This window comes from Chlamydotis macqueenii, chromosome 14, assembly GCF_036417535.1.
Source record: "Chlamydotis macqueenii isolate bChlMac1 chromosome 14, bChlMac1.mat, whole genome shotgun sequence".
Lineage (NCBI taxonomy): Eukaryota > Metazoa > Chordata > Aves > Otidiformes > Otididae > Chlamydotis > Chlamydotis macqueenii.
This window is the reverse complement of record NC_141569.1, coordinates 13,195,980-13,334,592: the sequence shown is the minus strand read 5'-3', so window position 1 is coordinate 13,334,592 and position 138,613 is coordinate 13,195,980. Positions and strand designations below refer to the sequence as shown.

At 47.1% G+C, this 138,613-nt stretch overlaps 5 protein-coding genes across 19 annotated transcripts; 3 read left to right on the top strand and 2 right to left on the bottom strand.

Moving 5' to 3' along the window:
• The first annotated feature begins 7,083 nt into the window (after positions 1 to 7,083).
• LARP1 (La ribonucleoprotein 1, translational regulator) lies at positions 7,084 to 49,752 on the top strand. Of its 3 annotated transcripts, XM_086759122.1 has the most exons (21): positions 7,335 to 7,469; positions 8,603 to 8,810; positions 23,779 to 23,805; positions 36,518 to 36,579; positions 38,198 to 38,263; positions 39,048 to 39,219; positions 39,830 to 39,961; positions 40,142 to 40,285; positions 40,979 to 41,141; positions 41,415 to 41,559; positions 41,774 to 41,948; positions 42,825 to 42,994; positions 43,299 to 43,658; positions 44,810 to 44,933; positions 45,526 to 45,731; positions 45,827 to 45,933; positions 46,301 to 46,452; positions 46,742 to 46,886; positions 47,116 to 47,225; positions 47,754 to 47,881; positions 48,461 to 49,752. In XM_086759122.1, the coding sequence occupies exons 2-21, from the start codon at positions 8,735 to 8,737 to the stop codon at positions 48,680 to 48,682; spliced, it is 2,886 nt and encodes a 961-aa protein (XP_086615248.1). In that variant the 5' UTR covers positions 7,335 to 7,469; positions 8,603 to 8,734; the 3' UTR covers positions 48,683 to 49,752. The 3 variants fall into 3 exon arrangements, with proteins under 3 accessions (XP_086615247.1, XP_086615245.1, XP_086615248.1); XM_086759121.1 differs by lacking the exon at positions 8,603 to 8,810 and having other exon boundaries at positions 7,084 to 7,469; positions 39,051 to 39,219; XM_086759119.1 differs by lacking the exon at positions 8,603 to 8,810 and having other exon boundaries at positions 7,085 to 7,469.
• Positions 49,753 to 55,507: 5,755 nt separating this feature from the next.
• On the bottom strand, positions 55,508 to 66,894 carry FAXDC2 (fatty acid hydroxylase domain containing 2). 5 transcript variants are annotated; one of them, XM_086759125.1, is made up of 11 exons: positions 66,830 to 66,892; positions 66,581 to 66,701; positions 63,819 to 63,883; positions 63,078 to 63,125; positions 60,170 to 60,261; positions 59,963 to 60,066; positions 59,104 to 59,225; positions 58,573 to 58,778; positions 58,090 to 58,195; positions 57,018 to 57,184; positions 55,508 to 55,795 (listed from the first exon to the last, which is right to left on the bottom strand). In XM_086759125.1, the coding sequence occupies exons 4-11, from the start codon at positions 63,123 to 63,125 to the stop codon at positions 55,639 to 55,641; spliced, it is 1,002 nt and encodes a 333-aa protein (XP_086615251.1). In that variant the 5' UTR covers positions 63,819 to 63,883; positions 66,581 to 66,701; positions 66,830 to 66,892; the 3' UTR covers positions 55,508 to 55,638. The 5 variants fall into 5 exon arrangements, with proteins under 5 accessions (XP_086615251.1, XP_086615250.1, XP_086615252.1 ...); XM_086759124.1 differs by lacking the exon at positions 63,819 to 63,883; XM_086759126.1 differs by lacking the exons at positions 63,819 to 63,883; positions 66,581 to 66,701 and having other exon boundaries at positions 66,830 to 66,894.
• Positions 66,895 to 71,115: 4,221 nt separating this feature from the next.
• CNOT8 (CCR4-NOT transcription complex subunit 8) lies at positions 71,116 to 78,084 on the top strand. Of its 3 annotated transcripts, none has more exons than XM_086758611.1 (7): positions 71,116 to 71,201; positions 72,079 to 72,278; positions 73,607 to 73,800; positions 75,276 to 75,437; positions 76,281 to 76,425; positions 77,093 to 77,203; positions 77,530 to 78,084. In XM_086758611.1, exons 2-7 carry the CDS (start codon positions 72,162 to 72,164, stop codon positions 77,677 to 77,679), a joined length of 879 nt encoding a protein of 292 aa, XP_086614737.1. In that variant the 5' UTR covers positions 71,116 to 71,201; positions 72,079 to 72,161; the 3' UTR covers positions 77,680 to 78,084. The 3 variants fall into 3 exon arrangements, with proteins under 3 accessions (XP_086614737.1, XP_086614736.1, XP_086614738.1); XM_086758610.1 differs by having other exon boundaries at positions 71,197 to 71,312; XM_086758612.1 differs by lacking the exon at positions 71,116 to 71,201 and adding an exon at positions 71,385 to 71,404.
• Positions 78,085 to 80,128: 2,044 nt separating this feature from the next.
• Positions 80,129 to 98,513, bottom strand: GEMIN5 (gem nuclear organelle associated protein 5). Of its 2 annotated transcripts, none has more exons than XM_086758608.1 (28): positions 98,319 to 98,513; positions 97,940 to 98,094; positions 97,227 to 97,408; positions 96,647 to 96,798; positions 96,311 to 96,442; positions 96,001 to 96,133; positions 95,375 to 95,534; positions 94,531 to 94,743; positions 93,603 to 93,688; positions 92,989 to 93,083; positions 92,198 to 92,334; positions 90,917 to 90,990; positions 90,339 to 90,520; positions 90,099 to 90,238; positions 89,467 to 89,638; positions 88,977 to 89,204; positions 88,361 to 88,474; positions 87,820 to 87,948; positions 87,154 to 87,249; positions 86,847 to 86,984; positions 86,186 to 86,333; positions 85,946 to 86,065; positions 84,884 to 85,094; positions 84,010 to 84,267; positions 83,190 to 83,352; positions 81,971 to 82,535; positions 81,434 to 81,530; positions 80,129 to 80,762 (listed from the first exon to the last, which is right to left on the bottom strand). In XM_086758608.1, exons 1-28 carry the CDS (start codon positions 98,470 to 98,472, stop codon positions 80,607 to 80,609), a joined length of 4,590 nt encoding a protein of 1,529 aa, XP_086614734.1. In that variant the 5' UTR covers positions 98,473 to 98,513; the 3' UTR covers positions 80,129 to 80,606. The 2 variants fall into 2 exon arrangements, with proteins under 2 accessions (XP_086614734.1, XP_086614735.1); XM_086758609.1 differs by having other exon boundaries at positions 96,311 to 96,439.
• Positions 98,514 to 98,569: 56 nt separating this feature from the next.
• On the top strand, positions 98,570 to 125,471 carry MRPL22 (mitochondrial ribosomal protein L22). 6 transcript variants are annotated; one of them, XM_086758615.1, is made up of 8 exons: positions 98,570 to 98,658; positions 98,739 to 98,784; positions 100,293 to 100,428; positions 102,309 to 102,374; positions 102,892 to 102,969; positions 103,796 to 103,865; positions 105,072 to 105,304; positions 123,358 to 125,471. In XM_086758615.1, exons 1-7 carry the CDS (start codon positions 98,631 to 98,633, stop codon positions 105,281 to 105,283), a joined length of 636 nt encoding a protein of 211 aa, XP_086614741.1. In that variant the 5' UTR covers positions 98,570 to 98,630; the 3' UTR covers positions 105,284 to 105,304; positions 123,358 to 125,471. The 6 variants fall into 6 exon arrangements, 5 of the variants coding, with proteins under 5 accessions (XP_086614741.1, XP_086614742.1, XP_086614739.1 ...); XM_086758616.1 differs by lacking the exon at positions 123,358 to 125,471 and adding an exon at positions 117,652 to 118,254; XM_086758613.1 differs by lacking the exon at positions 123,358 to 125,471 and adding an exon at positions 116,774 to 117,628.
• The last annotated feature ends 13,142 nt before the right edge of the window (positions 125,472 to 138,613 follow it).

Here is a 138,613-nt window from a genome sequence, read left to right as displayed (position 1 = left end):
CGGGCTCGCTTTTTAAAACCACTGATGGAGGAATTCCTTTCCATCGCTCCCCCTCCAGGACCAGGTGAGACTCTCCAGCTCTCCTGAGGGCCACAACAGAGCCAGGGAGCTCCCTGCAACCTTCCAGGCACTATGGCATTATCTGACATCCCCAATCCAAGTCTCTGCAGGGTTCCCCTCACCCAGGCCAATCTCACCCTGCCGTCCCCAGACCCATCACCCCTCTGGCTGCTCGGCCGAAGGGAGGGCTGACACGGACACCGCACGTCCGCCACTTCACAACCCATTCCCATTCCCGATAACATCCCTGGGGACAAAGGATGAACGTGAGCCCTTTTAGCTGCTGTGTTTGTATACACAGGCCTGCTGCTGACACAGATCTCTTAATCCCCCCGCCTGTGTCCCACGGACCATGCTTGTACAGCGGTGGCCACGGCTGGGTGCTGGCACTGCATTTTACTGAAGCCCTTTTGCCTCAGACTCGCTGATCAGCTGCTGACGGGGTGTTATCGGGAGGCGGCGGTGGGCTCGGTGGCGGTGCCTGCATCCTGGCTAAGGGGACTGTCCTCGGTTTGACTTGGTGGCACCAGGACAGGCTGGCGGCAGGGGGAGGACCAGTACGTGCTGCTCTGTGGTTTGGCATTGCTTTGCTTCCAGTTTATCATCGCCTTCAGCTTGGAGGTGGAGGTGGCTCAGCTCACAATTCAGCAGGCTGATGTTTCCTTTGCACCAGCAAAATATTTGGGAAAGCAAACACAAAGCTGGCGAAGTTGGGTGGGAGTTACAGCCAGAGAGCCCAGCTCGCTGCAGGGCACAAGTGGAGAGGATGGGATGCTCAGAGCAGGCTGGAGCTCCGGGAGCCCCTGCACCATGGGTGCTGGGTGCACTGGGGAGGGGTAGGAAGGAAAGCATCAAGTTAGGATTCCCAGTGCCCTCGAAAATTGGGGAGAGATGTCAGAACTCTTGCACACAAAATAGCAAGAAGCTTTGAACTTTTCTTCTCTCTGTTTCTCAGTTCCCTAGCTATCTGAGGAGGAGAAGAGCACCCAGGTCCATACACACCGACACAGCGCACAGATCCCAGCGTGCTGCCCACCACCCAGCAGTGATGTAGCTGTGCGGTGGGTCAGGCTAGGATTTGAATGGCAAAGCTCAGGGCTTTGCTTTGACTGCAGAGGGGTAAAACAATATTTAAATAACTGCCAGCCACTGAAAGGAGCTGGAGTCCCGTGGGAAAAGAGACAATTTGCGGCTGAGCGTGGCTGATGGTTTTATCATGAACGTACAATCCGCAAAGGGAGCGAATGAAGCTGCTGGGAGCTGCCTCTGATTTAGTATTTCATAACTTTGGTGGTTGACTCCAAGCCTTTTAGCTGTTAATTATTCTTAGGCGCTCAGAGAAAAATATCCCAGCAGTTCCACCCATAAATCTTATTGATTCTCACCTTGAGTCTTTGGGAGCTTTTAGGGCACCTGCAGAAGCTGCCACCGCTCGAATTAATTGAGCTCGGCAGAGCAGCCTCTGGCTGGTGCCTCCCTGCACTTTAGGCACGGGGCAGAAAGATGTATGTCCCCAGCCAGCTCTGGCATAAGGTGCTGATGCCAGAGAAACACAGACTCCGGGGACTTGCAGCACAGTGCTAGCAGACTGCGTTTCTCCAAGGGAACCACACATCCCTGGCTGGGCTGAGCCAGGGGCTTCCAGGGCTGCGGTGGGCAGTCGGGACCTGGGAGGGATGCAGGACACCTCATCCGAAGTGTGGAGATGCATTTGAAAAAGGATGCTAGAGCGTTTGTACCTCATTTCTCTGTGTAAAAGCCTCTGAAATATTTTTGCTGAAATTTCTGCTGGCAGGGGCGTGGCATGGAGGGTAAATATCCATTAAAGAAAATATTGGTGGTCAATTTATGCCATGCTTTCATGAGCACCTGGAAACTGAGATGACTTAGGGGACATGTTAAGTGACCATGGGCCAATAGATCTACAGCAAAATATACAAGATGGGAAATTCTGGTCTAGAGAAGGTATTGCTTTCTATAGCAATGTCATGAATAACTAGGAAATAGGAGTGTTTTCAGAATTTTTCTTGAGCAGACAAGGTTATTTATTGGCTTTGGGAAAATCCCACAAGAACTATGGCCCTTAGATTAAAAACTTGTGATGATAAAAGCAGTGTCATTAGGTATTCCCCCTTCCAATCAATTTATTAAAAACATGCAAAAAATGCATAGCACCTTCAGATTTTTAATTATGGGATATTTATTCTCATTTAAACATAACTTCTTAACACCAGGAAAATCCGTGCAGTGTGCTCTCGACACTGAGAAGTGTTTTTCTGCATCACTTCCCAGCAGGCAGAAGATGGGTGGAAGGGGCGAGGGGCCAGCAGCTCTGCAGAGCCGATGGGAGCCCGTTTCCACCCCACGCGTGGCCTGAGTGGCCTCAGCAGCACGGTGCCACGCTGCAACATCAAACCGCCGAGCCCGAGCCCCTGGGCCGTGGAGTCCTGCTAAGTGAGAGCACTATTTAATGGAGATGTAATGGAACTCGTTAGTGTCTGCTGTTTTATTACACCGGCTGAAAATTACTTATTAGTGTGAATGCATTCACTCTTCACGCTGATTGTTCATATGCTTTGCTGGAAGGGTCCAAGTGCATTTATCTTGGAGCCAGGAGTATCTTCCACCTCTCTGCATCGCGTGGCTGGAGAAAGAAAAAGCCTACGGGATCACCCGCGGGCGCTCAGTGTGTTCTCGTCCCCTTGCTCCGTCAGGAGAAGCGGAGAGGCTGCGGCTCTGGCTGCACACTTTTGTGCATGGCCCCTCTCCCCAGAGCACGGGTGCGAGCTCCGGGGTTTTTAACCCTGAGCATGGAGAGGTTAAAGGCTGGGTTAAGGAAGGAGACACTGTGTGAGGTCTCTGCAGAAGCCTGCAGGAACGGGCACTTTCTTCCGGTTCTGAGCAAAAGCGGGTTGAAATGCCAGCACTTGGGGTAGTAGAATAAAAAAGTTTGGGGTATTATTTTAAAAACACTTGAGTCTTTTGTGATGGCCACAATGTGCCACTGATAGGTGTCTGCTGGGGTTGGGAGGCACCTGCCAGGGCAGGGTGACAGGGACTTGGCCCCACTCACTGGCCGGGCTGCAAACTGGGACTGGCATTTGGGCTTCCCCCTGGTGTGGGAGAGAACCTGATCCAGACTGAAATGGTTGGGTTAGAGTTTCCTGACAAGGATCCTTAGGGAAAGCTGGATATTTTTTGATGGGAAACTGTCAGGTTTTCTGAAATTGAAAATTCCCAGTTAGATCTTAGGGTTCTAACTGATGGCTCTGAGACCTGGGAATGGTTCTGCACCAGCGTGATGTTTTTATTACAGGAATGTGCCCTTTGAAAAGTTTTTCCCCGTGGAGAGCAGAGGTAGCCCTGCAGTTTGGTGGGTCACACTGCATTTGCAAGTCCCTCGGTAGCAGGAGGGCTGTGATACCCCTCCGGGGCAGCCGGGTTCGCTGGAGGCGGCACTGCGGGACTGCTGCAGGAACATCTGCTCAGCGTTGAGAGCATCGTCTCTGACAGCATTCCTGCCTGGCAGGATTCACAGAGCAGCAATGACTACATAAATAAGTCAAAGGACATGACTCAGGATAGGAAGTTTGGGCTTTTCTTGGCAAAATCCCCTTTCTTTATTGCAAAGTGTTAAAGGTGCCTGATCCTTAATTTTCTACTGCCCATGGGTAAAGTTTGGGCTTTACTTACCTCACCAGGGAACAGTATGATTGGCAGCGAGCAAGCTGGTCCAAAGGTGCTGGGGAGTGAGAAGATTCACTTTGGAAGCGCGTTTCTGGTTCAAGCTGACCATGAGGTCAGCACAGCCCCCTGATGCAGGGAAAAGAGATGTGAGCAAGAGCGCACGGCAGCCGCTGATGGGCATTTGGTCCTCGGGACCAGGCTGGAGCTGAAGTACAACTGTAGGAAACGCGTGCAGTGGGGATCCCCTGTCCCCAGTGCCTGGCAGGCTCTGCTACCTGCTGACGTAGCTGCTGTCATTGCAAGACCTGCGTTGCCTAGGTGGGCTCAGCTCTGGTTTTCACACTGCTGCTGAAGGGAATGAGGGTGGAAAAGATGTTTCTTTTTTCCATCCCTTTTTTTAATGTTAGTTATTTACAAACACAACTCACTCAGGAGAAAAATACTCCAGGTTTGGCCACAAATGCCCCAGGGGTATTGATACCTCCTTAAATACGAATCAGTTCAGAAACTGTTATCACAAAGCTGTTTGTTTAAAGTACACTAACTAAAAGGTTGAATGCATTGGTAGCTCTGTGTAAACTATCTGCCACCCTGCCGGCTTGGTGGCATCCCGCTTTGTGAGGACTACGGGGAAAATGCATTGGGCTGAAGGGCAACACCTCAACCTGCTCCCCTTCTGTCACAACATGGTGCTCGGGTGAACAGAGACAAAATTAGGCAAGTGGAACCTGAGAAAGGGGTTGTGTTACCACCCAAGAGGGTGGCGGAGCTGAGGGGTGTATCAGTCACGCCAGCTGCGTTGTGTTTCCCCCCACGCACACCCATTGCTCCAGGCCACTGAATGAAGGCTGTTCCCAAAGGTCAGGACCCCAGGTGAGGTTGCCAGCCTGGCAGAAACGAAACTGGGGATATTCAGGGCCAGGAGAGACCCAGGGGTGCCCGAAGAGGTTACCAGGCACCATGAAAGCAACATTAAACAGCCAGCATCAAAGCAACCAGGCATCTGTGATAAATATGCAAGCCACGGTTCAGTCAGGGAGAAATAAGTAAGCTGTTGTACACAGAGCAAGGGAGGTGGGGAGCTCCTGCCCAAATCACTGCTCAGTGGAGGAGTTTCCCCGGAGACTGCTTGGGGCTGGCACAGGGCTGGGAGGCAGAACCCAGACCCGCTTGGCACGGCCAGGGCAGGCGCAGGAACAGGTCTGGGGTGAGGGATGAGGGGGAGAAGAAGGCTTGGGGATGATGGTTAGGTGCTTTTGTTAAATTTGAGGAAAGCAGAACTGGATTCATTCCTGGTGAATTGTGCTGCAGAAATGTGGTGACTTCTTAGCTGCTTCTCAGCACTCCTCAGAGCTGAGGAGCAGAATATCCCAGTGCCATAGATGCTAGGCAGAGCAGGGGAAGATGGGTCTGGCAGAGGTGAGGACACTAAGGGAGTAGTGGGGTGGGCAGAGGTTGCTAGACACGGCTGGTGTGTTTGCACCAGCTGGAGATGGTGCACACTGAGCTTTCCTTCACGTGAAGGATGGGTGCTTGAGAGCTGAGCAGCCAGGGCAATTTCTCCCCGTGGTTGCACAGACACATCCCTTTCTCCTCCCTCGCCCATGCATTTATTTTCTAACATTTAAAACCCAGCCAAGGTTTGGCCTGGTTGGCCACCGAGTGAGCGTGGAGGGTGAGACTCACCCAGCTCCCTCCAGCCTGGCAGCCCTGCAGCCTCCTTCCCGCTCACATAGCAGGCAGAGTAGCATCCCGAAGGGACCAAGTGGCAGGAACACTGCACCCCGTCTGGGGGACAGGACAGGGACCCCGCTGGGCTGCACGTCCCCCGGCTGCGGCCACCTTCCTCAACCAGCAGTGGGCTGCACTCCCCACCCAAGGACCCCGCTTGGAGAGCGTGAAGGTGTTATTGCAATGCGGGTATCAGAGCATCCTGTCTGGGTATGAACTTCCTTTGGGGATTTTGCTGGCCAGATTCTTAACCGCGTTTGGGATGCGGTGCACAACCCCGAGGCTGTGGCACACGAGGGTGCTCTCTGAGCCAAAGGGTCAGGTATTGAGGGACACAGGGAGCTGAGATGGTCTCAGTGGAGCATCCCTAACAGCCTGGGACTCCCTTTGCGGCTCTGCCAGCCCCTCGACGCTGTTGCCTTTCTGAATGGAGTGCTGAGCTCGTGTTTGTCTCTCGCCTTCTAACAGTTCTGCTGTGAAATCAGCTTTTCATCCTTCTCCACACGCCGTCAGCTGGGAGCTGCATCTTCAGCGCCTTGTCACGCCGTCGGGTCTCCCGCGGGGTCAGCACAGATGTCTCACCAGGGCCACAGGACACGCCGGGGCTTCCGGATGAACCTTTCCGGGGAGAAGCGGGGCGGCGAGCTCGCTGTTGCAGAGGAAAAGGATGGGACAGGCTTGTTACGAATAAAAAAGAGCAAGGGACACAGTGAATTAGACGTGTCGTGCTAAGTGACACCGGTGGCGCAAGCTGCCTTTTGACTGTGTATGATTTGTGCGCGCTTACACACGGGGTTTGGACTCTCCGGCTGGCTGGCTGTAAGAATTGGGGCACAAATACTGAGGACGTTAGTGAGGATGATGAGTGGGCAACATCCCATCAGCTGGAGATCAATCCTATATTTTAACCTCCTCAAACAAAGGTCTGTGGGCTCTGCGGGGCTGAGGACAGAGGCGGGGGGTTCTCCATGACGGGGTTATTTTCCCGGGACACGCACCGAGTCCTTTCCCGCGCCTTCCACTGGAGACGAAACCACCCCGCTCCGTTATTCCCGGGCGCGGGTACCCGAGAGCATCCCCATCCCTCTGGTCCGGGTTGAAGCGCGCTGCAACAACCCCGCGGCAGCCGCTCCTCCCCGGTTCCCACGATCCCCCACCCCACTCGTGTTTCTGTAGCAGCGTGGCGCTGCCGGCTTAGGGGGCGGAACCCCGGAGCCCCCCGAGCCGGCGCAGGCCCGGTATGCAGCCCGGCGGCGGGGCTTGTCCCCAGTGCGGAGGGACCGGGAAGTGACCGGTACCCCCACCTCACTCGCGCGGCCCCTTTAAGCGCGCCCCCCCACCCCCGGCTCCGCCGCGCAGCCGGGCGTTGCATCAGGCACGTGCGCGCCGCCGGCCGGCCCGCGGGGGCGCGCCCCGCCCCGCCCCGCCCCTCCCCTCGCCGGCGGCGCGCACGGGCGGGCGGGCCGGCGCGGCGCGCGCCCCCGGGGCAGTCGCGTGGTCCCCGCGCGTCTCCATATTGCGGCGGCGGCGGTAACAGGGGGGAGGGGGGGGGGGGAAGCGGGAGGGTCAGCGGCGGGAGTTCCCCGGCTCAGGGGCAGGGCGCGCGGACGGCGGGGGCGGGGGGGGGCGGCCCGCGCAGATGGCGACGCAGGTGGAGGCGCTGCTGCCCGGCGCCCCGCTGCTGCCCGCCGAGGAGCGCGCCCTGGTGCTGAAACCGCCGCAGGACGGCGGCCGGGAGAAGGGCGAAGCGCCCATGGGCCCCGACGGTGGCCCCGCGGCTCCGCGGCCGCCCAACGCCAAGCAGCAGAAGGAGGAGAGCAACAACCAGGAGAAGGAGAGCCTGCTGAGGGCGGGCGGCGAGGCGGAGGACGGCAGCGAGGCGGGAGGAGCGGGGCGCCGGGAGTTCATCGAGGCCCCGCCGCCCAAGGTGAACCCCTGGATGAAGAACGCCCCCGCCGCCGCGCCGGCGGTGAACGGGCAGTCGCCTCCAGGTGGGTGCCAGGGGGGTCGGAGGGGCTGAGGAGGTGAGGGGGGAGTGGGTTGGTTGGTTGCGCCGCCGACCGCGCCCCGGCCGGCCGCGCCATGCGGCACGGCGTGGGGACGGTGCCGCGCCTGCGGCCTGCCGGGCAGCGGGGCCGCGGCCGGCGTGAGGGGAGCGCGGCGGGGAGCGGGGCTGACGTGGGGGGGCCGGGTGTGTTGGGGGGGTCGCTGGCAGTAGGAAGCGGCGGCGCCGTGCGTGGCCATGAGGCGGAGAGCGCGTGTGCGGGGGAGGGGAGCGCGGCCCGGCACGGGCAGCGGCCATGAGGCGGCGGTGGGAGGGGGACCGGGGGAGGGGGGGGGGGGGCGCTGAGGGCCCGGCGGCAGGGCCCGGGCGCGAGGAGGCCGAAGGCGCTCGGCATCGGCGCGAGGCGGCCGAAAGCGTTCGGCGGCCGGGCCCTCAGCGGGCACGCGGCGCTCCCCGCTTCCCCCCCCGCCCTCCGCTCCCAGCATTCCGCCGCAGCGCAGCGCAGGCAACGTGGTCGCTTCCCCGGGCGCCGCCAGCCCGCGGCTTCCCCCGGGACCGCGGCCCGGCCCCCGCCGCTCCCCGCCGCCCGGCCCCGCCGTGGGGTGAGGAGGGCCCTTTCCCGGCCTCCGGCCTGGCGCTGCCCACGTGTGCGGCGGCGGCGGCTCCGACTCCCCCGGCGCGCAGGCCACGCCGCCTTTCTCTGCCGACTCATGGCGGCGGCGGGGCCGGGGCCCCTGCACGGCTGTGCCCCTGCACGCTTGCAGCCACACACAGAGGTTGCCAGCAGCGGGGCATGCACGGCTTGAGGGGGGAGGTGTCCCCAAAAAGGGAGTCTCATGGAGAAGCAGAGGGGCAGCCTCCAGCGGTGGGGACCGGGCGACGCTGTCCGGATCGCGTTTGTAACCCGCTGCTGTCGTCAGCAAAGGCTGAAATTGCAGAGCACCATTTCCTCGGGAGCTGGAATGGGGGCTGCTTTTACCAGGAGGGCATCGCTCGCACCTGCTTCAAGTGGATCGTTACTAAGAGGAAAACACAGAAGTTTCCACTAAGCGTCTTGTTTGGGAAAGAATCGGGTTTTTTTCTTTTTTTTTCTTTTTTTTTTTTTTTTTTCTTTCCCAGCCTGCCTCTGTTAACTCTAAAATCACACTGCCAGATATGACATCAGATTCCCAGTTACTGTATGTGCTAGTGTTTTGCAAGAACTCTTACTGCCTAGTGTGATGATTCATCAGAGGTATTGATCTTTGGAAGATGGACAGCTCTGCAATTTCCACCTGGAAAACTGTCGTCTTAATGGGGAGTGTAGAGGAGAAGGTAATTGTGCCAGGTAAAAGTCCTTGTTCACATTGTTTGGTGGTTTGTCATTGTACGCACCTACATAAGCAAAGCCTAACGAAATCCAGGACAGCGTTGCTGTCTGCGTTTGCCTCTTGCGGTGTGACATAAAACTGGTCATGTTGCTCTTTTGTGTGAAAGCTGCTCTCCGTCACGCTGCCTTCTTGGGTGGCAGTGCCTAGAAGTAAACCAAAAGATGCAAGAGCGCGAGATTGAACGTTGCTGTTTGAGGCCTACATCTGAGGCACGTACAGATTCGTTACCAGGCCGGTCGCAAAGGTGGCTGACTCGTCAAAGTGAGCAGAGATGAGGCACTCTGCCCAGCACAAGGAGGGGGCCCTTGCAACTCCTGAGGTGATTTTTTGAGGCACAGAGTGTGTCAATAGCATGTCCACCATACGGTAGGGTAAGGGAGTAGTGCTGTGACGCTCAGGGTTTTCTTGGGCCTGGCACAATTGTCCCGGTGTTCCTGATGGTGTTTAAATAATGGAATTGGTTAGTGGTGTGTTTTGGGACGCTTGGCAGCAGCCCCTGGTTCCTGCAGTGACCCGAATGCTGCCACTTGGCTCTCCTCCCTGTGGCATTGTTTCTTTTGCTGCCTGTTATGAGCAGAAAAGAAGATGTGTAAAACAAACATGGCTGGCGAACTCCCACAGGCGGCAGGCTGGCAGCTGACCTTGCCTGGCGGCCCTTCGCCCAAGTACCTTCTCGTAGAGTTTGCAGGCTCCTGTCCTGCCTTTGCTGCTTTCGGTGGAGGTTTTCTTTTGGCAGATGCTTACAAAAAAAAGATCTGAAGCATGAGTTTGTGCAAAAGATGGTGCTGATGAGGTGATTTGTCATGTTCCAGTGACCTCCAGGAGACGGCCAAAGGAAAGCGACTCCTTTGTACACTTGAAGCGGATTGAGAGCTTTTAAACTCTGGAAAGTCACTGCTGGATGTTTTTGTTTTTTTTTTTTTCAGCAGAGCTTAGAAAATTATGGCTCGTGGTCCAGCAGTGTTCCCAGAGCAGTGCTTGTGTGCAGGAGATATTAAATGTTTCCAGCCCTGATCCTGCCGGAGGTAGTGAGGAGACCAAGGAGCCTAGTGAGGACTGCTCTGTGAAGATAAAGGAATCCCTCTATGACTTGTTTTACAGGCTTTGAAAGCCCTAATTTTTTATAATGATTGTATTAATTACAGGCCCGTAGAGCAGATTTAATGGACAAGACTTGCTCCTTAGGTATTCACCCATTCTGTAATGGTCTGTGTTGGAATTAGTGCTTATAAAAGTAAAGGCCTTGAGCTCTGGCCCGGAGAGAACAGAACCACCTTCAAGACCTTTGTGATTTTCTGCTGTCTGTGTCAGAATATGTATAGGAAAGAGCTTAACAAATCTGCCTCTGGTTGTTTTGAACTCTATAACGTGCTGCAGCTGGGAAAGTTGAATGCATTGGGGGCTGATGTGGGGACTGAAGAACAGTGTCCTTTTTTGATGGATTAGGATTTATCTTTGGAAGTGGGTGTCTTGCCTACCTGCTGCAGTGTTTTTACGCTCAAAGTTGGCAGTGAGGTCTGTAACAGTGTGTTTGAGTAAATGTTTCTGCTTTTTTAGGAAGGAGGACTATTGAAGCAAAGCCTCCCTTGCTTCTTAACCCCTCCTCCCAAAAGCACAGCGGTGTGGCAGTAAGTGGAGCAACCATTAGGTCGAGTCAGACAACAGCGATACTGCTGATGCTGTAAGCGGTGGCTGAGGCTCAGCTGGAGTGGCACGCCAGAGCGTTTTCCTGGAGTCTTGACAAGATGCACGTTGCATTTCTGTTCGTGTGTGTTTGAGAGTCAGGGTACAAGAAAGCAGAGGGGGTCCGTTGAGTCCCGAGATAACACACGGTCCCGTGTTATGTGGCAAGACTTCTGCTTGACGCTGCTTCCTGCTTGTGAGGGACACTGGCAGAGCTGGTGATGATGCCTCATTTTTACTCTCTAATGATCTAGTAGTGAGGTCTGTGTGACAGTCCCCTCGCTATGACACGTTCTCTTCTTATCATGTAAATAAATGCAGCCAGCAGCACGACTGCTGAAGGCATGATGGTAGTGTGTGTGTCTGCAGTAGTGAAGGAAACATTTTCTGCCAAAAACAGCTTTGCACTTTTGGCTGTGAACCAAATTAAAAGTATTTTCTCAAATTCTTCTATAGAGGAGAAGTGAGGTTTGCAGTTAAGACAGCCTGACCTTCTGGAACATGTTGTACTCCTCCGCTGTGCCCTGCACCAGAGCTGGTGCTGATGCAAGCATTGGTGCAGACAGGTGTTAACAGCACCCCGTTTTGAAAACCTGCTGGATTTATTTCAAGAAATGTTGCATCAAGGCACCTGGCGCTACTTAGTTTTTTAAGCCATTTACATCTTGGAAGTAAGAACACGCAGGTTTTAATGACTGGCACTACAATTGCCACGCTTTGCCCGCATTAACTTTTATGCCAGTTTTCATTCTCATTGCAAATGCTCATCCAGGAGAAAGCGTTGTGTTTCCTAGTGCAGATGCAGGAGGTGTTTTAATTTCTTGAGCAGTTTCTTGCTTGCCGTTTGGCGAATGCGCTGGGCGGATAAGCAGTACTTTCCAGAAGGCACACCTTAGCTGCCAGCAGCAAGCACCAGAGGTTAGCTGACTATTGTTCAGAGAGCGCGCGTATTACTTTATGCCAGAGCAGAGGCTGAGTTGGCTGCTGGTACTGAGGAGGAGGCAGGGGAAGCTTCATTAGCTTCTCACCCCTCGCCGACTAACTCCCCATAGGGCTTTCCTTGAAACCAGCCTCCGGTAGAGGAGATAAGATGCATGGGAAGCTTATTTTACCTTTAGTGTTTTTCTCCGTTCAGAGTGGATGCACGCATCTGCTTGCTTGGGTATCCAGCTCGGTGGTGCTGCACACGCCTATTTCCAAAGTGTTGGGCAATTCTCGCTCTGTCGTGGCATGTAATTGTGGAGCTCTCCTGGCTATTTGTTGCAACAGAGCTGCTATCGCAGCAGGAGTCCTCCCCCTCCTCCACTGCCCCAAGTTTCCTCTCTGAAATACTATTTTGTTCCGATCCCACAACTCACGTTTGAGTAACTCTTCCCGTCTTGTCGGGGAGGATGGGGGTAACTGGAACTCACTGCTCCAAAAAAACGTGAAGCTTGGTGTTTTCCCTCCCCCACATACCTTTGCCCTTCAGCTTTGTGCTGGACCTTTGCCCTGTTCTGCACTGTTTGTTTCGGGAAGGCTGGGGAATGCAGCGCAGCTCCTGAGAGCTGACTCACTGGCCCTGGTTGCTGGGCTTCAACGTTTGCTTCTGCCGCGACCTCCAGTTCCAGATTGCCAGGTTTGAGATGTCGCTGGGAGTTTCTCACCAGCCACCTCTTTACCTCCACAGCTCTTCCTTTAAGCTGTTTATTGCCTGTGGTGCTACAGAGGTTTCCATGGGGATTGGATCTGGAATCACCGAATTGGGCAGCAGAAGGACTTGGGTCAGATGTGAAGACAAATCAAGTGGAAAAAGCGGGGTGGGGAATGGGGGCATTGGGGCTGCAATTCTCTGCTCTCCCGTCCAAATTATGACACCTGATTCTTTCGCTGTGCTTGAATAGTGTGAAATTATCCTCAGGGGAATGCCAAATGCTGATTTGGATAGCGTTAGGTTGCTGTTTGCCTACTTGAAACTACTTTGTAATGAATCTCTGACAGCACCTCAGTGGTAATGCTTGTCTGGCTAAATAAGGAATGAGCCTTTTAGTAGAAAGCCATGCTGTCTAGACCAGGTTGGATGTTTTAATCCTTGCAGTTACTACGGGTGCAAACAGCAAGGGTTTAAAAAAAAAAAAAAAGAACTTAGTGAAAACTTAAATACATCTGAATAATGCCAGAGGATTGTGGCAGTTTTTTTGGTGGTGCGCCTCTCAGAGGAGCTCTGCTCCCATCTCGGTAACCAGGTAAACAGAGGTACGGTGGCCTTCCTGCAGATCTGGCAGATAACCGATAGGAGAGCTGGGAAGGCTTTTCACAGTGCTCTTACCGTAAGTCCAGTTGGGAGTGGTGAGCTTTGTTCATTCCCAACCACGATACGCATTTACATTACAGTTTTTAAAATGTTATTTATCCTCTGGTCGGTCATTTTGGCACTGGAACCTTTGCTGACTTCCTACCAAGGGCTTAAATCTCCACGCTGCTGGCTCTGTCAAATCCCTGGCTTGCTGTGCACACAGGGAGCTCAAAAGGAGTGGTGCAACCTTGGTGATACCTGCTGGGCTCTCTCATGGCGGTAATATCGTCTGGGTGGAGCTTTGTATGGGCAAGAAGTCATGTCCTGAGATTGGGTAAAGCTCTGGATACTCTGTGTGTGGTCTCTGGCACGGCCAGCTCTGCATTTGTCCCTTCCTTTGCTTGAGATTGGGGCTTCAGTTCTGAATTCATTCTGCAGGTCCAGGTCCTTGTTAGTCATCTCTGAGTGGTGTTGGGAGACTTTTCTCCTTGCATTGAAATAGCTGGCTGATATGAACATCTAGTAGCAAATGGTACAGCTGCATGACTGGAGCAGGTCAGAGGAGAGGTAAAAATAAGGCTTTGAAGAAGTTAAGGCAGTGCTGTGAGAACTTAAAGCGGCTACTTGTGTATTTAGGCAACAATAATTGGTGACCAGAACAAATGGGAACTGAATTTGGCCTTGAATAAATCAATTATCAGACTTCTTTGTCAGGAGAGTCCTGGGTCAGGGTCGGTCTGGATTGCTTGGCTGAAAGGAGAAGTGGGCGCGCACGTGGAGGTCCTGCAGCTGTGGAGTAAAAACTGGCATGAGGTATTTGGTGAAAGTAGGTTTGCTGATGGCAATTCTAATGCTGCACAAGATACATGGTTTTTTGGGAAGGGTTGTGGAAATAGTGGTCAAGTCAAGTGTCAACATGTTTCTAAACAAAGGCTCATCATGTAATTGCAGGTTCCCAGAAGATCCTCCTAACTGAACTTCCCTCTATCAGAGTATGCATTTGTGTTACAGTTTCAGGGGCTTCTGTGAGCAGACCTGGGTGGATTCCCTTCTCTGAGCAATTTGGCTCATGATATGTTGTAGCTCTGCTAGTTTCAGTATTGCACTGGGCTGCCAGTGCTGGTAGAGCTGCCAGAGGCCCAGCTTCGGTGTGACACTAGCTGTGGATTTTGCCACAATCAAGAGCTCTTCCTGCAGCATTAAAGCTGTGTGTGCTGGAGGGATCTTCTGCTGTGACACGCAAGGAGAGGGAGGAAGGGCTGTGAACTGGCTGATCTAATGCCTGCATTATCGGAGGTTTACCTTCAGTGTCCTTCTGGAGCAAAGCTGACTTAAGAGCAGCAGCTTGCCTCTACACTTCCATGTGTTGCAGCACTGTAGGGGAACGTACAACTGCTTTCAGTACTCTGCGGTGGTGGTGCTTTTATTTGTGTTTTTTTGGTTTTGAGTCATCCTGTTCCTTTACATGGTCACAGGTCGGAAGAATTGGTAGCGATCTCTGTGGCAGATAGCTTGGGGCTGACCGTGTGTGGGAGGTGACCGTGGTGGCCCTGGCTGGGTTGGATGCTCTGCCACAACGGGTCAGGTGGAAGGCTCAGTTTGCTTTAGAAATGGCCAATGGAGGTGGCTATTGCTGTGACTTAGGTCTGTCAGTGCCACTCGGTCTGCTTCTGGTGACACTCAGAGATGACACAGGCACGCTTTCTTTGCTTGATCTAAGAAGTGGCACTCCAGTTCCTTCTGGAGCGCGCGTGGCACGCACCAACGTGCTGACGGGCGCAGCTTGCCCTGACCTGCGCTCTTGGGGAAGCGTGTTCGCTTCCTGCCGGGCACCCCTTGAAGTGGCTGGAAACAGGTCTGCAACCTGCTGCTTTAGCAGGCGGAGCTGGCCCGTGACCTGGCCACATGCCCGCAGGCGCCTCTCTCCACTCCTGACTTGCTCCCCAAAGTGGCCCTGGCCTCTGACGGGGCCCAGAAGAGACATCGCTGCCCCAGGAGGAAGGTGGTGGAGGAGAACCATCTCTGGTGCTCCACAGTGTTACTTGCTTGGTCTCTGGCAGGCTCTGCAGAGATCCCTTGGTGATGGTGAGAGCAATAGCCAGGGGGGCACTGGGGAGAAATGAGGGGCTCGGATGGGGCGCTTGTGAACCTCACGTGTCCTTGACACACGAGCCAGAGTGAAACTGTGATTGGAAAGCTGGGCGGAAATGTGCTGTGTGTCCTTCCTGCTGAGCGCCGGTGCAGCCGGAGGGGCTGTCTAAGAGGGAGCCCGGTGCTGCTCTGCTCTTCCCTGCCCAGGTATGGGGGTGCAGCCCCGAAAGCTGGAGGGGTGGTGGGAGGAAGCAGAGTCCGTCCCGAGCACACTGCTGAGCATGTTTTTCCAGCTGAGCGGCGGCGTGTGCTGCGCTCCTGCAGAGTGACTCTGCAGTCTGCAGGGCATGGCTGCGCGCTGGAAGGGATCTGCTGGCGAGAGGGAGGGTGCAGGGGGCTGCTTATCTCTTCTCTTCTTTTCCTGGTAGTCATTTGACTTTTTTTGACTCAGCTGCTGGATGCATGTGTTGGAGAGAACAGAGGGTTTTCAGGGCTAGATAAGTTTTTTTAAGAAGTCTGAAACGCTGAGAAAGGAGGTGAGTTTTTCCTGACTAAATATGTGGGGAAACAAGTATGAAATTGGAAAAGCCACAAAAATGAGGAAAGGGTAGAGTTTTGTTGATGGGAAAGTAAGAGAAAAGGTGTGTAGGGAGATTGGTGTCTTACCTGCCTGGTAACTCGGAGGTGCTGCCAGAAGGTGGGTACGTTGCTAAATACTTAGCACTGTCTCTAAGCAGATTGTTTGATATATATTCAGCCTTCACACTAATTTCAATCTGCTTTTTTTTTTTTTTTTTTTTTCTTTATAACTGTGTTTTTGAAAGCTTCTGGTCAGTGATGCAAATGAGTGATTACTAATTTACCAAACGTTAGTTACCACACTATCTGGTTTGCGCACTTATGGATGATGAAGCTAGCAATGGCATGAAATAGCAAGAACTTACGGTAACAAGCAACACTCAAATGTTTGATAAGCCAACATTCACTTCACTTCAAACTACAGGATATTAATTTATTCAAATTCTCCAGAGTTGGATCTTCCTTTTTTTTTGTGTGTTAAAGGTTGCAAAATAAGCCCTGAGTTTATTCCTGCCAGATACTTAGGATTGTCACTGCGATTTATGCCTTAGCTCTTAGAAATAGTCACAAAGTCAGCATAGCTGAGGAGCAGTATCTGTTTATGTCAGCTCTCCCAGCCTCACAGAGCAGGCCTACTGAAAAGAAAGACTAGACCGTAATAACAAATAGCAACGCTCTTGGTCTCGTCTATCACAAAAAGAGATATTTAAAGGAGTGACTGAAGCACTTCACCCTACCTGTGTGCCTCCGCACGGGCTCGCGTTGGCAAGTCAGCTACAAGGCTGCGTAAAGGGAAAAACACAGTAAAGAATTAAGTGTGTGTATAGAGTGACAGTGGTATGTGTGATGCTGAGAAATTATGTGACTGTAGCAGCAGATACTGAAATGTGGATAAATTCATCCCAAAAATGTTGTTGGAGGTTTTACTCTGACTGAAACAGAAGTGATAGGATATTTATGCACAAGATCCCACTCTACAAGACAGAAAAGCGAATCATGGATGTGTCTCCACCATGTGCTCAGATGACAAAGCATGAGACTGTGCTGCTTGTAATCACGTTAAATTTCACTTCCCAACTCCCAGCTAAACCCTGAGAGCTTGGGGGAATACCTAATATGATCTAAAGCATCTTCTGAGTGCTCAGAAATCCTCTGCCACTGCAAAGGGTCTTTCACTGAGCTGAAAGAAACGGGGGGGTGATTTATTTTGGCTTCCCAATCTCAGGTAAACTCTTCTAGCTCCCCTTTTTTTTTTTTTTTTTTTTTTTTTTTTTTTCTCCAGAGAATGACAGAAGTGACCTGCACACTATACAGGGAGGAATTTGCTATAAGTGTCTCATGTTTTTAAAATATGAAATTAAACCTGTAAGTACAACTGTGAAGATGATTTGGAGGAGACGTGGTAGATTACAGGCAGACAAGCCTCTTAACTTCAGTTGGAGGTGAAATTTGAGTTGATCTAATTAAGAGCAGAGAAGTGGAACCAAGCAAGGATGAAGTTTGGAAGGTGATGGAAAAGCTGTGCGTTTGATTAAAACCAACCAGATAGCCTGAACCGGAGGCAGGGAACATCTCAGATAGACTGTGAGTCTGATGATTTCTGATTCGGTTAAGAGATTTAATTATGTTGTCTTCACTGTGCTGCCTTCTGTATGCTACAGACCCCTTGCTTGGCCCTCTTCCTGCAGCTCTAAGGTGGAGAGAGCCTTGCAATTTGCAGTTGCTGGGGTTTTCACAGGGATTTATGGCATCTTTGCCTAATGTTATGGGGCATACCCATTATACTGGGACTTTTGGGGAGGTGAGGGGGATCCTTGTTCATGGAGAGGCTGGATTTCTGGCTGCAGTAATGGATTCTTCTCTGTAGGGAGAAGGATCACTTACTTGCTGCTTATTGAGCTCTCCTTAGGCAAAGCTTTGGTGTGGTGTCCGAGACTGCCTGCCCTTGATGTGCATGCAGAAAAGTGTGTTGCAGAGCAGTGTGCAATAACCCTGTCAGAGGGAAACCCTATCCTGTTAGTTTTGCTTGATTGTGCCTGGAATTTTACTACCTGTTCAACAACCAGTAGCTTAAAGAACAATTTGGAGAGAGTGACTGTGGTCATGGGGCCCAGACTCCTGCAGGGTCAGTCTTTTGAAAGGTGGGAGACTTCCATCACTTCAGGCTTACTGGTGATTAAAGGATGTGAGGCAGAGAGCTGGGTCACCAACTGCTTCACGGGAACAGTAATCAGGCACCTTTAAGGTGCCTTGTGCTTTCTTTGTAGCTTTTCGTCGAGTGTGTGACTAGAAGAGTTAGGACTTGTGCTTGGAGCGGCAGTGCTTTGCTGCTTCTCCATTTTGGAGATGAGGGGAGAAGGGGTTAATGGGAGAGAACACCCAGTGTTTGTTCTCTCCAGTGCAAGCACTGATAAGTGGATGAGAGGAAAAAACAGCCATGACCTTACAGTTATTCCTTGTGTGCCTGTGCATATGCAAGTGTTGGATTTGCAGGACTGTCTGTTTGGAGAGCTTTTGTTTTTTTCTGGTCAGGCTGACCAGATGCATTCCCCAGAACCCTGCTGGCATCTCTGGTGCTCGGAGAAGAGACCTGGACCCTCTTCCAAGCAGATCTGTGGAAGGTGCTTTCGCCGGGCACACCGCTGGTCCCACTGGTGAGCCTGTGTTCAGCCAGTCACAGCCCTGCTTGGTCAGCAGTGCTTCGCTTCTGTCCGGAAGAGACTGAATGTCAGCATTAAGGTACTAATCTGGTGCAGTGTGTGGTGTGGAGTTAAAGCTAGAGACCTATCTCGGGCAGATAATGCTCTGATTTTGGAGTAGGTGATTTTTTTCCCAAGGGTATTCTTGTTGCAACTTGATGATGCTGGAAGTCTTCATCCCTTTTCAAGTACATGAAGTTAGCCAGGGCCCTGCAGCTGAGCTTCACCAAAACCAGAGTCGTCTATACACTGAAAACCCATTTTAAGGATTTGTTTCCACCTGGTTTGTGGGAAATCGATGTCAGAGCTCACACTGGCTGCAGCTCTTCAGCCAGTGTGGGTGATGGGGGTGTCTTGAGAAGGAGCCAAGCCTCTCCTCTGTATGAAGAACAGGAAACCAATTACTGGGGTCCGGTGGTCTAGATACCCTTGCAGAGAAACAAATTTAGAAGCTGATAAATGTCTCTGTAGCTTTTAATCTTTTTCTTGCACAGACCTTATTGGTGTCTTAGGACCTAACCAGCATCAGGTTAGAGTTGATCATCTGGCTTGGATCTTTTACCTATCTCAAGCTTCAGATCCTCTTTGAGGGGGTAAAGATACTCATTATAGTAGCCAAGCGTTGTTAAGAGGCCTGGGAGGTGTTTGCCCGGATGTGGCAGCTGGGCAGGGTTGGGAAGATCTGGGTGGTTGGGAGCTGGACCCTCCCCAAGCAGGCTCTGCAGGTAACAAAGGAGGGGAGCAGGAAGCAAGCAGGATCTCAGGAGGGGCGTAATTGGTCATGCTAATCTTTGGATTTGGGGTTTCTTGCTTTGCTACTTTTTCCTAGTAGACCTCACCCCCTTCTAAACTGAACTTTGCTTTGAAGAGGCCTGTAACTGTCTCTGGAACTTGTGCAGGCACTGCCTTGGCCTCTGAGGGGGAGGCAAGTCATAGAGATTTTAGCTAAAAAGTTGCCTGGGGATGGAAAAGAGATTCAAGCAGTACTGGTCTCTTTGCAGCTGACGCTGGACTATGTAATTTGGACCTTTTCCCTGCATGTGCTGTTTGTACTGGCAGGATTGCTCTTGCAGCCAGAGGAGCAGAACAGAATTGTCCCTGCCAAGCAGCAGGTCGGGTTAGGAGGAGAGATCCCCAGCGATCCTGCTATCCACCAGCGCTTCCCTTCCCCATCCCTCTCATGGGCAGCCAGTGCAGCCCTGCAGCTTTCCAGCTTTTGCGACCAAGTTCTGTTCACATCTCTGCTGCCAAGTCCCCACATGACCTTGGAGAGGTCATTTTTCTGCTGACGTCCAAGGCTTTTGTCTGCAAAACGTGGAGGATGATTTAGTTACAACTTCACGGGTCGAAAGCCAGAACAAATCAGCTGATGTCTTCCCGTAGCAGTGGCAGTGTGGATGGGCCTTGTGTCCCTCTGGGAGCGGCCCAGGAGCCTGCTTTCATGTATGCTTGTACCCGAGCAGCTCTCGCTCAGCACAGTCAGTGGGCTTTGGTGGCAGGCAGGTGACAACGCACACCGAGGTTGTTTGCCCCCCAGTTTTGGGGGGCGGTGGCGTGCAGGAAGCTGGTGCTCAGGCTGCAGCCCTGCTGCCCCTCTCGGCAGTTGTGGCTGTGGGTTGCTGTAATAACGAGTCAGCGTTTCTCTTGCATCAGGGCTAATGAGCTGCTCTTCAGCCGCTGCCTCCCGGGCCTTGCCGGGAAGAAGCAGCGTCTGTGGTGGACGAGGAGTGCTGGTGGCAGGAGGGCTGGGCACAGGGAGCAGGTGGCGGAGGTCCCTTCTTGTCTGTAGCTCCTGAGCAGGGAGAAGACAGGCTTCCTGTGAGGGTGTTTGGATTTGGTACTGAAGTGTGGCTGGTAGAGGACCTGGTTGGCAGCATGCTTCTGCAGTGAGTGGAGGAGCAGTGGAGGGGAGATGTAGGTTTGTAAATGGGGTAGCCTTTCTGGACCTGTCCCAGATACCTGAATAGCAGCAGTGGCAAGATAGCCCCTTAGGAGGGGGTATGTGTGTGGATACATCAGCTTTTCTCTTTAAATGCCCCATTTTAGCATATGATTTCCTCCTGCATATAAAAATACCATCAGGCAAAAATTGGGATCCTGTATCCACCCCCTAGCACCACCTAAAATAAGGATGACTGCCCTCAATTTAGTTACGTCTCCTGGGCTTTTTGTGCAGCAGCTGTTGGTACTGGTGTTCAGAGCAAGCACCTCTGTACCACGCTTGTGTGGGTGTCCTGAAAGGGATGCTGCGTGCCCATCCTAAAATCCTGCTGGCTGCAGCCTGCACCCTTGACCTCCTCCTCCTCCTCGCTCCGTCCTTCTTTTCACTTGCTGATAACAGGGAGATTTGTGAAACATGTTATGCGCTGAGATGTTATGGGCTGTATGGATAACGCACAGGGCTGAGTAGGATGGTGAAGAGCTTCAGAAATACCTGGCTCAGCAGAGACTGACACTGTAACGCAGAGATCACTGCTGCCTGCAGTGATCATAATCCCTCTTCATACACCAGTTCTGTCTGATTTTGGGTTCACGCTGCGAAACAAAGTGTCTGTGTGCAAGAAGGGGAAGGAAATGTGAGACCATGGGGCCCAAGTTTCATGGGTCTTCTTTGCTTACATCACAATGTTTTTACTTCTTGCTCCTTCCCATTTGGCTGCCTCGGGGCTGGTTTATATCGACGGAGGATGGTAGACTGGATTTGGCTGGGAGGTGTGGTGCGGGCAGGGGCAGGGCTGTCTGGCTTCCACATGGGCAGTGCCTGCTGCTGGGCGGGTGGCCGATCAGATGGTGGAGAGCTGCTGCGGAGCATCGTCCTCTTCAGCATCTGGCCTATCCGTCAGGATACCCGGCATCAGGGTGCCTTGGGTGGAAGCTCATGGGAAGGCGATGCGTGTGTTGGGAGGAATCGGTGGGGCTGGTTTGCTGGCTGCGGCTTTCCATGTTGGGCCTTTGCTTGAGCAAAATCCCAGCCTGTTCTCTGTGCCTGGGTCCTTCATGTTTGATTTTAACCTTTGGAGCACTGGGAAGGGAGCTGACCTGGACAGGCAGCTTCAGTCCTGCAGTGTGCTAGATGGGCTCCTTGGAGAGCAGCCCTAGGGGTTTATCTTTGCCCTGCCAGCCACGCGTGTTTCTGCCTCCTCCCCACCGTGGCTTTCTTGGGAAAAGAAAGTGCTGCCTGATTTAGAGTTCTCCTGGGCACTGCAGGTGCTGCCCTTAATTGGCACGCTAATTTCTAATCTAGTAACTTGTGCTTGCAAGGGAAGAAGGTGTCCCAAAGGGTCGTTGTGCCTCGTGGTCCCTGACCAGCCCTGCCTCATATGTGTCCTCCCAGCAACTCTATTTTTCAGAAGAGCAAGTCCTGCAGACTGATTGCTCTGTGCTTGTTCTCAGCAGTTAGAATGGGCCTACGAGCCCAACACTCTGGGTCTCTGCTCTGAAGAGCTTGGAGTCAAATCGGCTTTAATCGTAAGTGTGATGAGTTGGACAGACTCAGACTCTCCCAGACAAGAGGGCTGAGGGCTGGAAGCAAGTGTCCTCCCTCGACAGGAGTTGCACTGGCAAAGCTCTCGAGGTGAGTGTAAACACTGTCTGCCCCTGGCCATCATGTGTGGTCCTTGCTTTCTACTGACCTAAGGCACTGAGGAGTTTCCACAGCTTTCCTAGCAAATGCGGTGGCAAACTGCTGTCGAGTTGTTGTGGTTTCTAGAAGGGGGTGGCCTGGACCTCTTGTGGATGACGGCTGGTTGTGCAGATGGCTGGCCAAGGTGCGGCGTGCATTTGACAACGAGTTGGTTGCACAGCCTAGCAGGAATGCAAACTGGAGAACCGCACCTGGCAGGGGCATAGGAAGGAGAATGGTTACCAAGGCCTCTAGTTCTTGTCTGGCACAAAGGAATTCCTTTTCTCAGCCATTGCAGTATTATTACTAATTAAACTTTGGGTTTGGTAAGAGCCATTACAGTTAGCTCATCTGAACAGATAGGATATTTGTTAGCCAGCGCTTCTACCCTGTTCCTCTGTAGGGAAGTTGTCTGGGAGTTGCCCAAGTAGGAAAATGCAGAAATTGCCTCTTGTTTGGGATAATTGCATCTTGTTAGATGAAGTACAGGGTGTTTCTACTCACTGTTGTAGGAGCCTGACCTTGTTGGCAACCGTCATGGAAACAAAAGATGTTTAGATGCACCTAGGTGGTGTGCTGGTAGAGGGTTGCAGTAGAACATGCAGTCTGCAAAGGACCCAGACTAGTGCTTGGAGGATTTTCTGAATATATTGTTTTTTCCCTGAGATCATACCTTCAGCGTGGCCACAGACCATAATTCTGGGTAATGGCAGAGGGGATTTTGAATTTTTTTTTTCTTTGCTTTTGCTGCTCCTATGTGGGATGAAAGCATCCCTGCCTGAGGATGCCTTGGAACACCATGCACTGTCAAAGGCAGAGAAATAGGAGCTCTTTGGTAGATGCGTGTTTTTGCTGTTTCTGCATTGGTTGAGCCCAGGCCAGAGATCATTGCTCTATCCAAGGGGGTGGTCCTTGCTGCAATTTTTGTGACTTTTCAGCTGAATGTGTGTTTTGGGCAGCTGATAAGCAGGAGCCAGGGGCCTGCCCCTGTCCTAGGAGGACCTTGGCTTGCTGGCAGCTTCCCTTCCCCCTCTTAGAAGTTGTTCCTTAAAGAAAACATAGCGTGTTGCTCTCTCAAAAGTACTGTTTTCATAGCTTCTTGGGGAGCATTTATCAACAGGGTTTCTCCATGTGTGCTGTTCCGAGTGCTCCTGAAGAGAACGAATCTTTCATCTGATCCTTCCCAGCTACTTCAGTGTATGCTTTCCTCCCAGCAATAAAGAGGGTCTGTCTGGAGAAGGGCCTGTACTTCTAACTGGAAAGAGCTTGGAGGGTGGGAAGGTTGAGTAATCTGTTTCACTCTCCAGTCTGCAGCAGCTCTGCGCAGCAGACTGTGCTGGCAGCGCCATCTGAGATGGGAAGGCGTAGGCATTCCCATGTAGTGATGCATGATGTGCCAAGGCACCAGGCACCCGTTTAGGTGATGGGTGCATGCTTCTGGCTGCCCATTCTCTGGTATAGGGGCTGTTTTGGAGCCAAGTGTAGCTGTTGATGTCCCTTGTGGCTATGAAAACCAAGAACCATCAGGAAAATGCTCATTTTCCTTTTTGCTTTGGCTACCACCTGCACTCCCTGGCTGGTCACTGTGTTAAATGTCCTCTGTGCAGGTTTCCATTTGATAATGTTGTCCAGGGGGAGCGTGGGGGTGCCACTGACTAGCTTGTTGTGGGGAGCTTTGTACATCTCATGAGCTTTTTATTCCTCACCACGGTCTGTTAGAAGCCACTGTAGAAGGTTATTTATGAGAGCAATACGTTTTGGTAAACACTGTCTCCTTCAAAATCTTTCTCGCAACAAGTGGTTGAATTGAGGTGGGTTCCAAGCTGGATTGATGTTTAACTTGGGATACTAAGAAAATACTTCCTCTGTTTAGCTAAAGCAAACAAATCGAGAGGAGGGACCTTTTAAATATGATTTGCACTCCAGCTGCAACCAATACTGATTGGTTTTTTCTCTTTTTTTTTTCTCTTTTACAGATATATTTCCAACTGACAGCCAGTCTGGTATGTATTAATTAAAAATGGAGCTCTTCAAACCTCCCTCTGCCATGCCTTCCCTGCACTTCTCTTTCTGCGTAGTCAGCGCTAACCAGATTTACAAGACTGCTACAGGAATATGCAGCAGACATGAATTTAAACAAAACCAACTCCAAAAGCTCAAATCGAAAAAACTCTTCCAAAAAAAAAACAAACGAAAAAGCCCCTCCGATATTTGGCCATTTCTGCATGGCAGCGGCATGTTTTATGCTTTCATGTAGCAATGACTCCAACTGCTGGAAGGTTACTTTCCTCCCATATATTGTAGCACGGCAAATTTGGATGTCCAGGGTGAAAGAATTTGAGAGCTGTAGGTCTTGATCATCACACGTAATTGAAAACATTGACCTGTCAAGATGCAAATGTAATTCAGAATTGTTGCTGTTTGTGTGTTAGTTGTATGCAGCTTGATGTGTCTGTGAACCTGAAGATGTATATTTGAATTTGCAATACTCAGAAAAGATGCAGACTTACCCTTTGGCTTGTTTAGTCTGTGTGTTGCTGCTGAGTATCACGAAGATGCATACTGCGTTGCCATCAGTGCAAAACCAGTGAAAGCTTCCTGGCCCCAGTAGTACGTGCAGATGGAATCCTGCAGAAATTGATTGGGGTCCTAGGGAGGGAAGGGAGCTACCCTGGACGTATGTCCCAAATCGGGAAGGAGATGTGGTTTTTTAAAAGCAGATATCAATTATCTCAATTTTTGCTGTTCCCAAACTGCCAGAAGCTCTTCATCCAGGTTGATGTTGTTGAAGTGCCAAGACTGAAGGAAAGGTTTATTGTTTACCCAGTGATACCAAGACCAGTCAGTAAGATCCCGTTGTCTCAGAGCTGTAGTGCCTTTTGGAGATATCCCGCAGCAAAGGCACTGGGAATGCAAGTCGATGCCCGCTTGGCCTTGTGTGACCTCGGACACGTCACTATGTCCACCTCCTACCAACATCTTCGGCTTTGCATGGGATCGCATTTCCCCGGTTCACTTGATACCATGAGGATAAATCACTGCTGATTGTGGAGGCATTGCGTGATGAGAATTTGGAAGTATGGAAATCAGCTCCACTGTCTTAAAGCTGGTTTTGGTAAAAATAACTCTTGTTTTGAGCGACCTGGTGTAACATTGGAGACAGTGTAATTTAACCTAATGAACTGAAAAGATGGCTGGAAGTCATGTGTGTGTATGTGTTTCCAGAGCTCTAGCCAGCTAACGAGGTCGTGGTATCATGGTATATAACTAGATCCACTGGAGCGTTGCAGAAGATGCCTTGTAGATGTTGGAGAAGTAACCCAAGTAATAACCCAACCAATTTTAAGTATTTCATTATTTTCTTGCTTTCAGAACGTGTGAGTGAAATATTAAGACTGGTTTTGAAGGAGAAAAGGTTTAGTCTCATTTGCTGAGTTCATAAGAGGCTTTTCTCCACCCTGCTGAAGATCTGCCGTCATCGGGTGTTGGGTTTTGTCTGCCTGTTCTGCGGGCTCAGAGATGTCCTTTGGTTGGCACAACTCCATCCTTTGCTCTCCAGCTGGTTGGGGACCTTAGCAGCTGGCTCTAGGGTGGGGCATGAGTGTGTGTCTGCAGCAGATGATAGCGTTTCAGTAAGCACATCTTACATGTCAATAGTGTTGCAGAAAACATTACCTATGGAGCCTGGAGTTTTTTTACAAGTTTTTATTTTTAAGGAGATAAGTGAAGGCTTCAACAGGATTCCTCTTGGTGGTAGCTGCACAGGACACTGCACAGTCTTTTCTTGTGCCTTGTCTAGAAAAGCCTTAAATCTAGTGCCATGCTTTTTCTTCCCGTGCACTAAGCTTATCTGGAAGCCCTGATATCTCAAAATGCAGTGAAGTGTGACCACAGCAGGCGAAGGCAGGGTAGCACAGCTGGCGAGGGGCAGCAGGCTTGCCTGGAGCATACCTGCTCCTAGCATCAGAGTTGTTACGCGCTCCTGAGGCGGCTGGGTTTGACTCCCTCACCTCCTTTTCATTGCTGAGGTTGCTTAACGAGTTGATTTACTCAAGTCCGTTACTGCAGATCACCAGGACTCCCATATCTATGTCAGTACCTATTTTTTTAACGTTAATCTTGCACGGCCAAGTGGATCTGTATGGCTGGTTTCCCCTCTTCATGAGTAGTCCATTGTTCTTCTGCCCAAGGAAGCAATTAGCCTAGTGACAGAGGATGCTGAGTTGCGGTAACAGAGCTGGGACTTGTCTGGGTGGGGAGCCTGAGCCAAAAATCAGCCATTTTGTAGGCACGGCAGCTGTAGCGTGCCCCAAAGCATGTTCCTGCTTGTTAGCGTACGGATGCTGGAGGCGTTCTGCCCCTCAGCCTGGTGTCATGTGCAGGCGCTATGGAGGTGGAAGGGCAGCAGTGTTTGCATCCTGGTTACCTAACAGCATTTGGAAATAAAGCTGTTCTCAAAGAGAGGTGACTGACTTTCCTTCTATCTAGCACAGCAGTTCCTCGGTTCTCTCCTCTCTCATATCCAGCGACTGGGATTCGGCAGCTGTAGGGTGCTTTTCAGAAGAAACCACTTCAAACCTTACAATCTGAAGTTCAGGTGGAAGGCTGAGAGACTTCAACACCCCTGAAAAGATGCGGTGCTGGACTTGGCAGTATGGTGGCAGAGCAGAGGGACGGACTCTCATACTCCCCCTCTTCCGCTGTTAGAGGAGAGCTGTGAGGGCACAGCTCCACCTGGACCTTTGTGGATGTGTTGCCCATGAACACCTAACCCCTCTGTGAGGCTGCTGATGGTGTCCACCTCCCAGGACTTGTTACCACATGGGGTGGTGAAGTTCACTGCCTGCTATTTAAAGAAAACTTTCACTTGCTTTAAATGGATCTCCTGCTAGCTTTGTGTGCTGTTCCCGCTTCCAGTTGGTTAGGAGGTGCCCTCCTGGTGTGGTACACCACAGCCAGCCCTCCTCAGCGGTGGAGGACCTCCTGCCTGTTTAGTCTCACCTCTTAAGGGGCTGCCCCTGGACGATTTATTTGTTTTTCTCTGTGCATCTGTTTTCAACTGTGCCCTTGTTGAAATGCAGAGACCGAAGTTGACTGCAGGGTGCAGCTGTGGATGTGCTGGTGTTCAACACAGCAGCAAGCAGTGCTCTATCTTGGTCTCGCTACTCCTGATGATTTTTTTTTTTTAATCTTCTGCTGTGCCCTGAGCTGATCATTTTGGAGAACTGTCGGCAGTGGCTGAGGTACCTTCATTGAGTTATAAATGCCACTTTGAATTAAACACTATGAAGTTTTTCCTAAAGAGATGTGGGTGATGCTCCCACTGCAAGGAAGCTGGTTTTAGTCCTTTATAAAGAAAGGAGAGGTGATGAGATGGATCTTTAAATTAGGAGAGAAAGTGGTGTGTTGCACTCTTTTGTAGCTGGGTATTCCTGATTCCTTTGGGAAGGCTCACTGATTAGGGTGTTTTTACTCTTTTATGCTGTGTATTGAGACAGAGGAGGCAGCCACCTGTAGCACTGGAATTATCTGGATTGGAGAGAGTGGTTGACTCAGCAGGATCCCTGTGGTTGTGCACGCAGGAAGGAAGTTGGCAGCATTTGTTATGTCAAAGTTATTTAGAAAAATCATGAATTTCGCTACATCTGGCTTAAGGTGGGGGGCGTGAGGATGTTGCATTTTGTGCTTGGAGAGCATGCCCTGAAGTCAGCTTGGCTGAGGTATGGTAATCTTTAAGTAGCAAAAGAGGAGCCTTTCTGCCTGCTCTTGAAGATTGCAAGGATTTTTGGCTGCCTTGTTGTTGTCACGGTTTTAATGCTGTGGATTTGCCAACGGGAAGAAGCCCCCATACTCAGGCTTAGTTTAATCCAGGTGGTTACAGGACTGTAAGATTTCTTAATCTCATTTCTGGAGACACCTTGTTTAGAAGATGACCTAGGTCTGGCCTCCCTAAATTCCTTGGAGTATTTGTTGCACCTGATCCTACACCAAATCACTGTTACTTTCCTCTGCCCCAAGAGGTGGGGCTGGATTTCTGCCTGGTGGTGGCTTTGTGTTCCTTGGCCTCACAAGCTGGGCTGCTGCTCAGCTTCCTTTTGTTACATGCAGTTGTGGAGGCAGGTTTGCAGCTGAGCCGGTGCAGGCTTTGAGGGCGAGGTCTAGCAGTCGCTTTGCAAGTGGCCGCTGCACAGAGGAGACCCGCTGGTCCTGTGGAGATCCCTCTACAGAAGTAGCCAAAGTCAGATACAGAAGGCATAGCAGGGAGGAACTAAGAGTGATGTCATTTAAATTGCCTCGTGGTCTCCTTTCTAGAAACCCAGTTTCTGTCTCTCTTCTTTGACATGACAGGTTTTCCAGAAATATGTTTTATGCAGAGTTTGCACCTTTGCCTTGTATGACCCCTTACCTTCTCCCCTGGCCCAGGCGGTGAGAGCTGCGCAGTCCCCTCCTAGACAGTGCGAACGCGCGGAGCTGGAGGGTCTCATGGCAGGCTCTTGGCTCTCGATTACTGTCTCTTTGTTGTTAAATATTTACAGTGAGATGTACCAGATGCTTCCCAGGAAGGGTTTTGTCAGCTTCTCAGTCTCCAGATGCAGCTGCAGAGGAGGCTGACGGCCATTAAAGAGATCGCATCAGTGCAATGCCCTGGGTTCAGCAGCGGCGCTGGACCTCTTCTTGCTCGTGCTATGGACACTGCCGGTTGTGCAGTCTCTGGCTGTGGTGGGATGCAGGCAGAGAGCACCCCTCTGTTGATGACAAGAGATTAATCATGTCTGGTCCTCCAGGCTTTCCCCCTCCCTGCCTTGAAGCCCTTCCACTGCAGCAGGAGGGGGAGCGGGTGATGCTCTTGGCTTTTGTTGCAACACATCTTTCTTCTGGGACCTTATGTCCACAGCAGTGGCACATAGGTGTGACCGTTGCACTGCTGCCTTTGCTCCCTCTCCTTTCTCGGCATGGCTGTGTCTGTCTTGTTCACCCAGCTGCCCTGTGGAGAAAGGGGTGGGCTGGTCCAGGCGAGGCAAATTCCCATCACCAGCCTTGGGCATGCAGAGGCCAGCAGCCAGAGTGTTGCTGCCAAATGACACCCCTGCGCTGGTCACGCTGGTCAGGTTCCCAGTGTGCCTCCTGCTTTCAAGATAAGGTCCAGGACCTTGGGCTGGGCACTATTTGTTGCTCTTGGTGCTTATCAGCTTTCGCTGCTGACAAGGTGACCCGCTGTGCAGCACTGAGGATGGGGAGGGAAGGTTCCCCTGGCCTGGGTTGCACGCTGGTCTGGCCTCCCTGGGACAGCCCGTGCGTGTGCATGCACGCCGGGCTCGCTCTTTGCTGGCATCCCAGACTCTGTGTTACAATTCCTGGCTGGATGAGGGACTTCCTGAGTGCCATGGAGGTAGGATCTCCGGAGGTGGTAGGTCAGCTCTTCCAAGGGGGGGCCAGGGAGGGGCAGGCTTGCTAGGTCATCGTTTTTCCAACTAAATATAGTTGCCTGTGCTTTCATAAGGCTGGGATTTTTGCATCACGTGACTGTCTTATCCCTCCTGGCCGGCAGTCGGTCAGAGTAGGGGATCTGGATCGTGTGTCTGAATGGGTAATGATTAACTGTTAACTAGCTTTTCATTAGAGCCCTGCAGAACAGGCAGAGCGGTGCAGCAGAGGTAAGCAGGAGCAAAGGAAACTGCTCCCTCTTCCTCCTGGAGGGTGGACACCTCCCCTTTAATTTGCAAATCAGTTGCCCCCAAAGGTGAGTGGGTTGGGGATTTTTTGCTTTGTTTTATAAGGAGTTGTGAGACTTGCTATGCCTTGTATGTCTGTCCTTGCTGTCCTGTAGTTCCTGCTTGTGTCACCCTTCCCTCTCTCCCACCACTGATGATTTTTTTTAGGTCGTGAACTATCAGATGGTCTCCAAGCTGGCTTGGAGGAGAGCCTGACCCTCCGGCTCCTCCACAGTTTGTCCCGCCTGCATGTCCCTAGGCCCCTGCAGCCTTTCCTCAGGCGCCCTCCTCTCCCAGCGCTGAGGTGTCCTTGCTGTGCCTCGCTGCCCTGAGCAGCAGCTGGATCAACTTACGCCTTTTCTCAGGGGCCCCGGCCTGCCCATGACCAACTGACACCGCGTTTGCCTGGGAGCGTTTCTGGCTTTTCCAGCCCCTCTTGCTGAACCATTGAACCCGATGGAGTGTTTGCAGGTGTCCTTGGATGCTTTTATCTCTTCCACGATGGCAGAGGAATTGCTGGCTAAATGCTCAGCTGGCTGGGGCCTTGTCTGCACTGGACAAGTTGGCTCAGGCACTGGTGCTGGAGTACCCTCTCCCGTGGGGCTGATGGGAGCCTTTCTCCCTGCTGTGGGAGAGCAGGGTGGCTCAGCAACTGTGGGGCCCTGAGCCAGCCAAATTCCCTCGTTTTGACAGTTTCTGGAGTCTGGTCAGGCAGGTGACCTTGGCTACATCACCAGCGTGATGCCTCCTGGAGTCTAGGAACCACCAGCTTTCCCGGCAGAGACCCCTTCGTTTAGGGGTTGGATTTCCTTAGAAAACTTGAAGGGGTTCCTGTGCTGTTCTGCATGAGCCTGGCATCTCGGGGATCATGTGGTGGTGTGAGCGTGGATCATATGTCAAAAGTTTCCTAGAAATCTTCTTCAAGGAAGAGTGTTACTTGAAAAGGCAGTGGAAAGATGTAACTCGCCCTCGAGAGTGTTTATTTGCTACCTTTCATAGCAGCCATCTGTGCCAGGAGGAATCCGCAGTGCCCTCGCTGACGCTGTTAACGTTAGAAATGCCTGTCGGCATTTCTTAACCCGCTCCTTCTAGAGCGTGGCTTGGCCACGAGTTGAAGCGTTTTTGTCGTGGACTGGGAGGCTGCGAGGAGGATGGTTATGCATCTTTGGTAAGTGCAGACCTTTCCTGCTCCTCATCTGCCCTGGAAGTAAAAGTCAGACCCTGCAGCTAACTTGTGTGTGCCGAACTTGTAGCAGTTACGTGCGTTTAAAAGCAGTACTGTTCATCAGCTCCCAGTGACCGGGGCTGTGTTATACCTGGTGCCCCTGCTTGCTCTGAAGGTCTCTGCAGGGCTGTGCTGCCAGGAGGGTGCTGTCAGCAGAGAGACAGGCTCTGCAAGTGTCCTGAACTCCCCCTGCTCCGGAGCTTGCTTGGGAGTATCAGCCGAGGGATGTGAGGGCTTGAAGAGCTGGGGATGTAACTGGGGTGCCCACGCTCCCAGCCTGTGACGGCACTGCGCCGGCACGCTGCATTGAGCCTGCCTCCCCCCCGGCCGCTCTCCCTGCACTTTTCCAGGGCAAACTCCCGAGCTCTCGGAGCCTGCCCAGGACACCCAGGTGGGAGTGTTCTCATGCTCTCTGCGGAGCTGTCAGATGCCCTTTTTGAAGTTATTTTTAGCAAGTGATCTTTGCAGCAGTTGCAGAACTTACATTGCAGAGAAGTGTAGGCAGCTCCCTGCTTCCTTTGCTGTTACAGTAGGGCTTGTAAGGTGGAGCTGTCTGCTGGGAGCTGCAGAAAACTGCTTGGAAGGCTTTGAGCCATGGTGCCTGCAGCTTGTCTCTTGTTCCTGCTCAACAGGCTTCCTACATGCTTTACAAGCCCAAATCTCTCTTAGCTACGCAGCTTAAGGATTTGGTCTTCTGCTTGGCCCTGACCTTGCCCATTCTGCTGCAGTTTTTCTTGCATGTGCAGGAAACTTCTGATTTGCAGAAGTGTTGCAAATGTTCCTCTTAAGAGGCCTTGTAAACGAGGCCAGATGCCATGCTGCCAGCTAGGAGTCGTGAGTCGGTGTGCTGTGAGCAGTGGGGCCGGCTGTGGTTCTCCACAGTCCCCAGGAGCAGGTGGGAGCCCCTGTTGTGGAGACACCAACTCCTTTATGTTGGAAGATGTCTTTGTGATAACATCTCATTTAAAGCTGTTGGAGAACTCCATCCAGTGCTCCCTTGATTTCCCCCTCCAGCTACGACTGCGATTTGGCGGGAGGTGGAGCTGTAATTGCAAACCTGGAGGAGGTACAGTCTGCATGCCCAGTTTCCCCTGACTCTTGCTGGTTTTGTGTACCTTGTGATGTCTTCAGCAAAATATGAGCACGCCAAGCAGTTGGTGCTATGAATCCCAGGCTTTTCCAGTCGTGTGTGGAGCTGCAGAGACAAGTGTTTCCCATCTCAGTCTGGTATTAGCTCTGACGCATGGCTGAGGCCGGTGCTGGGAGCAGCTCCCTGGGAGGCAAGCAGAGGGGGAAGCTGCTGCTTGGTCTCTGGGAATATCTACACCTCTGTACACAGGAGTGCTACCAAATCACTGCCTGGGGAGACTGAGGTCCCCTCCGGTCTGCCTGTGCTTCCCAGCCCTTTACAGTATGGGTGTGTTGCCCACCGCTGTAGTCTTGCTGATGAACAAATGGGTGCAGCAGCCATGGGAGGTGGGCAGAAAGCGTTTGCTTGTCCCTCAAGATTTATCTGCCTGTAACTTCAGGAGGGTCCTCTGTGGGATGAACTCTCAGCAAAAAAAAACCTTCAGCATCATGTGCAGCAGGCGGGCTGCTGGTGGCAGGGGGAAGGCTGTTGCCGGCTTGCAGGTCACATCTGGCCTGCAGGACTGATGCTGCAAATGTCTGTGGAGAAGGTGTGGTGTTGATGGGCACAAAGCTCCCCAGCTATGTCCTCTGATGGCTCTGTCAGGCTTAAACTCCAAGTCACGGAGTTTGAGTTCACGGGCAGTGCTGAGTGCCCCAGGAGACCCCTTTGTGCAGCTGTTCTCCATTGGTTCCCTTTGGGGCGAGTAAGGGGATTGATTCCTGCAGCCCCTGTGGGGTCCTGGCAGGCTTGGCTGTGGCTGGCTGCTTGCTGGGTCCCTCTTTCTTATAGGAATTGCTTTGTAGGTTGGTGCTGTCACACCATGTCTGTCTTGTGTGTTGTATCCCAGCAGGGACTCTCCTGCCCTGGAAAGAAGGAGCTAGCTGTCTCCAGGGGAAACTGCTGATCCCCAAGCTGATTTTTCTCTGCCTGGACAATGAGTGTGTGTGTACAGTGTGAGCAGGTAGTAGTCCTCTTTGGTGTAAGCTCTCTAATGGTTCCCATCTTTACTCTTCTCAGAAGTTGTCATGCCTGGGTGTCCATTGATTTCTCAGGAGGTTAGTGCAATACCTTTTCCTTGCCATGTTGTTTTGACTGGGGCACTATTCTACCTCTCATAGCCTGCCCAGCCCCTCAGGCTGCTCAGGGCTCAGCTCACCCTTGGCCAGGCTGCACTTGCTCCTTCTCACCCAGAGACCTTGAAGAAGCATTGCCAGAGTGGATGTCCTGTCGTGTTGGTTATGAGCTGCTGTCCTTGTGTGCACCAGGACTGTCCCATGGAGCATGGGAAGGAGGGAGGATTGTTTGGAGGCTGTCGTGTAGTGAAGTCCATCCCATTGGACTGCTGGGCGCATGGCCGGCTGTCTCATGTGGCACTTTCTGGCTCCTGGCAGGGCTCTGGGGAAACTGGGGAGACCAGCTCAGCTCTTCCAGCCCCGGTAAGACCTGTCGCATGGAGCATGTGCCCCTGCCTCAGCCTCTCCAGCGCAAAGTCTGGGCTCTTGGCTTCCAAACCGCCTTCATCAGCGGTTTCACCTAGGTGCCAGGCTGCGGGCTGGAGCAGCTCAGGGGCAGGCCAGCTCCTTTCTGTTGACTTGGCTGCTGGGAAAGGAGGGGTATGCTGTGTCAGGGACCGAGCGTGTGCCGGAGCTGAGGACTCTGCATTCCTTCTGGGAGTCTGGGCTTCCCTCCGAAGCTGTCCCAGTTGGTGCTGGGGTGCTCTGAGCCCTTGTCTTTGTTGTATCCCTCTGGGGGCGGGGAACATATTTGGCTGTGGAGCTGCTATTGCCTTGGCGATGGTGATTCTCCTTCCAGGTATGAGGCATTTGTTGGGCTGGATGGAAAGTACAAGGTGTCTGCACAGCCTTGCCATTCTTGGTGCTTGCTGGATGTGCTGGGGAGCGAGCGTAAAAAGCCAGCAAACGCTCTTGGCTGTGCCTTGGCCATGGGATGCAATACTGGCATTGAGGCCATGGTGCTTCTGCTTGTGCCTTGTCCCCTTGGTTGTTAAGAAGTAATCTCCTCATGGCTGGGCAACCCCGTGGGCAAATTATCTGGTTCTGGCTGCAAGCAGCAGATCAAAACTTGAGACCTACATTTCTGTTCCTGGCTGTGCCAGCATGTGCTCTGTGGCTGCAGGCAAAGCTGCTCCTTCCTTCCCTGTCCATTCTCCCCTTGCCAGTGTCACTGGCCTGCACAGCTTCTGCTGGCCATGGCTCTTGGCTCTGCGGATGGTGTTTCTGTCTCTCTGCTAGCACAGTCACACCCCTTTGGTCTCCTGCCTTGCTCTGAGCAGTCTCCACCGTGACTTGCAGATCTCTGCTCCATCCACGCTGGTGAGAGCCGCCTGCAGCTCCTGCTGTGCCGCTGGCCTGGCTGTGCTCCCTGGAGCAGCCTCCCTGCCAGGCTGCAGTGCTTTGCTTTGCATGTTTTGTCTTCCGCAGCACTCTGCAAATGCTAATTAGTCTTCTCAGCACCTCAGCTAGATAAGGGATGCCTGTTCCTATCTTGCAGATAAGGAAACCAGCAGAACTTGTTTCAAACAATCTCCTCCCTCTCCCCCGCAAAGATGATGGAGTCTGTGGCACCCATCCCTGCCCCTATGTCCTCTTTCACTAGAGGTATGAGGGAGCCTCTTTTTGCTCCCCAAAAAAGCACAAAGAACATCTGTGGCCATGAGGCTCCTGAAGCAACTGGAGAAAAGGGCTGGATGCAATTGTGAACCCCGCAGGGCTGCAGTGCGGTGGGAGTAGGTGCATGGATGGGATGCTTGCAGTGAGAGAGGGAGCCCTGCTCTCCCCCAGCCAGAGGGACTGGTGCCTAGTCAGGCTGCAGAGCAAGTTCAGTTTTTTTTGGTTTTTTTTTTGTTTTGTTTTGTTTTTTTTTCCACTGTACCCGGCATGTCAGTGCTGCTGGAGCAGCCAGGAGTGCTTTGTACCTGTGGAAAACTGGGCTGGCTGCAGGTTTGTGCTGTAGCACTTGGTGCCTTTTGAAGCTATATTTAGTTGGTGACATCTGTGGGCGTTGAGTGGAGGATTTTAGGGGCTGTTTTGAAAGCGCTTGCTCTTCCTACGCTAGCAGGAAAGTTTGAAAGCCTTGTGGCAAGTTTTCTGCCATGGAACTGGGATTCTCAATGAGGTGCACGTGGAATAAATGAGGGACATGTGGGACTGCTACTGCTCATGGGGGAGGCAGTGCAAGTGGGCTCCGGAGGTCCTGGGGGGAAAGGGGAGAATTTGAGGACCTAGCTGAGAGCTTGGGCCCTCCTGGGCATGAAATCCCCATGGAAGAGCCTTGAGGGAGGGAACTGGGGAAGGCGAGTGCATGTGGCTCTGTCATGCGTGTCTGACTCTGCCTTATTGACATTTCAAAGCCTCCAGCTCTGAGCAAGGCTGGGCCGGCAGGATGAATCACAGGTTTTGAGGCTAGGAAGGGGACCGGTTTTGATCATCTAGGCAAAGTTGTCCTGCCTTACGCAGGAGATCAAAGCCAGCTTTGAGTGGAGCTGGGTAGGCTACTCAAGCTGTTTCCTGGGGCATCCCCAGATAGCCTCTGCCGTTCCTCGAGGCTCTTCTCTTCACCTCCCTCCCACCCTTGCCCCACCACCCCATTATGGGGTGCTTTTCTTTTAAACAAAGCCAGCAGAGTCTGTTCTTGCAGGGTGTGTGGCATCTGGCACGGACTGCCGCTCGAGGCAGGGGCTGAGGTGCTCTCCTCTTTCTGCAGAGCACTGCTGTGGTGGAGACCCTTGTACATGGTCCTCGTGGGGCTGGTTTCTGTTAGGCAGCGGCGTGCTGCTCTGTGGGACTCTGTGCATGCTCTGCGTGCACCTGCTCCTGATCTGGAGACCTTGCAGCCAAACCTGGGAGGGAGAAAAAGTTCTTTTTCTGCTTGTAAGGAGGCACTGTGTGACAAGAGCTGAGACAGGTCATGGTGGGGCTGAGGTCTTGACTAGCTGCAGATCTTGTGCGAGGCCTATGGTGGTGTGAACCCCAGCAGTTGCACTCTGATACCTTTAAACACCCCAGAGGCACTCAAGTGCCTAAATACTTTTGGCTGTAGCAGGATTTAGGCACTTCCCAAATCTGGCTCCTTCTCTGTACGTTCCCTCTCATGAACTTGCTGCCCCGTGCTGGGATGCACTGGAGATCAAAGCACAGATGAGCAGCGCTCATGTGCCGCAGACCTGTGCGTCACTCTGTCAGAGCCGTCCTCTGCTCCCTGGAGAGGACCATGGCGTTGGTGCAGCAATGGGCCTTGCCTTTTCAAGGGCATGTTTGTTTTGCTGTGCATAACAGCAGATCAAGTTCTGTGTGGTGCTTTGCAGAGCAAGCTGAACTTCTCGCTACCCCTCCTCCCTGGCTGGCAAGGCCAAGTGGGGAGGGCTGAGCTAAGCCAGGGAGTGCCTTCCTGCAGCGGGATGGGGTTAAAGGTCCATTTATTAGCCACTTGGATTGATCAGGAGTTTTCTGATCTTGATGGGGCCCTTCTAAAACCCAAGTCAGAAGCTGTTTCTGTTTCTGTTCACCTTTTCATCTTAGCCCTCCTTTGCTGAAGGGGGAGCTGGCTTGCTTCCGGCTTCCCTCCAGAGCTGACACTTCCACAACCCTCAGCTGTGTTTTAACAGTTTTGTTCTCCTCCTCTTGCAGAACATACAACTCCTGCAAAAGTGGTGAGGGCTGCCAACCCAAGACAGCGGAAAGGAAGCAAGGTAAGGCTGTGCCTGCTGTCCCTCTAGCTGGCCTCCAGCTTCGGGTGCAGTTGAGAGTGCTGCATGAGCATCTGGAGGGTGTGATGAGCAGACAGCTTCCTTTGCAAGCCTGGTTGTGGAAGGGTTGATGTGCTGGCCTGGCTGCTTGCAAGATCATAGGGGAGAACATCCTGATTCTCCATCTCCTCTTCAGCATTTTAGTCATCTTGCGTGCTGCCTGGACTGGTTTTCTGCCTGGCTAGGCTGAGGAAACTTCACCTCCCCTCTTACAGGAAGGCACTTGGAGTGCAGTCCTGGATGTGGAAAGCCTCTCCCCCCACCCTAGGGACACCCCACGTCGCCTGCGGGCTTAGCCAGTGCCCTGCTTTGCAGTGCAGACTTAGGCGGTGGTGTGATAGAGCCATGTTGTCTGTTTCTTCCCTGTGCAATGTGTTCTTTGCTGGAACACGGAGAGCCGGGGTAATTGATTTCAAACAAAGCAACTCCTTTGGAGGAACCAGGGTGATCTGTTCCAGGGGATCAGCATGTGATGGAGGGACAGTTGCTTCTGAAGATGTTGCGTGCAGCTAGGGCGCCGCTAGGGACATGGGCTGTTGATGTTGGCTCCCAGCAGCCAGTGAAGACATAGCTGGAACTTGATATGACTTTTCTTATCTGTTCCATCTCAGAGAGAGGAGGGCCCTGGAGGCGGAAGGTGTTCCTGTCTGTAAAACAGGCATGGCCCTGCACTGGAAGTGATTTTCCCCATAAACCTGCCTCCTGGGGAGAGGAACATGGCACCTGAGTGTAGAGATGTGATCTCCTGAGGGACTCAGTGACTCCAAATTAATTTAGAAAGGACACAAGGACCACAAGGACAAGGAGGAGCTTCTGTGCTCTGATAAAGTCAGTGCCCAGCCATGATTCATTGTGTACTTGGGCAGCTCTTTGAGTCCCTTCCCCCCTGTCCTGCACGTCTTCTCTGAAGCCTGGAAGAGGTAGAAATTGTGGTAGTGGCCAAGTCATTTGTTCAGCAGAGAAGCAACTGGTCCATCATGTGGCCATGGGGTGTCTGGAACGAGGGGGCTTCTATCACCATCAGATACCTGCTTGAATTTTCCCACGCATTCTACTACGTGATCCCTTTGCTTCGGTGTTGCCAGCACTTGGCTGCAGATGGGCACTTAAGTGGCGCTGTGCCTGGCTGTAACCTGCCACTAGGTGGAGGCAGCTTCTTTGATGAGCTGTGGTTGCCTCAGGTGGATTTAGGATGCTGACAGCTGTGTGCTTTACCTGTCCAAGGGATGGTGTCTGTGATGAGTGAGTTATCTTGAGTACTTTGGTGCCAAATGCTGCTGCTGGGGCAAAAAATTTGGTGAGAGCTGGGAGGCTGGTGGCAGCCTTATTACAATCCCTAATAGACATAAACATGTCTGCAATTAGTTGGGATTAATTTGGGGGCCCTGCTTGGGTGGGGAGAGGCGCTGTGTATATGCAGCTTGAGTGTCACCCCAGAACCTCCCAGGGACAGCAGTGGGTGGTGGCTGTGACAGCGTGGCTGGAAGGACTTCTGGCTGCTGATGTAGGGAACAGCACCCGCAGCTTGTGCACTAATGAGACCTTTCTCTTTGGATCCAAGGTTGGTGACTTCGGTGATGCCACAAATTGGCCAACACCTGGAGAAATAGCCCACAAGAGTGTCCAGGTGAGAACACAAAATCACGCCGGTGAGCAGGATGAGGCCCTTGCAGACCTCTCCGTCCCTCTGGAAGCACTGGCTGAGCCAGGCCATTTGGGGTGCTGAGTGTCAGCGTGGAGGCAGCCAGGAATAGTCTGCAGGGGATTTCCTTTTAGGGCTGCCCTGTGCATTGGGCTCCCTCCCTCAGTGCTATTCTGGGAGCCTGGTCTAAACCCCTGGGCTGGGTGAAGCAGGTAGGGCAGCTCCCAGAGCCGCTCCCCTCAGGGCTCCTTCGTGCAAGAAGGTGCCTGGGCAAAAGCCAAGACTTCCACAGGAGAAACTGAAAACACGCGTGAGAAAGGGCTGATGTGCCCGAGGGGCATGGCCTTCCTCTCCTGCTACGGATGTGGGTGTCATTGAAACCTTTCTATTTTTGGATGCTGCTTTGCCAGCTCCTGGCTGTCTGTCAGGGCATGAGGGTCACTCATCCTTTTGCCAATGGGCCAGTCTGGTCCCTTGTAGGAGACCTCCATCCAGGAGCACCAGGCCTCCCTGGCAGTTCATCTCAGTAACTTCTGTGCCTGGGGCTTGTGTCCCAGCTTGAGCACTTCCCAGCATCTGTAGAGGCCCTCACCCTGCTCAGACGTAAGCCCTCCCCCAGGAAGAGGACACCTCTGGGAGGCATGGAGCATGGATGCTCTCAGCCTAGGGCACAGTCCTCCTATTCCTGCTTCTGCTGGGACAGCTGGGATCTGCCTCCAGCTCTTCATTTCTCCCACCTCACATATTTCCTGCACTGATGTGTCTCCAGCAGCCACACAAAGCACCATCCCTGCGGAAATTGCCTGTCAAGAAAGACATGAAAGAGCAGGAGAAAGGGGATGGGAGCGATGGGAAAGAGAGCCTGAAAACCAAATCAGATGAGTCTGGCGAGGAGAAGAATGGTGACGATGACAACCAGAAGTCAGCCCAGAAGAAGAAAGGTAAGGCAGGACCTGACAGGGACAGTACCCTAGGCTCAGCCTGTCTCCCCCTCAGCAATCCACAGCTGAGTGAAACGATCCACCGCTTTCCCTGGGCGGCCTTGCTGTGGGACATGATCCCAATGCAGGGACAGCTGTGGTGAAGAGGTGTTTGCAGGCTTCAGTGGGACAAAATGTCATTTTGTTGGGAGCAGGTGGAGCAGGGCCCAAGTAGGGGCATCTGCGTGTCTGGGGAGCGTGGCAGTAGTGTGCGCTCTGACGTGTGCTCCATGGTGGCACAGAGAAGCCCCTGACTGCGTTGCATCAGCCATGGCTGACACATGGGCTCAGTCTGGCCTGAGCCTCAGCAGGCAGAAGGGGACAGAGGAAGGACAAGTGCTGCAAAGCAACAGGGGAGTTTTATTATGTTCCTCCATGTCTGAGAGTCCTGGTCAGAGCCTTTCTGCATCCAGTGAGGCCTGGAAGGATGTCTGGGGACAGGATTGGTCTAGAAGCACCCCCCCTGCTTTCTCTCTTCCATGTGTGGGGGCTGCGTGGCAAGAAGGGGCTGTGGGGGAGGAAGCAGACGCTCTCTGAACGTGTGTCACACCCAAACCCTGTCCTTTTGCAGGCAACAAACACAAGTGGGTCCCTTTGCAGATAGACATGAAGTCAGAGGTGCCTAGGGACAAAACGGCCTCTCGGAACAACCGGCAAAATGAGCAGCACAGGCACCCCTCCAACAACCGCAGCGAGCTGAAAGGTGGGGGCTCAGGCTGGGGACCCTGCCCTGGCTGTGGGGCAGAGCAAGCCCCTTATGCCCAGGCATGGCACTGGGGCAGTGGGTACGCTTCCTGCGTTCAAAGGGCTCCGGGGCGCAGCTGGCTTGTGCCAGAAAAGTGCTTTCATCCTGTAACACTCCTCCTTTCCCTGTCTGCTGCAGGCTGGCACCCGGACAACAAGCACGAGCGCAGCTGGCAGGACCACGATGAAACCTCCAGCGTGAAGAGCGAGGGAGGAGCCATACGAGGGGCCTTCCGAGGCCGAGGCCGGGGCCGCGGCAGGGGCAGGGGCCGTGGCAGAGGAGGTGATGACTGTATGTGTGGCCTTGTGACAGTAAGGAGAGAGCAGGGCTGTGTGTGAGAGACCTGAGGCTCCAAAGCAAGCTGGTGAGGGCAGAGCACTGCAGGGATACAGGGAATACTGTGGCAGGTCATCCCAGGTAATAAATTGAGCTGCTTTTAATAAAAGCAAATTATTAGTAGTAGTATTTTAATAAAGGCAGATGTCTTTCTGCTACTCAGGCCAAGCTCTTCCACCTGTTTTCTGCCCCTTGCAGTACCCCTATGTGCGGGAGTTGAAGCACGCTGATACTCTGTGTAGGCTTTATGTCTTGTTGAGAGCCAAGCAAGAGTCTTGGCTTGGATGGGGAAGGGCATCTGCACTGGCCTGTGGCAGGGCAGTGTCTGTGCTAGCCCTGACACAGCTTCAGTGTAGGGCCTTTGTGTGTCACCTGGGCTGCCCAGTTGCTCCTGGGTAAGAGGGCTCCTGGCCTCTCTTTGGCTTGCTGTGTTGAGGCTTCACTGGAATCCTTTCTGTGGCATAGGCTGAGAGCAGGAGGATGAGGGATGTGGGTCAGTGATGCCCATTGTGAGCTGCCATGGGGGCCCCAGTAGCAGTTCCGAGGGAGCTGTTTGTGCAGGAGTCTGGCCCCATCTGGCAGCGCAGCCTGTCTAGCCGATCCCAGGGGCTCTGTGCTCACCCTCGTGATGTCCCGCAGGGCACTTCGACTACCAATATGGGTACCGGAAATTCGAGGGCTCGGATGGCTCCCGCCCCCAGAAGTACGCTAGCAACATCACTTACTACTTTGACAACATCAGCAGCGCCGAGCTCTACAGCGTGGACCAGGAACTGCTCAAAGACTACATCAAGCGGCAGATGTAAGCATGACCTTTCCTTGTCTGAGCGTTGGTTGTTGGTGGGGTGTTCACAGATGCCCTCCCTGGAGACTGCATAACTAATCCCATGGGTGGAGTTAGAGCTGAGGTGTGTTGACTGTCATGCAGTTTACAGCACCAGCTTGCCCACTTGCCCCACCATGGGCTCCTCCAGCTGTCTCTCTTCAGCCTGTCTGTAGCAGAAGGGGGCAGGCAGGGGGGTGCCCAGAGGAAGGTGGCTTGGAGCTGCCTCTCACTGACGTGTTGTCCGTACAGAGAATATTACTTCAGTGTGGACAACTTGGAGCGAGACTTCTTCCTGCGTCGCAAGATGGACTCGGACGGCTTCCTTCCCATCACTCTGATCGCCAGCTTCCACCGGGTGCAGGCGCTGACCACCGACATCAGCCTCATCATCAAGGTGAGGGCAGGGAAAGCTGAACTTGCGTTCTTGTTATACTTCTCACGACCCCTGTCTGAGGCCGGTTTTCTAGATGGGCTGTGGGTGAGATGCAAGAGGAGCCTTCCCTGGTTCTTGACTTGCTCCCTCCTCCTCTTGGCCCTCCTAGGGAGGGCTGAGCCACTCAACATGCCAAGGCAGGGCCCTCAGTTAACCAGGTATCACTTGATTCCAGGCTCTGAAGGATAGCAAGGTGGTGGAAATCGTGGATGAGAAGATCAGGAGAAAAGAACAGCCAGAAAAATGGGCTTTGCCTGGCCCTCCTATGGCAGACTACACACAAACAGACTTCTCACAGTTCATCAACTGCCCAGAGTTTGTGCCCCGGCAAAGCTTCCAGAAAGAGACAGGTGAGCACTGGGGGAATGTGGCAGGAGGTGTGAGATGCAGTGTTGGTACTGCAGCAGGACTGAGACCCTGAGAGTCAGGAGTGTTCTCCAGGGCAGGGCTCTGCCGTTTGCTTTCTGCTTGGTGGTGAGAGCTGGTGTGGGCTCTGTCCTCAGACCCACAGCGTGCTGCTGCCTGTGTGCATGGGGAAATATGAAAGAGACTGAGTCTGTGCTTTTCCTCTCTGGGGCCTGAAGGGATTCCGGGAGGGTCAGTCCTGCTGGAAGTCTATTGACTATGCCTGGAAATACTCTAGCATGGCTGGACAGAGCAGAGGACGCTCGTGAACCCAGCCTTTCTTTAATGGGTGAGGAGATATTGAGCTCAAATAGGGCAGCAGGTATGGAGCTGTGATCTGAGTTCTGGGGAAGGATCTGCTGTGCTTCATGGGCTCTGCCGCGTGCTCTTGTCACCCCGTCCCATGGGGACTGGCAGGAGCCCAGCGCTGGGCCTGAGAGGCCAAGTGGAGGGCTGTCTTGGTGCTGTCGTAAGAGTTAGTTTTGGCAGCAGAAGATCTGTTCCCACTGGCTGCAGGCGGTCTTGGGAAGGTTTCCATGAGAGCAGAGTCACCACCTGCTTTAGAGCTCTGTGTGTCTGGAAAGCTGTCACCTGCAGAGCTCTGTGGCCACCACTGATATCACAGCCTTAACCAGAGTTTATTTTTCCCTCGGCAATTGTGGGCAATGTGCTGGTAAGCCTTGGCCACTGGATGCTAGCTAGTCCCATAAGCTGTGCCATGCTGCCAAAATAACTCCTTCTTTGTTTGGATGCTTTAAGTACACAACCCTCCAGCCTCCCTCCTTCTCTCTAAAGCACCTCATGGCTCTTGTTGGCTCTAGAGTCTGCTCCTGGTTCCCCACGTCCTGCCAGCCCAGTCCCCACCAAAACAGAGGAGGTCAGTAACCTGAAGACGATGCCCAAGGGCCTGTCTGCAAGTCTCCCAGACCTGGATTCAGAGACGTGGATTGAAGTGAAGAAGAGACCTCGTCCCTCCCCAGCCAGGCCCAAGGTACGTGGTGATGTAGGAGCTCTTGGGGTGGAGATCTCCTGGTTGTCTGAGTGAGTTGAACCATAAGTAGGCAGGTTTCAGATGAAATAGAGTCTGTTGGTCATAGGAGTCATGTCCTAGTCTCCTGGCCTCATCTTGACCCTCTTTGGAGCTGCTTCTCAGTGGTGTAAATAAGGTGTTCTCCCCAGATGGGCAGCTTCTGGCTGTGGTAAGGAAACACGAGGCAGTAGTTGGGTCTCCACGCAGTAAGCTTGTGACGCTATGCGATCCTTACCCTGTGTCACCCTTGCCTCCCTACCTGTAGAAACCAGAGGAGTCAAAGACACCACAGCAGCAGAAGCAAAAGGACCAAGATGAACCTGAGGAACTAGACTTCCTCTTTGACGAGGAGATGGAGCAGATGGATGGCCGCAAGAACACCTTCACTGACTGGTCAGATGAAGATTCAGATTATGAGATCGATGATCGAGACGTGAACAAGATCCTCATCGTGACACAGACGCCTCCTTACCTGCGCCGGCATCCTGGCGGGGATCGGACTGGCAACCACACATCCAGGGCTAAAATGAGCTCAGAACTGGCCAAGGTGATCAACGATGGGCTGTACTACTACGAGCAGGACCTGTGGACGGAGCAGTTTGAGCCAGAGTATTCGCAGATCAAGGTGAGAGCAGCTGATCCAAGGAAGGGAGTGCATGTAGGTGCGGGGCTCCTCACGGGGAGCTTTGTGTGCAGCAAACTGACCATCTTGGTGGTGTGGGGTGGAAAGGGAGGTACAGCTAAGCTGAGATTAGTCCTCTTGTAGAGCTTGAGATTCCTGGCTCTCAGCATCATGCTCTGCTGTGTCAGAGATAAACACAGCTCTGTAACATGGTATAAGGCTGCAGCCAGGTAAACAAAGTGCAGGCAGTGAGGTGACCTGGAACATTGAGTCTATTGTTTCGCTGTCTGCCAGGATCTTGGCAGGCAGTGCCAGATCTATGGAGGGAACTGGGCGTCTGCGCTGTCCGTAGTGCCCAGCGCTCCATGGCACGGTCCCTTGGAGACCGCACGTACTGGGGATGGGTTCATTGATGGCTGGGCTGCACTTGGCCTGTACTCTTATCCGCTCTGCTGCCAGTTTGCATAGACTTGGGCTTTTTATAGAAAGCCCATCTGCTGCTTTGAAACATTTGAGTCCCAGCTTGGTGACTCTGACAGTTAGGGACTTGCCTAGGCTCGTTCAGCAACTGAAGTTATTTTGGCTGCAAGGTGGAATGGCCCATTAGAGCTACCAGCTGGGCTCAGTGTTCCCCCGTCTGGTACCTGGCACGCAGTGCAGCAGTGCTGCTCTTTGAGGTGGCAGAAGGCGAGAGTGTGGGGAGAGCAGGTGACAGAGGGGCAGTGTGTGCTGCGGGTAGGGGTCCTTCAGATGCGTGGGAGCGTTGTGCCCCAGTACTGATGTGATGGTGAGGGTGCAGGGAGGAGAATCTAGGGATGCAAGAAGGTGGCGGGGGCAGTGGGGTCCTGGCCAAGCTTGCCTTGAACCTTGCTGCGCTGGCGATGCAAGCAATGGTTAGAGGAGCTGCCTTGTAAGATCCCTGCAAGCTTGGGAGCAAAAAGTGGCTCAGATCTAGCTTATACAGGGCCCCATTTTCTGTCTGCTGTATCACCCCTTCCTACGTCTGCGCAGCACATCGCCTTTCTGGGCACCAAGAGCTCATGGCTGCGCTTGGTGCCCAGCATTGTGACTGTTGCAGAAGCAGAGCGGTAGTCATGATGAGTTGATGGGATGAGGGCAAGTAGTTGCTTCATCGTCTTCCTCTTCCAATGCAGCAAGAAGTAGAGAACTTCAAGAAGGTGAATATGATCAGCAGGGAGCAGTTCGATACCCTGACCCCAGAGCCCCCTGTGGATCCAAACCAGGAAGTCCCTCCTGGTCCCCCAAGGTTCCAGCAAGGTAAGAGTCAAGGGACACGAGCGGATGGGACTGAATTTGTCCTTTTTCCTCCTAGTGAGAGATCCTCAGAGGTTGGATAGCAGCTTGGGGGAAGGAATTGGGGCCACTGATTATCTTTCCCAGAGCAATGCTCTTCTCCTAGAACATTTTGGGGCTACGGAAGAGGAGGCCCGAAAAGTAGAGGTGTCCCAGCAGAGTGAGGAAACCCTGGCAGACTTTGATGTAGATCCCTGGATGTGATTTGTCTTTTAGACCTTCTTGGAGTACCTGGAAGGCAGCTGCCCACTGGGCCTCGCTTGCCTGCGTGTGCGGCCTGGTGCCCTGCCCTTCTTCTGGGGATGGGGGATTTGTTGCTGCTGTTAGTCACTGGGAAGCAGATACTTTGTGGAATCCTTGGAAGCTCAGTCCTTGGATCTGCTTCTAGGCTTTGGACTGTCTGGCCAGGGTGGATTTGAAGCTGTTTGTCTCAGAGGGCTGGGATATGTTCCTGCCCCTGCTGCTTCCCATCTGCCAGGTGGATGTCCCTTGGCTGTGGTGATGCTCTTGTGCTCAGAGCTCAGCTTGACCCAGGGTGGGGGGTTTCTCTTTGCAGTACCTACAGACGCTTTGGCTAACAAGTTGTTTGGAGTTCCTGAGCCTTCAACCATCGCCCGGTCTTTGCCTACGACCGTACCAGAATCACCCAATTACCGCAACACCAGGACCCCCCGGACCCCTCGCACGCCTCAGCTGAAGGACCCGACACAGATGCCTCGGTTCTACCCGGTGGTGAAAGAGGGCAGGACGATAGACGCCAAGGTGGGACTAGTGCTGGTGTGTGGGATGGGAGCTGGGGTTTCGCAGCTGGGGCCTCGGAGGAAAGGGACATGTCCCTGATGTGCCATGTCTTGCAGACTCCGCGGAAGAGGAAGACAAGGCACAGTTCAAACCCCCCGATGGAGTGCCACGTGGGCTGGGTGATGGATTCTCGGGAACACAGGCCCCGAACTGCCTCCATCAGGTACCAGTGATGGGCATGTGGTGTCATGCAGGAGCCAGAAATGAGAAAGGCAGTGAGTTTGGGAAGGAACGGGAAAGGGAGTGTCTGATCTTGCAGGGGAGGTGTCTGGGACTGGGACCCAACTTATCCCTCGTGGAGTGAGCCAACAAAAGTCTGAAGCCTTGGAACAATGAGATGAGATTTGGTTGGGAACATTGGTTTGCATACTAGTAGGATACCCCATGGTTCAGGTCCCAAACCCAGAGCTGACAGTCACAGGGAGCTGGTGGGACCAACAGACAAGTGCTGTGGGGTAGAGTGTGACCCCACTTAGCTGTCAGCTGGGTGATGCCAAGGAAGGGAGTTGACAGGAGTTTCTTGTGCTCAGCTCCAGCCCCTCGGAGGGAACTCCGGCTGTCGGAAGCTACGGCTGCACCCCGCAGTCCCTGCCCAAGTTTCAGCATCCTTCACATGAGCTGCTCAAGGAGAACGGCTTCACGCAACACGTCTACCACAAGTACCGTCGGCGCTGCCTTAACGGTAGGGATGCACTGCGAGATGTGGGGTGGGATGTCAGGGTGTCTGTGCTCCACTGCGTCCCGGGGCAGGGTATGACCACAGTGCATGCACAGGGAGATAAGCAGGGTCCTGCTGGACGACCATGCTGGTGACTGATGGTTCCCCAGGGTGGGGAACCAGGCTCAGCGTGTCCAGCACTGGGGCTGGGTGTAGTCACGGTGTCACTGGGCCCTCCTGTACGTGAGCCTCTGTGCAGAGCTGGCTCCCTGGAGGGGATCTGCCTTGTAATCACCCCCTCTTCTCAAAATAGAGCGGAAACGACTGGGCATTGGTCAGTCCCAGGAGATGAACACGCTCTTCCGGTTCTGGTCCTTCTTCCTCCGAGATCACTTCAACAAGAAAATGTACGAGGAGTTCAAGCAACTGGCTGTGGAGGACGGGAAGGAGGGATACAGGTAGGAGAAGAGGGGCAGTGGCTTTCTTGGGAGGAGAGTGAGGGAAGAAGGATTTGGCCTTTCGCAGGGCGCACAGCAAAACAAAGGCAGCATCTCTGCCTTGCTTAAAGGCAGCACTGGGGCCACCCTCAGTCACCTCCTGCTGCTGGTATGCAGCAGGGCTCTTGAGGGCTCTGCCTGGGTGTTGCATGCTCTGGTGTCTGAGCACTGCACGCTGCTCTGTTCCCAGGTACGGTCTGGAGTGCCTTTTCAGATACTACAGTTACGGGCTGGAGAAGAAATTCCGGCCAGACATATTTAAGGACTTTCAAGAGGAGACCATCAAGGATTACGAAGCTGGTAGGTGCCTCTTTTGGCCTCTCCTGGGGTTGGCAGTGATGTGGCCTAGCTGCGTGGCTGCCTGTGGGCCTCTTCTCATGACTTTGGGGAAGCCATGTGATGCTGTACGTTAACCTGTGTGATGGGGACTGGCTGGACGTCCTGTTGCTTTATGAGCGAGGGCTGAGTGGATGCTCACCAGTCTAAAGGGTGCTGAGGGGATGGAAGGGGGCAATGGGAGGTTTTGGGCTCTCCCAAAACATTTCTTCTCTAGAGGCACTGGTTCCACTAGGATTTCTCAAGGCCCTGCTGTGGCTGAGCCTTGTCACCACCAGGTCAGCTGAGCCTGGGGACATCCCACGTCAAGAGGGCTGCCCAGTACTGGTGCAGATTGCTTCCCTCCAGGTTCTCCATCGTGCCTCAGTTATGCTCATCACTGGCACAGGAATGTCCGTGGGGCGAGTGGTGGGGAAGCCTGGAGGAAAGGATTATGATGTCTGGTTTGATTCTTGTCCTTCTGACGTCTGGTTTGGTTTTTTCCCTCTCCAGGACAGCTCTATGGGCTGGAAAAGTTCTGGGCCTTCTTAAAATATTCCAAAGCCAAAAATCTGGACATTAACAGCAAACTGCAAGAATACCTCAGCAAGTTCAAGCGCCTCGAGGACTTCCGAGTGGATGTGAGTAGACACAATGCTGGCACCACGCTAATGGCCCCTGCAAACACCCCTCGTCCCCCTCCAAGGAGGATTTTGGGGGCATGTCCCCAAGTGGTGCCAGGCAGGGGAAGTTAGTGACACCTAGTGTCATGCCCTGTCATTGCAGCCGGGCCAGAAACAAGCTGCAGGGTTTGAATATTGAAATCCACTTCAGAGCAGCTCTCTGGGGAACTGGATGAGCCCATCTTCCCTGATGAGCTGAGGAGGGAGGAGGAAAGTGAGCCTTGATGGCTTGAGTGGAGCCAGCATTGCGTGGAGTTTCGGCTCCTGGGTTCTGGACTGTGCCCCTGTGTGGGAAGGAGATGCTGATGATCACCCTTGTGCTTAATTGGAAGTCAGTCTGTCTTTCTCCCAGCAAATCTGGCAGCAATAGATTTGGAGAGGAGGGCAGCTGTGTGCTTGGGATGAGTATGCATGTTCCTTGTATGTCAGGGAGAGAGATTGCCAGTAGAGGTTTGCAGGAAGGCTGTTTTCTGATCCAGGGGAAGGGCACCTGTGTTCGGAGGAGGCTGTGCTGATACTGGGGTGCTTTTCTTCCAGCCACCCATGGGGGAGGAAGGTGGACACAAGAGATACCCTACGACGTCAGGGGGAGATGGCAAGAAGCGCTACCCATCCCAGTCTTCCAGCAAAACGGTCAGCCAGTGCCCATCCAGCCAAGCCCACGCCTCACCCAGCCAGCCTGCACAAGAGGATGCCAAAAACCTGAGCCAGCAATCTCCCGCCCCGTCGGCTGCAGAATCGCAGACAGTGGGGAAGTAGAGAGGCTGCAGCATCTGCTTCCTGCTGGGGGACGGGGTGGGTTGGTGGGGGACTGGCTCAGAGAACGGGAGACGTGAGGGGGTGGGACAGGAAGGGAGCTGGAAGGTGGGTGCCCAGGAGTAGGCTGCTTGGGAGAAACTTCAACGCACACGATTTTTTTCTCTTGTGGCTATCAAGCAAAGAGGATCTGCATCAAAACACCATTTTGCTATTACAACCCTGACCAGAGCCAGACCTGCTCCCAGCAGACCACCCTTTGCTTTCCCTTCCCTCCCTTCCTGTGCGCACACTCATGTCTTAGTGTCTCTTCAAAAAAAAAAAGTTCTGGCTGGGTTGGAAAGGGGAGATTTTTTTATTATTATATATATATATCAAGTTTTAAATTATTGCTAGAAGTTCGTCTGGATTTACCAAAACAAGTCTGCTCTGTGCAGCCCCAACGACTCCCCTGTGTGTTGCCCCTTGGATCGCAGGGCAGCCTGCTCAGGAAGCTTGGAGGAGCGAGGTTCCCCAGTGGGGGACCGAAGCCGCAGCGTGTCACAACGCTGCGGAGCCTCTGATCTCCGTGACCTGGCTGACGTCTCCCATTCCACGTACGGTGGTACCTATGCAACACCAACCGCCGCGACAGGAGCATCACCCTGTTCGTCCTTCTGGTCCCTCCTCCCCAGCGTCTTCATCTCCAACCTTCCCGAGGGTCTGGCTCTCCCTCTCCCTTCCATCACGGACAATTTGGAAGTCAACCAAAGGACCTTTGCCAAGGATAGGCTTGTTCTGACTCCTTCCTGCGAGGATGGCTGCTGGGAGGCTGGTAGGCACCTGGACTCGAGCCTATGTGGATGGTGCACCCGCTGCCCCAGGAACTCCCGTCGCATGCAAAGACAGGACTTTGCCGAAGGAGGTTTTCTCTTCCTTTTCTCTTAGAAAAATGAAACAACAAGAAATCCCACAAACCCCTTTAAAACAACAACAACAAAAAAAACTTTAAAAAGACACATCACCCTTTGCTTTCTTCCTTGGAAATATTATTGAAGAAAAAAAAAAAAACAACAAAAAAAAAACAAAAAACATGTAAAAAAAAAGTTGCCTTATGGTGGAGCTAGACTGGGGAGGCTTGCTGGCTTCCCGCACCCTGGGGCGCGCTGTGCTCTTGGCTCTCCGCCCCGGCCCAGAGACTCCTCACGGCATTGCTGCCGAGCTGATCTTCCCCGCGGCCTTTCCTCTGACCCCGCAGCTCGCTCGGATGCCTCCCCCTGTCGCAGAGACCCCCTGCCAGCCCTGATTCTCGTGGGGGAAGGTGCCAAGGGCAGTCACATCCAAGACTTGTGCTCACAAAGTAGTTGAAGCCGCTGTGTTGTGTATATACCATTGTAGCATCTTCCCCACAACAGCAACTGTACATGCTCGCGGTCTCCCTCAGACCCCCTGTGCCCTCTCCGGGCAGGCTGGAGCGGGAGGTCGATCTGCTCTGCACCTCCAGTGTGGTTGGGGGGTGAGCGGGGAGATCTGTCACAGCGACCTGGGGGGACTGGTCCTTGCTGTGAGCGAGTGGTAGGGCTGGTGCCACTTAATGCTGTATCCTGACGAGGGAGCGACGCAGCCCCCAGGAACCCGTCTGTTGCAGCTGTCACTGGGCCAGGGCTGCTGGTGTGGTGGGACTGGTGCTGGGTGCGAGCGGGAGACCTGCCCAGCAAAGGAGGGCTCTCGCCTGGCTTTCCTTGTGCGTCGTGTCTTGGCAGGCGGCTGCGTGGAGTCTCCCACTTGGGGCTGCGTCCCTGTGCATCTCCGAGGGCTGAGATAACACTGTGCCGCTCCTTGCTTGGCTGAGGCGAGGGGCTGGCTGCAGAGCTGCTCTGGCATTTACGTGGTTCCTGTACCAAGCACCGGGTGGGCTTTGGCAGGCAAGCCTTCCCGAAGCTCCTGAGCTGTGTTCCCTTGCAGGGGACATGTGTCAGAGGTCTGCAATCTGCTCCTGCGGCCCAGAAGTAGCACTGGAAAGTTGTGCTCCCACCGTAAGGGTAGAAGCTCCTCGGCCAGAGCCGCTTGCCTTGCCACGGTGCTCAGCCTCCCAGGTCGGGATACCTGCTTTGCAGCTGGCTTGGTTGTGTCTCCGGCGCTCCGTCCTTGTGAGCTGCGAAGTGTGCTCCTGTGCGCCGTGCGGGGTGGGCGCTGCAATGGGCTCCTCCAGGATGCAGCTAATCGCGTTACCCTCTCTGCAAAATCACAAGCTGGTAACAAACAGTGTTTTCCCAAAATATCCAGTTGATCCAGAGCTGTGTCTCATAGCTGGGAGGAGGAGTCGTCTCTCCAGGGCTGTCCCCGTACGGTTGCTGGGCTGGCAGATGAGAACAGCCAGGAGCTGAGAGTGGAGATCAAGAGGGCGAATTCGGGCAGGTTGTCGATGAGCAGTGGCTGTGGATGCTCACGGGGCCTTGGCTGAAGTTGCCGCCTTCGTGAACGGGCACTGTGTCGAAGATGCTGCTTTTGTAGGTGTGGGGGGAGAGGTGGGCTGGTCCGCGTGGAGCAGCTTTGTGAACTGCTGCTGGGATTGAAAGCACAGCTGGGTTCGAGTGAGGCTGGGTAGCTGCTACTTTTGCTGTTTCCTGGTGGTGTGATCCTGCCTGGGTCCGTCCGCCCCTGCCACACTGTCCTGCAGCTTGGTGACCGCTCGCAGGCCCGCCGTCAGCATGCCAGCCTGTCCAGGGCTGCGGCTTGCTCCGTTACAGCGGCAGCGCTCTGAGGTTGCAGGGTGGTTACTGGGCAAGATGGGCAAGTAATTCTTGTACAGTGCTGTGGCCGTGACTGTTATCTCTGGATTTCCCCTCGTGAGCCGCAGTCAGATCCCTGAGGTTACGGATGCGGTTGGGGTTGCCTTTCATTTGGGAAGGAGGAGCCGCGGAGGCTGGAGATGGGGTTTGATCAAGGACATTGCAGATGCGTAGTTGGCCGTTGGCAAGTGGAAGCGGGTCTGGATGTGCGCGGGTGGTCCTTGCTGCTGTGTCCCTGTGCTCCTCTCATCGGTGCGTGTTCTCTTTTGAAGCCAACTGTCTGCATTTTAACAACAAATTCAATAGGAAGGAGGAGGAATGAGCTCCTTTGTGGAAAAACTGCTGTGGAGTTTTTGCTTGTGGAGCAGACTGTGGAATTGCTTGGGTGGTAGAAGAGGAAAGAAATTTCCCAGAGAATTTCCCAAAACCTGAGTTGATTATTTTTTTTTTTTCTTTTTTTTTAAATTTCTAAGGCTGAGACTCAAGTCTTGGTACAGAAGAGTTTTTCCCCCGCCTCTGCTGAGTCAGTGGTTTGTCGCATCAGTGTGGCTGAGGGCCCCGTGTGGAAACCCCCTGTTTCCCAGGGGAAGGTGGGTCAGAAGAGCAATCCCAGCGGTCCCACTGCCCTCTGGATTTGTGGGCTGTGTGCCTTGTTTTACTGTCTGTCGGGCAGCAGTGTAGCCAGGGAGTGAAGGAAAGGCAGACCTGACAGCCTGAGGCACCTCTTGCTCCCACGCCTGTCTTCCTCCAGACTGAGAGGACGTGGGGCCATTTTCTGCCCTCTGCCTGTGGGTCGCGATGTGTGCGGTGGCAGAGGGCAGGGAGCTCCATGGTGCTCTGGTTTCAGGGCAGCAGCAGGAGCCGTGGTGAGGCTGGGGCTCCAAAGTGCGTGGCCTGTGCCAGGCTGAGGAGGAGCTGGCCACGGCGAGATTTTCGGACAGATCTGCAGAGGCACCGTCCCTCTTGCTGCGCAGCACGTAGGTCACGCCACCACCAGACAAAGGGACAGTGGTCCAGAGGGGGGTTTTGCTTTTGAGGAAGCTCTTGCCCTCCTGCTGAGGAGGGAGTTTGGCCTTGCTTTTAGCTTGAATGCTTCACCACGATCATGTTTTGTGCTTTTTTTTTTTTTTTTTTTTAATTTTAGTGGTCTGATGGTGGGATGTGTGTACTCCTGCGATCGCTGATGCATCCTGCAGCTCACCAGGGCTGTGCAGTGCTGGTGCCCAGCCACTGGCACGGCCGGAGGGAGCCCCGGCTGCTTTCAGAAGGGCTGGGGGAGGCCGTTGGGCCCGCGGGCAGAGCGAGGGGAGTGCTCCCCATATCGTCCCTCTGCTCGAGGGGTCCCAGGCTGCGACAGCCCGGGATTCTTGGCCAGGGCTTCTGTGTCAGCCCATCTTTGAGATGCAGGCAGTTGCAGCAGATGCAGAGCTCTGGTGGGGGGTCAGGAGTGGAGGTGGAAGACGTGCTTTGGAGGAGGCTTTGTTGCTTTGCCATGCTCATTTGGGGAAAAAAAAATAATAATTTTAAAGTAATAATCCTGCTGCTCCATTCGCCTGTCTGTCCCTCTTCCTGCTGCCCCCCTCGCACCCCTGATGGCAGCCCGTCACTGTAGCCCTTGGGGTCCCTCGAGTTTTGGCAACTGCTCGTCTTGCTTGGGACTGGTCGACTGTACTGTAACAAAACGATGCGTTAACCTCAGCATCCTGCCACGTGGCTGTACGCGTTCAGCATGGCAGTGCAGAGGGGGCCTTCTAGCTGTTAATGCCTTTCCAGTTATTTTATCAAAAGGAAGGAAAAAAAAAAAAGAAAAAAAGAAAACTGTAAATGTAGCAAGCTGTGTTTGCAATGCTTATTTTCTCCTGTCTCCTCCGAGACGGGTTATGTCACTTTGTCACTGTTTTGAAATGGATGCTAGGCTCTTTGAGAGGGTTGCTACACTTGATGTTAAATGCCTCACTGACTTTTTTTTTTTAAAAAAAAAAAAAAAAAGGTTCCAATACAGGTAATAGGTGAGTGACTTTTTTTTTTTTTTTTTTTTTTTTTTAAGACAACGTTCATCTCGGTGGTGTGGAGCGGGTGGCTGGAGGGCAGCATTTCAATGAGTAGTTTACAGTTTCACTTTCTGCAGACACTTGAACATAGGACCGATGTATCTGTGACAAGCACATCCTTTTGGTGGGATGCTCCGGAAGAGCGGGGAGCGCCTTGGGCGCCAGCCAGCCCCCTGCACCCTGTGGGAGCGTGCTCGGGCCACCCCGGGGTCCCTGCGCTGTCCCCCTGCGGCCGCTCGCCAGGTGCCAGCCCTGCACAGGGGCTGGCTCGTGCCGGTGGTGCCCATCGTGGCGTCACTTGGTCCCTTGAGCCTCCCCGGTGCAGCCTCACTCCCCCTCCTCCTCTCCCAGCCTGTCCTGGTCCCATTGGGGTTGGAAACCTTTGGATCTGCAGCTCAGAATCCCCTGCTGAGCTGCACCCCTGCGAGGGTGGCCCTCTGCTCGCTCACCTGGAGCAAAAGGGGCGATGGTTTGATGTGCTGGCCCTTCTCAAACCCTCTGTGTCCCAACCTCAGCCTTCTGTTTCCCAGACCTAGAAAGTGTGTGCAACCTTCTTCAGCTGCATTTATCGTAGAGACAAACTTAAAATGACTCATCACAAACCATGTATCACTTGGGAGGAAAATCTTGTTAATATGGCCCGCTGTACATGATCCATCTTCTGTCGATAGTACATAATCTTTGACCCATGTGCTAGGATCATCATCACATATAAAAGGAAAAGAGAAAAATGTAAAATACTTGAATGAGAGCTTGTATTATAACATTAATATTATTCAGAGTGTCTGCTTTCTAGGCTGATGTGATTCATTATTCTAGTAATGCTTTAGTCCTTTGTAATTTGTGGTAATTATGCTTTTTCCTTTTTAATACAAAAAAAAATGTATAAAAATAAAAACTTCAAAAGACAGTGCGGGCTGGGTCTTCTGTTCTGCTGAGCTGCCCTCCACAGGGGGCTGTGGGTGGATGAAGTGGATGAACCGGCTGGGTTCATCCCTCAGGTTGCAGGGACTGGAGGAGGGTGGGAGAAGAGTTGGCTTCCACAGGTGGAGATGCGCTGACAGCAGGTGAGTGCAGTGCAGGTCGGCCCGGCGTGCCCTCTCCTCAGAGGCCTTGCTTGGGACGTGGCTCTAGCGATGGTGAGAGGCAGGTGTCATTTTTGTCCCAGGCCCCCCAGACAGGATTTAGACTTAAAAGTCCTGGAGAAGGTTTGCAACATGTCTCAAGATCGGTTGTGCAGGTACTTGTGGAGCTGCGTACAGGTATGGGTGCTCTTTGTTGGGTCCTTTCTTAGAGTTTCACTCATCTCCACACAGCTCAGGACAGCAGGGACTCTTTTTTTTTTTTTTCCTTGGGAAGTCTCTTTCCACGGTTATGTTGTACAGAGCTGCTCATTTCGCTTTGTGCCTCCTTTGGCGTGTGGGGAGTGAGGAGGTGATGTACCAGGGCTTCTGCGTGAGCGCATCAGCTCCCAGCCCCGCTTCCGTGTCCCACGGGGGAAACTCGCTTCATGTTGGGAGACATCAGTTTCTGGAGCGGAGCTGAGGATGTGACAGCCCTTAATTCAGACCTGTGCTGATCTCTGCTGAATAAAAGCAGCTTGGGGGGAAGCCAGGCCTCTGTTGCATGTGCAGGGGAGAGTGTTTCTAAAGCTGTGGCCCCACTGACTTTCCATGGGCTTGCATCCTGTATCCCAGGTGTTCTGAGTCTCAGAGAAACAGCAGTTTTAATTCCTTTCATATGTAGTTACAGTCACCTTGCTGGCATTTCTGTGGAATGCTGCTGAAAGAGGCCAAAACACGGCCTGTGAAAACTGAAGTGTTAAAACCTTAACAGTGGGAACTCCCCCAGCCCTGTGGCCCAGGGCACATCTGGCTTAAGCGCAGGCAGCTAGAACCGAGGAACAGCGCAAGGGATTAAGAAAAAAACCTTCTAAACTTTGTTTTAAAATAGCTTTCTGGAGCAGGGGTTTTGTGCCTTAGGTAGAAAATAACAGGCAGCAGAAGTGCGGTCATCTCAAGCAGCATGTTTTAAGTTCAACTTTGGGTTTTGTTATGTGTAAATAACTTGTTTCCCAGTTAAAATACTGTTTGGCGTAGATCATTGTCTCGCTCTGCAGAACCGCGGGCTGCTGGGGTCACTCTGCCCTCTTGGGTTCCTCAGGGATGCTTTCCGAGAGCGGTGTGAGGCTGAGGAGGACTCTGTGCCTCTGGTAGGCTGTGGTTTGTTTGAACACTGTATCTGTTCCATGCAGGTAATCCAGCACCCCCAGCACTCCGTAGCACTGGTTGAACCTGGAAAGCAAAGAATAAACATCACTGAACTTATTGAGGTTGCCTTGCTGTTCCTATTTCCATCTCCTTTCAGAGCCCTGATGCCATCCATGCAATTTCTGCCCCTGCACCAGTCTCCCTCGCAGCCCTAACGAAGCCTGGGTGAAACTGCTGCCACCTCCCTCTCTGTCACCACTGTTACCCAGACTGGTGACACTGAGAAACTGCCATCTCTCTCCCGGGGAGCAGCCACGCTGTCATGTCTGCGTGCTCGGCAGATCCGGCTGTGCCGGGATGCGGAGCTGCCGCGCTTCCAGCACTGGGACGCCGGCACAGCCATTCCGCCCAGAACGTCTCAGCTCTGCAGTGATCCGTGTCCTGGCACGAGCCGAGCTGCGGAGGAACTGACTGATAACGAGAACTGGCACTGTGGTTTGGGTGTTCCCTGGCATTTGGGTGGCGACAGAACCGCAGCGTTGGTTGTTTCTGCAGGAGAGGCAATTCGTTCAAGGGAATACGTCTATGAATTTAGTGGACATCTGGGAGATGGGAACACTTCTAATGCTACTGTGGTACGTATCCCTCCTGCTGAAACTCTGCTCTCTGGAGATTCTGGGTAGGAGGAGGCTGGGAATATCTGCCAGGAAGGGATAATTGTGATTGTTTGGGCAAGGTGTTATCTGATGGGTGTCACTAATCCCAGTGTGTGGGGAAGAGACAGACAGGGAGGCTCCCTGAAAATCTGTTTTAGCCGTGTGACTTGCCCTTGCTCTGTCTCTGCTCTAGATCACATGCAGTGTCTGCTGAACTTCTAGGAAGAGCCTTGCAGAGAACTCTCTGACCCTGTGCTTGTGCTGGGGAAAGTCCCTGTGATACATTCTGCTTCAGACACCGTGCTTGCTTTCCTCCCGAGTCATCTTAGGAAACTTGAAACGCTCAGCCTCGGCTGCGGTGTTTGTGCTTTGGAGAAAGTTTCCAAGTCAGCTGATGGAGGAGGGTGGGTGTCAGTGAGGTGGCTGGCGCTGCGCGGACGGTGGGCTGCAGTCCTCCGAAATCTTGATCTCTGCTTAACTGCTTTAAGAACTGTCAGCATTCAGCCTGCTATCGGGCGAACTGGATGGGCTCCTCTGCTTGTACCCCACTTATCCAAACCCACCTGACCCTCAGAAAGGAGCTTTGCCCGCCAGCAGTGCCAGGACACAGGCAGGAGGGGAGGGGGGAGCTGAGCAGTGCCCAGACGTACTTGAGGTGGTGGAAGTCGTGGAACTCCGGCGACGGCAGGAAGGGCAGGTGGTAGCCGCAGTGCGAAATGCTTGTTACTATGAGAGCAAGGGAGAACCACGCTGCGATTGAAACAATATGAGACCCCATGATCATCGGGCCAGTCATGACAGGCAGTGTGTTGGAGAACTAGAAATGAGAAGCAAACTCTACCTCATTATTGGGTCCACAACAAGCAGACTCTCTTCTAGGAGCTGAATTCCTTCACCTGGGTGATACATCACGTAAGTTTTGCGCAAACAGCGCAAAGGGATGATCCCTCTGCAAACACCTTACTAAAATGACATAGTCATCAAAGAAATAACCTACTCTGAACTAACTCTTGGGAATCCTAGCTGTCAAAGGGCACTGGCCTGGGGAGACGTGCAGTCAAAGGCAGGGATGTGATGATCCCAGCTGCATCACTTTGTTGTGTCCTACCAGTGGCACGAATGGCTGTCACTGCCCAGAGCAAGCTTACTGCACCAGCTAGGCTCAGCTGGACTCTGGAATAGAAAAAGTCATTCTGCTGCCCAAAAACTGTCAATTAGGGAGACCTACAGAGCTGGTGCTGCAGCCCAGGATGGTTGTTAACAGGAGATGGTACTGAGAAGTGGAATGTTCTGAAGGTGGGATGCGTTTGCATGAGAAGTCTCGGCTGGAGCAGTGCTGGGAGACACTGATCCCAGCCACCAGCATGAAAACCTTGACAGAATTCTGGCTCCATGCAGGAACCCAGACTGTGTGTCACATCTCGTGCTGAAAGCCTCGTCTGTGCTCCCAGCCCTCTCTGTGCTCACAGAAGCGCTGTTCAGGCAGTTCTTTATCTGTTGGAGCCCCTTGGATCTGTGCTCTTAAAGCTAGCAGAGTTCAGTAGAAACGGGTACTGCAGCCCTTCTACAGCTAGGCTTCATGGTAATGCAGCTTCGCTTCCTCTTCCTAAGAAAAAAAGTCTAAGAGTGCATTTGCTGTTCTGCTCTTGCCACTCCTCCTCATCCCATGGAAATCGCACTGCGCGCAGGATCTGGAGAGTGGCCATGGGAGAATCCACTTACTATGTGTTCTACTGGGTGAGCGTAAATGGAGACCACGCCAATGGGGGCTGTCCATTCGTGGTGCTTCTTGTGAATGTGCTTGTACAGGAGCGGGAGGTGCACAAGCCTAAGGCGAGAGAACAGAGAAATGCAGGTTTTGAGCTCTGCAAGAAGGGAATGTAGACTAACCTAACACAAAATTTCTGCTGGGGACTTGCTCATGCCTCTTCTTTAAAATAAAGAATTCAGAGCAGCTGGGAATCAGAGTAACTCTAAGCTGCTCCACTTTTGTCATTTTACCCATTTTTGCTTACTGAAGTTACTGGCAGCATTGCAGAAGCCAAGCCTGCTGTTTTAAGGGTGGATTCCAGGACGTGTAAGCCTTCCCATATAAACACAAGATTGGTGGAAGAGGGGGCACTGGGACCACTACTGTTGCAGGAGATGGATATAAGCTGAAAAGCATGGGGGAAAACAAGCGTCCAGTTCCTGAGCTCAGCTCACCTGTGTGTGTAATAAAAGAGAATTTCCTCTATTAAGGTGAAGATGCTTAGGTCCACAAGAAACCATTGGAAGGTGGGTAATTCCTTGCTGAAGGTGTTGCCCCACCATTTCATGATGTAGAACATGGGCACAAGCATGGGCAAGGAGATAAAGAACAGATTACCCAGCGCTGTGTAGATGGCTTGGCGCAATTTCTTTGTGTCCACCTGCAAAAGAGAAGTCAGGACTTGAGGCTAAATCAGAAGAAATGTGGTTTTGAGCTGGGAGGATAAAGAGCTTTAAGATTTGTAGGCTGCCTCTGCGTTAGTTTGGGGATTAACTTTTTAACAAGCCGTCAATCCAGATGTGATCAGTAGCCTAATTACAAGAACTGCCTTCCTCCCTGCAATGCATATGCAAGACTCAGCTTGATTCTCCTTGAATCCTATCGGGTTGCAAAAGCAAAGCACGTTAGGTTCTTCTCCCCGTTCCCAGCCTAAGAGACTGCAGAAGTGTTTAGCCAGCAGAAGAGGCAGAGTGAGAAATACTTACAGGATCGTTCTTGCCCAGCTGAATGCGATAGCGAGTGATGAAAGTTGGCTTTCCTGTTACATCAGCCACCATGAGGATTCCATTGAAGCACCAGAAAGCAAGGCTGGGAACCAAAGCAGTCCCTGTGGCATGAGGAAAGGGCAGAGACATGTCAATAAACTGAGAGCTATGGCTAAATCGGGGAAAAAAAAACCACAGTGGTGTAGTATCCAGAGGAACTTGCTGGGACCCAGATGTGCCAGATGCGTACCCCCTGCCCTGAGGGGCTTTAAAATGGAACACGGGTAAGTTCTGACACCCAGGTAAGACCTAGGGAATGGGGAGGAGGTTAGAGCAAACAAGTCTCTTGTAGGTTGAAACTTGCCACAACTAAGAAAGGGCTTTTCTGGCAGGCTGGGGGATCTCTGAGCGGGTTTTAAATACAAGTTGGATACGGTCAAGTTGATCCCTTGGACTTCTGAACATCTCTACCAAGCCTGTTCACCAGCTGTTAATCACAGGCAGAGAAGAGTTTTATAAGTGTTACAGCAAGAGTAAAATTAATCTGATTTTAATTTTCAGTAATTAGTTCTACTGAGTCGCTCAGTTCTCACAGGAGCAAAGAGTGTGTTTTCAAAGGGAAGCCATTTCAGCAGCAGCAAAATGATCAGATTTTCAATCCGTATAGGGGATTTAATGGTGAGCTAGTCCAATGGCAGCACAGTTGCACTGCCTCCGCTGTGGCTGGCTTTGAAGCCTACATGTACTTGTCCAGTGGGAGGATTAGTGAGTTTGGGAAGGCGTGTCCACGTCTCCCTTTTCGATGTAATACACAAACAGTTCCTCCTGCAGTGGGAGGCTGTAAACCCGAGTAACTCACCGAAGAGGAAGATTGTCCACTCCTTTCCCTCAAACTGGTAGTAGAACTTTAGCCATGCTGTTTGCCAGAAATGACCTGAAGCATTCCAGATAGTCTGCACGTACCTGTGGGAATAAGTGTTCTTGGTTGCCCATCTTTTCATCATCCACTTGTTCTGCTCTCCACAGAAAAGTTTCTCCTCAAGCCCCTTTGTTCAAATAATCTTACCAAGAAAGAGAGTTCACCAAGGCAGTGAATATGAGCAGCCCTGTACCAAGGACACAGGCAGTGATCTTCACGGCATCCCAGAGCTTCTCTTCCTGCGAGCAAGCAACGAGAGTAAGCATGTGCTGCCGTGTCCTGCACTAGCATTTTTGGGTATTTGAAATGGAGGAGGTCAAGGCAGTCCTATGATGGCCCGTTTTGTTTCGCAAACACTCTAAAGAACATAATAACAAAACTGTTACGGGATATTGTGTGTAATTGAGGGGGGGAGTACACACACATCCAACTGCTGTGTCGCCTGAGGTGTCACTGACATGGAATTTCTCTGAAATAACCAAGGAGAGAGAAAGGACAGCTGATTTTTTTTTTTTTTTCCCTCCGTTTTTATTGGGCACGCTTCTTGGTGCCTGGAGGACTATAATATAAGGGGCTTCCGGATAACTCAGAGCAGTAGGAAAGGAAGACCTGAGGGTAAGGAAGGAACGGTGCTCTGTCTCAACACCTCCCTCCCTCAGTATTTTCTCCCTCTCCGTGTGTGGTATGCTTCCTCCCCGCAGGAGTCAAGAACTGTTGTGCTCAGATGATCTGATTAACAGCTCCAGTTAATCCAGAACCACTCCTCTCAACTTTCCTCTTTGCTCTGAAGACCGACTCTGAACTCAGGCTCGCGTGCTCAGAAGCTTTCCTTTCCCCCCTCCAGTGTAACAGAGGTCTGATAGCAGACATTACCTTTCCTTGCATAATTCACTTTGCAGTGCCTTCAGACCGTCACACGTACAACTCAGTTCTAGTGCTGACAGCACCACCTGTCTGGTAGCTACCACGTGCCACTGTGTAGGACAACTGCGCGGTAACGAGGAGCGAAAATACTCAACTCCTCATAAAGTTCTCTAAATCCCTGCTCTCAGTCACAGAAATGTCATCTACTAAAGGAATATTCCTGCGTACAGCGGAAGGGCAGCGGTGATGTTAGCATGGCTTTTTATCACGGTGAAGATTTTAACTACACAAAGCAACTGCAAGAGGGTCGTAGGATTACCAGTGAGACCTTTCATATATTCAATATATTTCGGCATTTAAACTTTCAAAACCAAGTTTTTTTGGCAAATATATGACAAGTGTATAATTAACTATCTGTCTTTGGGAGTAGCCCAAGTTGGAATTGCTTCTGGAGTTCAGCAATCTTAGTTTGGGTTTCTTGGGTGAATATGCACTATATTTATCTGTAGGACAAACATTTTTTAAAAAATCAATGCAGTTCTAAAATAATATAGTGTAATAACCAGTTAGTGTCTCGTGCATTACTCCATCCTTCCTGTTTTTTAACTGTGTTGCTGTGCTGCACAAACAGACTGGAGTAAAAATAGTATGATTCATAGCTGCTGTCCTGCTTGTCTCCTGTCAGAGAGGACAAACAAGAGAGACAGCTCACTAATAAATGCTGAATGCAGGTGTGTGTACGGAAATGCAATATAGAAGAATCCTCTCCACATGGCTTTCAGTGCTAAGAGCACTCTCTAAGATTCTGTAACAGCTACAGAACATTAAACATTGCCCAGAGCTTGTCAGCAATATTTATCTGTCCCAGGACAGAACTTTGCTCATTAGCACTGAAACTTTCCTCATTAAAACAAACAACCGTTTGCTCCTATCATTTATTTTTAAAATCATGTTAGCAGCTGGGGAGGGAGTAATTTAAAGGACTCTTGCCCTACAGCTTGGTGTTTGTGAACCCTACAGGTTTACATTAGAAGCGAGGCAATCCGTTGCCAGCGTTATCACTGGGTGCACTGAACTACAAACGCGAGGCTGGTGAGAGCCGCCTGCTCCAGCTTCTGATAGCGCGTGCCGGCTTCTGGGCTGGAGATCTGCGCTCTTAGCAGTTTCATACTTCCAACTGCACCCATATATGCTGGCATGAGATAGGACTTTCTTAATCTTTAGACCCTGGAACACCATCTACGTATTCTTCAGAAAAACAAGGTTACAAAAGCTCTAAATTAGAGCTTTATAACAGAATCGCATCCTTGTTTCTCTGGCATGAAGAAAGAACGTACCAAAGAAAAACTCAGATGTCTTACAAGTGTCAAAAATTTTAGTTAGACCAAATAGTATTTCAGATTCTTTAGCATCTTGCAGCTGAAGAACTCAGAGTTTCAACAACTAGTAACTCCTAATACTCACCAGATGCTGTGTATGTCCTACTTTGAGATAGCTTCTCTCTGTCCTAAGGCTCAGCACTTAAGCTGTTTTAACAGCTCTTTGGCTAGAAACTATCTTGCTTTGAGGCTGTATTTTTACTGCCTGTGATGAAGGGATTATGTGAATGAATCCCACACAGTGTAATTACATGAGCTGTAGAAGCAGCGAAGTTTACACAGAAAAAAACCAATCTTGTCCATCAAGTCAAAGTGCTAACACCGTTTCTCTTCATGCCAACAGCTCCAGCACAGTAGTTTCTAAACTGTCATCCCTGGATTGCTTGAGATCTTGCCCTTAAAGGGCTTGTACAAGTTGGGAAATTCCTTAAGTGCAGAACAGGGTTGCTGCCTGCAAGGTACGGAGTCTGGGGCTCATCGGCTGGGAAACGTGCTGTTTAGCAGGACCCCTTTCAGAACTGGGCCCAGTTAGGTGGCTCAGCTTCTGGCTGCAGTCGAGTGTCGTGGTCTCTTGCCACACAACCAAAGGTAACAGGAGGCCCTTCACCACTTGGTGCTGTAACTGCAGTCCACCAGAAGGGAAAAAATGCTGGGAAAATGTTGTTGTAGTGGCAAGAGATGATTTCCTAGCTGTGCTAAAGTGATCAGAGCGTGGATGTGTTTGTCACTTCTCTTAGAAGATGATTCAATACATCCAGCCTCCTAAAGCGCCTGCATAATGCGTTCTTTAAAAGATGACCTTGAGTCTTTACCTGCTTCTGCTGCTCAGCCATGGTGGAATATCCAGAGTCTCTTTTCATCTGAAACAAAAAGGTGATCTCAGTAAGTGAACCTTGTACAGCTGGAGGGTGGAAGAACACACTGATGACAACAGCAAATCCCCTCAACTTCGAGCTCAGTTGCAAAACTGTAAAATATTTACTCTCCGTGCTCTATCCTGTCCTGCTCCCTCCTTCATGTTGGCCACAGAGCAAAGCTGAGCTCTTGCGAAGAAAGATCCCCTTATTTCCTGATGAGTTAGTGTTGACCCAGAAGAGTAACAGGGATGCAAGGGTAACAAAGAAAAATGGGAGAACAGCCAAAACCAAAGCTTTTGATCGTGGCACTGGTGTGTTGTGGCATGGCTGTCTCCCTTGACCTGTCCCAGGAATACATTGCGCTCAGTAGGAACTCCAGCCCTTCACAGACTGCAAGGAAACGATGATACGGGACGCGTGCTCTGCCATAACGACGGCATGCTGTTAAACTAACAAGGATGAAAACAAGACGAAAACAAAAATCTGACCACAACAATGTGAGTATGTGCCACGAAGAATTAACACAGCAGAGCTCCACACAGCCTTCACGCACATGGCAGAGGAACTGTAAGTGCACAAGCACACACTGTTACCTAAGGTAAAAAGGAAAGTACAAAGAAGGTAGAAAGGCACCTGTCTAAGGTACAAAGAAAAACAGCTGGAAAATTATTCATTAGAAAGATTACATTCAATTACCTTTATGATGCTATCAAGCCTCGTGGGAGTATTCCTCTTGCAGCGTTTCAGAAAGGAGGAATACACTGCCAAGAAAGAAGTCCCTGTACTAGCCAGGAGGTTACGCTTTAGCTTTGAAACGATAGCTTTAAGGGTGCATTCTGACAAACGCAACTCTGTTTATTTACAAGTGTTTCCAGCTCTGTTTCCCTACGTTACAAGTTAGTATGCAGGTCAGAAAAATTGGACACCTTCTTCCTGCTTGGGTTCCTGCTTACTCAGGGACAGAAAAGGGCAAGGCTAGTCCACCAAACTATGTATTTTAGTGGAAGAAACTGATGTTAGATGGTTCTGAGAATAAAAAAATAAAAAAAATCAGGCAAAAAGTGATTTGAAACCATGAGCTTGAACTCCCAACCCCCTGTTTCAACACCAGGGTTGTATATACTTCCGTGGGAAAAGCTAACTTTTGGTAGCAGCCTTAAAAAAAAAAAATAAATGAGTTAACTTTGTCTTTCTTGGACAAAAAAAAAAGTAGTGTGAGAGGTGCCCTAAGGTGCTATTGCTTAAAATGAGAATGTGTTAAGGAAGTCACAGTGTCCTACGACTTCTCGGCTTTCTCCAGATCCAGAGCTCCTCCCTATTAGACTTTGGGAGCTACTAGAGCCAGTCCATGAGATCTTCTGTATGTTTTTTTTTTTTTTCTCAGATATATCAAGCTTGCCAACCACAACCTTATTGAAAAAATATACTTGGACTCTAACATATCTGGTGAAGAATACCTGTAAGCAGCCATCACAAATAACCTGCTAGCCTGAATAGAACAGCGTAAGTAACTTGCCACAGGACAAATGGATCTTATCTTCATTTGCAAACGACCTTCTGATCGCAACGGTGCATTTTAAGTTATGTGACATGCACGGTATTCCCATCTTGTCACACAGGTCCTCTCAGTGCAGGTGTGCCCGCTGTTTCCAAGAAAACACTACTAATACTTGAAATAGGTCAAGCTTGAATAATCCATTCCTTATTGAGGCTTCACTTCATTCCAGCTTTCTTAGAATGTTGTTTGGAGCCGTCAACAGTTGAGTTTTGAGTATCTGCATGGAGGGGGATTCCACAACTTCTCTAGCCAATATATTCCAGTATTTGACTACCTTCACTGTAATTTCCACACACCCCCTCCCAGTATCTAATCAGAATTTCCCTCGTTATAACTCGTATCTCTTGCCCTTTTGCTGTGCACCTCCTTGTCTTCTCTACAACCACCCTGAAGGAAGCTGAAAACAGCAATATGAAATTATTCTGCTGGACAGTACAGGAAATAGTGTTGGCCACGGTTTTCTGCGGTTAAAGAGATTATTCTGTTCTGATGACCTCGTAGCAGACAACATTAGGTCTTAGAGAGGCAGACATAAAAGGGGTATCTCAGCTGCTTGCTGGAAGGCTGATGCTCCAGAATGGTTCCCCCATACAGCAGTGCTGAGGCAAACCCTGCTGAATCTTTGCACGTGAAGCGCTAGAGAGAGAGCACAACAGAGAGTGTGACTCTGAGTTTTTAGGAGAAAGAGACATTGCTTGATCAAGTCTCAGATTCTGAGTTGAGAAAAGTTAAAATTATAATCACATTTCTAGTAGTAATCCTTTTAAAATAATCAAACTATGATAGAAGTCTTGTATGGGCTTCCAGTGCAAAACAGTACTGCCGTGTCTGCTTACCCTCCCTCTCCCCAAAATCTCAGTACGCTACCTTTACTAAGTCACATTTACAGACAAAATTTTCAGTTGTTTACATTAAAACAAGATAAATCTTAATGGATTAGGTTTTCCTCATAATCTCATTACCTTCTCTATCCAACGGATAATGTCTCTTCTGATATACCAAATAATTTTTAAAAGCATTTGTGTAACCACGGCTGTTTCGGCAAACAAAAAGCCATTCAGCTGCTTGGCATTGATCTCATGTTGGCACGTTATACAGCCTCGAACTAAGCAATGAAGATCTCAGCTGTCCGCAGCTATTTCCAAATATTAGCTAAAACTGGTGCTGTTCAAAAAAAAAAAAAAAGTTCCTTTTCGGCTATTTCAAATTAGTTAACACAAAATCTGATCCAAACCAAATTCTCAACCCTAAAGTGAAAATAACTTTTTTTTCAAACAGTTTCTTGAGCTTAAAGGGGAAATATACACTAGTCAATAAAGAATTCTAATATATTTCTTTATTATTTTCCCTTACTTCACCATTTGTCCAACAACTGCCCATTAAGTCACAGATCTGTTTTCACTGAATTTTCCATTTCAGGTATCAGAAAAAGCTGGTTTGTCAAAGCCATGTTTTAAAATGCTCAACATAATCTGAAAAGGAAAGAACTGCCATATTTTGACATTTGTTTTAACATTTACGGTATTATTTATGTCCCATCTCTGCTATCCCCTTACATTTCTGGGGCCCAGACAGTCCCAAGCTGCACAAGCGCCCATTTCACCTGGTACTGCCCCCAGTATTGTCTTGCTCTGTATCCTTTTTTCCACACCAGCCAGACAGTCCTGCTGCTGCAGATGCAGCTGAGTAACAGGGTACACCTGCCGTGACGGACTGGCCGCCTACCACAGTTGCTTGGTATTCCTTTTTCCCTCCTGCTTGAGTCTTCTGTTGTGGACCTTACTTCACTGGAATCAACCTTTATAGTGCATAGACAGTGGAAAACAACTGTGCCTGAGAGAAAAAAAAAGGCCATGACTGTCCATGAAAATACAGAAAGGAAAACGTAAGGACAACTTACCTGGTCACCCAAAAAGTTGTATATCAGCCACGCTATGTGAACAGACACAGGTCTAGGCTTGGTGTTTGGTGGATGACCTGCTGTGCTAAGCACTGCACAGACCTCAAGGCAACCACAGTTCCTAGAAAAGCTTACAATCGCACTTTAAGCAGACACATGACATTGCCTTGTAAGGATTTCCTCAAAGTTTCTATCATATCTTTTCAAGCTACTACACCCCTGAACTCTGGTTGCCCGGTTTTTGCTCACCTCCTGCTGATGGTAGCCTAGGAGAGGTCCTTTGTGTCTATTCAGAGCCCAGAGTTCAACTCCTCACCTTTTACTACTGCTGTGGAAACTTTATGAGGGTTTAGGCAAAGGCGACGGGGGTGTGTTTCCAAGGAGAAGCTGGCTGTCCCCTCCCAGACGAGTCATGTGAAGCCAGTGCCATGTCACTCTCAGTACTGGCAGTGTTCCCTGTGCACACGCGCATGCTATCAGTCAAGCATTTGGAATACATCTCTGCAGGCGAGAGTTCATCAAGAGTTAATGGCTGGATCTGAGAATAAAAAAGTCACATACACCTTAAAAGTAAGTAGTTTTTATAACACACTAACTCATGTTTCAAGCACAAAATAGCTAGTGCCAGTGCAACTGAATGGGTCAAAGGTGTATTTGTTAAAAGCAGTAAGGGTTACTGTGGAATTTGGCAAAAAAACCAGCAGTCCAGTTTTCACTGTGTTGCACTAAATCTATAAATTACACCAACGCTGCTGCTACATACTGTCCTCAACCAGTTACAGGTATTGGTTCCAGCTGTAAGGACAAGATGCAAATAGGTTGGCATGCACTTGGGCTCAGTTGTCGTTAAACGTGATGTTTACAGACCGTGACGTCTGTAATTATGGTATTGCAGAGCGTAAGATGTAATTTGCAGTAGCGTTGGTCTTTGTTATGCAGATGTGGCCCCAATTGATGTTACTGATCTAATACACAGTGCGTTACGAACCAAGCTGTGAGAACTGAGGGTGTTACTTGCCATAACTTTGCAGATTTATTTTGGAAAAACACGGAATATCACCTCTGCCTCACAGTTAGGCTTGAATGGCCAGGTGAACCAACACGCCTCTTGTTTGGCAAGCAACATCCCAAGCTAGCAGCAGTCAGCACTGCAGAGAGAATCATAGAATGGTTAGGGTTGGAAGGGACCTTCAAAGGTCATCTAGTCCAACCCCCCTGCAAGGAGCAGGGACATCCCTGACTAGATCAGGTTGCTCAGAGCCTCATCCAGCCTGGCCTTGAATGTTCCCAGGGATGGGGCTTGAGAGCCGCAAGCATGAATAATGGGGGTACCTCCCGGTCTGCGCCTGGTTTCCTGTACCTACTGCTGCATCTGCAGTTTTATCAATTAACATTTTTTATGGAATGAGAGTGTTTCCGGAACTCCTCTGCCAACCTCACGGTGTTTGTCCTCGTAGTGCGATAAACATTCGCTGTTGCTTCATTTCAGATTTCAGACCCTGTTATTGTTGTCATTGACACTTTCTCTTGACTAATCCTAACTATTTCCTAGTGGGGAAAGAGTTTGTAATTCTTAGCCATTGCTACTAATTGTTATTTATCATGGACAGCAAACTAAACGGGAAGGAATGCGATTCCTTCAAACTATTTACACATGCGCAGAGGAGGAAGTGGAAATCGGCATTTCAAGATAGGAATGCCATACGAATGTTGTCCTGAGCTGATCTTTATTTGGACCTGAGCTTGCACTGGGAGGACTGTTCATCCAACAGCCAAAAGTGGGTGACAGGCCAGTGAATTTCACAGACCTCAGTGTGTCTTTTTAACTGCTGTTCAATTCCAACAGGGGTTATCTCCCAAATATTTATACCCAAGAGGAACAGACAGCTCACGGTATCAGTCCTAAGGATGTAAACGGGATTTACCTTCTGCTGCAAGTCTCTGTCTAGTGCAGGCTGGCAGTAACCTAAAAGCTGCTTCTGTCTGCTGGCCAGCCTGTGCCCTGCGCTGGCATCTTCACCACAAACCCTCCAACGTTAGAGCAATCTTTGCTGAGGCACGCAAGAAGTGTGATTTCTTCTCAGTTGGAAGGCTTTTTGATCAGACACTTCATAAAATAACTTCTCTTTGTTCATTCTCCACAGTTTTTGTAATAGTCAATAGTTTGATTAAAAAACAAAAAACCACCAAAAACATTAGAAGGAGAAAACCTATGAATTGTCTTTCAGGATTGTATCAACCCACACTGATAGTTCCTCTAACGCTGAAGAGGAGTCTGAACTTAGCGCACCTCATCATTAATTCCCTGCATTCTGAACTATATTTCTAACCATCTGCCAGGCACGCGTGTGCCACCACCTACTGCTGCAGCGGCACGCTTTGCAAGCGCCTGTGGAGCAGTGGAAGGGTTCGGAAAATGGAAATGACGGCCTCGCTGTTACGGTTCAAACGTGTTCAGCAACGGTCGCATCTTTGAACTCTCAGTTCTCGTTCTAAGATTTCTGTAAGTAACTCTTCTACCATCTGTGGTGCTGTAACCAAGCTCTAAAGGAAGCGCACAACCACTTCGACAGGGCACGATCCAGGACAGGCAGCTCAAGCTGGCTAATGTGAAAATGCTGAGATAAAGCTGCTTCTTCAACCTCATGATGCAGTAGGTCTGCACACACAAACTGTTTTTTTTTTTTTTTTTTTTACTCTGGTTTTAACAGAACCATATGGAGGGTGTGAGGACTTTTCAAGAACCTGCTTTGGGTGCTGGACCTGGAAGAAAGTTTGGTAACTTCCAAACACAAGAACCATGGGATTTTTTAAGAGCAGAGTGTCTTTTCCAGCTATACTTTTTTTTTTTTTTTATTAGCCATGATTGAAAAAACACATTCTGATCTCCTAGAGCAAAATATGTTTCCAGCTCTTACCACCAGTGCTAATAAATATCCTTTAATGGCTTTTTTTTAAACTACAAGCAAACTGTTAAATGTTACAAGAGTAATTTATCACAAGTGATTATTTCCTGCAATAGATTTTTTATTAGAGTAGCAAGGCACACCTATTTTTGGTGTCGTGAGAAGATTCATCCTCCCTTTTTCCCCTAAATTCAACCTACCTTCAAGTGCTGGGTTTATGAGCAAGAAAAACGATATATGTCTTTTACTCTGAACTATTTAGGAAAAAAAAAATCTAACCTTATATTTATAGAGTGCTGCATTCCAACCTGCTATATCCACCTGCTAGCAACGTATGTTTTCTTGCAGGAAATCCCAACCTCAAGTGACCACGGGAAGAAAGGTGATTACTTTCTGCCAATGTAGCATATTGCACAACTTATCGATTACACAATGCCGGAGACTGCAGGGCTGAGAAGGCAAAATGGTAACTATCTATCATCTATGAAGATAAACTTTGAATCAAAACAATGTTCAGTGATGGGATGTCAAAAGATGCTGCCAGCACCAAGGTCACTTGATAGAGAGCAGTGCTCAGATAAACCTCTCCTTTTCTAGAAGTTACATTCCTGCTGAGGTATGAACATTACACCTGAGACACTGAACTATGTCTGAAGTGTAAAAGATATCAAGATGTGTTTTTTTTTCTGGATACTTGTATAAAAATGGTAGGGAGCTGAGGTGCAATAAACATCTCCAGGTGAACCCCAATGGTGGGCAGGTAACAATTCTGCAGCAGTACCAGAACAGCCGTATTTTATAACAGGTGCAACCCTGTCCAAAGGCTGGCAATCTAAAAGAAATACTATCTAAGCTTAATTATTAGCAGACAAGCTTCCAAATAGACTCAGTATCTGCCGCCGGCATCAGCCAGCAAAGCAGGTGTTGGCAGCTATGTTACATTAGCAGTTACATTATGCTGCTTTACCGGACACAAACTTCTGTTGCTAATGTAATTTAAGTAGCATTTCTGGAACGGGAAAAGCCAGCCTAAAAGTTTGCAGCCACAGTAGGTACTTGAACAACGACTTCTAAGCTTCTGCGGGAAGACGCGGAACTTCCTCAAACAATGGGCTTGCTACCCGCTGCAACGTATGAGCGACACGAGCCAGGACAGCAGCGCTTTGCCTCCTGGCCTTGGGAAAACACACCGACCCTCATCCCGCCCCGCCGCCCCGGGTGCCCAGCAGCAAAGGCCATGGGCCATGCTGGGTGTCTGTGGCAGCCCGGCCTGCAGGCCCCTGTTCCCTTAGGGAGAGGCGGGCACCCAACCCCCTTATCCCTTCCCCCCGCTCGTGGATTTTGGACTCGCCCGCCGCTCCCCCAGCGGCGAGCCCGGGCGAGTCCATCAGCCACCCTTGGGGGGGGGGTTGGAGGAGGCCGGAAAAAACCTCTTCCCAAGGCCGGCCGCTTTGCGCAGGCGCACTCTGAGCAGGACCCCGCGTGGCGTTCCGCCTCCCCCGCGCCCCCCGCCATCGCCGGGAGCGCGCGCGGCCGCGAGGCCCGGCGCGCGCAGCAACACACCCCGCCGCGCGCGCGCCCCCGCGGCTCGGCCATTTCTCTCGCGAGAGCGCGGCGGCAACCCGGAAGTCCCCGCCCTCCTCCTCCCCTCCCAGGGGAGGCCGCATCGCGCCTGCGCAGTAAGGCGAGCGGCCTCGGCCCCGGCTTCCGGGCAGGTAGCGTTGGGGGGGGGCGGGGAAGGCGATGGGGAGCGCCGGAGCAGACGAGTCGCGGGGGGGAGCGAGGGCTAGAGCGGCCGGGCGGCCCGCCTCCCGCAGCGCGAGCAGGTGCGGGCGGGGCGGCCCCGCGCGCTGTGCGGGACCCTCCGGCGGAGGAGGGGGCGGCGGGAGGAGGAGGAGGAGGGGGCGTCCCGAGCGGGGTGAGCCGCGTCCGGGCGGCGGCGGCGGTGGCGGTGCGGCGGGCGCGGCGCTGAGGCCGCGAAGCTTTTGTCGGCGGGCCGAGGGAGGGGGACACCCCCGCGGGGCGGGCCGAGCGGTGGCGGTGGGGGTAGGCCCGGGGGCGCGGGCGCGCAGCGGCCCGGCCGTGCTTGCAGAAGTCGTTTTGGCCGAGTTGTTGCGGGAAGCGGGGAAGGAGCGGTGATTAACCCGAGGTGTTAGCAGTGCGGGAACTGCCGCTGGCGTGAGCTCCGCACCTTCCCTCAGCGGTTCCCCGGTTACGTCTGTAAATGTGGTCTGTAAAGCCGCCTCTCGCTGATTCTAAAAGCTGTCACAACAGCTGAGCAGTGTCAAACGTGAGGATTCCCTGTTTGTACGTCTTACGCCCAAAGGTTAAGAGCTTACACCGTGAGAGGGAGAATGACTCTTTTTGTAAATAACTGAACTGCTAGTTGTGCATCTGCTTCTGTAACCTGAACAGATGCTTTAGAGTTTATCCTTGTTTACAGGAAGTGATCAAAGCAAGAAAAACTTGGTGTAAACTTTAAACTGGCTGTCTGAATCTGAAAATGGAAGCGTGGCTGACTCTGCCAGAGCATTCATTCTCATACGTAGGTCTTTCTTCACATAAAACATTATGTATTTATGTCTAACGCAGCACACTGACAAGATCGCAGAGCTTGCAGTTCTACACTGTCATCTGAATTCGACATCAGCTGTCTTTACTCTGGTCCCTGCAAGATGCCAGCAGCCCTTGCAGAGAACAGCCAGGTTATCTGTGAAGTATGGGCGAACAATCTGGAAGAAGAGATGAGGAAAATTCGAGAGATTGTTCTAAGTTACAGCTACATTGCGATGGTAAATGTTTTATACTTGACATAATTGCCTTAGTCAAGGGATTTTTTTGGGGGTAGGGGAGTAAGTTGATTCTTGAGCGAGAAATTATTATCTTTCTCTGTTTGGTTGTGGAAGATGTCATGGTCCTCTGGAACAAAACGCCTGCAAGTGACAACTAGTCAGCTGGGCTGCCTCCTTTTTCGTGGGGTCAGATACTGATTCTTAGGGAAGAAAAATATTCCGGCTGTTGGTATGACAGTGTATTCAGAAAGCTTTGTTTAAGATGACCAGAATCTTCCCCAGCTGGGATAAATCTCTTTCTACTCTCAGAAATCTGCTTGGCAGGAGCCAGTTAGTTACGTAAATAACCGGGCTTAGTTATGCTACTGCAGGTTATGCCAACTTTGCTTAGGAACGCTGAACTTCAAGATATGAAAAGTCCTTAATAAAAGTGTGGCATAAAAACGCCTGTCCCTGCAGAGTAGAACGCAGTTGTGTGAGTATCATATTTTGTTATCCTGTGTCAATGGGAAATGAGCTCTCTTGCTTCTGTTGGGTCTCGTTGAAGGTATGCTTATGGCCTGGTTTAGTGTCTGTGCTGTAAGGGAGGACACAAAAAGATCTTGGGCAAGGGAGAAATTTTGTCAGATACACAGCACTGGATTCTCCATGAGTTTTTGTATACGCTCTAGTTGGTAGAAGTTATGTGACCTAATCTGAGAGTAAAATTGGTATGGAAGTTTGGGTTTCAGCAAGGATAGCACACAGTCACTGGCCAAGTGAAATGTTTTTAACCTAGTGATGGTTGCTCTGTTGTTCAGGTCGGTTTTGATTGGCAGTAGTTTTTGGTAATGTAGGTAGTGGCTATTGCTCAAAACCAGTGAACGTTGTCACTGTCTGGACTATCAATTGAAGATGGTCAGAGTGCTGAATACCACTTGTATTTAGAACATAAAAGAATACTGAATAAACTTTTTAAAAAGTCCATTTTAGAGAGTGAGAGAGTTAGTCCTTTGTGAGAGAGATGTTTAGGTTATACAGTAGTGCATATTGGGTGACTTTATAACTTTTTTGTTTTGGAATAAAACAAAACCGCAAGAAGGGATACCTGTAGTAAATGAATGAATGAATGCAATAGTTAACAAACTGTGTAGAGTTTTTTTAGTGTCTGACTTGTAGCAGTTTTAAATCTGTATGAATATGGAAAAGGAGAAAAAGTTTTTACAGAAGAATTCACAGAATGCAGTGCTGAGACCTGTAAGTGTGTAACTGAATAGACTCCTAATAGTGATAATAATGACTCCTAACAGCGTAAGCAGTGAAATAATATTTTTTCCCTTCTCTCCTAGGACACAGAGTTTCCTGGAGTTGTTGTGAGGCCAATTGGTGAATTCCGCAGCTCCATAGACTATCAGTATCAGCTCCTTCGGTGTAACGTCGACCTTCTGAAAATCATCCAGCTGGGTCTGACTTTCACGAATGAGAAAGGAGAATATCCTTCCGGCATCAACACCTGGCAGTTTAACTTTAAATTCAACCTTACGTAAGTCTTTTGAGCTAGGGAATAATTGTCTGTTTTCTCCTGAAATGATGCTTTTCTTTGGCAAATGCAGGTGTCTGTATGTTCATCATCAGTGGCTGGTTCCGAGTTTTACCGACTTCAAATTCTAGCACAGATTTTGTGGGAACCTCTTTTAGCATGACAGGTGCTTGCAGTATTTCCGGAAGTCAAAGCCATGCTAAAATCCTGTACTTTATACTGTTTCTCTGGATTAGTAGCCTATCCCCAATAATTTTATGTGCCTTAAACTTTTTTTTTCCCTGCAACAATGTTATTGTCTTAAACTTTACACATTTTATATCTATATAAAATGAAAATCTTTCTTCTAAAAATAAATTGATATGCTAAATATTTTCACCAAAAAGGAAAGTACTTCTTTACAGATCCATGCTAAAATATAAACTAGGATCTAAAAAAAATGTTGGTGTAATCGTCACACCTGTTCAGGAGAATGAATCGTGTTAAATGGAGTGTGGCGGTTCTTGTCTCCTCCGTACTGCAATATCCTGGGTTGCAGTTGAAACAAGGTTCATTATCCCTTCCCCTGTAATTGTAAAGGCAAACTCAGCATGATTACCACTAGAGCTGCCTGTAAATAAAGGGAGGGTTTATCCGGGTACAACCACACATTTATAGGCAATCAAACAGTGTTTTTATGGAACTGTCATTGGAAAACATTACAAAAATTCATAGCTAGTATGTGCAGATCATGCAGTTCTTGAACCTCAAAGTTGCAATATTTACTTCCACAAATTTGTGAGCTTCTTAAAAGTGTTGAAGTCAGAGTGAAATCATTTTCACAGTGGGGTCACTTCATTTGACTCGGTTGCCGTATTTGGCTTGATTTTTGTTCTCTATATTGTCATGTCCTTCCCTCCCCTCCACCATCAAACGAAGTGACCTAGTATGAAAGTCAGGTTCCTGCTCAGCCCTCCACCAAGCGTATCATCACTTGTCCCTGTCCTCCTTCCTTAGTCAGGTATTATGCAATTTTGTTTACTGCCAGAGATGGAACAGGAGATGATAAGGTGGTACGTCCTGTGAAGTGAAAAAGAAAAATGTAGACGGGAATGATGCTCTGCATGTTAGAGTTACACGACTTCCTATCTGAGAGAACTCCCCTTTTCTCCATGCTCTCATCTGTGGTGCTTCTGTTCACCTTACAGAAGTGACATTTTTCAAAACACCATTCAGTTCTATGAAGGTGGAATCCTTGGAATTTGCACTAGCCACAGAATTATTAACTAGTTACAATCGCAGAATAGCTTGTTACAGATGTAGGATGCTGTAGTAGTGGGGTGAAAACTGATTCAATTTGAATTTTCTAGAGAGACAGATATGGAACCCAGAGGTAAACTACTGGTCACTCAATTTTTGAAATACAGTGTGGGGTGAATTTTATTAAAATGAGCCTGAGTTGTTAGGACCTTGAGTGCAAAGCTGCTTTTCTCCTTCAGGGAGGACATGTACTCTCAGGATTCCATAGACCTCCTTGCCAGCTCTGGGCTGCAGTTCCAGAAGCATGAAGAAGAAGGGATCGATACCCTGCATTTTGCCGAGTTGCTTATGACATCTGGGGTCGTCCTTAGTGACAGTGTGAAATGGCTCTCCTTCCACAGGTAGGTCCGAGATGGTCACTGACACTGTCAAGTGAGAAATCTCTCTTTAATTGAAATACTGCTGCTTTTGTCTATGGAGACTGACACGGATTTTAAGGAGAAGAATTATCAGCTCTGCAGTTCTTAAAACAAGCTTAAGGATACAAGGGCCAAGTTTAAGAAGGATGAACACTTGGCACTTCATTTTGTACTAGCACTCACTGTGGTCTGAATTTTGTGTATGCGTTGCTTGCAAATCCCTTCACTGTTACAGTCTTCCTCTATGGAAGAAGCTATTAAAAAGTTGAAATGCAGTTTCTACACCTAGTAACTGGTGTGTGTTGTAAAGTAAGGTTTTTGTTTCTTCTTCCTTACAGTGTTGGTGGTGTTCTCAACTTCCGTCCTGTGTTTACACAGAGGAAGAAATCTGTGTAGTTGTCTTTCTTGTAGCATTTCAAGTAGCTTGATTACAAAGCCTCTCTGGTCCTTGTTATCATCAGAAGTGAAAGGACTTGAGGGAGGAGGAGATGGTGGCAACAGATACTTACAGGGTTTCCTGCTTTTCCCATATTGCCCATAGCTACAGAAACTTGCAGTGTTGGGAAGAAAACTATGTTCTTCCCAATGGCTTAGCTGTTCCGCAAGAGGTTAGCGGAGGCGCCCAGGGAGCATTTAGAAGTCCTGCATTGACACAGATGATCAGGATGAATTCTGGCTCTGGTCCAGAGGAGTTTTATGAATGTCAGAAAAAGTTAAGGTTTGAAAGCTACAGCGTGTAAAACTCTTGTGAAAAAATGAGATGTTGATACTGACCGAGTAAAGGTGTTGCCTGCTAATCTGTTTTCTGTATGTTTTTGTTTTCAGTGGTTATGACTTTGGCTACATGGTGAAGTTGTTGACAGACTCCAGGTTACCAGAAGAGGAACATGAATTTTTCCATATCTTGAACCTTTTCTTCCCATCTATCTATGATGTAAAGTACTTAATGAAGAGCTGCAAAAACCTCAAGGTACTTGTATCTCCCAGCAAGCAAGTGATGGATGAGCATCAACATTGTAAATGTACAGTAAGCCCAGTGACAGAACTGCTGCGTATATCAAGTCTTAGAACTGGAACGTGTATAAAAGCTAGCAGTCACGCATAAGTGTGCTAAGTTTGTATCTAATCGATACTGCCTCCCCAGTTTCAGAGGTAATCAATATGTATATTATATAGGGGACATTCCCAGAACCTTCTGGTTTGTTTATCAATAATTTCAGAGGGTAATTACAATTCAGTGTGCTTATTTTCCCTATGCAAGGTGGAGTATTTCTTCTTACATGAACTATTACGTGACTTGATTAACTGGTAGACACTCACTGAGTTGAAAGTAATTTATCTACTGAATCACAGCCTTGTTTGAGAAAAGGGAGGGAAGGGTCCAGCATTTGTAACCTACTAATGTACCCAGAGTCATCTCAAATATCTGCAGCAGGAAAGCAGGGTACCTGAGTTTGAAAAGTGTTTATCTGTTCTTAAAGAGTATTTACTCCTGTTTCACTCACAGCTGGTGTGTGTACTGCTGGAATCTGCATCAATTTATCGTAGCCAGTGTTTGCCCCCACTTTTGGAGTAGCAGGGTAATTTTGGTAAGAGATGGATCTTCCAAAATAAGATGTGTTCTGTTCTCATTGCAGGGTGGCCTTCAAGAAGTGGCAGATCAGCTGGACTTGCAGAGAATTGGACGACAACATCAGGCAGGATCAGACTCCCTTTTGACGGGAATGGCATTCTTCAGAATGAAAGAGGTACTGCCGTATTCTTTATGGTTCTTTCTCCAGCTCCTATCCATAAATGTCAACACACACAATGTGGGTTTTGTTTTGTTTTGGGGTTGGTTTTTTTTTTTGAGCATTGAGGCCATCACACTTCAAACTGTCAATAACAGGAATTGTTGATATTGGCACAGACTGCTGTTTACTCCTCTTTCATGTGCTTATTTTAATTCACATGCTGCATCTTAGAGGTGGCTGACTTCAAATGAGCTGTTTAATAAACATTGGGTGCTTTCTGATTTAGAGGCGCAATTAAGCAATACCTATTTCTTCCTCTTTTTTTTTTTTTAAATCTGCAGTTGTTTTTTGAGGATACAATTGATGATGCAAAGTATTGTGGGCGGCTTTATGGCCTTGGCACAGGAGTGGCTCAGAAACAAAATGAAGATGTGGACTCAGCCCAAGAGAAAATGAGCATTTTGGCTATTATCAACAACATGCAGCCGTGATAAGCGGTACCCCTCAGCAGAACATGGTTACCATATTGGCAGCTGCTGTCCTCAATCATTTTCCCTAACAGTGTTCTCAAACAAAAGACACCTACAGTATACAGCCTGCAGAAGACACGCAGTTTTGCTGAAGAGCTGCATCTTCATTTGAAACCCAGAAGAGAGTTGACTGAATTCCTAATGCCAGCATTTATGGTTTGCCATCTTTTTAATACTAAGGGCAAAAGACAGAACCTACTGTGTATACCTCTGTTTTTTTTCCTCTTTATACTGTACAGAATCTGCAAGGAAGACTTTAATAGTAAAATATTCAATAGACCTAAGGTATGGAAATCCAGTGAAAATGGACACAGACATGCACACAAATTTGCAAATTGTGCTTTATAAAGCTTATTTTAGAACTTCTGCATGTTGTGAGGGTGACTGCTTCACCTCATGTTTTGCTTATTTTATCTTCGTGTAGTCTGTGGAAATTGCTCCCTTTGATCACTGCAGAGGTTTGGGAATGGATGACATTAAAAATGATCCTTGCAGCTAAAAATATTCAGAGATTTGCTTTAACCACAATGGGAATGGCTATTACTGGAGCTGATTTGATCAGCTCTCCATAGTTTCTAATTCTGTATGGTAGAAGTTTGACCCATAGTGATGCTCAGCTTAGTTCTTACGGGTATTAATAAACTGTTCTGGAAATAGATTAAGAAAGCCTAAAAGTTCCACCTTTAGCTCGAGGACTTTTTGACAGGGCATCGGACAATAGTCTGACTTCAGTCTCCTCCGCCTTAGCCTACAAATTTTATTCTTCTCAGTGCCACACAAGTAGTTCAGCAGATGGATAAATATTTGTTCTTATTCTCCCACCTCCCTTCTCCAGCCCCTAATTTTACTATATGCTTAACAACAGACAAAACAGCTCAATTTCTCTTCATTACAAACATCTGAAAAGTAGTCAGTGGAAGAACTTGGGATTCTGACTTTTTAAAACATGAGCTATTCTATAGTAGCTTTTTTCAACAGCTCTGTAATGACACTTCTTAAAGAAAGCAAACAAAAACCCTTTTGGACAGGGCAAACTTAAAATTTTAAGACTTTGTCTTGCATTTTAAACAAGCTTAAACAATTCATTATTAGGAGTTGAGGTTTAGAGCTGGTATTTAAAATGCTTGTAAATACTACTTGTTTTTAATTTTTGTAAAATAAATTTTTTTTTTTTAAACCAGGCCTTGTTTCGGATTTTCCATCAAGCACCGAAACTCCCAAAGTTCAGGCTTTGTAATCTGTATTTGAGCAATACATGCTCAAAGGGAAGACGCTCAAGTTTCTTTATTCTTTTACCATTTATGATATATTACTGGGGTAGTTCTTAGTAAAAATCTGCTTTTGAGCTTATTGCATAGCTGAAAGTTGAGCTCAAGATCTCTTTGGGGGACTTGTATTCTCTTTCTGCTTGTCTCTCAGCACAGCTGTTGTTGTGGGATATTCTTTCAGTGCAGCTGAGCCACTAAAGTGAAAAATCCATTTTGCTTATCTGTCCTGTGAAGTTTTTCTGCTCCATCTAAACTCCAGTGGGTCTTGCTCAACGTGTAGGAGGGCTTGTTTGGTTACACACTGGCTCCCCCTCCTGGTTTTCAAGTACTTTGTACAGAATTTAGCAAACTCAAGTTAGTGGCAACAGTTTACCAGATTAACACATCTACAGAAGGGTCTTTTGGTGTAAGCCTTGGCTTTCACTTACTGCTCTTCAAGTTGTTTTGAGGGTTTACTCAGCTTGAAGCAGGAAACCTATCAATATCAAGTCTGCATTTTGGCTGGAAGAATCTGGAATGGCTTGTCTAAAAAAAAAAATCCCTTCTAATTTTTTTTTCTTAGGTGATCTTTATTGTACTTACCAACCTTCTAAATCCATGACTCCTCCATCCTACCATGAACTTTGCTGCTACATTTGCATCTCGTATTAAGATAGATGCTATGTTCATTAAGGCTTAAGCAGCCTTGTTCTTTTCTTAGGAAGAGGTAGTTTTTCTATGAGGCCAGGCAAAGCCTTTAGGTAAGGCGTAAGACGAGTCAAAATGTTGCATGTTCAAGACAATCTAGGATTAGCAGCTTTTCTAGAGAACTGGCTAGTACCTCAAGTTTACCATCACTGTAGCAAAAAGCAGTTTGTTCAGCCATGGATGTTGCCAAAAGCAGAGACTGTCTCTTTTCTTGACCTGGAGAAATCCCTTATCTCTTGTTAGTAATGCTGGAATCAAAGATCTTGCCCTCCCTTTTATGTTTTACAGATGGCTTCACCACACAAAGCTAAGTCACAGCACATACTTGTTTTATCTACTAAGTTAGATTTATGTAGTAATAACCTTTTACAAAAAAAGAAAAAGGTGGGCTTAATTTTAATGAATTTACCCTTGATTGATACCAATTTCTAGACATCAAATTAAATGTCAGTTCCTGCTGGTAGAAGACTTTTTATTTAAAGGAGGGAAAATAAACTCACAATGCTTTTAAGAACAATACTGGCTAAAGGGTCAGTTTGCTTACAGAAACCATTTTTCTTTTCCTGAGGGCAGCTACTCTTCCTCCTCTGCTTAAAGACTGATAGAGCTGCTCAAAACTGCTCCTCTTACATGTAAATTCCAAGAGCTTTCACGGGCATAACTTCCAACAGAGGGAAAAAAACCCCGAACTATACAAAAATCCTGTATACAGTTGAAGGCCACAAACTACTGCTTTTCAATTTTCTAACACAATCTCCTTAAGTAGTAGTAGTTGATGGGAGTCTGTATATAAATCTGTTTTTTTGTAGTTTTATCCAAAAGAGTAGTCTTCGATAACCACAGCCATCGCAACAAGCCTTCACTTGAAGAAAGAACAGCCTCGGTGTTAAGTAGCTGTAGGCAGCTCAAGGGAGACAGTTTGATCTCAAAACGTCATGTCAAGAACCTCCTGCCAGCCTTTTTGTAAATACTGGCAGTACCGTGTTTCCTAAGGAGACCCACTGCCTGTTCGCGTAGTTCAGGAGGGCACTGGGATCCAGTGTGAAGAATTACAAGGCAGCACTCCAGCACGTCGGGGAATGGGAAGACCTGCAAAAAAAGGAACATGACGTTTCAGGTTTCTTTCAAGCAGAACTGTTCAACTATAACACATTCCGGCAGCCAGCTCTAAAAACACTGCTTCACAGTATCTTTGGAACAGACAGATAATCATGAGGGTGATTCATTTTTTTCCTCTTCTTCCAGTGCATTAGCTCACGTTTAACCAAGTCTTCCCCCTCCTGCACAATCACCATGATCACCTTTAGTTTTATTACAGACTAGAGAACATAGAGGATGAGACAGCTTAGGAAATGTTGTTTTCAAGCTCGTGATGTGTAGTTTCTACAGTTCCTGATCTATACAGGCCACTTTATACCTTAAATTCCTGATTTCACTGTTTATCAAAACTAGTTTTGCATTCATAATTGTAAGTAGCAGGGATCACTTTTTAAATGCATGGGAGAGATTCATACAGAACATCCCACTGGAGTTCTCCCATGGAGGAGCTTTACTTACATTTTCCAACACCACAGAGAAAGTTAACGCTTGAAAGAAAAATATCACCCTGATGCCATTTATCAATTCTCTCAAAATTGCCATAGGTTCACAAAGAAAGTCACTGTTCCTTACCTTCTGTATGAAGGCGGTTCTATGATGAGGCTGCCCTTACAAAAAGACTGTCTTTTTTCAGAACCACAATGCGTCTTCTGAAAACTTACCTTTAAATTGTCTGGAAATTCTGCTAGTTTCTGCTTTGCTTTTAGAAGCTGCTTTGTTAGCTCAGGGAGTGTAATTGGTTCCTTTACTTCATCTTTACTGTCAAGAAAAAAGCAGGTGCCATGAGTAACTGTTTTGCCTAAATGACTGCACAGCCTCCCTCCTGTACAGGGAGCACAGGAGAGGGACAAGTGTTACAGGCTCTAGCTCGTTCTTGCCAAGTCCCAAATAATTGTTCAACAAAGTGACAGAACTCTTAGATCACGCGTGTCCTTTTCATTACCCTCCCCTTTTCAAGCTGCCCTGTTTATTCACCGGACCAACACACCCTCTGTATCAGGAAGTTATTCAGCTGTTGTAAGTTTACGCACATGGTAGTTCAGCCCCAGGGAAATGCAAGTCTTTTGAGCTGTGTGTTGAAGTGTCCCTGAGTTACAAGCTTGAGATTAGAGGCAATCAGAGCTAAACAAGGAATCTGCTGCAAAAACATACAAAAAAGCAATGCTTTTCAATCCATTCTTTCATGTTCTGAAGCTTACCAATTCATCTGGTTACTGTCAGAGCATGGTTTGTCTGAACTCTGCTGCAGGTTGCTTTCCTGGGTACTTTCATTCGTGTTTTCCTGGAGATTGTTCCTCTGCTGCTGATGCTGGCGGATCATGTCTGCTAAAATCTGCTGGACCTCAGCTATATCTCTCTGGGTGTTCTGCAGAGCAGCAATCTCTTCTGAAAGAAGTATTTTGCAGCCCTTCAGTTTTGACTGTCTGTCTACCAAATCGACTGAGCTAGTTCTTGAGTCACTTTCTGTCTCACACCTATGAACCTCAGTTGTATTGCAGAGGTTTTCATCCATCTCAACTGCAGTTTGATCAGGATTTTCTTCAGAGGAGGATTGACCTGAAACGTAACTCTTCTCAGGATCTGTCTGCTCACTGGGACACAGCACAGGATCCAAACCAGTGTTCTGCAAGACAAAGGAGTCTTTGGGTGGGTTCCACCACTGGTCATACAGCAGTACGTAAGCCACAAAGCCCTCTAAACTTCTGCAAGCGTCCATGCTCTGAGAATTTGTGCTGTCCAGTTTGTTTCTCAGGTTATCACAGCCTAATAATGGAAAAAAAAAAAAAAAAAAAAGAAAAAAAAAAAAAAAAAAAAGGATTACAAATAGTTCATAGAGACTTCCAAAGAAAAAGACCAGATCTGGTTATCTTGGACACCCAAACCAGAAGTTTACTTGGATGTTGGCAGAGTGGTGCAGGAAGCAGAAAAGCAAAGGCAGACATCTTTGGCATCTTTTTAAACATGATACTCTGTTCTAGTTAGCATATGACTGCACATTCTCATCATCTACAGCTAACTTCCTTGGTCCCAAGCTGCACATCAAGATATTCACATGATCAAGAGCCACAAAATAAATGCACTGCATACTCTGCAGAGAACGAAGGGAAGGGCTAGTTGGACTGAATTGTAACTATGAGATCAACACAGCTTTCCAATGTCCCCATCTCCCTTACAGAACAGAATTTAGCTAGTTTCCTCCAGCACCCACACCAGCTGACACTGCTGAGTTTCCTCCAAGTCAATAATTTTGATCACCCAACAGCCCTTGCACTAGGCAAATTCCACAAGTTTCCATGTGTATGGGTATGTCTTGCTCCTTCCAAATATTATGCCTACTGATATTAATGGACACGCAGCTGTGCTTACAAGGAAGATCTCTATCTGTCTGTTCTAGGAGATACACAAGAAGAGATTTACCTTCAGGAAGGATGATACTGCAAATCTCTTGCATCAGCAAGAAATTACCAGCATCATAACTCCGGGTCACAGCTCCAAGAATACTTTTCACTGCCTCATCCCAGGTAGCAGTCCAATAGCTCAGGGCTGCAAGGGTCAGGTCATGGGAGATATGGAAAAGCACCTACAGGAAGCACCAGAGAGCATAAGTAATTATTAATTTTACTGCCAAGTATGGATTACTCACCGCTTATGACCATTGTGGAAGAGCCCAGAAGCACATGACTTAACCAAAAGCAATTTGAACAACAATGCAATTTACCTAGTCTCCTTCATGTAGGAGATAAGAGCACTTTTACATTACTTGTAACTGTAAAATCAGTTGCTGTGCTTGCACATGTCCTGCTAAACAGATGAGAAGTGGGAGCACACCAAAGGTCAGTGGCTCACTGCGTTCAGAGGAGAGCTGCAAGAGCAGCAGTCTGTGAACAGACCTGAACTCCAGGATATTTTAAAAACAAGCAGCCCTGCCTCTCTTAAGTGTGACACAAAACCTTGAATCACTGCTGAGACTACTCAGCTATGCCAATCACTCCCACCCAGTCAGCACATCTCATGATCTCAGTGCTCTGACACTGTATGTCAGTTCTTACCCTGCGCAGAAACTGGTGACTACAATCCATCCCAGCTGCCTTTCATCTCCTCTTCCCAGACTCTAACCTGATCCTGCAGCAGGGTGCAGACATCAGTCCCCTGGGAATGGCTGACACAGTAAGTGGCTGCGTTTTACTGCGTACGCCACAGTAAGGCTCACAGTGTACACAGATCTAAATCCATTTACCTGCTTTGGGTGTGTGTTGTTGGTAGAAGGAGGATGCTCAATCCTGCGCAGCTGCTCCTGTGCACACGTGGCTTGTTCAGTGGTGTCCATGCCCAATACATTCTGCCACACATCTATCACCATGTCAAAAAATGAGGCTTCTCTGTTCAGCTCCCAGCTGTGATAACAGGGAGGCACTGGGGTCTTTCGGCCAGAGGGATTTCTTTCACTAAGGCACTTGGAAAGCAGTTCATTAAGGCAGAAAACAAGCCTTTGTCCCTTTAACAAGGAAAAAAAAAAAAAGAGCACTGAATTGCTGCTAAAAGAAAAACAATCCTGTAGTAACCACAGCACGTAAAGAAATTTAAGAACATCATGGGTAGTAGAAGCTTGTTGGTGACAGACTGTTTCACAACTGCAGCTACCAAAGAACAATGCTGACAGAGACTCTAAGGTCAGAAGGAAACCTCAGCACAAGGCAAGCTAGCCTTTTCCTTTTCAGTCCGCACGAAAATGAATTTCTGGATTAAGCCTCCAGCAGATGGATTTACAGTTAGTTCATTTGTTCCTCTAATGTACAGAGGGAATACTTCACTTCTTGCTTCTGATGATCATGATTGCGTACTTAAAAAAAAAAAAAATCCCACTTTTCTCAACTACCTCTCATATAAGTAACAAGCATAGAGCCTACTAGCCTACCACAGGCCGCGTGCCTCTGAAAGGCACATCGTTTTTCATACGATCCTTGCAATAAACTTATAGAAAACTATTTTGAGGCAAAGCCAGCTCAAAGGACTACCTGTGGGCTCTTAATATATGGGAACTGGTGCCAAGTTAATCAAGTTCATTTGGATAGAGACAGTGCTAAAGAAAGAAAGAAAACAGCCAGACTCACAAATAAAGTTTTATGTTGCTGAAGGACCTCCTGAGCTCCCACCCAGTTCCTGGATAACAGCAGGTCTTGGGCACATCTGAAAGACAAAGTTGCCGACAACTCCTCCTCTCCAGATATCAGCGCAAGCTCAGCAGCAGTTTTAAGGGATGTCACATCCCCCTTTTTTGCCAACACCTTAACCGCATCATAGGGTGAAGAAGCCCCCAAATAACTGAAAAGAGATAAAAGAAAATCAACTTGATTAGTATTAAAATAACATTTTAAAATTGTATTGCAACACGATAGCACAAACCTACAAATGAAGATAAACCTGTATTTTCCACAGGTTCTCAGAGCTCTCATCACTTTGCCTGACCAAAGTTTACCACAGACAGACGGTGCCTGATCTGATGCAGAGTTACTCAGGGAAAGTCATACAGCCCAATAATCTGGGCTGAAACTTCTGGTGGTGCGCATACCACACACGGCTCGGATGAGAAATAGAAATAAATAGATCCACGAGACAAAGGTCATACGCAGTAGTTTCTATCTACTGCCTTTCTCTGGATTTCATCTGAATCCTTTCACAAGCATGAACACCCTCAAAAATGCCAGAACTGAAATTAGCATCAAGCTAATTCCAGCCAAAATATTTCAAGCGTTACTAGTAATTTTGGTAGTCACAAATTTGAAAAACTCTAGTTGGAGGAGGGTAACCTGGAGATTAGGGTATTAGCTAAGGCCTCAAGAAACTCAAGATGAACTGTCGCAGTGCACGTTTCCAGTGGAAAGGTTGGAAACATCACATAGTCTTTTTGTATACTTCTTAATCTTAGTCTTGCTAGACTAGTTTTCAAAGACTTCCAGTAATATCCATGGAAAGAGATGGCTCTACTGTAGTATGGCATTCTGCTCTGAACTGCCCTCTGGCGCTTCTAGAGGAGGTCTACTGAGATCAGGCTCAGAAAGCGCCTTACACATTTAATGACCAGACCAGTTAAGAGATTTCAGCTGCTATAAAACCAAGAACCTTCTTTATGTCAGGCATGGAACCAGTTCCATCTTCTTCCCAGTAACACTCACCATTTGGCGGCCATGGAATAATGACCATCTTTCTCTAAGAGAGCTGCCCAGCTGGTGTAGAGATCCTTCAAAATTGGATCTTCTGGACGCAACCTGGACTTAGCAATTACAATTGCTTCCCTAATGCACAAAAGAGAAATCAGATAGAGAAGTTAACTGACTGTATACAAAAAGTGAACCAAAATGTCAAATCTACCCCACTAGGAAACAAAAGCAAATCTCAAACATAACTACAGAAACCTGTAAAAATGGTTCACTTTCAGGAGCTCGACAGCCTCATACACTTTATGGATGGACAGGAGATGGGAAGCAGCCTTCACATACTGCTCCTGAAAACACAGCTGCTTCGCAAAGGCTTCTACTGTCCAAACCCAGGCTTGATATCCAACTGCAAAGAGAAGACAATACATTGGAGGCAAAGTTTTAAAATTAAGAATTCCTGTGGGATGACATAATCACTCCTTTCTTCAACACTGTACCTCTTCTCTGCCCCGGATTAGTTTCTTAACCATCCTAATACAAGTCAATGAAACAGGGCAAAGCTAGGGCTTCACTGCCGGTAAAATAACTTAAAGGTGTATTTAAACCAACAGCAACCTGGAAGGACTGCTAGATACTACAATGAACCAACTTTGTGCTTGCAAGGATGGGCCTGCTCCTTCAAGAAGTCCCAAAGGGAATCAGTCTATTTCCTGCTGTCCCAACTTAAGGGTGCTTGTCGAAATATCCAGGTCTTTGTCATAAATAGGATATGTTGTGTTTGATTTTTGTTATCAGGCAGTTAAAAAAAGCAACCTCATTCCAGGTTGGCACAATCATGAGTTTCCAACATAGAACAATCAGAATGAGGCTACCCTCAGCAGCTAATTCCATCGCTTACGTGTTACAAAAACAAACATACCCATGGGCGAGATTGCTACCAACTGGTCTGTTAGCTCTCCCCTCTCAGCAGCTGCCTGGAGGACACCCTTCATATCTCCTTTCCACAACATGAGCTGCTGAAAGAGCTCTGGATTTCCATTCTCCAAGTGATGTTTTCCTGTTGGAAGCAAACACACCTCCTATCAGCATGAGTGCAAGAGCATTATTTGCCATAGTAAAATAAGTTGGCAAAAGTGAGATTATTCAAGCTTAAGATATTGCAGGTTTGCATATGAAAGATGTAAAAGCTGTTTGGGTAAAATATGTATTTTCATTATTCCATTTACCTTCCACATCAATCATCTTGTGCAGAGAAGCCCTGTCTGTGAACAGTCCCAAGTGGATGCGATCCTCGAGGTCAGGGGAGACATCTTCATTATTATCTAAACCAGACAAAAAGAATAGTTAAGATTTGGTACAACACTGGGACTTGGGACCTGCTAAGTCACTGTACCACTGTACCACTCCATTATGCAAATCCTCATGTCTTCTACTTACTTTCCTATATAGCAGATCAACACTTAGAAGAACTTAAATCTAAGTTTGATTAGAAGGACCATGTTTGTGCAGAACGTTTATTCTAAATCAAACATAGCATCTTCCTTTGCAGGCTCTAAGGAACAATACTGTGAGAACACAAACATCTCCCTCATAGCTTCTTTTCTCCTGCCCATATTATACTTCTGAAGGTGAAAAACTCTTTGCACGTACGCAGACAATTCTACCCTATCTTCACAACATGGGATCCTACCCAAAATCTGTCTGGAGTAGCTACAGAGTGCTGAAAGACTGCAAGAGAAGTCAGATGAGAGACCACAACTAGTTGCACACTTTGATAAAAGCTAAGGATTTGAAAAAAAGAACGCCTAGTGGTTAAAGTCAAGTCCTTGGACACATGCTTCAGAATATTTTAGAGCACCTACCCTCTAAGTATTGTACTTTTAGACTAATACCTTTGGTTTTCAGACATGTAGCCAGCCTCAAGCAGTCCTGATGCAATTCATCTTTTGATCTGTGATCCATGAATGTGCTGAATGGTAGAATAGAACGAGGCTTCCTCTTCTTCAGAGAGGCATCAGCAGCTGAAAAATCAGACATATTTTAGTTGCTGCTGCAACGTATTCCAAAACTTCCTCTTCCTCATACAGGAAAACAACACCCAGATGCTCAAGTGTCACATGCACCTCTACTATGACAGCTCTGGCTTTTGAATACTGATCACTTTGCACATTTTTCTGCCCGTCTTGCCAGGAATGAAACTAACAACTAAAAGGCAATATCTAAGCCCACATTAAACAACTACTCAATTCACCTGACAAGCAGGGCAAATAAAAGCAGCAGCAACTTAAAACGTTTACGAGATTTCAAAAGCACACGCTTCTCCAGCACTTATTTGGCATTACATTAGAAAGGGAAGCTGCAGCCAAACAGAAGGCCAGAATGAGGAACTCTGCCTTGATGCAGGACTCTTAAAAGACCCTGAAACATACTAACTTGGTTTCTCTTTAGGTGGTTCCTTTCTCATAAGAGTGGATTTCTGGGTCACAAAAGGCTTTGGCAAGCTGAATGAAGAATAATCGTAAGTAGATGAAGATGTATCCTTGGACACTGTGGAGTTAAGCGACAAAGAAAGGGATAAGGAAAAACAATACATGGAAAAGCCCGTAGCAGAATACTTGACATATTCACATTCTATTACATTAATTTTGAAATACACAGAAACCAAGCTTTGCTTTGCCATAGGACTTAATAGCTTTTTAGGGAAAGGAAATACATTACACAACTGTCAGAACGCTAAATAAGAGTCAACAGACACTAACAAAGTTCCACTAGTATCATAAGATTTATCACTAGAAGGCGACACTGATGAAAAATGACATTGTTTCAAGCCAAACACAGTAACTTTGTTTCTTACACCAGAATCATTTAAAAGACAATTATCCCAATTAGTTTAGAAAATTATGAAAGGCATTCCAGAACTGTATTTCTTTCAAGTGGACTATTTCAATAGAACTGTATTATGAGAAAATCTACATGAAAACATTAAACTTGGTGATGCTGAGGGCTAAACAGTTTGGGAACCGTTGAACTAAAGTGATGTTATTATTACCAGTCATGGAGACTTTATCAGGCAACTCTGCCTCCTGAGCTGCTTTTTCTCCTTCATGATCCGACACTCCATTTTCCTCTAGCAACATTTCTTTTGTGCTTTCATCTCCATTCATGGCATCATTTAGATCCTGCTTGGTTGGACACTTTCCTATAGTCTTTTTCTTCTTCTTGGTTTTGACTTTTGGTTGCATACTTCTTTTTTTCTCTAATTCTATACTCTTTTTGCCTGTAAAAGATTGCAAAAGTTACCCTGATACTATCTGTAAAGATTTTCAGTGCATTAGCTGGCTGTCTCTCAAGAAGAACATTTGGTTTCCAAATAAGGATACAACTCAATTTAAACCTAGACATAGTTTATTCCTGAAGAGGTAGCAGGCAGATTTGGAATTCAGCACAAGAACTTATTATACCATTTCAGCATGGCAACCCTCTATTTCCCAGCTCCAACATCATCTTCAAGAAAGGCCCTTCTGTCTGAATATACTTACCCTGAGGAGGTCGTGTATGCTCCTGCTTTGAGATCTGCCACTTGTGTACAGAAAAATCATCTGCTCCTGTATAAACAGAATCTGAATCCACTGGTGACCACTGGACACTCAGCAGCCGGCCCTGGTGCCCTCGGTAGTTGCAGAGTGGCTCTTCCTTCATAACATCCCATACCTTACAAACAAGAAAGAAATCCAATTACTCAGAAAGTCTCATCTTTCTCTAATGCTCTGCGTTTTCTCTTCAGTGATTTGCACTTGTTAGAGCTTCTCTTTTAGGGTGTTCACACAGGTATTTCAAACATCAACATGCAAATAGAGAACATTAGGGCTTCCTTTGTTTGCTTCGATGTATTTGCATAACATCTTTCTTTTTTAAGGATCCAAAAGTACTAATATGAAAACAACAATGACTGGACTTACAAATCAATTTGCAAGTCGAAAAAACATACGGATACCTGCATATCAGGTAGCCAGAATGAAGAGATGTTTACTAAGGGTTAATATGCAGTACTTCAGTAGTTTATCTCAGAAAAGAAGCTTTGCTGTTTAGTCAGCTTGGTTCTCAAACACTGTAGAATGGATGATTTCAAATGAAAAAAAAAAACCACTTCTGAGGGGCTGTGGAACAATACCTGTGCAGTGCCATCATAGCAAGCAGATACCAGTCTTCCCTCATGGTGGGGGCTCCAAGAAAGACTTGTGATTTTAGCTGTGTGCCCAGCCAGAGTTCGAAAAGGCTCTGTTATTGTCAAAGGACTTTCTGAAGTGCTTTCTGAAAGAAAAAATAAAAGGATCAAGTATGGCCAGCAAAACAAACTGGGAGTAAGCCAAAACAAGACGCTAAGACTTGGATATAATCTGCAAACTGTTACCTACGACGCTCTTCAGATTATGCACGTAAATAGTTGCATTGATTGAGCCTGAAGCTATCAAGTAACTCAGCTCCGGCTGGGTCCCATGCTCATGATGCCAACGAATAGCGTTAATCAGTTTATGATGCTGCTGGATAGTGCAGAGCAACTTCAAGTTTGGCGCCTGAAATATTTCAATTGAGCTGAAATGTAAGAACAACAGTGTAAGAATTCCAGTAGTCAGTGAAAATGGGAATTCTTTTGTTATACTGCATGAGCAGAATTAAGGAACATGAAACAGAGTAACTAAGTTTTTATTTTCTGGATTCAACTCAAACCCTTGTTTATTACATCAGTAAAAGTGCGTTTCAGTTGTGAGTGGATCCTTGAAAAATAATTTAACATGATGATGTAAATCCTCCACGCCAAGAGCAGCTAAACCAAGTAACAGCACGGAATGCTGTATTATCACAATTGAAATACATCGGCAGTGAAAGAACAGAGACAAACCATGGCAATAAAAAGTACTTCTGTGATCGCTACAGTGATTCTAGTCAAAATCAGCACGTATACCACCTTAACCTACAAGTGGAACATACCCATCTTCATTGCCAAGAGCCAAGAGTTTGCCATCTGGTTTCCAGCTGATCTCTGTATGCGCAGGCAGTTTGTGCTGTAGAAAGAAGACAAAACTATTGCCAAAAAGTCTTAAATCTTTTTTGCACACGTTCAACAGAGCAAGACTGGCAACTGGACAGAGTTGCAATTAGGCTGCGAAATGAAAGTCACAAAAGGGTCCACTGCTTTTGTAGCAGGGACATAAGCTTGTGCAATTAAGAAAGACTGAATGAACTGATGCAAGAACCAGTGATTATTTTTATCAGTTCAGTGAAATGTCTCAAAGAAAGTTTGGATTCCAGTAGGACCCTAATGCTCGATCTCCTTATGTCCTTGGAAAGCCCCAGACATTGCATGCAGATTCTATCACATTTCAGAAGAAATCAAAGTTAGTTTGTAATTATTTATATTCTTTCCAATTCAGATGAAAGCTACTTACAATTTAGAATTTAGACATCTAGAAGTGATTGTTTCATTGCCTGTGACATTAGTCTCTCAACCTCCAGTGAGTGTTCTACTCAAGGAAGAAGCCAAAACGCAGCTGATGTAAATCAATATAGTTTGATTGACTTCAGTTGACTTACGCCGACTTAAAGCAACTGAAGACCTAACCCACTTCACTTATTTTGTACTTTCTACTAAGAAATGACTGATCATATTTGAGAAGATGATATGTTCAGTTATCACTGCATTAGCTGCAGTGTAAATGGAAACAGATTGCTGCAAAATCATGACTGCCTTTACTGCAACATTTATTTAAAAAAGAAAAAGTTAACGTTTAAAACAAGAACTAGAGAAGTTGAAGTAGTTGCCTCATGCATGACCACCATATGATCTAAGCTATGATATTACTCAGGATATTACTTTGTGCTTTGAAGTACTTTGAAACTAGAAAGCTCTGTATGAACCAATTATTTTAAGCAGACACACACAGCTTTCAAACAAAACTCTATACTTCAATTTAACTTCTCTGGTTAAGAAAATTACCCAGGAGAAAATTAAGTAACTGATGCCAGGAACAGATACGCCATGTTGACACTGGAGGAAAAAGTCCCTTTTCCAGAGGCAAACACATAAATTGTTTAAATAGTTTGAATCAGTAAGTGTCTCTGAAGTTCATCTGCGGAGACTATGGGTTTCAGTTTTTTAATTTGCTACAGATAGGTCATGAAGGCAAAATCAGAAGCCTGCAACTAAAAGGACACAGAAACTATGACATGGTTACCAGGAATGCATAAAACCCCCTGGAAAATCATACTCACTTTGATTGAATTAGTGTCTCGGATGACTTTGTTGATGTCATTTGCCTCTCCATTAAGCTTCCAGGGGTTATGCTGAAAAACAATACCTTCTCCAGCACAACTGTATAAAGTTACGGAGGGCTGTTCACCTTCTCCTCCTATCCAACAGAGAAAAAAAGCTAAACATATTGTGTTCTTCATCAGTCTTCCCAGCAGTAATCACTCCCACTACAAATCAAAACATTATTTTAAAGGGCTATAGAGACGCTTCAATTGCCTGAGATCTGGCAGCAAGAAATTCTCACAATACAACCCTCTGAAAGGACCTCTCATTTCTACCAACAGATCTCTCCATAGCATAATCACACAGGCATTAAAATTCCCTTTTAAGTTTAGTCCTTAAAAAAACTTCAGGTTGTGTAAGAAAAGCTAATGGAGCTGTTCTGTTTAGTTCAAATGGCAGAAACATACTGCTGGAGCTAAGGAACCCGTATTTCATCTGACGCAGTTACCGCAGGGAGCCTGTGCAGACAGTTACTGGTCTGTAACACCCTGAAGTAAGCGCAGAGGTGTGGTACACCACTCCCACCTATTTTCTGAAGCTGCTAGAATTCAAAAACTAGAAGAGATTGTTTTGCTCCCTTGCAAAACTATTAACAATTGTCAAGCAGAACGCATTCCTAGCTGTTAGAAAGGATTACTACCAAGCAAATGGGGCTCCTTTTCTTAAGAAGGGAGGGCAGACCAACTTCATGGCATCTGTGCACTCTGCATGGATGTTCTACTTTGTCACAAGACATCAGAAGACTCACCAGAAGACAGAGGAGGAGTTGGAGGCCCCCAGGCTAATGTGTATACAGTCTTCTTGTGGTAAGTACTGGAGATCTGAGGTGGCTTATTCTTAGCACTGGGCAGGAAGATAAGGAAGCAGGCACAGTCAGATTTCAGCAAAGGGAAATTAGAAAAAAAAATTAAAAATCAAAGCAACATATTTCCAGTGGTGAAAACAGACACCAGGTGCTTTAACGTACTAAAACAACGGCTCAACCAAGCAGCCTTTAACATCTCCTTTAGAAGGACACTACTAAAATCATAACAAAACTACCCTGATGACCTTCACCTGCATGTTACTATTCATTCTCTAAAAACATCTTTCTGGCTAAAGTTTTCCTTGACTGATGTCTTGCCACAGGTGATCTCTAGTCATGCAATTTTAAGTTTACCGTAAGTACAGATTACCTTAGAAGCTACCAGCCATAATGGAGAGATGAAAAGATGCACTGAAAATCCAACTGTTTGACTAGCTTTGATTTACTCTTACTCTTGTCTAACAGCAAAAGTATGGCCCAGGAAAGACCACACCACCTATGCACGGTAACGTACCAGCAGGATCTGACACTAATGAATTTGAAAGCTACTTTCTTACCTGCTGGAGACGGTGTCAAATATGCCAACTTTTCCATCATCTGTTCCAAAAGCCAAGCAGCCTTCCTTAGTTGGATGCCAGGATAACTGCACGCAAAATAGAAAGAGGCCCATAATGATACAAGCTACAGACACTTTATTTCTAAATAACGAAAGGAAAACACTGAAACTGATGAGCAAGCACCATCCCTTATACCCATCCTTCCAACTACAGCCACTTGATTTGATCACTCCGCTACGAGTATCAAAGGCTCTCCTTTGATACTCATAGTATTATTTTAGTAGTTACTAACATGAGTTACTAATGAGTAACTCATAGTTACTCATTTTAGTAACAGCTCTAATGGGATTAGATGAAAGGGACTAAAATAATTAAAATACTATTTGACACCTACATTACAAAATAGAAATGAAGAATTTGATAGGATGGTTAGAAAACTTCTGGTGTGAGCAAGAATAACTACTATGTCTTACTGCTGCCAACAATTTTACCAGGCAGTAGCCTCTGGCCAGCCACTGGTTAAACACAAACTGAAGACATCCAGTTTGATATTCACCTGTGTCAAACTTCCTAGCAGAGCAAGGGCAACCATGGATGAAGCAAAGAAGGATCACAAAGAGGGACAGAAGTGAAAAAGTAATGTAACAGCCAGCTGGACTTCAGCTGATTTTCACTAGATGTAAGGCAAGCATCTAGGGTTGTAAGAAGGTCTAAAAATTTGTTGCCAGATTCTAAAATGTACTGTATACCAAAATAATTGAATACAAAAGGAACAACTTGGTTTTATATATTTTTAGTTAGGAAAAACTCTCTCCAGAATGAAAGAGAAAGAAAAATATTATTGAAGGAAAAAAAATGGAGTGAAAAGAGGACAAGAGACAAGGGAAAAAAAAAAACACCAAAAAAAAAGAATCAAAAGCACACTTACTGCTGTAACCTTGGACTTTATGCTTTGCCAGAAGGTTTTAACATCATAAATATTGTTCACGGATAAAGTATTCCACACCCGGATCATGCTGTCTCCAACACCAATGGCAAGACACCCTGTGTCCACAGGGGAGAAGGCAAGACTATAGACAAACCCCCCAAGTGAGGGCATGGTCCAGCTACAGTCCAGAGTTGATAGGTCCCAGCACTTCACCTGAATAGTATTTAAGGAACAAGGAATAGTTAAATGTAGAGTGACTTGTACGACAAGGAAAAACAGCATCAGTGAGATGAAGAATCAAAGGGTCAAATTCAAGGCTTGACACAGTACGTGGTCTGCATGCAGAGGATTACAGGTCAGAGACACGGCTGCAACAGTTGGAAGACTGTAATGGAACAGACAAAGTGACTGTATTTTAATACTATAGTTCTGTCTTCAAAATAGGAGGCACTCTGCTGCCTGTAAAAGGCAAAAAGTTTTAAAAAAACAACATTAAAAATAGATGCTTTAGTTTGTACAAACAAATTATTTTAAGAAGGAAAAATAGGCCTTTTTAAAATGAAACATTCAGGAAAAAAGAGATGGTAAACTCCCTTTATTATATGCTTACCATTCAAGTGCAGAATATCATAAACATTTACTCCACTATGGTAAGAGCTTGAGCTTATAAACTAAGAAAAATATATACAACCTGGGCTCAAAACAAATTCTAAGCAATGATGTTCTAAAATGTTGCAATAAACCCACTTTAAAAGAAAACCGGTGGCCCTAAGACGGGTAGCCACAATCAGTCAAACTGTATAGGTACAGCTATTTTTATGTTAGTTTTATAAATGGTTCTTACATCTCTGTCCATTGAAATGGAAAAAAGGAGCTCTTTGTCTTGACGCTTCACAGAACTCAGATTGAACACAATACGGGAGTGATTTTGTCCTTCTGAAGATCCTAGAAGCGTCCACTTGCGTTTTCCAGATTGGGTCAAATCCCAGAGTAGCAGTTCTCCTCTGCAAAATGTAAAGTGTGTACTTCATTGTTCACTTCAAAAGAATAACATAGGCTGTATATACACACACTCTATTACATGTATACATACTGGAAGTGCAAGAGTAATACAGCTAGACACACAGCCACTACAGGTACCGATACACAGATGCACCCCCTGCCCCCAAATGACAGCCATGTTAACCACACTGAACACTGACGTGTCATTTTCTCCCAGGAGATGGGCAAGACCACAATTAGTACTGCTAGCAGTCAATATTCAGTTAGATTATCAGACAAATTATGGGACAAATAGAAGTTTTCCAGAAGTGTGACTCCCGCTTTAACTCTTGGCCTGTCTTCTCTCCAGTTATACTGGGAAGGAAGGAGGAAGGAGGTTTCAACGTTTCCTACCCAGTTCTTCCTGAAGTATCAATAAACGACACTGCAGTTACTGACAGTACCCAGGCTGCACTGTGCCCTACTTACCCAAAACAGCTGGATACAATTTCTGTGGAACGACCAGAAGGCCAGTGAACAGTCAGCCAAATGCGCTCTTTAACAGCGGGATCAACGGCTCCACCTCTTCTCTTTGTGGGTGGTAACTTCAAAGTCATCACACCTATGGAACCAAGAGGGATCATGTAGACCTAATAAAAATTCTCTGAGAACAAAAGCAGTCCTATGAATCTGAAGCTTTAAGTACGCTCCCCATGCTTTAAACTATCAAGGCTGCAGTTAGAGAAGCACTCTTCCACCACATTGTTACTGTGTATCTCACGTAATTCATCTTACTTACTTCTGCCTCTAGTACAGCTCCATATCCGTATGGTCTGATCTTTGCTTCCCGAAGCCAGGTAACAACCTTTCTTTGTGCCTGTGTCCTCTGTCTGCTCCCCGTTTGGAACTTTACTTTCCTCTGAAGGAACTACTGAATACCAGTAAAATCATGTTATTATACTTTAAAATTCAAAGCTTTATAAAAATTAACTGCAAATATATTGATTTGTATAACATACTTTATTAACTTATCGGTTGCCTTTGCCTAGCTACGGCAATAAGGAATTAAATTCTCTAGAAGGACATTTACATGAACTAAAAATTACTTTGCAAACTCATAATCACTTCTACATACCCTGGAGCTCATCTTGTCCAGCAGCTAACTTTTCTTCACCAGGCACAGGGCACCAGGCCAGACAATGTATTTCATCGTCATGGCCTCTCAGGCGATGCAGCACTTCTCTTTTCCTGCTGATATCAATTATAACCACCATGCCATCCTTGTAGCTAAAAAGAGAGATTTAAATTAATGAAGAGATTCTTGGATCCTTGTGGAAAAACACCTGAGTCGATTTCCAAGCTCTTTACCAGCATCATTATCACCATATTACAGACAGAGAAGCCAAATCACAAGCAGGTATGTATACCAGCAGACTAACAGTCCAGTATAGCACTGGTGTACCTGCAGCTGTCTCATTCAAAAATAAGTTTTAAGAAACTTCAAAGATGCAAACCAAACCTGGACCCTTACATTGTTATGGATTTTTGTGTCTTGCAGGTCTACCAAATCTAAATGTTATTTCTAATTTGTTGTATACAAGAACAAAAAAAACCAGCCACCAAAACCTCTGAAAACTAACCTTACAAGTGTGTAGCAAAAATTCACAATAAGGTTCTTGCAGAAGAATGGAAAACAAAACGTAATGAATATTTACCCAATTGCCACCAGGTTTTCATGATGAGGAGAACAAGTGAGACAAAAAATTGTCCGAGGCTCTGGGAAGAACTGCTGGCTGTCACTTCTGTTGTGCCAGTAACAAACAATTATACCTTTTTCATCACCGGATACAATCAGATCTTTCACAAGAGGTGACCAGTGCAATGCTGAGATCGTATTCTGAAGAAAGATAATTAAATACATTTAAAGCTCTCTTACCGCCATCTAACACAGGATAACAGGCAGAAAATAATCTATGAGTACTCCCCAGCATCAGCTGAGTTTGTTTAAAGGCATTTCAGTTCTTTTGGGCTTTGGTACGATTGATGTATTTGCTGATGTGCTGTCCTGAGTGACAGTAACTCTTTAAATGTATGTTCTTAGCGTGTCCTGTCAGTCAAGTGGAACAGTAACTTGCTGGAAGTGAGCTAGTTTAAGCAGCAGTGAGCATACACTGCGAGCATACTTGCTTCCTGAGGCTTTGATGGTAACCAACAGCTCATTAAGGTGATGTAACAACACACAGACCTAAGGCTAAACAAAAAGCTGGCCAGAAGCGGTCAATGGTTTTCATTTCACCGGGTTCGAAATTCACATTTGCTAAAGTAACATCACCCTGCTTCGTGTGCAAGCCCTAAAAAAACCCACCCCGCCCTGTCAGCTCTTTCCTCTCTCCACCCCCACAGCAGTGGCTCCGGGTGGGCCCCCTACCTGGTGCAGGCTGTGCTCGGCCACCGGCGCCAGGCCCTCCGTGTCCCAAATTCTGACGCTCCCGTCGTCGGAGCTGCTGGCGCAGAGGCCGCTCTGCCCGGGGCAGTGACAGAAGGCGAACCCGGAGATCCTGTCCGTGTGTCCGATGAGTTCTCCTGCACCGCAGCAAGAGACCGCGACGTGAGACCACACCACCGCCCCAACCCGCCCCCCCCACCCCCCAAACACACACACCCCCGGGGCTCCCGCCGCCCCCCACGTCCCCCGAGCGGCGCACGGCGGCTCCCGGCGGAGGGGCGGCCCCGCGGGGCTCCTACAAAAGGCGGGCAGCGGTCAGGGCAGGCCCGGGGTCCCCGCAGGAGCGGGTGGCGGCAAGTACCGTAAAAGGCGGGCGCGGCGGCGCTGACATCCAGCAGGCAGACGCGGTGCCTCGCCGCGAAGCCGAAGAGGCGGCCGTCGCCGCTGGCGTCGCTGCAGCGGCTGCTGTACCAGTTGGGCGAGGCGGGCAGCACCCGCACCCCCGCCATCGCCATCGCCCCCGGACGCGGCTCCAGCCCCACACGCCCCGCCAGGCCGCCGCGGGCACGGGGCGTGGCCGCCAAGCGCCGCGCACGCCGTCGCAAACCGTCGCGAACAACTCGTCTGGTTGCGCGTGCGCCGAGAGCGCCTGCCGTGAAGCGAGGCGGGGAAGATGGCGGCGCGGTGGGCGGTCGGCGCGGGTAAGTATGAGGGGATGGAGTGTTGGTTTTGGGGGCTCTTATCTGCTTTTTTTCTTGCTCATTGTGCTGTTTCTTTGCAGGTAAAGCCTGGCTGGGCGGTCTCCTCGGCTGGGCGCGGCCAGAGAGGTGAGCCTGGCTCTGTGCGGTGCTGGGGAAGGGCCGTTCCGCCGGCGCCCCGGGCAGCGGGACTCGGGCCGCCTCGCTCAGGGACTCCCTGGGTCTAGCGACTGCCCGGGTCACCTGGCTCGGCCTTCTCGCCCTGCTCTGGAGCTGTGGGGAACATGTCCCTCTGTGCCTCCGTCTTTCTGTGTAGTTAGAGATTTTGGCATGGTGGAGGTGTCTCTCTCTTTCTCCTGATGACTTCTTCCAGTCGGACATTTCCTCTGGCTTCGTGGTGCAGGTCACAGTAACGCAGTACCTGCTGCTCCCCTCTGTGTTCAGTCATTGCTCTTCTGTGGTCGCTGGTCTTTCCCCTCAGTCTAGAGGAATGGCAAAGTTGTGCTGGGGGGCACTGGTTACTGCTGGCTGTATCCCCGACTCCAGAAGAAAGGCTGGTGTGGATTCTCAAAGTGCAGAGCTTTGGTTTCTGTGAGAACCTGTGGAGGTAAATTGCAGAGACCTGTGTACTGCAGGAAGAAGAAATAGACTTGTGTTGCATATGGTTTGCTTACTCCTGTGCAGTTACATGCTAATCACTTGTTTTACTCAGTTCTTCTAGTCTGTGTGTCTCCCTCTTAATGCTTATGCATTATTATTTCTAGAGAGGTGCTCAGGTTTTTTCTTTCCTGTTCCCCTTCCTTACCCGTATATGATGCACTTTTGTTTTTTCTATATTATGCTACCACCTACTGCTAGGATGTGGAAACTTTAAAATGTACAATGCTCTCTTGAAACTCTTGAAATGTGTTCTGTTTGCCAGTTGTTTTTAAAATGCTTTGCACAGTTTGGCTACCCACATGAAGCTGTTCAAGCCTTAGTAAAACTCACAGTATTTGGTCTCAAATTCGTCTGTTTCTTGTGTCTACAAGCGCCTGCACATTACTGCTTTGTCTAGTCAGCAGGGGGCAAAATGTAGCTTCTTTTTTATGAGTCTGAGGTGAGTGAACTGACAGAAAATGAGAATTTTTTGCAACTGGCTGTCTTATATTGACCTCACTGTTTGAAAGTAATTTAGAATGTCTTCCCTTTCAAACGTCAGAAGAGATAAATGTTTATAAAGTTCTAATACTTTATTGGTACTTAATGCCTTGAAAAACTAGGAATTCTTACTGCTAAAAATTTTGCTGGTAAGAGTTAAAGTATTGGCTAGCCGTGGAGCAGGTGTAAACTGTGTGAGCAGTGAACCCCACATAAGAACAAAGAGGTGGTGAAGTGTCCCCAGGTGGTCACAGTGTGGAACCTCATGCCATACAAAAGTGACTTATGGTTCATGGTTTGCTTTAGCAAGCCTGAGGCTTCTCATTGAATTAAAAAGCCTTTTTAACATAAACTATAGAGGACTTGAACAGTTTTCTTTTGTGAGTAGTCAAATGTGTCAGCTCTCTCAAGATAGGTAAGATCACAATTTTCTCGATGAACTGAGCAAGAGCGAAGAACTTGCGTTCAGCAGCAAAGACTGTGGCTTTGTCTTGCAGGTGGCTGGCACCCAGTAGCCTTTTTCCTCTTTCATGCATCCACACAAGCACATCTCTGCAGAAATCTGGGAAGTGGGAGAAAAAGAACTGGATTGTTTACCCTCCACAGCTGCCCGGAGAACCTCGCAGACCAGCTGTAAGGATACACCTGTGAATTTCCTTACCTGTTTATGTTTAGCAATTTCTGAACAGGCTGTCACCCACTTTAAGTGACTCGACAAGGCACTAGTTTGATAGCTTATTCATTTGTTATTTAAGATTTTAGTCAGTTTGGCTTATTTCTATTGGAAAAGTTAACATCACCTCGAATGTTTTTGATTTTGAAATTATATTGGAGCTTCAAGTTGCTTGTAGCTGATCACCTGCCCTGTATGTGACGTGAACTGCAAAGGTACCATCCTCTGTAGAAGTCTCTGAGCTACAAGGAGGTGGACGTTACGAAGGATGTATCATTATACACTTGTTCAGTTTCTACTGACAGTGAATAACTAGAGAAGAAACTGATTGTTTTGTTGCTTCTGTGCACAAATACATAAATGTAACTTTTCTTGAGTAGTGGAAGTAGTGGTGCCTGTTTGATGTAGGCACAACAGAGCGCACACTCTTTTCATTTCTTAATTTCTCTGCGTCTGAGGTCTGATAATGTGTGACCTCCCCTTAATGAAGCTGTTCGGAGCTGGTTTCTGTCACAGTGGTTGCTTGAAATGTTTGGTATGGACTGAGAGATTCTAAAGTTATGTGGGGAGGCACATGCGAGTCAGATGTGGCCGGTGGTGTTGTTTCTTCAATCTATTGCACCATAACTTGTGTTTTACTAAACCATCAACTGAAGCAAAGGATCTAAAATCTTTTTGTTACCTGTGTGCTTGGTGTAGGGCCTTCTGCTGGCCATTCAAGACAACTTTTGGAAGAGTCACCATGAGTAACACGGTCAATTTTTAAAATGCAGTCAAAACAGATGAGTTTTTGGTAACAGCAGGTTTTTCCCTGTCTCCTCTTACTGATCACTTTATAACTGGGAAGTAAATTGAATGTGAACAGAAGAATTTAAGTTGCACATGAAAACTAAGTGTTGTGTATTTGATCGTGGAAGGGACTAATCAGCACCGCTTTCTCTACACCACAGCCTGGGAGAATTTTAGATGAATTCTTCAGTATTTCCTCACTCTTGAGAACTGATATTTTGGAATTCCATTTTTGTAATTGTTCTTCTTGGGGAATTAATGTGTTGTGGCCTCTGTTAGGCATACTGCTCAAAGTAAAGTATTTGGATCTCAAAAAGAATAGGTTTTTTTTTTTCCTGGATGTGTGCTCTGTGGGCCGTGAGCATTTATCACTTCTGTGAACATTATGGCCTCGGATGTAGAAATACATGCTGTGTACTCTGCTGACTAATGCAATGTATCTGAAAATGCAGTTATTGACTGCCTCGCTTATTAAATTGTTTTTTTACCTCTTCATAAAGAATGCCATCTCTTTCAAATTTGTATTGATGTTAAACATTACTAGCTAGTTCTGGTCCCTGTTGGTACAGTGATAATGTTAAATGGAACTTTGGAGACAGCTCTTCATGCCAATCAAACTTGAAACCCTCTTAACTTCTGAAGAGCTAATTAAGTTCATTCTGGTAATATTGTTTAGTTTCTGTTCCAGTAAGTTGACTTGACAGCAGAGTAATGTTTTTAAGACTAAATGGGCACGTCAGTCTTAGACCTCTTCAGAAGGTGGGGAGGAGGAAAGGAAAAGATAATGAAAAATCTTCTGATTATCTTCTTCAGGGACTTCTGTTTATAACCTAATTCTCGTAAGGTTGCATGAAAATTTTCTGTGTGCTAGCTACCTTTTTTTGTAATGCTTTCAGTTTCAAATGTCAAAGGTATACATGATTTGGTATGTTTATGGTATAGCAGCGGGAGTCATACTTATTGTATTCCTAGTAAGAATATAGATTGTGGAGCAGACGTGCTCCATTGTTGTTTTCACAGCAAAATTACTGCTCCTCTTCTTTTTACCTAGGAAATATATCACTGTCGGAGGGAAATAAAATATAGCAAAGACAAGATGTGGTATCTGGCAAAACTGGTAAGAAACAAGTACTTTGTACTGTATTTGTTAGAACCCAAAATTTAATTGCTGTATTTGCCTTGACAGCCTAGTTCAATCACAGTCTCGTCAACATCTTCATAAAAGTCTTGGGGAAGAGTGTGCATCTGTGCAAGTGAACAGTTTGTAGTTTGGTGTAGCTGCTTTATCCTAGTATGCTCTCAGTGCGTACTCAGGATCATGTGCAGATTATGCACTGTGGCAGAATTTTTGTGTTGGTTTCTGCCTAGTGGTAGATGGCAAGGGGAACTTGAAAGGATAGTAATGGGCTGGTTTTTGTCTTTAAGAGAAAACAATTGAATGTTTTGTCAAGATTTATTCATTACTTAGCTCAAGTTCTGTGTGTAAGATATTACATTGAAGAAATGGTAATTAAGGGAATTGAAGTCTTGTGATTTGCTCTTTATAATGGCACTATAACTTAAATACTGTCCTCTGAATAAGAGAAGGGAAATACTTGTAATTGTGGAAGTTAACTTTAACACTTTAATTGCAGATAAAAGGAATGTCCATTGATCAGGCTCTTGCTCAGTTGGAATTTAATGATAAAAAGGGAGCAAAGGTCATCAAAGAGGTACGTAGTAGTATTCTTTAATGCTTCTAGTTTCAAGAAAACTTTAACATCAATACCTGTTGCTGAAAGTTTGGAGATGTTTCTGTGTTTTTCTGTGGTTCTGTTAAGCCTGTTGAGATCACATTCCAACAACATATTTTTGTAGCAGTTGTGATGTTGTGACTTATGAATATGTAGAGGTCACTTATACTGGCTGTTTTGACGTGTAGTGACAATAAATTACATGTGGGTAACTTCTCTAACAATGCTTGGTGTTAAGTTCATGGTAAACGTAGAATTGTTGTCGCTAACGGCTGCTACATCTATGTGCTTTGGCTCTTAAAATCATAAGAGATGAAGGATGTAATCAGGGGAAGGACCAAGTTCTGTGAAGACATGGAAACTTTTCATACACTGTGGCTGTTGGGAGTCTCAAATTACTTATTTTCTTAGCCAAAGCATTGATTTCTGGTGTAATGATGACAAAGAAGTATCCTGTGTTACCTGAAAATATTTAATGGCCCAAGTTCATTTTGCCCCACCTTGGAATTTGTTTCTACTCTGATGTCTAATTAGACAAAGGTCCATTGATGGAAGGCTGACAAATGCTGGTGGGAAATGTCTTTTCCACCCCTTTTCCTCCCCAAAAAATGGAATAAAGTTGTCCTGAAGCTTTTCAGTCTATATGCAAAGAACACGCTTCTGTAAAAGATGTCTGTCTTTTAACAATTTTGATCTCTATAGAATACTTTTTCTGTAACTGACTTAAACTTGCAATTTTTTCCATATTATCTAGAGATAAAGAAGTAACATTGCTTAAATTCCATTTCTTTTCCTTTTGTTACAGGTTCTGTTAGAAGCTCAGGAAATGGCAGTAAGAAATCACAATGTGGAGTTCAAATCAAATTTACATATAGGTACATTTTTTCTTAATTTTAGTGCAGAAAAAGTCCATCCTACCCTACAAAAAAGTTTTATCCTCATAAGGTTTTGTTGCTTCAAATCATCAGAAACGAATAGTTTCTGGTAAACTTACAGGCACATGCCTTCTAACTTGCAGCACAACTGAAGCTAACGTGGTTGCTGAGCCTTCAGTCACCATTTTGTTATATTTGATGTCTGACTGGTGTTCTTCTGGCATCTGCTGAGTACATGGTTTTTAAGGGGCATTCATCTGAGAGCAGAGTTCCTGCTCCCTACATTAAAAGAGAAGATCCTGAAGGGAAAGATGCCTGGCATGATTATGAAAGACTAAGACAACAAAAAGCAAACTGTTTTAATGTGTCCAGTGAAGGTAGATGCTGGAAGCTTTGTCCGTGGCTAGTACTACTAGCTTTGCAGGATTGGAATCTAAGCTTCTGTTAGAAACAGTATAAAAGTAAATGAATACTGACAGTAGACTTCTTCTTAAAGGCTTTGTTATAGATGATTACAGGATAAGCTTGTAATAACTACAGCGCTTTCTTGCCTAGAAAAATGTTAGAGAAATTTTTACTTGTAGGTGTGTTTAGGCCCACAGAAAAAAAACCCTCCCATTTTGCCAAATACAGTATGAATGTTAGTGAGCTGACCTCGTAAGCTTCGAGTAACCTGGATTGTAGAGCAGATTTGATTAGAATTCTTTAGAGCCTTCCAGGCCTCTGCCATAAGATGGTTTATCTGCTAGTGCAGGACTGGATGTGTAGATAATGAAAATACCTGCGATGAAAGCAGTGAAGTGAGAAAGGAGGGAAAATGAAGTCTGTAACACTCCTACAGGAATTCATGAAACAAACTACTGAAAAGCAATGGAATTAACACCACCTTCAGAAGAGCTGTATAATCTAGGAAGTGCTCAATGTAGCTTCCTTTGGATTTGTACTTTACTATATATTTATTTTTGCATGCATGCCTTCTAAATTCACCTTTTTGGTGCTCCTGAAGAGTGTTAATTCACAGGTTTCTCTGTAGCAGTAATCTGCTAAATGTAATGAAAGAAACATGGAGGAGACAATCCCAAATAGAATTAACTTTTCCTATGCAGTGATGAAAAACACGCTGACAAGCCAGTGTTTCAGTTGCAGATGTTAGTAGTTTATTCTTGACTGAATAGTCTTCTCTCCCTCCCCGCCTTTTTCCTTCAGCTGAGTCAGTGACGGGCAGAGGCCGCTATGTGAAGCGGATTCGTTACCATGGCAAAGGCATGTTTGGTGTCATGAAAATCGTCAGATGCCATTACTTTGTGAAGTTGGTGGAAGGTCCTCCTCCTCCTCCAGAGCCACCAAGGACTGGTTTTGACCAAGCGAAAGAATACGTGCAGCAGCTGCGAAGCAGAACCCTTGTTAATACACTGTGACACGCTTTTTTGACTATATAGGTATTTCTTGCTTTACAATGTAATTATATAAAAGAATAATTAAAATCATGTCTTAGTTATGTCTTCGGTGCTGCTGGAGCTGGATGATGCAAGAATGATCATAAGCTTTTTTTCTTATTTGTCAAGCCATAGGTATGGAAAAATCTTGGAAAAGCAGCAGCAGATGGTACTTTTTCCAAGTTACTTGGACTCAGCATTCAAGCTCGACCCTGGACTATCAAATCTAGAACATACGGTGCTGTTATAAAGCTTGCAGGGAGCTGTGTTGTCCTCACATTCATGCAGTTGTCTCTTTGTTATGTATGGCTGGGTCTTTTATTGTAAAAAGATGTGCTTCACAGTCATGTTGCAAGATCAGGACTTGGACTAAAATGACTAAAATTTGACATCTTAAAGTAGCTACAACAGTGGAACAAACCAAGCAAAAATAATAGTTGAGATTATCAGGTATCAATTTAAGATTTCTTTATCTGGGCCGTAATGTTCTTTCTTTACAGCGTCTGTTGTGCATCTTGGGCATTCTGTCTGGGAGTGGGGAATAAAATAAAAGTTCAGGTTTTAACAGAGTCAGTAGGTGGCAATGTTTAGTTTGTCAGAGAGGGAAGTGGCAGTGAAAACTTACAGCATGTTGAAACTCCGTTCTTGATTCTGGCCATGGCATTAATAGTTTGATATGTGCGTGGAGTTCGGGCTGTTCTCTGTGGAAACTCAGTGTGAGTAACAGGCACAATATGGAGAAAAGCTTGTGTTGGTGAAAAGTGAACTGATTATTCTGCACTGTGTGGAAACAAATTGCTTTTGTAACGTTGAGGCAAGTAAAATGCTCAGTGGATTTAATATGGAATGGCTTGTTGCCTATACAAATCAGGCTTTTGGTTCTCTGAAGACAGTCCCATTTTTATCATCACTTTGAAGAGAAAAAGACTGAGGTCAATAGGGGGAATCTCATTTTACCCAGTCAAGATTTCAACTCAGATGGCCGGAGATCACGAACATCAGCATAAAAAGAGAGTGAGTAGTTGCTTGTTTATGCAAGTGTGTGATATTTAGACCTTACTTTTCCATTCTGAGAACATTAGAATTGGGAGATAGACTGCTCACCTCATTTGGGTCTTCTTACCACACCAACTAGTGGTAGCCTTTCTGGCACGTCTTTACTTTAATCAGTATGTGAATGATCACAAAGGGACAGTTCCTATAAGGAAACAATTTATCTTTGTTGTCCTAATGAAGGTGGCATACAGCTGTTTCTTTTGGCTAACAAAGAAAGGGTCTCATGATCTTGGTGTTCATGGATTGTGAAGTTACACAAGAAGTACATGCGTGGCTCCGTACCGTTAATGGCTTCTTATTTGCAGTCTCTTTATCTGCAGTGCGCTTACAGATCTGTTACTTGCTTTAAAGCCACGATTTAGTAAGTTTTGTCTGAAAGGTATATTCCTGATAAAACTCTATCTCTGCAGTCCCTGATGTGTGTTTGAAGAACTGTTTCTGGTGTGCTATGATAAACAGCTGTGCTTTGCTCTGCCAGCTGCTGTTAAACTCTTTTGTCATACTGAATTTCTTACAAGTTGTAGCAAACTTGAATGACTTAATCTTTTTGAGGGTCAGTGAGCTGGGAGAAGACTATGGAATTGCAAAATAATCCAAGCTTAATAAGCACTTGTCACCTAAGCATATAAAGCCTGTCTTCCAGATATTTTATTCCAATGCATGTTTCTCCTGCATGCTGTACATCTCCCTTTGGATCCTTTCTGGGCCTCCAGACAAAGCTGTATCCTTACCATGGCTCTACTTATGGAACTGAAGATGGGGAGAGAAATGAGAATGTGACTGCCTTTTCCAGCTTCTTTATGATGCAGGAGGAGGCCCTGACACTCCTTTAAACAGACCCAGACTTTTAGAATTTTTCAGTCAAAAAGCAAGGTTGTTGCTTGTTATTCTTGTTTTCTTTCTCAAAACGGTAAACAGGAAGACTTTTTGCCATGCTTTTCAGCATTCCTCTTATTCCTTAGTACCCTCTTCTGCCTTCCTAAGGATGCGTAACCCGTAGTAGATCCTTATGGTGTTGGCTAAGGAAGCTCCACAGCCGTGGCTGTAACTGTACAATGATGGGAGGTTTGGTGAGGCAAGGGGCTTGAATTGGCTTGATCCCTGCTCTTCAGTGGTGGGACGGTGTGTTGCACAGAAGAGTGTCTGAAGTGGTTTCTGTGATAGGTGCCTCAGAACACTGGTATGGGAACCTGCCAGAACCTTCTTAAAATTCACTAAGATCTAGTGATAAAGCTTTATACTGCCAATTCTCTATATAGATAAAATTGAGAGGTTTTAATTAAATTGTGCTTGCTTGGTAATCAGTACATCTACACTTCAGTTAGATATTTGGTATGGATTCAGACAGAAAATTGCATGCTAACTGCAACAAGTCTTTAGCAGAAGAACATCATTTGTTACTGTGACCTCCAATAAAAGAACGTTCTTAAATGAGCCATCACTGGAAGGGAGGGGGAGAGGCGCCTGGGCCTCTACTTGATGCAGATTTTATTAGTAACATCTGGGGGCACTGTAAACTCACCACGTGTGTGTGTGTACCTGCTGGTGTTGCAGATACTGGAGAAGGAGCACGTGTGAAAGTGCAGTAAGGCTTCAGGGAAATCTGAAGAGAGCAGAACTGTGAGCTGTGCTCAACAATGGGATGTAATTGAGGAAAACTTAAAAACCTGCTGTTTGGCTTGTTCATAAATATTTTAAAGTACTCAGTGAGAAAGTCACAGTACTTTTGTCAGACAGCCTGATGTCTTTTTGGATGTGGGTTTTTTCTTTTTAAAACTCATGGGCAGTTGTTGAAGTACTTTATCAAAGGTAGAGTTAGGAAAGACTCATGAATATGGTTTTAAAGTGATCATCAGCTTTTTTAAAAATATAGAAGATTGAGGAGAATACATGTGAGCATGATAGGCAATGACTGGACAGCTAGAGACCTCTGATTCTGGTCAGGTCTGTACTGGAAAATGCTGTGGTGAGATGGACAATGTTAGGAATCACGTGGTGCCTGGACACAATAAGCACTGAGCAGAACGTGTCTCAGCTATGTGGCTGTACCAGTCATAAATTTGGTCACGGTGTGAATCTCCTAATTACCCTTCTTTGCATGAATGGGAGGTTTATAACACTGCTGCCACCTCTGCATTCTGGAGATGCTTGAGAAATCCTTCAGTCACTGGAATGAAGGAACAGTAGGAATCACTGTTTTCTTTCTGCTGGTCCCTATGAAAATCCACTGGTGAGATGCTGGAAAGTCATTTGCAAACAGAATTCTCCCTTAAAGTGAAATAAGGTTACTCCTACTATCCTCAATGAAACATGGTGAAGCATGTCACGTTTTGTTTCTGTATGACCTACAGTCCTGTTGAAAATGCCTGTTTCTGGCTTTTCAAAGAACAAGCCTTTATTGCTGAAGGACACCTATCCAGCTGCACTCCAGCTATGTAATTTAAGATAATTACTAATTAAACCAAATAAGAGACTAATAGCAATAATAATCACACAAGTTACTGTTTCCTGCAGCCTTACCTAGGGAAAATAACTTGAAAGAAGGGCAACATTTCAGGAACTGACTTTTGAGTACTTAGACTGAAGTAAGGAACAAGATATCTCTTGGGAGCAGTCAGCAAATGCAAAGCTAATTTTTTATTTGCTTTATAACATCCACGCTCTTGTTTCAAGGAACTTGTATGGTAATACAGAGGGCAGACTGCCATTGAAGAGAACGAGACAAGGAGAGTGTAACTTTACTTTGCACAAATTAGGCATCCACCTTAGAGTATTACCTGAGGAAATTAACCTGAAAGTCTAAGTAATGCACTCAAACAGAGCATTCTTGAAACTAAGGACAAAATGTGGGCAGAGCGTCTGAATAACTACCGCATCTGTGGTGGTACTTCTGTGTGTTGCACATTGTACAAAGTTTTGTGTAGTAAAATGAATTTTGTCACATGAACCTAGATTCACCCCTTTTTCTTTACTCCAAAAATAGTGAAATGGAGGCTTAAACTGTATTTGTATTCATGTGATATCTTTATTTTGAATTAGTGGGACCGTTGCCAGTGCTGCATCATGTCACTTGTGTCTTTGCCTAACAATATTGGGAATCTAGCTGCCTCTCTGGTAGCCTGTGCTAATGCTATGCTACGTTCAGCCTGATGTTCTTGCAACTTTCAGGTCCTTTTTAGGTTGCTCATGGGAATGGCAGGAAGTACCTGTGGCACCTGTGTTCCAGCTCTCATTGCTCTGGTGTGTATGCTTATGAGGACTCCTTTACCACTCAAATTGTTCTGTGGATGGTAATTTTCTTTCCTAACAGAAAAGTTGCAAAACAGTTTTCTGGCTTCTGTTATTAATCAAACTCTTAGGCTAGCTAAGAGTAGGGTGAAGGTGTTTCTACATGCTATTGTGGTAAACTCCATCAATGTATGCAGGTGATAAGCACTGAAACGTGTCTGCATCTCTCCTGTTGATTGTCTCCTTCAGAGCAAGACAAACATAGGTCCTTACTGTATGCTGGCCCTCTAAATTAAAACTTTGCTTAAATGAAAGAGAGTGGACTGTCAGGTGCACTGCAGTGGGATTCCTGTTCAAAACCTTCTAGATGCCCCTGATTCCTTGCCTTCTTTTTTTTCCCCCACTTAAAATTCCCAATAGTGCATTCAGATGAACTCAGTAGTTAGTAAATTTTCCCCTGTGTAGTTTACAAGCTCAAGGTTATGGGCCAGAACAAGTAGTGTCATGCCATAAATCAGGTGTAATGGAACAGCCTGGGAGAGCACACAGAAGTCCTACTTCCCCTCACACAGTGTGCATCCTAAAACTCTGAAGGAAGAGTTGGCATAAACCCAGAAACCCCCACAAATGGCTGATTAAATAATTAATAACGAGCTTTGTCCTGCTACCTTCTTTCTTTTGGAGTTTGAATTCCTTGAATCATTCTGGTATAGCAAGGTGTATTGGGAAATTCTTAAAAGGGCTGTGAATCAGAGAAGATAGAAGTTTTCACCAGAAAGGGGATGTAGCTGAGCCCCACTGTGATGCAGGATGGAAGTGGGACATCTGCCTTGTGGTAGTTCTCCTTCCTGCAACTAAATGGTTTTTCTCAGTGTGCTGTATCATAACTTATGGCTTTAGCTTTCAGCTATTCCTTATGGTTCTGGTTCTTTCCACTGGCTTAAAAAGTTCTTTTTTGTTTCTTTTAGGCCTGAAATCACCCACTAGTACAGTGAGTCTGACTGTCTAAAGAGGAATTTGCCTGCGCAGGCAAGGGAGGGCAGTCCTGAGTTTGCAGCTGGGACTGGGCTCAGGGTTTTACTCAGGTTAGTGTTGTGGCTGAGGGCTACCGGGATGGGTTTGTATTCCGTCAGCTCAGAGCGCAGGCAGAAGCAACCTGCAATGGTCTGTGCTGTGACAGAGGTGCCCTGAGTTGGAGTCTCTAACATGGTTCTTGAGAGAAAAGGACAAGCTGGAGATTCTGAGCCTTGAGCTGGAAAGGTTCTATCACCAGGGATGACTTCGACATAAAGCTTATATTATAGTAGTGGAAGAACCATGTTATAATTATATATCCATGCATATGCTCTGTGTTCTGTCTGCCCTGTCCATGTGCATCAGGGAAGCAACCTCTTTTTAAATAACACTGTTGCTAAGTTGCATACGGAGTGTGCCCAGGGCCTTAGGTAAATGTGGAAATGTGGTTGCAGACAGTTGAAATAGGGAAGACAAATGGTGCCCTCTTGACCAAGACGTACCTGGAGAAATTTGAGTGTGAAGCAACTGAACTGTAGTGCCCTTAGAAGGGGAAGATGATTTCCAAAGTCAGCAAAGGGTAGGGACAAAGTGATTTGGAACTTGGATTTACCTTGGGCTGACTGGAGTCAAGAATAAGGCTCAGAAGTCTGGTGCAGTTACACCTCTTTTTCCTACAAAATTTGGTGAAAATTTATGTCCGAGATCAAGGCAATGCCAACTAAACTATTGACTAAGTAGCTAGAAATGTTTGGTTTTGTCTCTAGTATGTCACATTTCAAAGCAGAGATTTCCACCTGTTCTCATCAAGTCCTAGATGTTTCAAAGATGCCCTTCATTTTTCTTTTGCTTTTATTATCTCTCTCTGTTGGAGGCTTGTGCTGCTCACTACGTTTGTCAGGATGGATGATTGGAAACCGATTATTGTTCATCTTCTCCATCTGTTCTGATGCTGAGTATGCCTATCTTTTAGAAGGCTTTCAGAATCTATGCTGGGAATGCATTTCTCTTCCTAGTGTTGAGAGATTTATATTTCAAATGGGTATTTGTTTTATCACACTCTAGATTTATTCGCTTGATAATCTTAATATCTCAGCAGTGCAGGCCATCTTCTCATGTCCTGGTCTAGCACGCAGGGGTTTTATTCAGTTTGGCTTTTGGATCAGATAGCCGTTAGAGGTAGATCTTGCAGTGTGCTGAGTATGCTCTACACGAGTGGAACTGAGAGCAGCAGTAACTTGCAGGGAGGCTGCAGCGTCTTTCAGGATTGTGCTCTTAGAAGCTTTCTTTACACATGAACGCTATGAATAAGTTACTGTGTGGTGCATGTCTTTCCTTCCTAGACCATATCCTCCTTTAATATGATTCCTCTATGATACGTAAGACTTCTTCACAAAATTTTTGCAATGACTGCCTGTGCTCAGTTAACCCCTTTTGCGTCTCTTGGGAGTTCTTTTCTATGTCAGTCTTCTTTGATATGAAACAAAAGCATCCTTCCTTCTTCAAGGTATGCTTTGTTAAAGTTAGTTGGAAAATGAGAGGGAAAAGCAAACAAAGATACTTTACTGAAGCGTCACTTCTACCCTAGCACAGTACAATAAACTCAGTATCATTGTCCCTGAACATAAGACGTTAACATTTCTTTCTGTCTATAGCAGGAAAAAAACAACAGGTCTTTTTCTTGTTCTCTGATACAGACGCTTCCAACTTATTACTGCTTAAAAAAAACCCAAACAAACTTAATTCAGGTCCTTTATCAGACAGCGTAATATCTTCATTTCTTAAAAGTAGGTTTGCGATGTTATATTTATTCCTGATAGGAATCATGGGGGCCAAAACTCTAGGTTTCAGAAGGAGGCTAATAATACACTTTTCTGATGCGGTGCCTGGGATAGCAGGGGAATAGGGGCCATGACCCAGGGGTGCATCAGACCTACAAGGTGAAATGCAACAGCAGCCCCAGCGGTAGACAGCTCCTTGGCACGGCTGTGACATTGGCAAGCCAACACAGTCATGGGATTGACAGTGTAAACATTTTGTGGCAACTGTGCAAAGCAGGCAGCCAATTATTTTACCAATGATTGCTTCTTAGTGCTCTCCTCCTCCTTCATCTGCTGTAGAGAGGAAAACTTTCTCCCCTGTACTCTGTGCTCTTGGATAATGGCAGAAATGGATTCTTCCTGTAAAAATGTGGTGCTAACACTGCAGTAGTCTGTGCCGTGGGGGACTCAGCTGTGTATTACATCCCTTCTCTAACTTCCCTCCTTTTCCAGACTTGATTTGTTTATTGTAGCAGGGAAAGTCTGACAGCTTGCATCTCTGCTGACTCCTCTCTGAGCTGTTCAACTGCTTCTTGTTAACCAAAGTGACAGAAGAGTTAATGCTTCCAGAGCATATCTAAAATTCTCCTCCTGATTGTGCTCTTAGTGACAACTTTGCATAAGCGTTTGCACAGCTGGTCCAGGTTGACTCCAGTAGTTTCAGCTGAGGAACATAAAACACCAGTTTGTGTGCCCATTACATTCTCAGAGTACTCAGGCCCACGGGCAAGTCTAGGGCTATCACACTGTACATATGCAAACACAAAGAAATGAAATGTTTGGTACAATACATGTGTATGTCAAAAACAGAGTGGTAGCTCTCCCTGTGTGAAGGTATGTTCCTGATTCAGTGAGCTGAAGGTTGGTTAGTTGTGCTCTAAACAGGGGTAGCATGGTAGGAATCCCAACTTAAAAGCTATTTTTGGCTTTGGAAGCCCAGGGTTCATCTCTATGTTTAGTGAATCCTGTAGGTTAACTGAGTATTTAAATTGTGTTAACTCAGCCAGTTTCTGGATAGCAGATGCCTACTGAAAATGATTCCCAGCTGCCTTAGCAGTCATCTGGTACTGTCTTCTTAACAGAATCTTGGAAGATTTCTGGGCAATGTGACCATGGCATCACTCTGACCTTACTTCTGATAAATACAATGATAAATACAAACTGAGCTCCATCCTGCTGGTACTAGATTGCTACCAGCCTCCAACCTACCTAGATTAAAGCCAGCTGGAGTGTTCAGCAGTGAAAAGGCAACTTCAGATCCTGCCCTCCTCCATCAGTTTTAAAAGGAGAGGGGTATAGCTTCCTAATTGGAGACTATCCTCTACCTCACTGCTATTGTCAGCTATGGAATCCAATACAGCACTTTTATCTAGCAACAGTGGTGAAGTGGTTATTAAATGCAATAGAAATAATTCAGGCCCTTTTTCATTAAAAAGCTTCTCTCTTATCTCTGGCTTGCTATGTTCGTGGAAAAGTGCTTCACAGAAATACAGAACTAGGGTGAGAAACGCTCCCCTACTTTGTTGTTTTGGGGGAACAGGGCTTTCACGCTTACAAAGTAGGCGGTTTCATGTAAGGCAGAAGGTTAATATATTACCTTCATCTTGAGAGGTTGGGGTATCTCCCCAGCTTGGGCACAGGGCTTTTGAGCAATGATCCAAGTGGATTAAACTGTGTGGAAATGTCATCTTTTGGATACTCATCGTTGAATAAAGCAGCAAACATTTGAGAAATAAGCATTATTTTGCATATAACACATGGCAGAGAGTGTGAAAAAATGTCAATGCCCTTCTATTAGCCAGCTCTTTTGAATGCAAACATAAAATATTAATTTAAATCAACTGAAATGCATTAAAAACTTGATTTTCTCTTTGCCCAGAAGTACTCTGCTGATAAGAAACAAATTAAAAATGCAGAGTTTTCAAATAGCAAAAATGCCGCATATTTCAAATGAAGTTAGTCTTTTTATGTGTAGCATTTTGAACTAAAAATAATATTAAATGCACATAAATGATTACTGTAAATGGTGAAGGCATCAAAGTTTGGTATCAAAGTTAAATGAAAGCACTTGGAAGTCTGTTTGTTTGATCTGTACATAAATAAGCTTAAAAAGAAGCCAGAGCTTTTTTTTACACAGCTGGAACTGGGTAGCCAGTTCAAATTCCGCTGCATCCCAGGGATTCCCTAACTAGGTTAGATCCAAACACAGCCATTATTTCTTGTTGAGGTTTTTCTTCATGTTTGCCCTGCGTGCTTCTATGCCAGTGCACCAGGGAAGAGGAGTTGGCAGAAGAGACAAGTACAGGCTCCTATAAAATGCTTTTGAGTTCATAGGGGGAGTGGACAAACTCTAGGATACTGAAACAAAAGCTTCATTCTTCTTCTAGACTTGGAACAAGGGCTATCACAACAATAGTAAACTGACGAGTCCTTAACCTTGTTGAAGCCAAGGCTTGTATAGCCAACTGTAGTGATCTTTGTTTTGTTTCACCACCACAGATCTATTCTGGCTTGGCAAGAAGGTGTGAATTGGGAGGATGGGTCAGAGCTATGTTTTTTATATCAGCTAAGGATCTGCTACGGAACTGAGCTACAGTAATGTTCAATTCATTGCAGTTCTCTTAGAAGAAAAAACCCCGCACCTTGAAATGTGGAATCTGTAAGAAAAAATGGGACTTGACTTCTTTAGTGCCTTTCACCAAAAGATCCCACGGTGCTTTTCTGTGATTAACTCTTACAGGAATCCGCACGGTGCGGGGGAATTACTCTGAGCTCTGGGAGCTCTTTTGGTATAGTGCAAATGAAAGACCTTTATCTACAGAGAGCCGAGCTTCAGCTCATCTCGTTTGAGAGCTGGAAGTTGTAAGCAACTAGAAATAAGATTTCAAAGAAAACACATTGGCTCCTGTGACTTCTGTTTAGTGGCCCAAACCTTCTGGGATCTACAGACTTTCGACACTTAAGGGTGCATGACAGTCAGTAAAACATGCTCTCAAAAACACTTCAGATTCATCCCATTTCATTTGGCCTCTCTGAGCACAGACCTTTCACCAGTAACCTAGGCTGGAGCTGTGCACGTCCCTGTGGTCCAAAGGAAGATGTTCTGTTTTGGAGAGCCACTGGAAAGGCCATACTTTACCTGACATAGGTGAACATCCTGCTGCTTCACCCTGTCTGTAGAATGTACAGATTTAAACCTACATTCTCCCCAGGAAGACAGGCTGTTTCAGAAGACACACATCAGGGCCTGTGCCTTTAGAGATGATGACTTCAAGGCCTCTTTGGGGACTGCTGTATGAGGTCTCTGCAGGGCAACGAGCAAAGCAAGTCTTAGTGGAGGATTTGCCCTTCAAAAATTCAGCCACAGCCTCAGAGTGTGTGCCTCTGACTTATAAAAGTATTATTTTTCGCTGTTGGGAAAGTAAAAATTGTTCTCCCAGCATGTTGTTTTCCATTAAACAGTTCCACAACACGTCCCCAAAACCAACTCATTATCTTGTTAAGGTGGGGTTTCTTTTTCTTCCTGGGAAACTTCCCCTGTCAAGTGCTAGAAGGAGAAACCTAAAGTCTCTGGATCCCTTTTTCATTTTCTTGCTGTGAGTGGGAGTGCAGGAGAGATGCTCTTTATGAAAATAGCAATTTTAAAAGTGAGAGAAATAATAAACCTCCTCTAGAATGTAAACACATCCTCCCAGAGGGGTGGCAGCTGACTGTGGTCTGCCCTTCAGGCAACATGCTGCTTTTTATGCGGCAAACCCAAATTTCGTTGGAGCCCCACGAGAGGATGGCTGTGCTTGCTAGAGCGGGTGGTGGGGATGTGGCCAACCACACTGTTGCAGCATGGTGCTGAGGCTGCTGGTCTTACCTTCTCTGGAGATTTAAGTCAGCATTTCAACCTGCCTCTTGCAGGTGTGTTTCTTGTAGTATCCACTTAACAATGTCTGATTTATTTTAGGTTTGTACAGGCTACTGTAGTCTCCATTGCTTCTATTTAGCACTACGTTGAATTTCATGGAGGCCTGCAAAACATCCCAAGGGAGGGCTGAAGGAAGGAGGCTGCAGAAAAAGATAGTGTTGGTATAGAATCATAGAACGGTTTGAGTTGGAAGGGACCTTCCAAGGCCATCCAGTCCAACCCCACTGCAAGGAGCAGGGACATCTCCAACCAGATCAGGTTGCTCAGAGCTCCGGCCAACCTGGCCTTGAATGTTTTCAGGGATGGGGCATCCACCACCTTTCTGGGCAACCTGTTTGAGTGTTTCACCACCTCATTGTAAAAAAATTTTTCCTGATGCCCAGTCTGAATCTACCTCTCTCTGTTTTAAAACCATTACCCCTCATCCTATCACAACAGGCCCTGTTGAAGAGTATCTCCCCATCTTTCCTGTCAGCTGCCTTTAGGCACTGGAAGGCCGCTATCAGGTCTCCCTGGAGCCTCCTCTTCTCCAGGCTGAACAGCCCCAGCTCTCTCAGCCTGTCCTCACAGGAGAGGTGCTCCAGCCCTCTGATCATCTTCGTGGCCTCCTCTGGACCCTCTCCAACAGGTCCACGTCCTTCTTGTGATGGGGGCTCCAGAGCTGGACGCAGTACTGCAGGTGGGGTCTTGCCAGAGCGGACTATGTGGTTGTGTTTAAGTAAAATCAGTCTTTGCGTAGAAGTGGATAGCAGGCTATCAGTGCATGGCAAGCTGTTTTTCAGGTATGAAATTAACTCAGAAATTCGCATGGTTCCGCTTTGTGGACAACAGGAAAAACCGGGAGGACTCAGTGTTATTGCCTGCTTCTCTGCAAGTGCAATAAATCTGTTTTCCTGTGAATGCAAGAGATAATAATAATTGAAATAATCACCTTTCAATCCCTCTTGTTGTTGTTTTTAATGGATTCCAGGATGAGCTGGTTGCTCTGTATAGCTTTTTTACATACAAATTTGGGGTTGAACCCAGCTGAATATTCAGTCCAATTAAAAGCAAAGTCTCTGCTAAAACAAAGGCAAGGGGAACAGTGGGGAAGGTTTTCATGCAAATGAACAAAACAATAAAAACAGGAAGACAATGTTTGTTATTCATACATATTCTTAGAGGTAATTATTGTGATTTCATTCCTAAAAACTGCCTGCTTTAAGAAGAAATTATTGTATTCTAATAAGTACTTATTTATTAAACTTGCAGTAACTGAAGTTGAATATGAATTATTAAAATGTCTGTGAGGTGCAGAGTTGTTTTTCTTTTGCCAGGTGTCTATGAAAAATAAAAACAACAGAAAGCAAAGCAGGAGAGGCAAAATGTAAGGCAAGAACTTGCCCTGGATCAAAGGTCCCAGTCTTGCTGACCATGAGACAGGATTCCCAAAGTCTGCCAGCAAAGCCAGAGCTCTGAACCCCCGTCACCTGAGGGACAGCCCCTGCCCTGGGGTCTGGGGAAGGCTCTGCATTGCCCAAGGGAGCAAGCTGACAATTTACTGCTCTCATCAACTTGTTTAAGGCTGAGGCATATTTTCTCTCGAGAAATGAGGAGAAATTTGAGAGGGAAGAAGAATGCCAGAGGACAAAAGTAACAACAGGCGGGAGGGGAGTGGTTGCAGCACATGACAAAGAGGAAAAAGAGAATTGTCTGTGAGGACAGGTCGCATCTGGCTGTTTATGAAGGACATGGTCTACCCCACAATTTCCTAGTACTGAAAGAGTTTCAGCAGGGAAGGAAGAACAGAGCAAGGGAAGCCTGAAGAATTCGATAGATTTAGCCTTGTAAGAGGTTAATGGCTTAGCCCTTAAAATGTACCAGAAAATGTTTATGTGATGGCTTTGACATATTCTGGCAATAAACGTAATGTGAAGATGTTTCCTTCATTTGCTCTAAGCCTTTGACTTTACTCTGTCACTATAAGAAACTCACTGTACATAAGAGAAAAGAAAAGAGGATGTGAATTTCTGTTGCAAAATATTTGTGTTTTTCTTTAGCATAGTTTACTACAGAAAGGAAGCTCATGCCTTTGCACTCTGTGTACCTCCCAGACTTCCCAGCAGTGTCAGGACCTGTTGACCAAGTCTGACAGATAAGGACAAGCATGAAAGAAAATTAAGTTTATCGAAAATCAGTGACAGGTAGAGCAGAGATCCTACAATCACCTGAAAAAGAAAAGCTGTGATGACCTCCAGAAAAGACACCTTGTCCTGGTCCTACTCCAGGAAAACTCTCAAGTGGAGTTCACATCATCTCAGAACATGAACTGCACCAGTCGCTTGGCACAAGCCAGTAGAAAAATCAAACTACATTTTTTCTTTTTGTGCTGATGTGAGTGAATTTTGGAGAACTATGAAATGTCCTGAGCAGGTGATCCACCTGATTTCAGTGGGAGGTCCTGTGCTTAAAATCAGTTCTCAGCTGAACAGCACCTGTGCAATTGCAGTCTTTAATTTCCCCTGATTCCTGGGAGTTTGCTGTGTGGCTGTAGAGTTTTCTCTAAGAGAAATGTAATTCAAATGATTCTTCTTCTCACCAAAACCTGGTGGGTGACAGAACACAGGTAGTATCATATACACATTTTTAATTGCTGGTTATTCATACGAGCTGATGTAGGCATATGTGCCTTTCTAGCCGAGTTCCCTGCTGCGTGGTCCTGCTTCTGTCAGAGTCTCCCAGTAGGAAAACATGCTTTGGCCCAGTGATGTCTGAACATTACTGTTTTCTTCACGGCGTTCATATTCTTAACGTTTAGAATTCAAACATCTTCAGAAAGAAGTAATAGTTTTTCTTCTACAAAATAAAGAGCAAAATGACTTGTGTTAATTATTCCTCCTTACTCACCAAGTCATATATTACTCCAAGGCTTTCTTGCCTTAGGCCAAAAAAGGTCATTACAGCAAGCAGCCTAATGACCTGACCAAAAAAATATAAGTGAGGGAGAATGAGTCCTCTGCTGAGCTCTCTGAAGTCGTTAATGGATGCCTTGGGAATTCTACAAAGCAACAGCTCGGAAAACAAACAGAATTGTTCAGTGTTGGATATCACTCTCATGACATCTATGCCATTACAAAGATTTACAGCTGGAATAATTCAATCTGGGTGTTTCTCTTTCCCCTGTTGACTCACATTTTGGAAGACAGTCAGACCCTGAGAGTTGGGTTTTGTATAATTGAAGCACCAGAACATATTAAGTGGAATGACTAATGGGGACGAAGCTTTTCCCTTCCTTCCAGACTGGGTTATCAATTATGAATTAGCGGCAATCTAAGATCAAAGGGGTTCCATTTTTGCAGCTGAATTTGAAGATTTTGGAACTGAAGAGATGAAATGCAGTTAATGACTCATTTCAGGAGGGCAGAGACAGGAGATAACTGACAGGGGTGGAGTGAAGTGTTTGCTATAATATGTTTCTGAACATGGACATACGTTCTCAAATGTAAAACTGGACGCTGAGGTGAAGTTACTCGTACGAAATGCTGCTGTTAGCTGCCCTTGTGGGGCACGGCAGATGGGAGCCTGATCTGTAGCGTTTCTCTTAATGCTGTATATGACCTAGTTATGAAGACATACTATGGAAACACGTTAGGGTTACCACATATTTGGTACACAAAAGGCTGTTTTGCATTAATACAACAAGTTTTGTTGCAGCAGAGAAAATACATGTCTCCAGCAAGAGCAGTTCAACACATACTTAAAATAAAAAAAAAAAAAAAAAAAAGAGGGTTTTAGTTTAAAAGTGGCTACAACCTAAGGGAGGGACACTCAAAAGAGCATTCCAAGGCAGGACTTAGCCACCTGCTCCCTGAAGCAGCAAACAATAAAGCAGTTCATGATTCTGGGTAGTAGATGGTGCCACAAAGACCTCAGAAGCCTTAGGGAACAAACAGTAATCTGCTGCGATTTCTGCAAGGAAGGAGTGAACGCTTGGCAAAGCAGGCAGGTGCATCAGGTGCCTGTTGTTTAAAAACCTTTTCTCCTTGAAATGCTCTGGTTCTGAGGAAGCAGGACCCAGGCCAAACCAGGTGAAGAGGAGTTTGTGATTAGGGGCCGAGAGCTTCTCCCCACAGCTGCCACACAGCCTGGAGGTAACGGGCTGGGTGGGGCTGGGAAGCTGCACAGGTGAGGCTGTGGTTATTTGCTGGGGCTGGTGGGGAGAAGACATGGCCCTTGCATGTCCCTGCAGTGAGGGGAGAGGGATTTTTTAATCCTGAGGCTTGAAGGTGGCAAGAGCCTGCAAAGAAGCTTTGCTTCCTGAGGAGTCCTGGCTGCCCTGGCAAAAGTGAGTGACTGGTGTAACAGCATCCTTGAATGCACAGAGGAAAATATTTGGGGGGGTGAGGCAGGCTGGGTGAGAGGAGAGGGCTTGGGTGGCTGCTGCTGGGCTCTGGGAGCAGCCTTGGGGAGGTGAAGCCTCTCTGGTTCCCCAGCCTCCCTGTTTGTTTTAGCACTGAGGCTGGCTCTCTGCTTTCACTTCAACAATACAGCAGAAAAAGTCAATTATATTGTATGCTTTTAAGTAAAATATTTTTTTTTGGCCTCAAAGTCATCATTTTTAATAGGATGTTAGATAAATTTCATGCTACATATTACTTATTTTGTTTTGGTAATGCCTTGTAAGTAGGATTTTATATTAATTTAATTTTAATTGTTTCTTATTTTGTTTGGATAATGCCTCATAGTAAGACTTTTGAAATTAATGTGAACCTATTACTAAATTATAATGGTGCAATTATGAAAATAATGAATTTATTATCACAACTGCTGTTGGAATAGGAAGGAGGTTCTAATGACCTGACTTGCCTTTGCTGATATATCGGAAGAAAATGTGGTTTGCTGTACTGAATTTTATGTTCAAACAGTTTAATATTTGGGGAGAAATTTTTAGAACTGCTCACTTACCTGAAATGCAAAATGAATATTTACTTTGGCACAAAAAAAAAAACCCCTTTCTAATCAGGCTGAATGTAGAGGCCAAGCTAATAAAACCTGCTTTGGCTTTTATTCAGAAATGGTTTATTATTTTTTTTTTTCTTGAGGACTTCCAACACTTTTTTTTTTTTTTGTTGAGGATCTCTAATGAAAAATGCTTCCCCTTCCTTCTCAAAAAAAAAAAAATTGCTTTTCATTTGAGCAAACTCTGACTTTGGGAAGGTGTGTCCAGTTGCTTTGTTGTTGTCTCTGGCTGTAATGATGAGCACCTGGAGATGAGGATATCTCCCTCTACAACACAGCAAGGAATTTGTTTAAATCCATGGTTTAAATAATTATTTTTCTTTCTCTGGGTCAGTGTCTGCATTTTTTCACATGTTGTTTGTGTTTCTCCAAGGGATTCTCTACTTGCTGATACTGATTTTATTCAGACATTTGGTAATTTGTAAGTCTCTGTGAGAGACAACAGCAGGTATGACCTAGGCACGGTCTTATAGAAAAACAAACTAAACCAGTTGTTACAGGGAAAATACTCGGCCCTTGTTTAAAAACTCTGGGCTAGATTTGTCCTTCATCACTCTGTTTTCAGACTACAGCTTAAGTTTATCTCTCTGAAGGATTTTCTTGTGGCAGCAGAGCTATTGCTTAGAAGTTACTACTCACTCTGTCCAGAGAGAGGTGCTAACTGGCTCAGTGAAAAGGGGGACAGTGATAACTTTGTGTTACTGGTTTGTTATCTGATGGTTTGTGTGCTCCAGAAATGGGCAGCTCTGCTCTCTGCCTCTGGTGTGTGAGCAGTTGAGCCTTTGGGGCTGGCTGGCTAGCAGAGGGTGTAGGGACGGGGAACCTCTAGCTCAGGGGAATTTTCTTTGAGAAGAAGGGGAGGAGATCTCGGTGGTACTGGGGTTCTCATGAACCTGGCTGGGCTCATTGCTCTAGGTGTTGTGGGCTGGAAGGGGAGCATTTTGCCCCTTAGGAAAAGGGATCCAGCTAACGCAGGAAAATGGTCATACAGTCCCTTTCAGGCTCATCTCAGAGGCTGCCAGTTGCTTTCCTCCTGGCAGTATGTGATCCTTAATGCTTTGGTAAAGGGTTTGTCTTCAGTGGTTTTTGGGCTTTGATCCCAGATGCAGGCTCCCTGTGAACTTCTGTGCTGCCGTCCTCACCCAGTCTGGGCTGGAGGCAGAGGGATGCTGTTCTTTATGGGGCCTGATCCAGGGGCTTCTGGAGGTGAAAACATGTCCTCACAAAGCGCGAGCAAAGCTGTTGTGCTTGGTGGGCTAGAGGGCTAGGGGCTGGTTTGGGGAGTTAAACCCCATTTCTCATTTCTGCCATCTCTGTATGGCTCTGCATCTTCTGGGCTCTTCCCTCGTGCTGCCAGAAAACGCAGTGATTTAGTTCCCTGGAGCGTGCCGGCGATGTGAGTGAGTGGGTCCTATCCCGTTTGCTGTTTGTTTTATTTGGTGTGTTGTTAACCTTTACTCAGTGCACTTATTTACTTCAGGTTTTAATAGTGTGATAAGGTCAAAACAAATTTAGTGGGAGGCATTTTAAGCACTTACAGCAATAAATCACAGTGTACATCACCCCTATATGGTTTATCCAGAACCAGAGAAATCCAATTTGGTCCATGATATGAAGGCCAAATAAAGCCAGGTATCATAGTGAGAAAGCTTTGACATATGGCTCTGAAAGAACCTGCACACTTCTCCTCTATAAATTAACAGCTATTTTGCAGAGCTGACAAGTAGCTGGTATTCTTGGAACCAATCCTATTTGTGGCTTTTTTTCCCCCCACTCTTCCATTCCGGCCTCTTGATCTTTCCCTTTAGAAAATCCAAAGAGAAGAAAAAGCAGCCTGTTCTCTAATGGAGGTTTTAAAACACTGGTGGTACGGACACATCTCACAAGTGCCATGAACTTGCTGGTAGAGCATGAAACCCGAAAACCTCGGGGACTCATCTCTGCAGGAATATGTTCTTATCTATTCCTTTATACACTGATTTTTTTTTTTTATTATTATTATTACTTTATTTTCTTTACCTTAGACAAGACAGCCTCTGCAGGTAAGATCAAACTAGCCTGCAGGTCATCCTAAGAGCTGCAAAGTCCTAGTGACCAGAAATGAATAGCAGCCAGCTCTATTCAAGATAAAGCACGAGGGAACGTGTCGCGGGCCACTAAACTGCGCTGGCCGGGAAATGGACTTGATAACCTGGTGTACGTATCCTGCTGTAATTCCTGTTGGTTTATGGCCTCTGCAGTACCCCAGGAGCCCTGCTGATCCTCTGACCTCGCCCCTGCCTTTAGTCCAGCAAAATTGAAAGGGTGTTGGAGAGAGGAGGGAAGAGGGGGAGGAAGGGATTAGTTGCAGGCAGTAGTGTCAGACTCCTGAACTCTCTAAATGACCCGAGAGGAGATTGATTTTGCTGATGTGTAAAGCCTAGCAACCACCTGGGTTTTAAGCTAACATTAAAAATTAAATGCCAGTTTCCATGTTATTAAAGGTGGAATAAAAAAATGTTGTGCATTACCACCTTCAGAGCAAGAAAAAGGTGGAGACTTTGCAGAGCTTAACAATGCCCTGACTGTGAAGTGCAAAAGTGGTGTGGGGAGGAAGGATGACCATCTAGTTGGGTTTCTCCTTCATCTGGGTAGTGAGAGAAGAAAAAACATGCTGAGTGAGAGACAGTGCTGTGATGTCTGCCAAGCTTGCTGGAGAGCAGTGTCTGGCTGGGCGGTGTGAGCCGCACACCTGATGGATGCTCCAATGCAGCCCCCATAAAAGCAGGCGAGTTGGGTTTTGCCAGGCACTGCTGCCTCTCGCTCTCTGTCCAGTACTCCCTGCAAGAATGACTCCCTGAGCGATTGGTTAAAAAAGCAGCAAGAACTTGTCTGCAACCTGGATGCATCTTGCTTAGGTAAATAAAACATTGTCATCGTGGAAGAACAGAGGGACCGGATTAATTTTTGTGCGGGCTGTGGGTGAGGCAGATTTCCCTCTCACCACCATGGGAGTGTTTTGGGTACATGGAACCATTGCTGGTTCTGCCATTTTAATTTTTTAGTCCTTGCCTGATGACTTTCTGAAGACTGCAGCTCCTGGAAACATCTGATCCTTTTGTTTTTTGAAGGCATGAGCCTCCTTACCTTCACGTGCATGGATGAGGTCATGAGTACCTGACCTATCTGCATCAGGCTGGGAGGAAATCTAAACTTCTCTTTTGTCATCAAACCCTTGGACTTTTATTTAAGTACGTGTACTTTTGGAGCAGTGCGGCTGGAAATACTGAACGGATGAACAGCTGATGCACAGGACCCGTGTAACCTGATGGAGGTCCCTACGACAGAACACGACAGTGGGCAGTCCCTGCTGTGACGCTTGGGGAACAGGAGGCAGAGGTTTTCTGGAGCCGCAGCTGACTGTAGGCGCAAACTCTGTAGCTGTCACTGGCAAAGAACGGACAAGAGCACCAGAGTTCTGGGAAATGGGGCACTTGCCTTTACATGGGGTCTGCACCTCCACCCAAAGCGCTGGGCACCAATGATCCCTGACACAGACTGAGAGCTGCGGCTCCAGAGCGTTTTGTACGCAGAACAGTCTCTGTCTTTAATACCTAACTATTCTGATCATCCCCTCTTAATTTTTTTGCTGACTAACTACATCCATAACTTCTTTGCTCTAGTAAAAATCTGCTCAATGCAGTGTTGTAGAGTCAAGCTGCAGTTCCAACATGTCTAATCCCAAAATAAGCATTTAATCAAAAAAAAGGATCCATTTCCCTAGGAAATGTGCTTTGATTTGTGAAACAGAAAATTTATTCATTTAACCAAGCCATTCATGTGACAGGTCACTATTTCACCCTTTTGGTGCAGCAAAAGTTTATTCTTTTAATAGGTTTATTGCTTTTCGATTATTCGTTTCCAAAAGACTCACTTGAGTGCTGCAGCTCTGATCTGGAGTACAGAAAATTAATTCTTTTTATGGGAGTCTGTTCCTTTCACAAGTCCTCATTTTAAGTGCAGCTCAACTGTATTACAAATAACAGTATGTGGTCCTAGAGGGAGTACCAAGTCTCTAATTTAATATTGTACTAGATGCCTTACGGTGTCAGCGCTGCCGAATTGAGCGTTTCTCTTCTGAGCCCTCCTCTGTGTCCCAGGGGGAGCCATGACGTGCCAGGCTGGCCGTTGTCGGTGTGCGTGCATCCTGCTGGGTGTGCGCATTCGTTCTTCTGGGTCTGGATTTTCTGGTCCTGAGCATCATAATAAAAATGAATGTCCGGAATAAACACTTGTCTTAAGACCCTGTAACAAATAGGAAAGCATTGTGTGCAGAAATTGTCTGTTACTGGCAGGCTTTGGTGCTGGGATGCTCTGTTGTGGAGGCACCAGAACCCGTGGAGATACCTGACCTCCCTCCGCTGATGTGTTTGCGGTCACTGGCAGCTCTGCTCTGAGGACCACAGCAGACTTCACCTGGAGCCCTGGGTGAGGTCTGCTGCTGGGTTTCCAAGGCTGGACTTGGGCATGGCGCTGTGAGCGCTGTTCCCTTTGCTTCTGCTCCTCCATTTGGTGCTTTGAGAGAGTTTGAGGGATAAAACCCTCAAAACAAGTCTTGGTTTGGTAGCTGTAGAGTAGTTTTAAATGGGAATGGTAGTCTTATCAGTAATAATAGAAAATGACCCACATTTTGGGGTGGGGTTAAAACCACTCAGTGTCTTGAAGTGGCACCAGAATCCAGCTTTTCATTCATTTCTAGGGTGACTTAAAGCTCTGGAGAGCTCTCTTTTAAACCTTTTTTTTTTTTTTTTTTTTTTTTTTTTGCAGAACTATTCCACCTCCACTTCCTTTTCCTCTGGCTAGTTTTCTCTGGGTAGGTTTCCTCTCTGTCGCTGACAGATGACCTGGATCTGGTGCATCTTTTCTGGAGAGAGCAGCTGAGCTGATTCTGCTTACTCTCTGTGCTATTTAAAGTCAGGCATAATACATAAGACTCAAACTCTTGTCCCTTGAGAGTAAATCCCAAGCTCTGAGATGGCTTTGCTGTTGTGTCTCATGCTTTATGGACCGAAGTGCCTATCAGAACTTCTTGTGAGCTGTGGGGATGAGACGATACTCTCCAGCTCGCTTCAGCATGCTGACAAGGCACTAATCATTAAGTGCTCACTGGCTTGATTGCGTTTTGCTTGTGTCGTTGCTATCTCATCCCATGTGAAATCAGAGCCCATGTTTATTTGGTGGGACTGGATTCTGTACGTACCCATGGTGAGCAGTGGTTTGGCCTGCAGGACAAAGTGATCTGAGTACTCGAGACAGAGAGGCTGACTTCTGAAACAATTATTATTATTACGTAGTCTGGTACTGTTTCTGCATCGTCAGCACTAAAGTTCCCAGGTTTTTGAGGCAGGATGCAAATGCCCTGTTCCTGCTTGTGGGGCTGGTGGTCAGTGGCTGGCGAGCTCCAATGGGAGCACGTGGAACTTGAAGTGATGCTCAGTAAAAGGGGAAAATGGCACAATTTCAGGATGTCATTTGTAATTATGCCTGTAATTGTTACCTTGCTTTGAAAGACTCTGAAAGTGTGGACATATGGACTCCCTCAGCGTTCAGTCTTTTTCAAAAGACACATTGTGAGTGGGTGAGTGCTTGATAGGGTATAAGTAAGGAAACCAGAATTCTCCCAAATACAGAATTTGGTTCTCCCATTAACAGACGGTATCCCTTTCAAGGTGACTTTATTAATTTGGCCCTTCATCATCCCTGACAGTGGGGAAAGTGAAAAGATATCAGCAACTGTGTGTGGCCCTGGCTACAGAAGAAATAGACAGCTACTGTCTGCAAAACTGAGCCCTTTCCTTCAAAAATTAATTACATTAGCCCAGATTCCATGAGTAATACAACTAGATTTCCCTGGTACCTCCCAAGAGAAGCACGCTCTAAGTCAAGTGCACTGGAGACCATATTTGGAAATGAGGCAATTATTAGTTTAATTCAGTCATCAAATTTTATAGAAGCAGAAAGTGCCAGTTGCCGGAGGAGGTGGCAGTGGTGTGTAGCACGCAGCCTTCTCTGGCTCCAGCGGGACTGCGGTGGAGGCGGCGAGGGGACGGACAGGCTGACTGCGCTGTCTGACCGCCGGCAGGGTCCAGACCACACTTAGCTGGAGGCAGCCCATTATTCTGTTCTCCCCATGCTTTTCCAGATGGGTTTTTTATTCTGCCCTCAGCGCAAGAGCATCGATGGGCCGTAACCACGCTGGCCACAACAGCTTCCTTAGCTGCTGTATCACCTGAGCTCCGGGGAGCATGGAGAGGTTAAGACCAGGAACCAGCAGGGCTCCTAGACAAGAACTCACTCATCAGCCACTGAAGAGAAGTAGTCGTGACACCTAAATTAGAGTTTGATAGTAGTTAGTTTGACTACAGCCCTAAGCACTGCCATGAAGTGCACATTAAGTGATCTGTCACATGCAGTTTGCAGTTTTGTTCATCCTCTGCCCTGGAGACAACAACGTGCACAATGAGTTATTTAAAAAAATTCCTACCATTACAAATAACCATACACGCTTCTGTCTGCTGGAGAAAGCAAGCTGAGATGTGGCGATAGCTGCAGCAGAAAATGTAGTGATGGTCCTTTAATCACACAAAAGCTCATGGGCTCTGACCAGTTTCCGAGAAGGCACTGTCTGCTGTGTCTGATACCAAAATAAACGTGCTTTCCGTAAAGTTTGTTGGCTGTTCCACCAAAACCAATGTGACTACTCGTGTACTTACAGATGGTGCATGCTTGCATGTGCCTTGGTCTTTAACCACTTGCTGACAGAACTCTTGGAAAAGCCATACATGTGAGGTGTGCTTGTTCGGTTGGTTTTAAAAGTTTGTTCACTCTAGATCTGCAATTGTCAAACTTACTCTAGTGCTGAGAGTTTCTCTTCCAGCTAAAGTACCCCTGGGTTTACCACTTATTTTGGTAGAGAGAACCTGTACAGTCATCCTTGGAGGCTTTTTGATAGGTACAGAAACACATGTATGCAAAACTTTTCCCTTTTTTTTTTTTTTTTTTTCCTGAATTGTTCTGCATCTAACCCTTTTATAGGAATCAGAACTGAGTTAAAATAATTCTGTTTTGGTATCCATATCAACTGCGCTGCCTTCCTGAGAAGATGCCTTTTCTAGGCTCTCTGGGAGCACTTGTTTCCTTGCACCAGTGGATGTGCCTGTTCCATCTGTACTCAGCTCATTCTAAACTTGATGTTTTCTTGAGTTCCTTTACCTGCTGATGGACTGTCTCTATTTGATGCCTACTTTTCTTTACAGTTGCTTTCCAAAAGACATTTTTCTGCCTAGCTTTTGCAGCTGTATTTTAGCATTGATGTTGGGTTAAGTACTAGTTATATTCTGTTTCAACCTGACCAGTGTTGATTCCTCCCCTCCCCAAGTGATGGCTTTGACTGATCTTCACTCTCTATATTTATGTCTCTATGCAGGTTTCTCTGTATGGTATGGTTGGTGGGTTACCTTCTTGAAATGTCTTCTGCTATTATGGTGTTTCTTGATATCTGAGCTCCAAGGACTAGACACATGTATGTGTAGCCCTACCTGACTTGCTATTTTTTGCCAGGCTATTCACCTTGTTTGTAGCTCCTTGGAGGAACAGCACGATTACTCCATGTCACTAGCCAACTCTAGGACTTGTATGTGTCTCTCGGACTGCCATAGCGTTCTGCTGCACTTCTCTGGGTTCCCTTTCTTTCTCCTGTCTCTGACAGTGCCAATGAGCCGAATAGGTCTAAGCAGAAAAACTGTCTGGCCATTCATTCTTACGGTGTACTTCACATCTGAGCACTTAGGTGTGCTTCAGGACGGTGAAGAAAGCCTCATCCTCTTTGTGTCGATGTTATGGGAGGTCTTGCACAGTAAACTGATGATTACAAGGGAATTATTTCATAAGCAACTGGAATTCTTTCTTGCAGGGAATCTTATGCAGCATACAAGTCCTTGAAGTCAGATGTAATTAGATGACTCTGGATTTTGCATTGGCTTTCTGTCTGGGATGGATTATACTCTTCTTGTGATGAAAATATCTGCCTTAAGGAACAATGCCACCTGAACCTGTTTTCCCTGACATTTCCCAGTTGAGAGGTTTCTTTTTGCTGGTACACATGGATACTTCAGGCAAAGCGACTTGAGATCTTTGAGTGACGGACAAAAATAAACTTCTCTTGTTTTGAATATTTTTGATTGGCTAAAGTAAAAGAAACTCGACACTTTAGGCTTTCCTTCATAGTTTCATGCATTGGAGAGTCTTGGATTCAGGCCTGTAGTCAGAGATGTGATACCATGACCTTAGTGTGTTTGAAACTTTGAGTTGGGCAGCCTTTCCCATCAAGCACCTCAGTCCATGCTTGAAGTGAAATAAGGCAGGAGAGAGCACTTGGAGGTAAATATTCAGTGCTCTGTGTGGCGAGTGTAGCCATGCACATGATTGCCGTTAATGGTAATGATGGTTGTGAACATGCATTCTCATGCATCAGGTTGCACAATTACCCCTTTGGTGCTATTAGAGCATCTCTTGAGGTTGCCTCTCCACTTCTTGGCATCAGCCAGAGCACCTGCCTCTCCTCCAGAGCCCCCATGGGATCCACTCCAGCTCTCTCGTAGCAGGTTGCATTTTCTGGGGTATTTCATCAGTATTTACCTTAAGGTAAAGGCCAAGGCACAGTAATAAAAACTGGAAGGGACAAGAAAAATAACTATAACAGTTTAAAAAATAAATATAACGGTTTCTTCTTTGGTACCCGATACACAGAGCAAGGCCCTGTCAAGTTCATTCACATCCTCCACGCAGGTCCTAAGTGACCAGTTCTGTATACACAGGAACAGCTTCTGCTGACAGTTTGGTCAGTAAATAGCAGTATTGCATCAAAAGCCACCGGGCATGGAAGAGCTGAGGTGACCCGTGGACCTGTCAGTAGCTGTAGGGGCTCAGTGATGCCAAGGGTCGGCACGTATGCTTTGCTTTACCAGATGATTTCTCAAGGGCCATTTAAGTCAGCATTATTTTTGTTTCAATTTGTTGGTCAGACAGCGTGACCACCACCGTCGGATAATTGGATCCTTCTAGGTGTGCTTGAACAGTGCTGAATCCAGAGCTTGGACCATAGGCACGATCCAATTTAGCATTTGAATTTCCATTTCATTACAGCTATGTCCTTCAGTTTTGCTCTAGATGTGATGAGATAGAGTGCCTATCCATAGAAAACTAGGGAAGTGGGAAGGGACTCTTGCTTTTGGGATGTCCAGGCAAGCTTCATCCTGGTTATGCTCCCCTTCACAGCACTGGGGCCAAACCATCTCTGATGCAATCTGCTAAGGCTGTTGCTGGTACACCGTGAAGGGATCCGACCCCAGCTGCAGTTCTCTTGCCCACTTAAGCATGTTTACTTAGCTTTGCCAAAAAGATGGTGTGTGAAAATTGCTTTTATTGCCAGAAAAAGAAGTTTGCAATAAAACCTGTCTCCTTGGGTGCACTAATTCTACTTTACAAAGAAAGAACATATTGTTTTAATTAATCATATGAAAGCAAAATTAGCATGATTATGTGAAAGGTGCTGTAAATCATTCTGATCCACATCATTGAACAAAGAGCACTTAGTTATTCCAGAGTTGTTAAAGATTTTATCTACCCAAGTGAAAATTCAATTAGCACAAACTGGTCTCATATAAAACTAAGGATTCTGACTGCAGGAAAAACTTTGTGTGTGAATACTACCTTGTGCCAGTTTGATAAATTACTGTAATTAACTGTATCCCACGCAAGCTAAACAAAATTTACAGAAATGTTGTTGTACGAAAGGAATATCTTCTCTCTCGTTCTTAGGTAGAAATTCAAATAGTCTCCATAATGTTCTGAACATCCTATTCTACATCAAGGTAAAAAAAATATTGCCAACAAACGCAGACAGCTCTGAAACTCATTGTTTTAGGTTGTTTGGTTGTTTTTTGTTTTTTTTTTCTTCCCTCCTGCTGCATTAGAAACAGGCTCTACACTTAACATGTTTCAATTAAGCAACTTGAATTCAATTAATTAACCCAAGACATTAGTAGTGATAGACAAACTAAGAAAGAAATGAGATTGCTTAGGAAAAGAGCTGGGTTCCTATTCCTGGTCTAGCGGGGAGGCTTGCAGAGGTGTTAAAGCAAGGGGCAGAAATGGTGGGTACAGTGAGTTATGCCAGAATACATCATCTTAATGGAAAAATAACTGTACAAACAAATGTGTGTGTTCTTGGACTTGTCTTCCCTCACCTGTTAATTACATCTGTCAGATTTTGGCTGACTTCTCCTGGAAGGAAAAACTGCTGTCGGGGTCTGCAAGGTCAGGCTCTTTGCTGGTTTGCGTATGGGGTGACATTGATAGAGCTCACTGGTTTGAGGCTGGTTTCTGTGTTACTGCCATCCTGTGCTGCTCTTCCTCTTGCCAAACACCTTACTAAGGAAATAGTGGCCTGTTCTAGTGAGAGTAGTCAAATAGAGTTGAAATGCATTTTTAAGTGTTTTAATATTCCAGTGAGAGTTTTCTGACTTCCGTGTAGACAAGGTTATGCAGTGTCCCCTAGCCAGACTTAGCTGTGTTTGAGGAGGATTATCGTTATTATCCCAAAAGATTCTACCCGGGGCAAACCCCAAAGATGCTGTAGAATAGCCTGTTACGGACTGGACCGTGTGCATGAAGGAAGGCAGTCTTTCAGGGGCTGGAATGTAATTGCTACGTGTTCTTGTTGGAAATGCGGCTGTTCAAGACATGATCAGGTAGTGTGTGGTGCCCTTTCTTCATCTTGTCTTGGGCAGTCCTTCCCGCAGAGAAATAAGAAAAACTATGAAAAAAAACCTGTGCAATCTGAAGGAAGAAAGGGAGAATGAAATCCTCACCTTTAGCTGGATGCTGGGGTGTGAAATGTGTCCCCTCTCTCCTTTCAGTGGTTTGCTTTGGTTGGATTTTTTTGGGTAGTTTTAACTTCCTTTCAAATTTAACTTAATTGTCCAAATTTGGATCTGGAGACAGCTGTTTGCCAAAAGTGACATGTGTTAAGGGTCTTGCACTGTGCAGCAGAACCACACCAGGCTATCTGACTTATGGGGTCTCTCTTGCTTTTTGGACTGAAAACAAAAAACCCGAAAGTGAGTAAACCTTAAATTGTAAAATGGACTGGTGTGTGTCCTTGGACTCCTAACCCTGTGACTAAAACTTAGGGCAGATCTTGGCATGTATGTTAATCAAGACAGTAAACTTTCTGGCTAAGATCCCTGTGTACCATACCCATTGTACTGATCGCCCCTGTTTGATTCAGAGGGCGGAAAAAAAACCTTCTGAACAGCAGAATTGCTGGCATCGCTTTCCGTAGCACCTGAAAGTGTCTTGGACATCTCCCAGAGATGTAATGACCCACTCTGATTCTACTTCTGTTACAGCTCAAGCACTGGGAGTCCTGGGGTCAGATCCTCGGCTGGGATAAATGAGCATCGCTCTGATTACAGTGGAAGATCGCTGCCAGTCAGCATCGGCTGAGGAGCTGGCTTCTGGTTTTATGGGATAATGTGGGCAAATGTGTAACTGGTAGCGCGTAGAATGCAAATGGCTGTAGCTTTAGGCAAGGCAAGTAAAAGTGTGGCAGGGGGAGTGAGGGGGAGAGGGTGATAGCAAACACTTGAAGGAGCTGTTGCTGCAGTTTAGATTGTTTAAGTGAAAACATTTACCCACAGCACAAGTGGAAGACTTGTCTGCATGGCTAAAGTTATGTTTAAGCTCGCTCCCTTGGAGGTGAACAGGGAGGGAATTCCTTTTTTTACTTGAAAAAAAAAACCCAAAACACAACAAACAAAAATCCCCACCAAAACCCGTGCTGGTGAGGGGGTGGTTGGGATGAAACTGGTACATCCCCCGTATGCACCCCCGACCCACAGCAGCTCTGCGTCTCCTTGCAGAGCAAATTGCTCTTTCTCAGCAGCTCGCTTTCCCTGCCAGTTTAATTTCAAGTCAGTTGGATTTCAGGCATCCTCCTTTTAATCCCCACTTATTTCTTTAAGCAGAAACGGCCAATTGTTTTGGGGCGCGGTGGATTAGTGGCAGCATTGTGTGCATTGGCAGTGAGCGATCTCTCAGCACTGGAAAGCCCCAGCGTGTTTTCTCCCAGTGCCAGATTAGCTCTGCTGGCCCCTGCCAGGTGAGGAAATGGTTCATTGCTGATGTTCTTTAATTTTGTTTCTCTGAGATGGGCTGTGGCTGCTTCAGCTTGGCTGTACTGGGTTTGTCACTCATAAACCTCCGTGCCTTTTAATAGCAGGATGCTGGGGGTGACCCTTCCACAGAGCTGAAGCGGGTCAGTTGTGGGTTTTTACCCTTTTCAGATGTCAGCCTGCATTCCTCAGCAAGACAAAAGTTTGTTTTATCTGAGTAAGGCTTGCTGGGTTGAGAACCTAATCTGTCATCCATTTGCTTCTAAAAGCCCAAAGTGGTACCTGATGGAATAGGCAATTGCGCAACTGCCTGACTTGCCTGTCTCAGACTTAGGGCAAAGTTTTGGGGAACAGTTTTGCTAATTGCCCCTTTAATGAAGTCTGTTCCCTTTGCTGACTTCTGAGTGCTCTCAGACACACTGCTACTCTCCAAGTAAGATGAGGTAGGATTAACAATTTGCTGGCTTTTGTGTAGATGAAGCACACAAAATATTTCCTTGGAAACAGAAAGGACACAGCAAGAAGCAGCCAGTCCTGTTACTTTTTTTTTTTCTTTCCTCCAGTTGAAGAATTTGCAAGTAAATTACTGCAAATGTTTTTCTAGCAAAAGTCTGTGCGGTCCTGCGTGTTCACACACGTGTGTGGCAGCAGCGGGTGCCCAGCATCCGTTACCTCCACGACTGGTCGCTGGTTTGCCATGGGACAGGAACATTACTGCTGTGACCGAGCCACTCCTGAAACGCTGGCGGACGAGGTCTGGGTGCTTGTGCTCAAACCTGGGTTCAAATGCCAGCCTGCACGGGTGCCTGTCCTCCTTGCTAATGGAGAAGCAATGCCTAAGCGCACTATAGCCTGCCCCCCCCGCCCATCTTTTGCACAGATTCAGAAGTCCACGATGTATTAAATAGTTTGTCCAACCTTTCATCTTTGTCTCCCCTTATGCTTTCTTGGTCTGTTTTCTGAACAAACATTAACTCGTATAATTTTGCTGGCTGTCAGGCTGTGGTGGAGTTTATTTGGCTAGTCACTTTTTGTTCTGCAAAATTAATTAGATAAGGATAGATTTAAGTGACTGTGGAAGCCAGCAATGAAACATTACGTTCTCATTAGCCGGAATAATACAGTTGCTCTGCTGTAATCTGCAGAATCTCTGCAGAGTCAACGAGACAGATGCAAGCGAGAGGAGAGGAAGTTTTGCAGTGACCTCTTGCCAAGGGGAGTGGTGATGGGACGGTTGCTTGTCATCAATATGCCTTCTTCGGAAAGGGCATCCTTCTTGGTCAGAGCTATGCAGTGTGACCGGGAGGCTGTTCCTGACTTTCAGGAGCAGAGTCAGCACTTCTGGTGCTCCTCCAAGACACTTGGCTGTCCTCCCCCGCCTGTCACTAAAGGGTTCCCTTCCCCACCCTGCCACTGCAGACTTCCCACCAGGCAAGGCAAAAATTGTTCCTGTCCTTTACAAATAAAGAGGGATAGAAGGCGTAATAGAGAAAATAAAATGGGACAGAAGAACAAACCATGGTCTGTGTAGCAAAAGTCTGTCCCTGTGTTCAGCCATGTGTGATTTTTTTGAGCACCTCGAGCTGCGGGTTTTTTTTTGTCATCACAAATGCTACCATGATAGAAATAATAAGGCTTTCTGTTGGAACAAATAAAGAGCCAAATTGTGTATTAGAGTAAGATAGGATTTCAGTGTTGTGCTAGGTTTAATAGCTGAGAAAACAGGTTCTGAGAACCCCACTTTTACCCATTTAGAGTTCATACCTCCATGTGGAAATGGCTGCTGTGGAGGCTGAATGGAAATCTTACATTTGGGAGGATGGAGCTCTGCTTCTGCAGAGAGGATGAGCTGTCATGAATGTTGAGCTGCAGCCTCTGAGCAGAAAGGTGATGGAATTCCTGGGAGACAAACAGCTGGAGCCGTACTGACATACGGCTGGGGCACGGATCTGGGGGTGGATGAGTCCTGTCTATAAATTGCTGAGGAATACAGCACGCGGGATGCAAAGGACAGAAAACAATGCCAAGGACAAAAATGCACAACTAGGGAATATGCTGAGAGAGTGGAATGAATCATATAGTGAAAAGCAAATGAGAACAGGGGAAGGTTCTGGGGTTACAGCAAATAATGATGCACCTCTCCTGCGGAATGCCTCACATGAAAGGTACTTGGTGGAAGGGGTTTATAAGCTGTACGCTGGATTTGAATTCCCACTGAGGCCTGTGGAATTGCTCCCATTTATTTTTTTTAATGAGTTGATTTGGGCCTCACAGGCCACGTTTTGATCTCTTGTGCTTTGTGGATGTTTTCTGACTCTACTGGGCAAATGCATCAGTTGGGTTCAGTTGGACTCTTGGAGCACTAGGCCTGCGTTAATTGTGAGTTAGGAGATTCCTGTTGTTGTTTAGGATCATAAACTGTCACAAGATCAGGAACCTCTTTGCCTACCGGAGTTTTAAAAAGGATTCTGTTACAGCACAGATGATGTCCTGGAGCAATGCTGGGTCAGGCTGTGGCTGGGGGAATAAGACTTTAAGGAAAGATGGAGAGCTGAGAAAATGGAACATAGTTGCAAATATGTGGAGAGCTCAGCAGCAGAAATCAACACTGATAGGGGAGAGTTGTCAAAGTGAGACTCTCTAACCTTTTGCTTCATAGTAGCATAAGAAATTCACCCAGAATAATGTTACTTAGGTCATGTGCCTAATTCTTTTATCTGCTAATGATATCAAGCAATTTGCTTGCCAAATGTTTGTAGCTGACTCAAAAATACTTTTTTTTTTTTTTTTTCTTTTAAGTCTTGAAACAGAAAAGATCATGTCGCCCTCGTCTCCTGAAAAATGTCAGACATTCAGCTGATGGTAGTAGGAGTCTGAGGCAGCAGAAATCAGTTGGAGACCACACAGGGGCCAGGCTTGGACCCCCAGCTCCAAAGTACTGTTGGATCTTTAACTCTTCCAGCTCACTTGAGTGGTTTTTGGTTTTGTGGGTTTTTTTGTTTGTTTGTTTGGTCCCCCCCCACCCCAAGACCTTCTGGTTAGGGTGGTATCTGGACACTGACAATTCTTTGAATTTCCCTCCTTTCCTTCTAAATTATTAACCCCAACTATCTCTGCTTATTTTAAAGTTTATTGTGACCATGTACCACATAATTGCAGAACTGAGTGTAAATTGGCGAAAGACACCTGGGGCTTGAGTTTTATTGTCATTAAATAATCAGGAGGATCTGGGAGCTGCAGCACGGGGAGGAGTTTCTGTGGGCCAAAGGGGTGGGACACTTCTCCTGAAGCAGGAGAGTGGAGAAAACGTAACTAATGCTTATTGAATAAAACTATTTTCCTCTTAATCTGTGAGAATTAGATTTAGAAAGAATTAGATTTAGAAGAGACTTGAGCAAGCTGATTTGGTGATGTGGATTTTGGTGTAGCGCTGAGCGTAGCATGCAGTTTGCAGAAGCACAGACACCAAGGTCGTGTCTTTGAACTACACGCGTTTTCGGTGGGAATAAAAATGAAAGACGTTCCTGATGTCTTTGAACTGGTATCAAAAACAAGATCTAGAGGTCACAAAATAACAGTGAAGGAATGGATGCACCCAAAATGTTTGTGACAAAAATTTATTCGCCTGGGCTACTGCACAAGAAATCAGCTACGTAAAATACTCTGCAAGAAAACACTCAATGGGTTTGTGTTAGGAAAACAGTGCTGCAGCGTGTAAATTAAATCCTGCCTTGTGTATGGAGTGATGGCTGGGCTGATGGCTCAAAGGTCAGCTGTGGAAAGCAGCAGCAGTTGTGTTGCTAGAAGACACCAAAGGAGAACAAGGGACTGGAGAGGTCATCTCCATACTGTTGTCAGCAGATGGATGCTTCTCTCCCATGCAGCTGGGGTAGTAGAGAGTACTGGTGAGTTGGTCAGTGAGGCAAGAGAGGCAATGGGAGGTCTGTGAGAAGTTTCGTACTGCTTTCCATCTCCTCCCTGCTCTTTTCCAGCTTGTCCTGGAGTTTTCAACCTTGCAGACATCTTGTGTCTCTGCAGTACACCTGCATGGTATGCCGGCATTCCTCTGTGCTGTGACGTGTGATGGGCATAGATCCAACTGTATGGGGAAGGACAAGGGTTCACAGGACAGGGCTCCTTCCAGATGGGGCTCTGCTGTGGCTCCTTGTTTGTGGGCAGATGTAATTTGTCTGCAGCAGGGGGGCCTGGAGCAAAGAGTGTCCCCAAGATGAAGGCATTGCAAGGAGGGTGGTTGAGGTGGAGAAGACTAAGCCACATGTCTTTAAACAGTTGATAGAAGTCTAAAGTCTAAAATGCCCAACTTATTCTTTTTTTTTTTTTTTTTTTTTTTTTTTTTTTTTCTCTCCTTATGCTGGGCAGCAGCACAGTGGACAGCTGCAGCAGGACCTCTCTGGAGACCAGGGCTGTTTCACCCCACCAGCCCTGGCTAAGGTTCATCCCTTCCCGAGTGATAAAGCTCAGCTGAAGCAGAGCCCCTCTAAACTTAGCTGAGCTTAAGGAAAAAGTTTACATTGACTGTTGGTCTGTGGTTGGTTTACTCACAATTCCTGACCTTTCCTGGCCAATTCCTCACCCTTCCCTGTTCCGTCTTCCTCCTGTCTGTGATTCTGTCCGCGTTATCCGTCCATCTATGAGCGTTGTTAGGAAGGGCTATCGCTCTCGGTGATCGACAAAAGGAAGAGCGTTTGTCCTTTTGCCTATCGGTGTGATAAGCAAATCCAGTGCCAGTCATTTGCATGCAGGGAGGATTGTTTCATTAAGAATTTCATTAAGATGGTAATGTTTAATGTTTCCTGGAAAAAATGAGGGTTTGGGTTGTTCAATTATATAATTGAAGTCAGAGAATTAGGGAAGATTGCAAGCTGCTTGCATAATGTGGGCAAGTTTAATGGTAAAACTTTGTAAATAAGTTCAAAGGAAATGAGCTTTCTTTACGTTAGTTGCCTCGAACGGAGTTTGTCTCCTGCGAGGGTGAGGGATACGGAGGAGGGCAGATGGGGAGTTAACAGGCTTGGACAGAGGAATGTATTAGCAGACAGATCTC

Excerpts from the sequence above, each read along its gene's own strand:
- MRPL22 (XM_086758615.1), top strand. The coding sequence starts at position 98,631 with ATGGCGGCGCGGTGGGCGGTCGGCGCGG. Across the intron at positions 100,429-102,308 it reads GAGAACCTCGCAGACCAGCT|GAAATATATCACTGTCGGAG; the intron begins GTAAGGATACAC and ends CTTTTTACCTAG. Across the intron at positions 102,375-102,891 it reads TGTGGTATCTGGCAAAACTG|ATAAAAGGAATGTCCATTGA; the intron begins GTAAGAAACAAG and ends CTTTAATTGCAG.
- GEMIN5 (XM_086758608.1), bottom strand. The coding sequence starts at position 98,472 with ATGGCGATGGCGGGGGTGCGGGTGCTGCCCGCCTCGCCCAACTGGTAC. Across the intron at positions 83,353-84,009 it reads ACAACACACACCCAAAGCAG|GTGCTTTTCCATATCTCCCA; the intron begins GTAAATGGATTT and ends TGCTTCCTGTAG. Across the intron at positions 81,531-81,970 it reads GACAGTAACCAGATGAATTG|TAAAGATGAAGTAAAGGAAC; the intron begins GTAAGCTTCAGA and ends TTTTCTTGACAG.
- LARP1 (XM_086759119.1), top strand. The coding sequence starts at position 7,118 with ATGGCGACGCAGGTGGAGGCGCTGCTGCCCGGCGCCCCGCTGCTGCCC. Across the intron at positions 41,142-41,414 it reads GACTACATCAAGCGGCAGAT|AGAATATTACTTCAGTGTGG; the intron begins GTAAGCATGACC and ends TTGTCCGTACAG. Across the intron at positions 44,934-45,525 it reads TCCCCCAAGGTTCCAGCAAG|TACCTACAGACGCTTTGGCT; the intron begins GTAAGAGTCAAG and ends TTCTCTTTGCAG.
- CNOT8 (XM_086758611.1), top strand. The coding sequence starts at position 72,162 with ATGCCAGCAGCCCTTGCAGAGAACAGCCAGGTTATCTGTGAAGTATGG. Across the intron at positions 72,279-73,606 it reads GTTACAGCTACATTGCGATG|GACACAGAGTTTCCTGGAGT; the intron begins GTAAATGTTTTA and ends CTTCTCTCCTAG. Across the intron at positions 76,426-77,092 it reads AGAGCTGCAAAAACCTCAAG|GGTGGCCTTCAAGAAGTGGC; the intron begins GTACTTGTATCT and ends TTCTCATTGCAG.
- FAXDC2 (XM_086759126.1), bottom strand. The coding sequence starts at position 63,125 with ATGAAAAGAGACTCTGGATATTCCACCATGGCTGAGCAGCAGAAGCAG. Across the intron at positions 59,226-59,962 it reads GTGGACAATCTTCCTCTTCG|GGACTGCTTTGGTTCCCAGC; the intron begins GTGAGTTACTCG and ends CTCATGCCACAG. Across the intron at positions 58,196-58,572 it reads CTCTTTTATTACACACACAG|GCTTGTGCACCTCCCGCTCC; the intron begins GTGAGCTGAGCT and ends CTCTCGCCTTAG.